Source organism: Coregonus lavaretus, assembly GCF_964263955.1.
Source record: "Coregonus lavaretus genome assembly, chromosome: 1".
NCBI lineage: Eukaryota > Metazoa > Chordata > Actinopteri > Salmoniformes > Salmonidae > Coregonus > Coregonus lavaretus.
The window spans coordinates 13,439,201-13,583,379 of NC_139988.1; the positions used below are offsets into that span (position 1 = coordinate 13,439,201).

Genomic DNA, 144,179 nt, shown 5'->3' on the forward strand with positions numbered 1-144,179 from the left:
CAATTGAGCATGCTGGGAAATATGATGGGAATGGTTTTTGTTTAATACTGGTTATTAACACCAACACTGGGGCTCTATTACACCACTCAGTGTTCATTTAACACCTACAGAGTTAATTTAACTCCTGAATCAACACTAGAAATGTTACACTGAAAAATCAACACTACATAACGCTGTGCTGTGTATATTAAAGCATACAACACAACACCAAACACACAGAGCACATCACAATCCATCCCTCTCTCGCTCCATCCCTCCCTCCCTCCGTCAGAATGTGTCTTCCCTATTGGTGCTTCATAGAGCTAATCAGTCTCTCCCCTCTATCACAGAGATGTCTCTGGGTTCCCCACCCCTCCACTCTTCTCAGCTCCCTCTATCGCCTTTCCCGACCCGGCCCTCACCCCGTCCGGCTGCTCTCTCTCCGTCTCCCCTCCCTCTGGCAGGCTGTTGAGATTCTCCATCTCTGCGGGGGCTCCATTCTCTAGATGGGCTTCGGGCTTGTCTGGCTTCTTCTTGATGCACAGAAAGTTGCCCATGCAGATGACGATGGAGGCCAGAATGACCTCACAGCCAGCCAGCAGGAACACATGCATGTAGTTATGGGTGGTGTCTAGCAGACGACCTACGGAGAGGAGAGGGAGAAGGAGGTTATACAGGTATGAAGAGAGTTCATTACCTCCTATCCATTCAAGGCATAAGCTGGTTATTACTAGCTAAAATGTTATGATGTCATTTCTGGCTTCTGATTGTTTGAAGACTTCGTTCTAAACCCCTAACACAGGCTCAACCCTAACTCCATGTCCACACCCAGGCTCAACCCTAACTCCATGTCCACACCCAGGCTCAACCCTAACTCCATGTCCACACCCAGGCTCAACCCTAACTCCATGTCCACAACCAGGCTCAACCCTAACTCCATGTCCACACCCAGGCTCAACCCTAACTCCATGTCCACACCCAGGCTCAACCCTAACTCCATGTCCACACCCAGGCTCAAGCCTAACTCCATGTCCACACCCAGGCTCAACCCTAACTCCATGTCCACAACCAGGCTCAACCCTAACTCCATGTCCACACCCAGGCTCAACCCTAACTCCATGTCCACACCCAGGCTCAACCCTAACTCCATGTCCACACCCAGGCTCAACCCTAACCCCATGTCCACAACCAGGCTCAAGCCTAACCCTAACTCCATGTCCACACCCAGGCTCAACCCTAACTCCATGTCCACACCCAGGCTCAAGCCTAACTCCATGTCCACACCCAGGCTCAACCCTAACTCCATGTCCACAACCAGGCTCAACCCTAACTCCATGTCCACACCCAGGCTCAACCCTAACTCCATGTCCACACCCAGGCTCAACCCTAACTCCATGTCCACACCCAGGCTCAACCCTAACCCCATGTCCACAACCAGGCTCAAGCCTAACCATATCTCCATGTCCACACCCAGGCTCAACCCTAACCCCATGTCCACACCCAGGCTCAACCCTAACCCTAACCATAGCTTCATGTCCACACCCTGGTTGAACCCTAACACAAGCCATAACCCTAATTCTAACTCTATCCTAACGCTTCCCTGTGGTTACTGACCTGCTCCAGGCGGTCCCACCAGCACAGCGATCGCCTCCATGAGCAGCACCAATCCTAAAGCGCTGGAGAACTTCTTGGTGCCCACGATGGCCATGAGAACCTCGAACTGCAGCGCCCCCACCATCCCGTAAGAGAGCCCGAAGAAGATACAGAACACCACCAGGCCAGGGTAGTCTGTCGCCTGCCAAAAGAGAAGCAACAATGTGATACGACCATAGAAATATAATTACCATTACTGATTAATCTTTCTAATTATATGGATCAAATAGCTTCGGATCTCGAGGGCCCCAGTGTCCGCAATGATATGGGTCAATACAGGAATACCAATAATGATACAATACACATTGATTAAATATGATTTATGTATTGTTTACATCCATCCATACAAATAATATCAATCAAAACTAGTTCCAGCCTTACCTGTGAGCTGACCACGTCAGTGATGCCATTAAAGAGTATGGCAAAGCTGAACAGATATACACATCTGGGCCGGACCCACTTCATCCCCGCGATCAGCCCACATGTGGGCCGGGCGAAGATATCAACGAACCCCAGGATGGTGAGGAGTAGGGCAGACTTGGTGTCTTCATTCCCCATCTCCTTGGCATAGCTCACCACAAACACGGGTGGCACAAACAGACCCAGTACCATGATGGACGCAGCTATGGCATAGATGAGGAAACCTCTGTCTTTAAATACGCTAAAGTCCAGGAGCTTCTTCTGAGGTTTGGCCTTTTTTTCTGCTTGGTCTACAGCCTGCAACTCCTGGTCCTGGGGCTTCTTGGGGCCCACCAGGGGTCTCATCAGGGCCCCACATGCGCAGCAGTTGAGCAGCAGACCCCCCAGGATGAGGAAGCCGCCTCTCCAACTGTAGTGGTACTGCAACACCTTTGGGGGTGAAATATGAAGAAAAACATTAACAATATCGATGATCCGTAACTCCAAGAAAGCATATAATTTCCCCTTTGTATCTTTCATTGTGTTATATATATATACATACACACACACACACACACACACACACACACACACACACAGTGGGGAAAAAATGTATTTAGTCAGCCACCAATTGTGCAAGTTCTCCCACTTAAAAAGATGAGGCCTGTAATTTTCATCATAGGTACAAAAAAATCCAGAAAATCACATTGTAGGATTTTTAATGAATTTATTTGCATATTATGGTGGAAAATAAGTATTTGGTCAATAACAAAAGTTTCTCAATACTTTGTTATATACCCTTTGTTGGCAATGACACAGGTCAAACGTTTTCTGTAAGTCTTCACAAGGTTTTCACACACTGTTGCTGTTATTTTGGCCCATTCCTCCATGCAGATCTCCTCTAGAGCAGTGATGTTTTGGGGCTGTCGCTGGGCAACACGGACTTTCAACTTCCTCCAAAAATGTCTATGGGGTTGAGATCTGGAGACTGGCTAGGCCACTCCAGGACCTTGAAATGCTTCTTACGAAGCCACTCCTTCGTTGCCCGGGCGGTGTGTTTGGGATCATTGTCATGCTGAAAGACCCAGCCACGTTTCATCTTCAATGCCCTTGCTGATGGAAGGAGGTTTTCACTCAAAATCTCACGATACATGGCCCCATTCATTCTTTCCTTTACACGGATCAGTCGTCCTGGTCCCTTTGCAGAAAAACAGCCCCAAAGCATGATGTTTCCACCCCCATGCTTCACAGTAGGTATGGTGTTCTTTGGATGCAACTCAGCATTCTTTGTCCTCCAAACACGACGAGTTGAGTTTTTACCAAAAAGTTATATTTTGGTTTCATCTGACCATATGACATTCTCCCAATCGTCTTCTGGATCATCCAAATGCACTCTAGCAAACTTCAGACGGGCCTGGACATGTACTGGCTTAAGCAGGGGGACACGTCTGGCACTGCAGGATTTGAGTCCCTGGCGGCGTAGTGTGTTACTGATGGTAGGCTTTGTTACTTTGGTCCCAGCTCTCTGCAGGTCATTCACTAGGTCCCCCCGTGTGGTTCTGGGATTTTTGCTCACCGTTCTTGTGATCATTTTGACCCCACGGTGTGAGATCTTGCGTGGAACCCCAGATTGAGGGAGATTATCAGTGGTCTTGTATGTCTTCCATTTCCTAATAATTGCTCCCACAGTTGATTTCTTCAAACCAAGCTGCTTACCTATTGCAGATTCAGTCTTCCCAGCCTGGTGCAGGTCTACAATTTTGTTTCTGGTGTCCTTTGACAGCTCTTTGGTCTTGGCCATAGTGGAGTTTGAAGTGTGACTGTTTGAGGTTGTGGACAGGTGTCTTTTATACTGATAACAAGTTCAAACAGGTGCCATTAATACAGGTAACGAGTGGAGGACAGAGGAGCATCTTAAAGAAGAAGTTACAGGTCTGTGAGAGCCAGAAATCTTGCTTGTTTGTAGGTGACCAAATACTTATTTTCCACCATAATTTGCAAATAAATTCATAAAAAATCCTACAATGTGATTTTCTGGATTTTTTTCTCAGTTTGTCTGTCATAGTTGACGTGTACCTATGATGAAAATTACAGGCCTCTCATCTTTTTAAGTGGGAGAACATGCACAATTGGTGGCTGACTAAATACTTTTTCCCCCCACTGTGTGTGTGTGTGTGTATATATATATATATATATATATATATATATATATATCCCTACATCATAATACTGATCTACAACTGCAGAGAGGGAGACTGAAGAGGAGAGGTGTAGTACCTGTCCCAGAGGAGAGAGGCAGCAGAGGGCCACAGGGCTTCCGGCAGCAGATAGTCCGTTAGCTAGAGGCCTCTTCTCACTGAAGTAACGATTCAGCATGATCAGAGATGGCTGGAAGTTCAGCGCCAGGCCCAGACCTGGTAGACAGAGAAACAGTTCAATTGTGTGTGTGTGTGTTTACTAACCTGTTATAACTCCAGTACAGAGATAAATGTCTGTGTTTACTAACCTGTTATAACTCCAGTACAGAGGTAGATATGTATGATACTGGTTGCAAAGGAGGCCAGGATCATTCCTAAGGAGGCAAAGAGCCCTCCCACCATCATCACTGGCCGACACCCAAACTTGTTCACCAGCACACTGCACAGTGGACCTGCAGGCAGACAGACACTCTCAGAACTTATTGTGCCTAAGACCAGTACTGAGCTGGATAAAAAAAAGTGTTCCAGTTCTCTGCCCTTTCCACTTGGATTGAGCTACAACAGGACATGAAATGACAGGAGCTTGTCTCTTTGAATTAGTTTAAATCTAAAATCTATGGTGGAAAATGAAGTGGGGGGCTGTCAATGTTTTGACACCTAGATGCACCAAACCTCCCCAAAGAATCTATCCTGCTCAATGTGGAAAATGTGTGCTTAGTGCTTTGTGTTTTAGGTTGTAAATGTCTCTGAAACTTTGTGTGCTGCTATTTTGGCCATGTCTCTCTTGGAAACAAGGCATTTCATTTCAATGTGAATAACCTAACACACGAACATAGTAATGTTTTAATATTGTTGTATTATACATTTTGTATTGTAGATTTTCAGTGGTAGAGTAGTGGTGTAATAATGTGTTGTATGATGTACTGTTTAATTTAAATGTTTTGTGATGTAATTGCCTTAATCTTGTTTGGATCCCAGGAAGAGTAGCTGCTGCCTTGGCAGTATGAAAAAAATGTATGCACTCACTAACTGTAAGTCGCTCTGGATAAGAGCGTCTGCTAAATGACTAAAATGTTAAATGTAAGTAATGGGGATCCATAATAAACCCCAGGAAGAGTAGCTGCTGCTTTGGCAGGAACTAATGGGGATCCATAATAAACCCCAGGAAGAGTAGCTGCTGCCTTGGCAGGAAGTAATGGGGATCCTTAATAAATACAAATACCTGTTAAAATAATGACATAAAGATCCTGTCAGAGTTTGGTGTAGACTCTGGAGGTACTAACGCCCAGGCCTGACACCTTCTCTACTGGGCCTCTTGTAGACTGGAGATATACACAATACCAGTCAGTGTGTGTGTGTGTGTCCGTGTCCGTACCTGTGCCGTAGAGCATGGCCAACAGTATAGAAGAAATCCATGCACAGTCGCTGTATCCCACTCCGAACTCCCTGATCAACTCCTTGAAGAACACACTGACAGCCTTGGGGAAGGCGTAGGAGAACCCAGTGATGACGAACCCTCCGGCCAGCACGGCCCAGCCCCACCCTCCGTCTGGCGCCTTCACATCACTAGGCTCATCGTCTACCACGGCTCCTCCCATGATGCTTTCTGCTAGGAGATTCCCTCAACCCTCTGTCCAGTCAACTTGGGTCAGAACTGAGAGAGAAGAGACGTAGATAGTAATAAACAGAGAAGAGGGTAACATAACAGTTAGACACATGGTGTATAAGGGAGGGTCAAGTTATTTCTTCAAGTTATGAGATCGGGGCACCAGTCTGTTATTGGACAAAATTGGTCTATGTATAACTCCATAAGACTAAAACATTAGCAATACTTGGTCTATCTGAAGGTATAGTGAGCTGTTAGAACTGTCTGGTACCAGAGACAACATGCTTGTAAACACACAACATTTAATAAAAGATAAAAGGCCTCTTGTAGCTCAGCTGGTAGAGCACGGCGCTTGTAACGCCAGGGTAGTGGGTTCGATCCCCGGGACCACCCATACACACAAAAAAAAAATGTATGCACGCATGACTAAGTCGCCTTGGATACAAGCGTCTGCTAAATGGCATATTATTATTTTGCACGTTAGGTTACACATCATTAAATATATTGAGACAAATTACAGACAGCCTACAAGTAGCAAAATATAACTCCATTGATTGAATATGAAATGTATTTCAATATGATTGACATAGACCTATACCGTTCATATTTTAATGCAGTCAGTTTTCATTTGAAGCATATTTTTATAGCCTACGTCGCTTGTTTGTCAATTGCAAAGAAATGGGCAACTTTGTATTTGTAGTCAACTTTATTCTGAAGTTATCAGAGGTCACAGAGAGAGGGATCAACCATGTGATTCTATGTTTAGAGGACATCGGTGTATAAAGTGATGCGGGAGGGCAAAGAAAGCATCTAATGACGCACTTAGCTGTGCTAGTGGTTTGAGGCAGGCGTTCGATTACGAGCGTTTTCAAGAGCAACATTAATAACGATGGTTTTGGGAAACAGCATGGAGATTTAACGATGCTCCTACGAAGGTTCTAACAATTAATTTAGCCTTAAAATGAATTTGGGAAACCCGGCCCTGGTCAGTCGCGTATGCTAAAGGTGTATCTCTCCTCCAGAACCACAACATCCAACCTTACAAGCAGGGTGGGTAATTAACACCAGCCACAAATGCTGGTACATTTTGGCAATGGTTGGTGGAATGTTCTTACCAGCCACATTGGCGGGTGGTCACACAGAGCATTTGGAGAGAATCAACAGTGGTGAAAGCGGAGTGGGGTAGTGTTTTCTGTCATTTATCTTCATCAATTTAAAAAAATGCATCTCTCTCTCCCAAAGGGCTTTATTGGCATGGGAAATATTTGGTTACATTGCCAAAGCAAGTGAAATAGATCATAAACAATCAGAAATTAACAGTAAACATTACACTCAATGGTTTCAAAGGAAGATACATTTCAAATGTCATTATGTCTATGTACAGTGTTGTAACGAGTACAAAAGGGAAAATAAATAAACATAAATATGGGTCTGTACAGAGAAGCCTGCTGATAACAACCACCGCTGCAGGTAGCCTAGAGAACACTGCATACAGCTAGCTCAGCCCTGTTAGTTGTATTGTCCAATCTAAGTTGTTTTCTCTTTTAGCTGTGTAAAGATTTTTAATGTTTTCATCTTCCCTAGGGCCAGGATATTTTTTTATTTTTTTTAAACCATATGACCTCATTAAAAGAAGAATCTGGTCCCATCATAACAGTTTTTTTTTTACAGCTGATTTATTACTATGTCATATGCTACAGCTAGGGTCCAGAGGTTAGTCTACTACTAGATCAGGAAAAACTTGAAAACAGTTCTCCCCCCACCACTCAGGGACCTGTGGTGCCACCTCTGAAATCACAATGATACAAATGAAAAGACATATCCTATTTTTATGATCTACATTAAAAAATAATGTTGGTTGTGGGGATGGCCTTCAATAGTCATGTGTCTCAGTGCAGCCGGCAGCTACTACGACAGTTCCAGAACGTAACAGGCTGTTACTGCAATTTCAGGTAAAAACTCAATAAAAACAAGTCTCAAATATACAGTACCAGCCAAAAGTTTGGACACACCTACTCATTACATTTACGTCATTTAGCAGACGCTCTTATCCAGAGCGACTTAGAAATTGGTGCATTCATGAGGGTTTTTCATTTACATTACATTTACGTCATTTAGCAGACGCTCTTATCCAGAGCGACTTACAAATTGGTGCATTCACCTTATAGCCAGTGGGGGGGGGGGGGGGGGGTAGAAGGATTACTTTATCCTAATTCCTTAAAGAGGTGGGGTTTCAAATGTCTCCGGAAGGTGGTGAGTGACTCCGCTGTCCTGGCGTCGTGAGGGAGCTTGTTCCACCATTGGGGTGCCAGAGCAGCGAACAGTTTTGACTGGGCTGAGTGGGAACTATGCTTCCGCAGAGGAAGGGGAGCCAGCAGGCCAGAGGTGGATGAACGCAATGCCCTCGTTTGGGTGTAGGGACTGATCAGAGCCTGAAGGTAAGGAGGTGCCGTTCCCCTCACAGCTCCATAGGCAAGCACCATGGTCTTGTAACAGATGCGAGCTTCAACTGGAAGCCAGTGGAGTGTGCGGAGGAGCGGGGTGACGTGAGAGAACTTGGGAAGGTTGAACACCAGACGGGCTGCGGCATTCTGGATGAGTTGTAGGGGTTTAATGGCACAGGCAGGGAGCCCAGCCAACAGCGAGTTGCAGTAATCCAGACGGGAGATGACAAGTGCCTGGATTAGGACCTGTGCCGCTTCCTGTGTAAGGCAGGGTCGTACTCTCCGAATGTTGTAGAGTATGAACCTACAGGATCGGGTCACCGCCTTGATGTTAGCGGAGAACGACAGGGTGTTGTCCAGGGTCACGCCAAGGCTCTTCGCACTCTGGGAGGAGGACACAACGGAGTTGTCAACCGTGATGGCGAGATCATGGAACGGGCAGTCCTTCCCCGGGAGGAAGAGCAGCTCCGTCTTGCCAAGGTTCAGCTTGAGGTGGTGATCCGTCATCCATACTGATATGTCTGCCAGACATGCAGAGATGCGATTCGCCACCTGGAGATGCGATTCGCCACCTGGTTATCAGAGGGGGGAAATAATAGTGAAGCCATAAAAACTATGAAATAACACATATGGAATCATGTAGTAACCAAACAAGTGTTAAACTATCCAAGATGGCGTAGCAGTGCGGTCGTGTTTTTTTATGTGTCCTTGTGTAAATAGACAGTTTTTTTGTTTATTGTCAATTTGTATACATTTCTAAATTTTACTTTTTCATTCTTTAACTAAAATATACTTTCCTGCAACCCGCCTCACCCAACGTGGAAAGGCTTCTATTGTTTCTTTATAACTTTTATCAAGAACCTTAAGCTGAAACTAGCCTAGCTGCAACCGAATGGCTACTTGCTATTAGCCACCGTTAGCGTCTTCACCATTGTTCGTGGCCTGCACTACCCACCAGCCAGCTCTAGCTCTAGCCTGGACAATTTGTCGGCCAGTCTGCACAGCGTGCTATCGACCCAGAGCATATCGGATTTTCTGCCGGAATCACTGGACCCTAGCGCCGGATCATCGCAACCAGCTAGCTGCAACCAAATGGCTGTTGTCGTTGGCTAATTACCATTGCCCCTTAGCAAGTACCAGTTAGCCTTGAGCTAGCCTCGAGCCAGGCCCATCTCCCGGCTATCTACCTCTCTGTCAACCGGACGGGACCTCATAGTGTTGACACGGAGCCCCGCCGATCCAATACGACTGGTTTGCCGACAAAATCGTCTGATGTGGTTTCAACAGGCTTCCCGTTACGACGTTGACCACGAAGATCCATCTGCTAGCCCCAGCCCGCTAGCACACGCAAGCCGGGCCTCTTGCTCGCCAGTGCGGTAGTAGCCCCCGAACTACCTCCGAACTCTCCTATTGCTGTTCACCGGACCTTATGATAACTCAGCTATACAGCCGATGCCTGCTGGACTGTTCTTTTATACGGTACCGCATCCTGTTTATGTTTAGCCTCAGCCCAAACTTTGTCGCCATTACCAGCTGTTGTCTTAGCTCTCTCGAATAACACCTGTGATTGCTTTATGCCTCTCTCCCATGTCAATATGCCTTGCTTATTGCTGTTTCGGTTATTTCTTTTTGTACTATTTCACTGTAGAGCCCCCAGCCCAGCTCAACCTGCCTTAGACAGCTCCTTTGTCCCACCCCCCATACACGCAGAGACCGACTCAATCGGTGCCTCCAGTGATGCTATCTCTTTCATCGTTACCCAACGCTTAGGTTTACCTCCACTGTACTCATATCCTTCCATATCCTTGCCTGTACATAATGCCCTGAATCTATTCTACAACGCCCGGAAATCTACCCCTTTTTTTCTCTGTACCCAACGCACTAGAAGACCAGTTCTTAAAGCCTTTAGCCGTATCCTTATTCCATTCCTCCTCTGTTCCTCTGGTGATGTAGAGGTTAACCCAGGCCCTGTAGCCCCCAGTATCACTCCTACTCCCCAGGCGTTATCATTTTTTGACTTCTGTAACCGTAAAAGCCTTGGTTTCTTGCACGTTAACATCCGAAGCCTCCTCCCTAAGTTTGAGATATGGACAGGAAGGCCAACAAAAATTCAGAAATGTCCATCCCCAACTACAACATTTTCAGTCTCGATAGAACTGCCAAAGGGGGTGGGGTTGCAATCTACTGTAGAGATAGCCTGCAGAGCTCTATCATACTATCCAGGTCTGTGCCCAAACAGTTTGAGCTTCTACTTCTAAAAATCCACCTTTCCAGAAATAAGTCTCTCACTGTTGCCGCTTGCTACAGACCCCCCTCAGCCCCGAGCTGTGCCCTGGACACCATATGTGAACTGATTTCCCCCCATCTATCCTCAGAGTTTATACTGCTTGGTGACCTAAACTGGGATATGCTTAACACCCCGGCCAACCTACAATCTAAACTAGATGCCCTCAATCTCACACAAATTATCAACGAACCTACCAGGTACAACCCAAAATCTGTAAACATGGGCACCCTCATAGATATCATCCTGACAAATTTACCCTCTAAATACACCTCCGCTGTCTTCAACCAGGATCTCAGCGATCACTGCTTTATTGTCTGCGTCCGTAATGGGTCCGCGGTCAAACGACCACTCCTCATCACTGTCAAACGCTCCCTAAAACACTTTAGCAAGCAGGCCTTTCTAATTGACCTGGCCCGGGTATCCTGGATGGATATTGACCTCATTCTGTCAGTAGAGGATGCCTGGTTGTTCTTTAAAAGTGCGTTCCTCTCCATCTGAAATAAGCATGCCCCATTCAAAGAATTCAGAACTAGAACAGATATAGCCCCTGGTTCTCCTCAGACTTGACTGCCCTTGACCAGCACAAAAACATCCTGTGGCGTACTGCATTAGCATCTAACAGCCCCCGCGATATGCAACTTTTCAGGGAAGTCAGGAACCAATATACACAATCAGTTAGGAAAGCAAAGGCTAGCTTTTTCAAACAGAAATGTGCATCCTGTAGCACTAACTCCAAAAAGTTTTGGGACACTGTAAAGTACATGAAGAATAAGAGCACCTCCTTCCAACTGCCCACTGCACTGAGGCTTGGAAACACTGTCACCACCGATAAATCTACAATAATCGAGAATTTCAACAAGCATTTTGCTACGGCTGGCCATGCTTTCCACCTGGCTACCACTACCCCGGCCACCAGCTCTGCACCTCAGCTGCAATTTACCCATGCCCCCCCCCCCAGCTTCTCCTTTACACAAATTCAGACAGCTGATGTTCTGAAAGAGCTGAAAAATCTGGACCCCTACAAATCAGCTGGGCTAGACAATCTGGACCCTTTCTTTCTAAAATTAGCCGCCGAAATTGTCGCAACCCCTATTACTAGCCTGTTCAATCTCTCTATCGTAACGTCTGAGATCCCCAGAGATTGGAAAGCTGCCGCGGTCATCCCCCTCTTCAAAGGGGGTGACTGATAGAGGAATTATGATTGTGACCAAAATTGTTAACCCCAATACTGATGATGACTGTGTGAACTGTGTTAGGGTTATCATTATAAACCCACTAACAGAGGGGGTGAGTTAGAAACTGCTGAGACAAACATTCCAGGATGAAGGGGACTGAGAAACTGGTTAAAGGCCGCCTAAAAGGTGGGCGGAGCAAAGTTCCTTTGTGTGAAGCATATATAAAAGGCTGGTTATGTGTTTTGGCGGGAGAGCTTTCCATGATTAAACATACAGATCATTCTTGCTGGTTGTGGACCTTGAATTATTCATGATTAAAACTAGAGCCTTACAACCGCTGGTAATGATTCAAGCTTAGGTTTAATTAGAGAGAGAGAGAAATTCTCGTGACAGTGACACTTTAGATCCAAACTGTTACAGACCTATATCCATTCTGCCCTGCCTTTCGAAAGTTTTTGAAAGCCAAGTTAACAAACAGATCATCAACCATTTCGAATCCCACCGTACCTTCTCCGCTATGCAATCTGGTTTCCGAGCTGGTCATGGGTGCACCTCAGCCACGCTCAAGGTCCTAAACGATATTATAACCGCGATCGATAAAAGACAGTACTGCGCAGGGTGCCACAGGGTTCAATTCTCGGGCCGACTCTATTCTCTGTGTATATCAATGATGTTGCTCTTGCTGCTGGTGACGCTCGGATCCACCTCTATGCGGACAACACCATTTTGTATACATCTGGCCCTTCATTGGACACTGTGTTAACAAATCTCCAAACGAGCTTCAACGCCATACAACACTCCTTCCGTAGCCTCCAACTGCTCTTAAACATTAGTAAAACGAAATGCATGCTCTTCAACCGAACGCTGCTTGCACCCGCCCACCCGACTAGAACCACTACTCTCGGGGGGTCTGACCTAGAGTATGTGGACAACTACAAATACCTAGGTGTCTGGTTAGACTGTAAATTATTCTTCCAGACTCACATTAAGCATCTCCAATCAAAAGTTAGATCTAGAATCGGCTTCCTATTTCGCAACAAAGCCTCCTTCACTCATGCTGCCAAACATGCCCTCGTAAAACTGACTATCCCACCGATCCTTGACTTTGGCGATGTCAGTTACAAAATAGCCTCCAACACTCTACTCAGCAAATTGGATGTAGTCTATCACAGTGCCATCCGTTGTGTCACCAAAGCCCCATATACTACCCACCATTGTGACCTGTACGCTCTTGTTGGCTGGCCCTCATTACATATTCGTCGCCAAACCCACTGGCTCCAGGTCATCTATAAATCACTGCTAGGCAAATCCCAGTCTTATCTTACCTCACTGGTCACCATAGCAACACCCACCCATAGTCTGCGCTCCAGCAGGTATATCTCACTGGTTATCCCCAAAGCCAACACCTCCTTTGGCCGCCATTCCTTCCAGTTCTCTGCTGCCAATGACTGGAACGAACTGCAAAAATCTCTGAAGCTGGAGACTCTTATCGCCCTCAGTAACTTTAGGCGTCAGTTGTCAGAGCAGCTTACCGATCACTGCACCTGTACACAGCCCATCTGTAATTAGCCCATCCAACTACCTCATCCCCATATTGTTATTTATTTAGCTAATTTGCACCCCAGTATCTCTATTTGCACATCATCTTTTGCAGATCTATCATTCCAGTGTTAATACGAAATTGTAACTATTTTGCACTATGGACTATTTATTGCCTTACCTCCATAATTTACTACATTCACACACACTGTATATATATTTTCTGTTGTATTTTTGACTTTGTTTTGTTTACCCCATATGTAACTCTGTGTTGTTGTTTTTAAATCGCACTGCTTTGCTTTATCTTGGCCAGGTCGCTGTTGTAAATTAGAACTTGTTCTCAACAGGCTTACCTGGTTAAATAAAGGTAAAAATAAAATACGAAATACAAATATAATCAAAATGCCAAAAAGTACCTGGATGATCATCAAGACTCTTGGAAGAATGTTCTATGGACAGATGAGTCAAAAGTATAACTTCTTGGACGACATGGGTCCCATTATGCCTGGCGACGTGGATCGATGGAAATCACCACACAATGCAACAAATGAAGAAACATAACCTATATGTATGATCTACAATGTAATCGGAAAGTATTCAGACCCCTTGACTTTTTCCACATTTTGTTATGTTACAGCCTTATTCTAAAATGGATTCAATTGGTTTTTTCCCCCCTCAATCACACAATACCTCATACATTTTTGCTAATTTATTCAAAATAAAAAATGGAAATATCACATTTACTTAAGTATTCAGACCCTTTACTCAGTACTTTGTTGAAGCACCTTTGGCAGTGATTACAGCCTTGAGTCTTCTTGGGTATGACGCTACAAGCTTGGCACACCTGTATTTGGGGAGTTTCTCCCATTCTTCTCTGCAGATGCTCTCAAGCTCTGTCAGGTTGGATGGAGAACGTCGCTGCACAGCTATTTTCAGGTCTCTCCAGAGATGTTAGATCGGGTTCAAGTCTGGGCTCTGGCTGGGCCACTCAATGACATTCAGAGACTTGTCTCGGTGTAGGCCACTGTGTTCTTGGGGACCTTCAATGCTGCAGAAATGTTTTGGTACCCTTCCCCAGATCTGTGCTTCAACACAATCCTGTCTCGCAGCTCTACGGACAATTCCTTCGACCTCATGGCTTGGTTTTTGCCCAGAATGCACTGTCAACTGTGGGACCTTATATAGACAGGTGTGTGCCTTTCCAAATCATGTCCATTCAATTGAATTTACCACAGGTGGACTCCAATCAAGTTGTAGAAACATCAAGGATGATCAATGGAAACAGGATGCACCTGAGCTCAATTTCAAGTCTCATAGCAAAGGGTCTGAATACTTCTCTAAATAATGTATTTCTGTTTAGTTTTATTTTATAAATTTGCAAACATTTCTAAAAACCTGTTTTTGTTTTGTCATTATGGGTGGAGTATTGTGTGTAGATTAATGAGGATTTTTATTTATTTATGCAATCCATTTTAGAATAAGGCTGTAACATAACAACATGTGGGGGGAAAATCAAGGGGTCTGAATACTTTCCGAATGTATTTTATGTTTGGGTGGCAGGAATGGTCTTCCTTATACATATTCCCTGTGGCCCAGCCAAGACTTCCTGTGACACTTTAGACTTGTGTGTGAAAAAGAAAATCCAGCACACAGGTATCCTTGTATGCCCCACAATGCGTTTAGTGGTTTTGGTCAATAGAGACTTGGTAGTTGTCACAGTCTCATAGCGCAAGGTCATAGCGCAATGACTAAATGTGCATATGTCACATTTAAATGAGTGGGTACTTCCACACTGAATATATACAATACTAAACTATTGAGTACTAACACGACAAGAATTTGTCAGATGCTTTTTTCAGAATGGACTTTAGTGTGCATTTACAGCAGAAAGGGTTGTTATATGACAACGTCAGATTTGCATACATTACAGAACAGTTATCAGATAACTGGCATTAACAACTCTTTATGAAGACCTTTTAATATCTACAACAAGATCTGGAAAAAATCTACAGCCCAAAATTATATTTTGCCACTGTAAAAATCTATCTACACATTCAAAAAGCCTTTTTTTTGTGCCAGCAAGTGGCAAGTGACAGAATATCAACAATATTCAAGTTGTATTTAATATATCGATGCTGATCAATAAATACGTTTTAAAAAATAAAGATTAATCAAGGTAAACATCAGATTTCACAGCATTGAGTCTGTAGCAAAGCACCTACCCTTGATGCGGCTGTTGGCTGTAACTCTCTGAATGGGATTTGAGGTGCGCGTCTGCTGTATGAACTACTCCAGTGTCACGTATAGCTGCTTGGCTCCCAACCAACAGGCAAATACACACACACACACACACACACTTCTCCCCTAGCCCCACCTCATGCAGCATTCAGCCAGCACCCCACTATCAGCCCTCCTAAAATAAGACTGACATTTCCCATCCCAGGACACACACACACACGATTACTAGGATCACTTTCTCTGTGGATAGCAGGCCATGCCGTACAGGCGGGAAACATTCAGACCTTTAGCGAAGAGGGGTGCACTGTTACCGTGTTGCTCACATTGCCTAGAAGACCGTGTCAGTTTGGGATTGGACATCCCACTGCATCAACATAGAATGCTTTCCTGCTAGGACTTCTGCCAGCCCAAACTGACACACACCACATTTGCAAACACACATTCTCTCACACACCTGTGGCACTGATACTTGTAGACCACTGACTGGCTATGACAGAGTACTGATGTCTGTTCAGAATATTCAGGGCTAAAAGACCCAGTGGGACCAGCCAGGTTGTGTCACAGGCTATATCTTTCCCCTCTACACCAACACTATAGCACACACAGTCTGGGTCTGGCACAGGAAAATCTTTTGGAACTGTTATTTTAATCATCACTGCTTCCAGAAGCCAACAAGTACCAGCCAGCCGTATCCATGTGGCATTACTGTCTCTCTTGGCTTCAGGAACAAGTTTCCTGCCAAAGCAGTGGACATCCTGTTGAACCCTGAATCCTAACCAGTAGTTAATCATTACATTGTGCTGTAAGTGAAGAATGAGAGTATTCCATTCATGGCTTGAATGACCGAGCACACAAACGCCATCATCTCTCCGTGTGGTTGGTCACCTGTTGTTATCACTACTGTTCTAGTACCTTGTTTACATTGGACTGAACAATGTAGGAACACCTGGACATATCTCAGAATATGTACAGTTCATTCGGAAAGTATTCAGACCCCTTTACTTTTTCCACATTGTGACGTTACAGCTTTATTCTAAAATTGATTGAATTATCCCCCCCCCCCCATCAATCTACCCAATAATGACAAAGCGAAACGTTGTTTTTTTTTTATGTGTGTGCAAATGTATTACAAATAAAAAATGGAAATACCTCATTTACATAAGAAATTGAGCTCAGGTGCATCCTGTTTCCATTGATCATCCTTGAGATGTTTCTAAAACTTGATTGGATTCCACCTGTGGTAAATTCAATTGATTGGACATGATTTGTAAAGGCAAACACCTGTCTATATAAGGTCCCACAGTTGACAGTGCATGTCAGAGCAAAAACCAAGCCATGGTAGGAATTGTCCGTAGAGCTCCGAGGCAGGATTGTGTCGAGGCACAGATCTGGGAAAGGGTACCAAAAAATGTCTGCAGCATTGATGGCCCCCAAGAACACAGTGGCCTCCATCATTCTTAAATGGAAGAAGTGTGGAACCACCAAGACTATTCCTAGAGCTGGCCGCCCGGCCAAACTGAGCAATCGGGGGAGAAGGGCCTTGGTCAGGGAGGTGACCAAGAAACCGATGGATATTTGTAAACAACAGCTGGTGCACAAAATCAAATACCAAGGAAGTCTCGAGGTTTTGCTCGCCTGAGGTAGAGTATCTTATGATAAGCTGTAAACCACACTATCTACCAAGAGAGTTTTCATCTATATTTTTCATAGCTGTCTATTTACCACCACAAACCAATGCTGGCATTAAGATTGCACTGAATGAGTTGTACAAGGCCATTAATCAACAGGAAAACGCTCATCCAGATGCAGCGCTCCTAGTAGCCGGGGACTTTAATGCAGGGAAACTTAAATCCGTTCTACCTAATTTCTACCAGCATGTTAAATGTGCAACCAGAGGGAAAAAAACTCTAGACCACCTTTACTCCACACACAGAGACGCATACAAAGCTCTCCCTCGCCCTCCATTTGGCAAATCTGACCATAACTCTATCCTCCTGATTCCTGCTTATAAGCAAAAACTGAAGCAGGAAGCACCAGTGATTCGGTTAATAAAAAAGTGGTCAGATGACGCAGATGCTAAGCTACAGGACTGTTTTGCTAGCACAGACTGGAACATGTTCCGGGATTCTTCAGACAGCATTGAGGAGTACACCACATCAGTCACTGGCTTCATCAATAAGTGCATCGATGATGTCGTCCCCACAGTGACCGTACGTACATACCCCAACCAGAAGCCATGGATTACAGGAAACATCCGCACTGAGCTAAAGGGTAGAGCTGCCGCTTTCAAGGAACGGGACTCTAACCCGGACGCTTATAAGAAATCCCGCTATGACCTCCGACGAACCATCAAACAGGCAAAGAGTCAATACAGGTCTAAGATTGAATCATACTACACTGGCTCTGACGCTCGTCGGATGTGGCAGGGCTTGAAAACTATTACAGACTACAAAGGGAAGCACAGCCGCGAGCTGCCCAGTGACACAAGCCTACCAGACGAGCTAAACCACTTCTATGCTCGCTTCGAGGCAAGCAACACTGAAGCATGCATGAGAGCACCAGCTGTTCCGGACGACTATGTGATCACGCTCTCCGTAGCCGATGTGAGTAAGACTTTTAAGCAGGTCAACATTCACAAGGCCGCAGGGCCAGACGGATTACCAGGACGTGTACTCCGAGCATGTGCTGACCAACTGGCAAGTGTCTTCACTGACATTTTCAACATGTCCCTGACTGAGTCTGTAATACCAACATGTTTCAAGCAGACCACCATAGTCCCCGTGCCCAAGAACTCTAAGATAACCTGCCTAAATGACTACCGACCCGTAGCACTGACGTCTGTAGCCGTAGCACTGACGTCATGGGTCCTCAGATCCTCAAAAAATTCTACAGCTGCACCATCGAGAGCATCCTGACTGGTTGCATCACCGCCTGGTATGGCAACTGCTTGGCCTCTGACCGCAAGGCACTACAGAGGGTAGTGCGTACGGCCCAGTACATCACTGGGGCAAAGCTCCCTGCCATCCAGGACCTCTATACCAGGCGGTGTCAGAGGAAGGCCCTCAAAATTGTCAAAGACTCCAGCCACCCTAGTCATAGACTGTTCTCTCTGCTACCGCACGGCAAGCGGTACCGGAGTGCCAAGTCTAGGTCCAAAAGACTTCTCAACAGCTTCTACCCCCAAGCCATAAGACTCCTGAACAGCTAATCATGGCTACCCGGACTATTTGCACTGCCCCCCCACCCCATCCTTTTTACGCTGCTGCTACTCTGTTAAGTATTTATGCATAGTTACTTTAACTCTACCCACATGTACATATTACCTCAACTAGCCGGTGCCCCCGCACATTGACTCTGCAACGGTACGCCCCTGTATATATAGCCTCCCTACTGTCACTTTATTTTACTGTATATATAGCCTCCTTACTGTCACTTTATTTTACTTCTGCTCTTTTTTTCTCAACACTTTTTTGTTGTTGTTGTTTTATTCTTACTTTTTTTGTTTAAAATAAATGCACTGTTGGTTAAGGGCTGTAAGTAAGCATTTCACTGCAATGTCTGCACCTGTTGTATTCGGCGCATGTGACCAATAAAATTTGATTTGATTTGATTTGACAGAGCTCCAGAGTTCCTCTGTAGAGATAGGATAACCTCCCAGAAGGACAACCATCTCTGCAGCACTCCACCAATCAGGCCTTTATGGTAGAGTGGCCAGACGGAAGCCACTCCTCAGTAAAAAGGCACATGACAGCCCGCTTGGAGTTTGCCAAAAGGCACCTAAAGACTCTCAAACCATGAGAAACAAGATTATTTGGCCTGAATGCCAAGCATCACGTCTGGAGGAAACCTGGCACCATCCCTACGGTGAAGCATGGTGGTGGCAGCATCATGCTGTAGGGATGTTTTTCAGCGGCAGGGACTGGGAGACTAGTCAGGATCGAGGGAGAGATGAATGGAGAAAAGTACAGAGAGATCCTTGATGAAAACCTGCTCCAGAGCGCTCAGGACCTCAGACTGGGGGGGAAGGTTCACCTTCCAACAGGACAACGACCCTAAGCAAACAGGCAAGACAATGCAGGAGTGGCTTCGGGACAAGTCTCTGAATGTCCTTGAGTGGCCCAGCCAGAGCCCAGATTTGAACCTGATTTAACATCTCTGGAGAGACCTGAAAATAGCTGTGCAGCGACGCTCCCCATCCAACCTGACAGCGCTTGAAAGGATCTGCAGAGAAGAATGGGAGAAACTCCCCAAATACTGGTGTGCCAAGCTTGTAGCGTCATACCTGTCACGCCCTGACTCAGGGGACGCTTATATGTTGAGTCAGGGTGTGTATATTCCTTGTTGTGTTTGGTCATTGTTTGTTGATCTAGTATGTATGGTTCTATGTTGGCCGGTGTGGTTCCCAATCAGAGGCAGTTGTCGCTCGTTGTCTCTGATTGGGGACCATACTTAGGCAGCCTATTGGCACTAGTGGGTTGTGGGATCTTGTTCCTTGTAAGGTATGTTGTGTGTGCTACCTTGGACTTCACGTTTCGTATCGTTTATTGTTTTGTCAAGTGTTTATTACGTTAATAAACATGTACGTATATCACGCTGCGCCTTGGTCTGTCCCGTCATTAAACGAGCGTGACAATACCCAAGAAGACTCGAGGCTGTAATCGCTGCCAAAGGTGCTTCAACAAAGTACTGTGTAAAGGGTCTGACTACTTTTGTAAATGTGATATTTCAGTTTATTTTGTATAAAATTTGCTAACATTTCTAAAAACCTGTTTTTGCTTTGTCATTATGGGGTTATTGTGTGTAGATTGATGAGGGAAAAAAACAATTTTAGAATAAGGCTGTAACGTAACAAAATGTGGAAAAAGTCAAGGGGTCTGAATACTTTCTGAATGCACTGTACAAAAAGATTTGTTGTTTAAACTTAAAGCTAGCATCCTTAGTTGAAACATTAACTTTTTCCACATTTTGTTATATTACAGCCTTATTCTAAAATTGATTAAATTGTATTTTTTTCCCTTATCAATCTACACAATGACAAAACAAAAGGTGTGCTTGTAAGAGGCTTTATTTGTTGCACCAGTTAGTGGGTTAGTGTTAGAGTGCTGTACCAATTTAACTCCTATGTGGTTATAGACCCCATCACATTTAAATGTATGGTGGACAGATTGGAGTGGCAGCAAGTCTTAAACCTTTAATAGTTTAGCATTTTGCCATGTCCTTTTGGTCTGTTTTGCCCTGTAGTCACTGCCAGTTTGGAAGCCTTTGTTAAGGCCTCTAGAAGTCTAGGTGATATAAAACACAAAATATTAATTAATATGCTGTCATGTATAAACCTGCTTGCACCAATCCCATGTAGTTACAGCTACTGTGAAATACAAACGCCTCCCCATAAATGAATTAAATTAATTCATCCATTCATTACGGTAGCATTTACTCTTTAAATTCTTTTTTTTTTTTTTTTTACAGTTTAATAAAATCAATTTTACAGTATTGTACTGTGTCATTACATAGTACTTGCTTTGATACTGTATTATGATTACAGTAGGTGTGTATTGCAATATGAAATAAAGTAACTTACTTACCACTAGCTGTAAGTTACTGTCAAATTCACTCTCACCTTTACAGTTTAGGCTATAGCCTAGCTGAGAATTCTCAACTCCACAATATGTAAATCACACCTCAATGGAGTTGAATGGCGATGGGTTTTGGCGGAGTGTACCTGAACAAAAATATAAAAACACAATATGCAACAACTTCAAAGATTTTCCTGAGTTCCAGTTCATATATGGAAATCAGTCAATTTAAATAAATTCATTAGGCCCTAAACTATGGATTTCACATGACTGGGAATACAGATGTGCATCTGTTGGTCACACATACCTTAAAACAAAAAGGTACGGGCGTGGATCAGAAAACCAGTCAGTATCTGGTGTGACCACCACTTGCCTCATGCAGCACAACACCTCTCCTTTGCATAGAGTTGATCAGGCTGTTGATTGTGGCCTGTGGAATATTGCCCCACTCCTCTTCAATGGCTGTGCAAAGTTGCTGGATATTGTCGGGAACTGGAACGCGCTGTCTCACATGTTGATCCAGAGCATCCCAAACATGCTCAATGGACATGTCTGGTGAGTATGCAGGCCATGGTAGAACTGGGCCATTTTCAGATTCCAGGAATTGTGGACAGATCCTTGTGACGTGGGGCAGTGCATTATCATGCTGAAACATGATGTGATGGTGGCGGATCAATGGCACGACAACGGGCCTCAGGATCTCGTCATGGTATCTCGGTGCATTGATATTTCCATCGATAAAATGCAATTGTGTTTGTTGTCCGTAGCTTATTCCTGCCAATACCATAACCCCACCATGGGGCACTCTATTAACAACGTTGACATCAGCAAACCACTCGCCCCACGACACCATACACAATGTCTGTGGTTGTGAGGCCGGTTTGACATACTTCCAAATTCTCTAAAAACGACATTGGCTTATGGTAGACAAATTAACATTACATTCTCCGGCAACAGCTCTGGTGGACATTCATGCAGTCAGCATGCCAATTGCACACTCCCTCAAAACTTGAGACATCTGTGGCATTGTGCTGTGTGACAAAACTGCACATTTTAGAGTTGCCTTTTATTGTCCCCAGCACATGGTGAACCTGTGTAATGATCATGCTGTTTAATCAGCTTCTTGATATGCCACACCGGTCAGGTGGATGGATTATCTTGACAAAAGATAAATGTGCACTAACAGGCATGTAAACAAAGTGCCAAAAATGTGAGAGAAATAAGCTTTTTGTGCGTATGAAACATTTCTGGGATCTTTTATTTCAGCTCATGAAACCGACACTTTACATGTTGCATTTATATTTTAGTTCAGTATACATAGCCTATTATTTGACAGTTCTCTAGCCATGTGTAATACCACAGTGTGTCCTCCTCCCAGAGTGCAAAGAACCTTGGCGTGACCCTGAACAACACCCTGTCGTTCTCCGCTAACATCAAAGCGGTGACCCGATCCTGCAGGTTCATGCTCTACAACATTCGCAGAGTATGACCCTACCTTACACAGAAAGCGGCACAGGTCCTAATTCAGGCACTTGTCATCTCCCGTCTGGATTACTGCAACTCGCTGTTGGCTGGGCTCCCTTCCTGTGCCATTAAACCCCTACAACTTATCCAGAACGCTCCAGCCCATCTGGTGTTTAACCTTCCCAAGTTCTCTCATGTCACCCCGCTCCTCTGCACACTCCTCTGGCTTCCAGTTGAAGCTTGCATCTACTACAAAACCATGGTGCTTGCCTACGGAGCTGTGAGGGGAACGGCACCTCCTTACCTTCAGGCTCTGATCAGACCCTACACCCAAACGAGGGCACTACGTTCATCCACCTCTGGCCTGCTAGCCCCCCTACCTCTATGGAAGCACAGTTCCCGCTCAGCCCAGTCAAAGCTATTCGCTGCTCTGGCACCCCAATGGTGGAACAAGCTACCCCACGACGCCAGGACAGCGGAGTCACTGACCACCTTCCAGAGACACTTGAAACCCTACCTCTTTATGGATAAGAGCGTCTGCTAAATGACTTAAATATTAAATGTTATAAGATAGACATCAATTATGTATATAAACCCTGGATTACTGATGCTGTGTATTGGCCAATGAGAGGCTTTGAAGCCACCGGTCAGCCATATTGGAACTCCCCAGAAGAAGCAGTCCTTCATAGGAATGGAACTCTACAGTATTTCAATTAAATGTTTCAAGGACAATATTACATGTATTTAAGTATTTTGGGGTTGTAGTGGGGACAGTAACATTTGTACTTTCAAAAAATTGTTTTATATATTTTATCATTTTATGTTCAGCCTGCATAATATGATTTAAAAGTATGCATTAAAATAATAGAATAAATGTGGCAAAAACAAATGTAGACATTAATAAATGCATTTCTATAGCTTCCAAAATATTTTTTTACAATGGTGGGGGAGTGCCCTTGATGATGGCGCGGTGGTTTTAAAACAGCCCCCCCCCCCCGTCAGTCATCTATATAAATAATGTATAAACATCCTACTGTAATATGTTAAATACCATCAGGATATGATATAAAACTTCACTACCACTTTGAATGTTGCCAATTGCATAAAAACACATCTTCCCATCACAACAACCGGTCAGGTTACTAAAACTCATCACATCTACTAGCCTGAAGACCCTACATTGAATTGCAGAGAATTCTATGTCAGGCATAAATCAATTCACATTTTATTTGTCACATGCGCCGAATACAACAGGTGTAGACCTTACAGTGAAATGCTTAATTACAAGCCCTTAATCAACAATGCAAATTCAAGAAAAATAAGTGTTAAGTAAAAAATAGATAAATTAAAAATGTTAAATAAATAATTAAAGAGCAGCAGTAAAATAACAGTAGCGAGGCCATATACAGGGGGTACCAGTTCATAGTCAATGTGCGGGGGGGTACAGGTTAGTCGAGGTAATATGTACCGCACTGCTAAAGCTAACTCTCTCTCCTCTGCTCTTGTCCTTCTAGACCTGTCTGCTGCCTTTGATACTGTGAACCATCAGATCCTCCTCTCCACCCTCTCCGAGATGGGCATCTCCGGCGCGGCTCACTCCTGGATTGCGTCCTACCTGACCGGTCGCTCCTACCAAGTGGCGTGGCGGGAAGCTGTCTCCGCACCACGTGCTCTCACCACTGGTGTCCCCCAGGGATCGGTTCTGGGCCCTCTCCTTTTCTCCCTATACACCAAGTCACTTGGCTCTGTCATATCCTCACATGGTCTCTCCTATCATTGCTACGCTGACGATACACAACTAATCTTCTCCTTTCCCCCTTCTGATAACCAGGTGGCGAATCGCATCTCTGCATGTCTGGCAGACATATCAGTATGGATGACGGATCACCACCTCAAGCTGAACCCTGGCAAGACGGAGCTGCTCTTCCTCCCGGGGAAGGACTGCCCGTTCCATGATCTCGCCATCACGGTTGACAACTCCGCTGTGTCCTCCTCCCAGAGTGCGAAGAGCCTAGGCGTGACCCTGGACAACACCCTGTCGTTCTCCGCCAACATCAAGGCGGTGACCCGCTCCTGCAGGTTCATGCTCTACAACATTCGGAGAGTGCGACCCTGCCTTACACAGGAAGCGGCGCAGGTCCTGGTCCAGGCACTTGTCATCTCCCGTCTGGACTACTGCAACTCGCTGTTGGCTGGGCTCCCTGCCTGTGCCATTAAACCCCTACAACTCATCCAGAATGCCGCAGCCCGTCTGGTGTTCAACCTTCCCAAGTTCTCTCACGTCACCCCCCTCCTCCGCACACTCCACTGGCTTCCAGTTGAAGCTCGCATCCGCTACAAGACCATGGTGCTTGCCTATGGAGCAGTGAGGGGAACGGCACCTCTGTACCTTCAGGCTCTGATCAGTCCCTACACCCAAACGAGGACATTGCGTTCATCCACCTCTGGCCTGCTGGCTCCCCTTCCTCTGCGGAAGCACAGCTCCCGCTCAGCCCAGTCAAAACTGTTCGCTGCTCTGGCACCCCAATGGTGGAACAAGCTCCCTCACGACGCCAGGACAGCGGAGTCACTCACCACCTTCCGGAGACATTTGAAACCCCACCTCTTTAAGGAATACCTGGGATAGGATAAAGTATTCCTTCTAACCCCCCCCCAAATTGTAAAGTGGTTATCCCACTGGCTATAGGGTGAACGCACCAATTTGTGAGTCGCTCTGGCTAAGAGCGTCTGCTAAATGACGTTAATGTGCCCTTGAGCAAGGCACTTAACCCTAATTGCTCCTGTAAGTCGCTCTGGTTAAGAGCGTCTGCTAAATGACTAAAATGTAAATGTAATGTACATTAGAGTTAAAGTGACTATGCATACAGCAGCGTAAAAGAGGGGGTGGGTGGGACAATGCAAATAGTCTGGGTAGCCATTTGATTAGCTGTTCGGGAGTCTTATGGCTGGGGGGGTAGAAGCTGTTACTGGGCCGTACGCGCTACCTTCTGTAGTGCCTTGCGGTCGGAGGCAGAGCAGTTGCCATACCAGGCAGTGATGCCACCAGTTGTAGAACTTTGAGGATCTAAGGACCCATGCCAAATCTTTTCAGTCTCCTGAGGGGGAATAGGCTTTGTCGTGCCCTCTTCACGACGGTCTTGGTGTGTTTGGACCATGATAGTTTGTTGGTGATGTGGACACCAAGGAACTTGAAGCTCTCAACCTGCTCCACTACAGCCCCGACGATGAGAATGGGGGCGTGCTCAGTCCTCTTTTCCTGAAGGAAACAATAATCTCCTTTGTCTTGATCACGTTGAGGGAGAGGTTGTTATCCTGGCACCACACGGCCAGGTCTCTGACCTCCTCCCTATAGGCTGTCTCATCGTTGTCGGTGAAAAGGCCTACCACTGTTGTGTCGTTGGCAAACTTAATGATGGTGTTGGAGTCGTGCCTGGCCATGCAGTCATGGGTGAACAGGGAGTACAGGAGAGGACTAAGCACACACCCCTGAGGGGCCCCAGTGTTGAGGATCAGCGTAGCAGATGTGTTGTTACCTACATTTACATTTTAGTCATTTAGCAGACGCTCTTATCCAAAGCGACTTACAGTTAGTGAGTGCATACATTATTTTTAATACTGGCCCCCCCGTGGGAATCGAACCCACAACCCTGGTGTTGCAAACGCCATGCTCTACCAACTGAGCTACATCCCTGCCGGCCATTCCCTCCCCTACCCTGGACGACGCTGGGCCAATTGTGCGCCGCCCCATGGGTCTCCCGGTCGTGGCCGGCTATGACAGAGCCTGGATTCGAACCAGGATCTCTAGTGGCACAGCTAGCACTGCGCCACTCGGGAGATTACCTACCCTTACCACCTGGGGGCGGCCCGTCAGGAAGTCCAGGATCCAGTTGCAGAGGGAGATGTTTAGTCCCAGGGTCCTTAGCCGAGTGGCGCAGCGGTCTAAGGCACTGCATCTCTGTGCTTGAGGCGTCACTACAGACCCCCTGGTTCGATTCCAGGCTGTATCACAACCGGCCGTGATTGGGAGTCCCATAGGGCGGCGCACAATTGGCCCAGCGTCGTCCGGGTTTGGCCGGAGTAGGCCGTCATTGTAAATAAGAATTTGTTCTTAACTGACTTGCCTAGTTAAATAAAGGTAAAATAAATAAATACAAATAAAGTGATGAGCTTTGAGGGCACTATGGTGTCGAACGCTGAGCTGCAGTCAATGAATAGTATTCTCACGTAGGTGTTCCTTTTGTCCAGGTGGGAAAGGGCAGTGTGGAGTGCAATAGAGATTGCATCATCTGTGGATCTGTTGGTGTGGTATGCAAGTTGGAGTGGGTCTAGGGTTTCTGGGATAATGGTGTTGATGTGAGCCATGACCAGCCTTTCAAAGCATTTCATGGCTACAGACGTGAGTGCTACGGGTCTGTAGTCATTTAGGCAGGTTACCTTAGTGTTCTTGGGCACAGGGACTATGGTGGTCTGCTTAAAACATGTTGGTAATACAGACTCAGTCAGGGACAGGTTGAAAATGTCAGTGAAGACACTTGCCAGTTGGTCAGCGCATGCTCGGAGTACACGTCCTGGTAACCTGTCTGGCCCTGCAGCCTTGTGAATGTTGACCTGTTTATAAGGTCTTACTCACATCGGCTATGGAGAGTGTGATCAAACAGTCATCCGGAACAGCTGATGCTCTCATGCATGCTTCAGTGTTGCTTGCCTCAAAGCGATCATAGAAGTAATTTAACTTGTCTGGTAGGCTCATGTCACTGGGCAGCTCGCGGCTGTGCTTCCCTTTGTAGTCTAATAGTTTGCAAGCCCTGTAACAAATGAGTGTTTGGATGAGGAAAGTTTCATCTCACTACCTCTACATTATATTTGAACTTACTTCAATGGTTGGCCGTGTGGTTGGTCCTTTTGCAGGTAGGAGTGTGAGACAATATATCCACAGGAAAGTATAATTACATCCACTTTTCAAAGCGCTGCTTGTGAGTTCATATTTCTATCACCTGAAATGGCACAAGATGAAAATACATGCAGGAGACCCATGCATACTTGCCGAGCTCGTGCACGTGTTTGCATGGTTCTAAGCATGCTTCAGGTGATATAAATCTGAACACACTACCTGCCCTTTGAAAAGTTTATGTAATTATTGATATATATTATTTCCTGTTGATATATTGTCTCACATTCCTACCTGCAAAAGGACCAACCACATGGACAAATGGTAAAGTACGTTAAAATATATTTTTATTGAATATTCTGGCTTGTAGAGGTTGTGAGAGGAAACGTACTTGATCCAAACGCTCATTTATGCCTGACATTGAATAAATCCAAAGTAATTCAACATCGGGTCTTTAGGCTACACAGCTACAGTTGTGCAAAAATGACCATAGGGGCTTTAGAAATGCCTGTTATAGGCCTACAGACAAAAATAATAAGTCATGCAATATCGATATGAAGTGATGCTTTTGTATGAAAGCTCTTATAATGAAGCTTTATAATAAACACCACTGAATCAAATCAAATGTTATTTGTCACATGCGCCGAATACAACAGGTGTAGACCTTACCGTGAACTGCTTACTTACTTACAAGCCCTTAACCAACAATGCAGTTCAAGAAAGAGTTAAGAAAATATTTACTAAATAAACTAAGGTAAAAAAGAATAAAAAGTAACAATAAAATAACAATAACGTGGTTATATACAGGGGGTCAATGTGCGGGGGTACAGGTTAGTCGAGGTAATTTGTACATGTAGGTAGGGGTAAAGTGACTATGCATAGATAATAAACAGCAAGTAGCAGCAGTGTAAAAACACATGGAGAAGGTAATTGTTCAGCAGTTTTATGGCTTGGGTGTAGATGTGTCAATGTAAATAGTCCGGGTGGCCATTTGATTAATTGTTCATCAGTCTTATGGCTTGGGGGTAGAAGCTGTTAAGGAGCCTTTTGGTCCTAGACTTGGCGCTCCGAGGCTGCAAGAATCGCCACGAGTCACGACTGATCGAAAAACGGACTTCAGCAATCGGTATTTTAAATTACAGCTGTCTTACAACATTATCAACGGGTATGGAACTTCAATCATGCCAATGTTTAGCAGTTGCCTAATGATCAGGGTTGTTCTTACCTAAGGATGCTTTGTCTTTAGTTGCGTCTTCTGGTCCGGACCATGCGTTCACGCCTCCTTCTCATGTGCGTTTATATTATAGGGAATGACTAGGAAACTGGCGTTAGAGGGCTCGGTCCTAAAGCCCTCCAGATTCAGATATTTGTCCACTTTGGGGTGCCAAAATCTAATTATGATTTTCATTAAGGTCCATGTCTGTGGGTTATATGCAGAGGTGTAAAGTACTTCAGTAAAAATACTTTAAAGTACTACTTAAGTAGTTTTTTTGGGTATCTGTACTTTACTTTTCTATTTATATTTTTGCCAACTTTTACTTTTACTTCACTACATTCCTAAAGAAAATAATGTACTTTTTACTCCATACATTTTCCCTGACACCCAAAAGTACTCATTACATTTTGACAGGAAAATGGTCCAATTCACACACTTATCAAGAGAACATCCCTGGTCATCCGTACTGCCTCTGATCTGGCAGACTCACTAAACACAAATGAGTGTTGGAGTGTGCCCCTGGCTATCCGCCAATAAATTTAAAAAATAACATTCTGCCATCTGGTTTGCTTAATTTAAGGAATTTGAAATGGTTTATATTTTTACTTTTGATACTTACATACATTTTAGCAATTCCATTTACTTTTGATACTTAAGTACATTTAAAACCAAATACTTTTAGACTTTTACTCAAGTAGTATTTTACTGGAAGACTTTCACTTTTACTTGAGTCATTTTCTATTAAGGTATCTTTCCTTTTACTTAAGTATGACAATTGAGTACTTTTTCCACCACTGGTTATATGTTGGTATGATACCCACGTGTCGGAGGTAGCTAAATGTGGTGTAATCACCGCATTATATGTTATGACCAGTGATGTAGTGGACTCTACAAAATGCTTCTAGCATGCTACTAGATACCCATAGACTTCCAGTCATTGCGCTAACGCTAGCTAGTCTTCACGACTGTCTTGGTGTGTTTGGACCATGATAGTTTGTTGGTGATGCGGACACCAAGGAACTTGAAGCTCTCAACCTGTTCCACTACAGCCCCGTCGATGAGAATGGGGGCGTGCTCAGTCCTCTTGTTTTTTCCTGTAGTCCACAATCATCTCCTTTGTAATAATAATAATAATATGCCATTTAGCAGACGCTTTTATCCAAAGCGACTTACAGTCATGCGTGCATACATTTTTGTGTATGGGTGGTCCTGGGGATCAAACCCACTACCTTGGCGTTACAAGCGCCGTGCTCTACCAGCTGAGCTACAGAGGACCACCACGTTGAGGGAGAGGTTGTTATCCTGGCACCACACGGCAGACTATTACAGGTGGCAACTATAAAACTAATACGCTACCAGATTTAGATCTCTTGGACTAGTATCATTTCCCAGGACTAGTATCATTTCCCAGTATGAACAATCTCCCTAAAACAAATATGTAGTTCTGCTATTTGTAACACTGTTGTTTCAATGATCAGTCAGTCTAGGTAAATCATTAGCTCTGATGGCAAATATTAACCAAATCCCATGTTCTTTTTAGATTATTTCCAACCAATAGAATGTTAAATTGTTGTTTGATACAGAAATTTTCAATGAGCATCTGAACATTCCAACTTGTCTCAACATTCTTCAGCCTGCGAAAATTCTATTGCATAGACTCCCATACAACAAGATATCTAAAGGTGTGAAAAACATAGAAAGCTAATTTTTTTAGAGAGGGTATGATAAATCAATTTGATCAGGGGCTTGTGGTGAACAATTTAATACCATCAAAGCTTTGCCACCCCAAAGTGGACAAATTTTTCCGCTCGCCCACGGACTAAGTTATTAATTCTGTATACAGTAGCTGAGCAAGAGAGAAAGATAGAAAGAGGGAAAGAGAGAGAGAGGGGTGGGGGGATAAGCAGGTAGCTGATGATAGTCATGATGACTCATGTGACCACAGGCAGGTAGAGTAAATCAGGTGAGTAAGGTAAGTTCCAGACGAGTGTATTGTTGTCCTCTGTCATTAGCTTCCTTTGTCTCTCTGCATGGCCGCAGCACGTAACTTCTGTGGCTGGCTGTCAATGAGCAACCAGTCTCTAGCTCTATCTCTATCAGCATGGTGAACGCTTTACATTCATTTTTCATAAGAATAAATTACTTTACAAAGCAATCAACATCATGTTGTCTCATGTGCCTGCATAAAAGAGGGCCATAGCAGCTATTTGATGAAGTTGTCTCCACCCATTAAAGACCTTAAGAAGTTTGTATATTATAATTTGTTATTAGAAACAGGTTTTTTTTGTCATTATGGGCGGTACTTTACTTTTTGTTTTTCACAAACCAATTTTTTACACGGAAGAATTACACAGACGGACAACGCCGGGGTTTCCATAGAAACATGCTATCAAGTTAGCTTGCAAACAAAGCGTTGAATGCAAACGGTGATACATTTATAGCTAAATATGTCTTTATTTTGCATCATGTAGGCTAGGAGCTATATTAGTTGTATGCTGTCGATGTAGCGTTAGCCAACCAACTGCTAGCTTAGCCCTCCTAATGTAGCTAACGTCAGCTACGAGCTAGCTAGCAACTTCTGCTGGCAGCTGTCATGTGTATCTGATCTCTCTCTCTCTCTCTCTCTCTCTCTCTCTCTCTCTCTCTCTCTCTCTCTCTCTCTCTCTCTCTCTCTCTCTCTCTCTCTCTCTCTCTCTCTCTCTCTCTCTCTCTCTCTCTCTCTCTCTCTCTCTCTCTCTCTCTCTCTCTCTCTCTCTCTCTCTCTCTCTCTGTGTTTGTGTGTGTGTGAGAGAGAGAGTAATGTTGTATTATTTGTTATGTATCCCATGACTCCTTGGAAAACATTAACTATCGTCACTGAGAGGACAATTCTAGCTTAAAGATGTGACTTTTATTTATTGAAGGCAGGAGGAGTTGAGTCAGCATCCAGATAGCCAAGCTGCAGGAGGAGAGGGAGAGAGGGGCGAGGGAGAGAGAGGGGAGGAGGAGGAGGTGAGACATAGCCTGCAGAACACAGGCTCCAGCTAGAGAGGCTCCAGAGTTGGGTGGGGTTAAGGGCAGGGGAGCGGGGTACAGGTGGGATGGTTGCCCTAAACTTGTCCCATCCTAAATGAGTCTAACTAGCCACCCCTTAGCCATTTCCTGAAGAAGCCCCAGGTATGAAAGCCAAAGGACTGGATGGGTGTAACAAGCGATGTGGCTGAAGCTCCATGTAGCCCCAATCTAAGAGAGAGAGGTCCTTACTTCTGGCTCTTTGTCTCAGGATCTGAACTGAGCAATTTGACAATTAATCGTTAAATCGTATGGTTTTTATTTCAGGACTTTGGTGTCTAATACAGTGCAATCTCATTCCAATTCAAAATACTCACACCAACAAAGCTCTCCAGGGGCTTCTTTTCCCTTACTGTTTTCCAGTAATGAGCCACTGACTGACTGTAGATAGAGGGGGACAGCCTAATGAACATGCTGAGAGAAGAATGCCGGCCTCTGGTCTCAAAGAAAGATATCTATTATGGCTGACGATTGTTGTGCACATGACATGATGCCCCAGCCCCACATTTAGCCCCACTATGACTCACCAGACCCATCTGTGTGGGCTATATTTAGACAGGACGACCCAGTAGTGATCTCACATACATATTTATATGGCATTTAGAGAACAGTTTATACTGTAGGCTCTACCTTAGTAGATCATTTATCATTCAAAGATAATTATTAGGCTTCTAACTGTTATTTCACTATGTGGCTCTGCCGCATACACGGTTTACAGTGCATTCGGAAAGCATTCAGACCCCTTTTTTCCACATTTTGTGACGTTACAGCCTTATTCTAAAATTGATTAAATAAAAAATATTCCTCAGCAATCTACACACAAAACCCCACAATGACAAAGCGAAAACAGGTTTTTAGACTTTTTGCAAATGTATAAAAAAAATATATATATATATTTTACATAAGTATTCAGACCGTTTGCTATGAGACTCAAAATCGAGCTCAGGTGCATCCTGTTTCCATTGATCATCCTTGAGATGGTAAATTCAATTGATTGGACATCATTTGGAAAGGCACACACCTGTCTATATAAGGTCCCAGGTAGCTTAGTGGTTAAGAGCGTTGTGCCAGTAACCGAAAGGTTGCTGGTTCTAATCCCCAAGCCGACTCTGTGAAAAATCTGTCGATGTGCCCTTGAGCAAGGCACTTAACCCTAATTGCTCTGGATAAGAGCGTCTACTAAAATGTAAATGTCCCACAGTGCATGTCAGAGCAAAAACCAAGCCATGAGGTCGAAGGAATTGTCCGCTGAGCTCCGAGACAGGATTGTGTCGAGGCACAGATCTGGGGAAGGGTACCAAACTATTTCTGCAACATTGAAGGTCCCCAAGAACACAGTGGCCTCCATCATTCTTAAATGGAAGAAGTTTGGAACCACCAAGACTCTTCCTAGAGCTGGCCGCCCGGCCAAAATGAGCAATCGGGGGAGAAGGGCAATGGTCAGGGAGGTGACAGAGCTCCAGAGTTCCTCTGTGGAGATGGGAGAACCTTCCAGAAGGACAACCAACTCTGCAGTACTCCACCAATCAGGCCTTTATGGTGGAGTGGCCACTCCGGAAGCCACTCCTCAGTAAAAGACACGACAGCCTGCTTGGATTTTGCCAATAGGCACCTAAAGGACTCTCAGACCATGAGAAACAAGATTCTCTGGTCTGATGAAACCAAGATTGAACTCTTTGGACTGAATGCCAAGCATCACATTTGGAGGAAACCTGGCACCATCCCTACGGTAAAGCACAGTGGGGGCAGCATCATGCTGTGGGGATGTTTTTCAGAGGCAGGGACTGGGAGACTAGTCAGCATCGAGGCAAAGATGAACGGAGCAAAGTACAGAGAGATCCTTGATGAAAACCTGCTCCAGAGTGCTCAGGACCTCAGACTAGGGTGAAGGTTCACCTTCCAACAGGACAACAACCCTAAGCACACAGCCAAGACAATGCAGTAGTGGCTTTGGGACAAGTCTCTGAATGTCCTTGAGTGGCCCAGCCAGAGCCCGGAATTGAACCCGATCGAACATCTCTGAAGAGATCTGGAAATAGCTGTGCAGCAATGCTCCCCAAACAACCTGACAGAGCTTGAGAGGATCTGCAGAGAAGAATGGGAGAAACTCCCCAAATACAGGTGTGTCAAGCTTGTAGCGTCATACCCAAGAAGATTCAAGGCTGTAATCGCTGCCAAAGGTGCTTCAACAAAGTACTGAGTAAAGGGTCTGAATACTCATGTAAATGTCATATTTAAGTTTTTAATTTATAATAAATTAGCAAAAAAACTGTTTTTGCTTTGTGATTATGGGGTGTTGTGTGTAGATTGATGAGGGGGGGGGGGGGGGGGACTATTTAATAAATTTTTGAATAACGCTGTAACCTAACAAAATGTGGAAAAAGTCAAGTGGTCTGAATACTTTCCGAAGGCACGGTAAGTTACTTGAAGTTTGAACTGTCCAACACTTCGCTTTGCCTGAAATATGTGAAAGCCCCCTCCATGGTTCCTCCGTGTTCTCAACTTTGAGAGGTCATCTAATGTCATGGTGGTTTCAGTGACCGGTGTAAGTGTATTTCCTGATGTCATGGTGGTTTCAGTGACCGGTGTAAGTGTATTTCCTGATGTCATGGTGGTTTCAGTGACCGGTGTAAGTGTATTTCCTGATGTCATGGTGGTTTCAGTGACCGGTGTAAGTGTATTTCCTGATGTCATGGTGGTTTCAGTGACCGTGTAAGTTTATTTCCTGATGTCATGATGGCTTTTGCATCCAGTGTGCATGTGTATTTGCCAGTGTCATGAGGGTTTCGACCTCTGGTGAGTGACTGTGTGTGTGTCCTCTTTCTGTGACTCAGCACTCAGGCTGGTGACATTCAGAAGCAGACAGAGGAGTACGAAAGGATGAAACGAGATCGCCAACATAGGGTCCAGGAGGAGGAGGGAGAGCTGGCTCTACAGAACCAGGTACACATACACTACCAGTCAAAAGTTTGGACACACCTACTCATTCAAGGGTTTATCTTTATTATTTAATTTTTTTACATTGTAGAATAATAGTGAAGATATCAAAACTATGAAATAACACATATGGAATCATGTAGTAACAAAAAAACTGTTAAGCAAATCAAAATATATTTTATAATTGAGATTCTTCAAATAGCCACCCTTTGCCTTGATGACAGCTTTGCACACTCTTGGCATTCTCTCAACCAGCTTCACCTGGAAGGAGTTCCCACATATGCTGAGCACTTGTTGGCTGCTTTTCCTTCACTCTGCCATCCGACTCATCCCAAATCATCTCAATTGGGTTGAGGTCGGGGGATTGTGTAGACCAGGTCATCTGATGCAGCACTCCATCACTCTCTACAATGTAGAAAATAGTAAAAAAAATAAAGAAAAACCCTTGAATGAGTAGGTGTGTCCAAACTTTTGACTGGTACTGTACACACACACACACACACACACACACACACACACACACTTGACAAGGGAAGTGGGAAGGTGCAGCGGTAGGCCACTCTCTAGTTTTAACATAAGACTGTCATCATGTTTTCACCTTTTCCTGTGGAAACCACATCCAGATGGGAGAGACCTTTACATCCACAGCCTACACAAAAGAGCAGTTAATCTACCTTGATTAAATCAGTCAATCACCATTAGACCACCTGCCTGCCAAGCCTCTGTGTGTTTCTGTGTGTATGTGCGAGTGTATGTGTGGGTGTGGTATTTCAGTCTAAACTCTGTGGCATGCAGTGTGTCTTGCTGCTGGCTGTTGTCCTGGCTCTTTGCTGTGTCATTCAATCTCTAGAGAAAATATCCCTTTTTGAGCTGCAGTGTATGTGTGTATTTGTCTGACTGTGTGTGTGTGTGTGTGTGTGTGTGTGTGTGTGTGTGTGTGTGTGTGTGTGTGTGTGTGTGTGTGTGTGTGCGCGCGCGCGCGTGAATGTTTGTGTGATTATCCCCCCCTGCCCTGTGAGGTAAGGAGAGAAGGTGTTAACACCTGCTGTGATGAATGAGGCTGGGTGAGGCTAGCTTGTCTGCTAGTGGTGGCTCTGGATATGGCGTCTGGAATAGGTCCGCTAGAAATATACCTTCTGTGGAGGTCTGTATGGGCTGTCGGAAACTTCATCAAGAATTAATCATCCTCTATGTAAATAGGACTACTCCCAAATCAGTGTGCCCTTTTCCAGATTCTGTTGATGACACATCCAGATGAATTGAGGAATTCTTTATACATTAATCTCCATGTATTTTCTCTCTATCCATCACATGTTCAAGAGATGATGACAGACTTTGATAATGAAATGGGGCAGAGAAAGCATGAGTTCAACCTGAGGATGGATCTTTAAATACTGCTGAACAATTAATCAAACGGCCACCCGGACTATTTACATTGACACCCACCACCTCCACCCTTTGTTTTAACACTGCTGCCTCTCGCTGTATATTATCTATGCATAGTCACTTTACCCCTACCTACATGTACAAATGACCTTGACTAACCTGTACCCCCGCACATTGACTCGGTACCGGTACCACCTGTATATAGCCTCATTATTATTATTATTTATTGTGTAACTTTGTGTCATTTTTTTACTTTAGTTTATTTAGTAAATATTTTCTTAACTCTATTCCTTGAACTGCATTGTTGGTTAAGGGCTTGTAAGTAAGCATTTCACGGTCTACACCTGTTGTATTCGGCGCATGTGACAAATAAAATGTGATTTGATTTGATTTGATTTGAGAGCCGTGGTCCTGTCTCACGAACTCAGGGTAAGGAGCCGGTGTGTGTGTGTGTGTGTGTGTGTGTGTGTAAACAGTCCCAGGTAAAACTGCTGAGTAAGATGGGATGATACGTGCTGATCCCTGATGAGCACACACGTGTGTGTGTGTGTGTGTGTGTCCCTCTCCCCAGGTGAAGCTGCTCTCTAAGGAGACAGAGGTCCAATCATAGGCCCAGGCTGTGGCCCTGAAGGCCTCAGAGGATCTCTATCAGCACCCACAGCTACAGCACAGACACTGGGAGATAAATCTCATCACCACCATCAAGGACGCACTTAAAATTATTCATGCCAACCTTATTTCCCATGTTTTAGATAAGATGTGATTGTCATTTCAAAGGAGCTAGAGGACAAACTAAAAGCTATGCAGAGCAAGAGAGAGAAGGAAAGAAGAGGAGAAGAGGAGCGAAGAGGAAAGAAGAGAGAGGAGGAGAAAATAGAGAGGAGGAGAGAAAAAGAGGGGCTAGAGAGAAGAAGAGAAAAGGAAAGAAGAGAGAGAAGGAGAAAAGAGCGAGAAGGAGAGAGGAGGAGAGAAGAGAGAGGGAGAGAGAAGAAGAGATGAGGTGATAGGAGAGAGAGGAAGAGAGAAGAGAAAGGAAGAAAGAGGAGGAGAGAGGAAGAGAGGAGGAAAGAGGAAGAGAGAGGAGGAGGAGACAAGCAAGAGGAAGAGAGGCGAGAAGAGAAGAGGAGGAGAGAGGAAGAGAGGAAGAGAGAGGAAGAAAGAGGAAGAGAGAGGAGTAAAGAGGAGGAGACAGGCAAGAGGAAGAGAGGCGAGAAGAGGAGGAGAGAGGAAGAGAGGAAGAGAGAGGAAGAGAGAGGAGAAAAGAGGAGGAGACAAGAGAGAAGAAAGGAGGAGAGAAGAGAGAGGAGGCGGGAAGAGAGAGGAAGAGAGAGGAGGAAAGAAGAGAGAGGAGGAGAGAGGATGAGAGAGGATAGAGGATGAGCGAGGAGGTGAGAGGAGAGAGGAGGAAAGAGGATGAGACAAGAGAGAGGAGGAGAGTGGAGAGAGGAGGAGAGAATATGAGAGAGGAGGAGAGAGGAGGAGAGAAGGAGAGAAGAGAAAGGAGAAGAGGAAGAGAGAGGAAGAGATGAGGAGAGATGAGAAAGGAGTAGAGAAGAGGAGAGGAGGAGAAAAGAGAGAGGAAAGAGAGGAAGAAATAGGAGAGAGAGGATGAAAGAAGAAGAGAAGAGAGGAAGAGAGGAGAGAGGAGGAGAGAGATGCGAGAGGAGGAGACAGGCGAGAGGTAGAGTGTTACGGATACAGGTATCCTGTATGTGTTTTTCCTCTCCTTCTGCCCTAATCACAGGTGTCCTTTGTGTTCCTGATTGGTGGTCGTTGGGGTGTCCCACCTGTCCGACATCCGTTCGTCTGCTGATTGCTGAGGTGGACCAATCAGTGGACATTCCTCTGCATTGTACCACCTGTTTCTGGTTTTTCACTCACATCACACATCCCTGTCACGTTCGTTCATGAACGAGAAGGACCAAGGCGCAGCGTGATATGCGTACATGTTTATTAAATATTAAACACAACGACAAAACAACAAACAAAACGAAACGAAACGTGAAGTCCAAGGCAGCACAACACAACATACCTTAACTGGAACAAGATCCCACAACCCACAAGTGCCAATAGGCTGCCTAAGTATGGTCCCCAATCAGAGACAATGAGCGACAGCTGCCTCTGATTGGGAACCACACCGGCCAACATAGAAATACACATACTAGAATATCAACATAGATATACACCAACATAGAACATACACACCCTGACTCAACCTATACGAGTCCCCTGAGTCAGGGCGTGACAGTACCCCCCCCCAAAGGTGCGGACTCCGACCGCGCAAATAAACATAACAGGGTAGGGGCCGGGTGTGCATTCCGCCTCGGAGGCGGATCCGGCTCAGGGCATGACGACCACTAACTCTCCGCCTCCCTGTTGCGCCCCTGGTCTGGTCTGGACCTCGGCACGCTGCTTCCCCTCTCCTTCCTCCCACGAAGTACCAAGCCCTGTCTGGACCCTGGTGTGGGAGACCCCGAACCTGGAGAGGGGCTGACGTCCGGGTCTGGAATGGAGCCGCTGACCGGAGCTGGACTAGACCCCGGTGGAGCGGTCTGCTCTGGCTCCGGAGTGGAGCCGCTGACCGGAGCTGGATCAGGCACCGGTGGAGCGGATTGCTCTGGCTCTGGAGTAAAGCAGCTGACCGGTGCCGAACCAGGCACCGGTGGAACAGGCACGGGCCGTGCCGGACTGGACACACGCACCACGGCTTGGTGCGAAGAGCAGGAACAGCCGGACCGGGCTGGCGACGCGCACCACTGGCTTGGTGCGAGGGACAGGAACAGGCCGGACCGGGCTGGCGACGCGCACCACTGGCTTGGTGCGAGGGGCAGGAACAGGCCGGGCCGGGCTGGCGACGAGCACCACTGAGAGAGGATGAGAGAGGAGGAGAGAAAAGAGAGGATGAAAGAGAGGAAGAGAGAGGAAGAGAGGAGGCGAAAGGAGGCGAAAGGAGGAGAGAGAGGAGGAGACAGGCGAGAGGAGGAGAGAGGAAGAGAAAGGAGGAGAGAAGAGATATTGGAGAGAGGAAGAGTGGTGAGAGGAGGAGAGAGGAGGAGGAGAGAGGAGAGAAGAAGAGAGGAGAGAGTGGATGAGAGAGGAGAGAAGAAGAGAGAGGAAGAGAGGAGAGAAGAAGAGAGGAGAGAGTGGATGAGAGAGGAGAGAAGAAGAGAGAGGAAGAGAGGAGGCGAGAGGAGGCTGAGAGAGAGGAGGAGGTAGGAGCAAGGAGGAGAGAGGCAAGAGGAGGAGAGAGGAAGAGAAAGGAGGAGAGAAGAGATAGGAGGAGAGAGGTGAGAGGAGGAGAGAGGAGGAGGAGAGTGGAGAGAAGAAGAGAGGAAGAGAGGAGGAGAGAGGAAGAGATGAGGAGAGAGGAAGAGAGAGGAGGATAAGAATAGAGAGGAAGAGAGGAGAGAGGAGAAGAGAAGAGAGAGGAGAAAGTGGAGAGAGGCGAGAGTAGGAGAAAGGAGGAGAGAGGAAGAGAGAGGAGGCGAGAGGAAGAGAGAGGAGGCGAGAAAAAAGAGAGGAAGAGAGAGGAAGAGAGAGGAGGAGAGATGAGGAGAGGGGAAGAGAGAGGAGGATAAGAATAGAGAGGAAGAGAGGAGGGAGGAGAAGAGAAGAGAGAGGAGAAAGTGGAGAGAGGCGAGAGTAGGAGAAAGGAGGCGAGAGGAAGAGAGAGGAGGCGAGAGGAAGAGAGAGGAAGAGAGAGGAGGCGAGAGGAGGCGAGAGGAAGAGAGAGGAGGAGAGAGTAGGAGAAAGGCGAGAGGAGGAGAGAGGAAGAGAAAGGAGGAGAGAAGAGATTATGGAGAGAGGAAGAGTGGTGAGAGGAGGAGGAGAGAGGAGAGAAGAAGAGAGAGGAAGAGAGGAGGCGAGAGGAGGTGAAAGGAGCAGAGAGAGGAGGAGAGAGTAGGAGAAAGGAGGAGACAGGCGAGAGGAGGAGAGAGGAAGAGAAAGGAGGAGAGAAGAGATATTGGAGAGAGGAAGAGTGGTGAGAGGAGGAGAGAGGAGGAGGAGAGAGGAGAGAAGAAGAGAGGAGAGAGTGGATGAGAGAGGAGGAGAAAGGAAGAGAGGAAGAGAGAGGAAGAGAGGAGGCGAGAGGAGGAGAGAGAGGAGGAGAGAAGAGGAGGAGGTAGGAGAAAGGCGAGAGGAGGAGAGAGGAAGAGAAAGGAGGAGAGAAGAGATAGGAGAGAGGAGTGAGGAATAGAGAGATGTGAGGAGGAGAGAAGAGATAGGAGGAGAGAGGTGAGAGGAGGAGAGAGGAGGAAGAGAGGAGAGAAGAAGAGAGGAGAGAGTGGATGAGAGAGGAGGAGAGAGGAAGAGAGAGGATGAGAGAGGAGGAGAGAAAAAAGAGAGGAAGAGAGAGGAGGAGAGAAGAGAGAGGAGGAGAGAGGAGAGAGAATAGAGGAGAGACGAAAGAGGAGTAAAGAGGAGAGAGAGGATAGAGGAGAGAGAAGAGAGAGGAAGAGAGAGGATGAGAGAGGATGAGACAAGAGAGAGGAAGCGAGAAAAAAGAGAGGAAGAGAGAGGAGGAGAGAAAAGAGAGGAGGAGAGAAGAAGAGAGGAGGAGAGAGGAGGAGAGAGGAGAGAAGATAGAGGAGTAAAGAGGAGGAGAGAGGAGAGAGTAAGAGAGGAGAGATGAGGAGAGAGGATGAGAGAGGAGTTAAGAGGATGAGAGAGGAGGAGAGAGGAGGAGACAAGAGAGCGAGAAAAAAGAGAGGAAGAGAGAGGAAGAGAGGAGAGAGTGGATGAGAGAGGAGGAGAGAGGAAAGAGGAGGAGAGAGGAGAGAAAAAAGAGAGGAAGAGAGAAGGAGAGAAGAGGAGAGGAGGAGAGAGGAGATAGTATAGAGGAGGAGAGAGGAGAGAGTGGATGAGAGAGGAGGAGAGAGGATAGAGGAGGAGAGAGGAGGGAGGATGAGAGAAAAGAGAGGAAGAGAGAGGAGGAGAGAAGAAGAGAGAGGAGGAGAGAGGAGAGATGAGGAGAGAGGATGGGAGAGGAAAAGAGAGGAAGAGGAGAGAGTGGATGCGAGAGGGGGAGAGAGGAGGAGAGAGGATAGAGGAGGAGGAGAGATGAGAGTGGATGAGAGAGGATAGAGGAGGAGAGAAGAGAGAGGAGGAGAGATGAGAGAGTGGATGAGAGAGGAGGAGAGAAGAGAGAGGAGAAGAGAAGAGAGAGGAGTAGAGAGGAGGAGAGAGGAGAGAGTATAGAGGAGGAGAGAAGAGAGAGTATAGAGGAGGAGAGAAGAGAGAGGAGGAGAGAAGAGAGGAGTAGAGAGGAGGAGAGAGGAAGAGAGAAGAGAGGAGGAGAGAGTATAGAGGAGGAGAGAAGAGAGAGGAGGAGAGAGGAGAGAGTTGATGAGAGAGGAGGAGAGAGAATAGAGGAGGAGAGAAGAGAGAGGAGGAGAGAGGAGAGTTGATGAGAGTGGAGGAGAGAAGAGAGAGAAGTAGAGAGGAGGAGAGAGGATAGAGTATAGAGGAGGAGAGAATAGAGAGGAGGAGAGAGTGGATGAGAGTGGAGGAGAGAGTATAGAGGAGGAGAGAGGAGAGAGTATATTGGAGGAGAGAAGAGAGTGGATGAGAGAGGAGAGAGTGGATGAGAGAGGAGGAGAGAGCAGAGAGTATAGAGGAGGAGAGAAGAGAGAGGAGATAGGAAGAGAGGAGAGATGAGGAGAGAGGATGAGAGAGAAAAGAGGATAAGAGGAGGAGAGAGGAAGAGAAAAAGAGCGGAAGAGAGGAGAGAGAGGATGAGTGAAGAAGAGAGAAAAGAGGGGAGGAGAGAGTAAGAGAGAGGAGGAGAGAAGAATAGAGAGGAAGAGAGGAGGAGAGAGGAGAAGAGAACAGAGAGGAGAAAGAGGAGAGAGGAAGAGAGAGGCGAGAGGAGCCGATAGGAGGAGAGAGGAGGAGAGAGGAAGAGAGAGGAAGAGAGAGGAAGAGAGAGGAAGAGAGAGGAAGAGAGGAGAAGAGAGAGGAGAGAGGCGAGAGTAGGAGAAAGGAGAAGAGAGGAGGAGACAGGCGAGAGGAGAGAGGAGGAGAGGAAGAGAGAAGAGAGCGGAAGAGAGGAGAAAGAGGATGAGTGAAGAAGAGAGGAAGAGAGGAGGAGAGAGGAAGAGAGAGGAGAAGAGAAGAGAGGAGAAAGAGGAGAGGCGAGAGTAGGAGAAAGGAGGAGACAGGCGAGAGGAGGAGATAGGAGGAGAGAGGAGGAGAGAGGATGAGAGAGGATGAGAGAGGAGGAGAGAGGAAGAGAGAGGAAGAGAGAGGAGGAGAGAAGAGAGAGGAGAGAGAGGAGGAGAGAAGAAGAGAGGAGGAGAGAAGAAGAGAGGAAGAGAGGAGGAGAGAGGAAGAGAGGAGGGGAGAGAAGAGAGGAGGAGAGAGGAAGAGAGAAGAGAGCGGAAGAGAGGAGAGAGGAGGAGAGAGGAAGAAGTCTACAATAAGAAGCGAGTCCTAGATGCTACTACTACTATACAAGTGCAACAGACAGAAGGACAGAAGGACAGACCAACTAGCAGCATATCAGCAGTAGTCCTAGACTAATGGTAGTCTATTGGATAGCGTGTTGATGTTCCCAAATGTAGGCATGAGGAATTGGACCGGGGATTGTGTGAGAGAGAGGCTCACAGAGAACAGCTACGGCAGGCGGAGACAGATATCAATCAACTACAGTCACAACTGGACGCTATGGCAACACACACGCAGGACCCAGAGAGACCACAAGGAAATACACGGTTCAGCTGTCAGAGATTTGAGCTCTAAATTCATATATTGGCCTACAGTGCCTTAGGAAAGTATTCAGACCCCTTGACCTTTCCCACATTTTGTTACGTTACAGCCTTATTCTAAAATTGATTAAATAAATAGAAATCCTCAGCAATCTACACACAATACCCCATAATGACAAAGCGAAAACAGGTTTTTAGAAATGTTAGCTCCTACAACATGATTGAAGTGCACCTGTTGTAAATTCAATTGATTGGACATGATTTGGAAAGGCACACACTTGTCTATATATGGTCCCACAGTTGACAGTGCATGTCAGAGCAAAAACCAAGCCATGAGGTCGAAGGAATTGTCCGTAGAGCGCTGAGACAGGATTGTGTCGAGGCACAGATCTGGGGAAGGGTACCAAACTATTTCTGCAGCATTGAAGGTCCCCAAGAACACAGTGGCATCCATCATTCTTAAATTGAAGAAGTCTGGAACCACCAAGACTCTTCCTAGAGCTGGCCGCCCGGCCAAACTGTCACGACTTCCGCTGAGGCTACCTCCCCTCCTTGTTCGGGCAGGTTTCGGCGTTCGTCGTCACCGGCTTACTAGCTACTGCCGCTCCCATTCTCATCACTCCACTTGTCTTGTCTTGTCAATCACACACACCTGGTGCTCATCCCCTAATTAGTCTGTGTATAAGTGTTCCCTCTGCCCCCTTGTCTTTGTGAGTGATTGTTCTATGTGGGAGGAGAGTAGCTCGGTTGGGATACTCTCTCATTTATTTTGCCAGGGTTGATTTTCCCCTGTGTCATTACATTTATTGTATTTTCTGAGACTGTGTTTGGTCAGGGAGCATTGTTTCCCCTGTACCTGTTTCGATTTCCGTTGTAGGCACATTGTATGTCTGGAAGGAATAAATCTGCATCCGGTTATTTTACTCCTGCGCCTGACTCCGTCCATCATTCACCACACAAACTGAGCAATCGGGGGAGAAGGACCTTGGACAGGGAGGTGACCAAGAACCCGATGGTCACTCTGACAGACCTCTAGAGTTCCTGTAACATAACAAAATGTGGAAAAAGTCAAGGGGTCTGAATACTTTCCAAAGGCACTGTAGATTTCAAAAGTAAATATAAAGGAGGAACAACTCCATATTAATGCTCATGATTTTTTAATTAGATGTTTGACGAGCAGGTGTCCACATACTTTTGGCCATATAGTGTAAGTGTTTCCAATGAAATCGTCCACCAATTAGTAGACAATTGGGAAGGCTATGCCTACACATAATTGGTTAAAATCACATGATGCACACCGATGATGTCATTTCACGCAGATATACGTTGATCTTGGGGTGGTACTGGAGATTATGAATATAAAGTTGAAACATTTTGGAATTTCCCTTTAACTTGTGTGTGTTTGCATGTGTGTGTGTCCATGTGTGTATGTGTGTTTGCATGTGTGTGTTTGCATGTGTGTGTGTGTGTGTGTTTATCGCAGGTACAAGCAGCAGCTGTGTGTGGGTGTGGCGCGAGAGAAGGCTCTGGAGCAGAGACGCTGTGAAGACAACAAGGCTGAACACTACCTGCACAGTGAGGGGTTAATACAGGGCCTGACACAGGCCAGAGACCAGGTGAGTCTCCTACAGGTGAACTCATATTCAGGCCTCATACAGGTGTGTAGACATGTGCTTTATAAAGGTATTTATAAACCGTAGAATAATATTTGCCAGGGCAATCTGATTATTTCACATGGAGATGTGGGAAGCTAAAAAGGCTAGCTAGCTTGCTATTTTTTTAGCCAGGCTAAAGCCAGCTAGCCAGGCTGCCAGCTAGCTACTACTAGCAAGGGAAAGCAACTCTTCCTTGTTTTCACAAAATGAAAAGACGCATGCACATAGATGAAAGAAGTGAAACTTGTAGTAACCTTAACCCTTGAGTGATGTTACCACAGCTATTCTGAAGAACAGCAGGAGCCCCACACGTGTCCTGGATAGTGAGAGAAAGGGAGTAGGGTGATAGGCGGAAGCATGGGGAGGAGGAGGGGAGTCTATGAAAGAGAGATCGATAGAGAGACTATGAAAGAGAGAGAGCGAGAGAGAGACTATGAAAGAGAGAAAGAGAGAGAGAGAGCGAGAGAGAGAGGGAGAGAGAGAGAATAGGTCAGACAGACAGAAAAAGACATTCAGACAGAAGAGGCTGTTACCAGGCGAGGATCGGACCCTTTTTTTCAATTTTTGCCTAAAATGACCCAAATCTAACTGCCTGTAGCTCAGGACCTGAAGCAAGGATATGCATATTCTTGATACCATTTGAAAGGAAACACTTTGAAGTTTGTGGAAATGTGAAATTAATGTAGGAGAATATAACACATTAGAACTGGTAAAAGATAATACAAACAAAAAAACGTGTTTTCTTACTTTTTTGTCTCATCTTTGAAATGGAAGAGAAAGGCCACAATAGAATATTGCAGTTTGGGCGCAATGTATATTTTGGCCACTAGATGGCAGCAGTGTGTGTGCAACGTTTCAGATTGAGCCAGTGAAGCATTGCAATACTGGACTATTTTGTATCAAGTCTGCCCAAATGTGCCAAATTGATACATTTTCAAGTACATAACTATAGAGAACATACCAAAATGATATGGTAATACAAAATGTACGTTTACACACTCCCAGGAATGTCATAAATGATGGATCATTAGCTTATACACTAACTTTCACACATCTAGATAGCCAGGCGGGGTGTGTGGAGCCAGAGACAGCAAGGGTTCAAACTGTAGAACCCAGTTCCTACATTTGAATATAAAAATGGATTTTATCAAACTAAACTATGCTACATTTTAGCTCTGGGACCCACTGGATGACAAATCAGAGCAAGATAACTGAATGTAAGTACATTATGTATTAAACCAGTTGCTGTGATACGTTTTTTGTTGTTGTGCACTCTCCTCAAACTGTAGCATGGTCTTTTTTTCACTGTAATAGCTACTGTAAATTGCACAGTGCAGTTAGATTAACAAGAATGTGAGCGTTCTGCCCATATAAGACATGTCTATGTCCTGGAAAGTTTGCTGTTACTTACAACAGTCATGCTAATCACATTAGCTCACGTTAGCTCAACCGTCGCGTATACGGGACACCAATCCCGTAGAGGTTAAACACCCCTCGGCTCCTGTTGACACCACCTCTATTACCACAGCATGTGACTGTTAACACCACCTCTATTACCACAGCATGTGACTGTTAACACCACCTCTATTACCACAGCATGTGACTGTTAACACCACCTCTATTACCACAGCATGTGACTGTTAACACCACCTCTATTACCACAGCATGTGACTGTTAACACCACCTCTATTACCACAGCATGTGACTGTTAATACCACCTCTATTACCACAGCATGTGGCTGTTGACACCACCTCTATTACCACAGCATGTGACTGTTAACACCACTTCTATTACCACAGCATGTGGCTGCTGACACCACCTCTATTACCACAGCATGTGACTGTTAACACCACCTCTATTACCACAGCATGTGACTGTTAACACCACCTCTATTACCACAGCATGTGGCTGCTGACACCACCTCTATTACCACAGCATGTGACTGTTGACACCACCTCTATTACCACAGCATGTGACTGTTGACACCACCTCTATTACCACAGCATGTGGCTGTTGACACCACTTCTCTCTATTTTATTAATCACTAATGTTTTACGGTATATCTGGGTGTATGCACCCCTTTTCCTCCGACTCCTGACCTGGTGCTATTGAGCTTCCTGGTCTGAAGTTCACAACCTTAATCTGATACTAGGCCGTCTTAGCTCTCATTTTCATCTTCCTCTTCTTCAAAAAGGGCCCTTTTTCAGGGTGCAGAATTAGTAGCCTGCTTTTGACCTCAGAAAACGGAGTTTCACTGATTTCTTTCATTCAGTAGTTTCACTATTCTATCAGTCAATTCTTTCACTGTTCTCTATTCAATAGTTTATTATTCATTTGTTTCAATAGTTCTACTGTTCTGTTTTCAATTGTTCATTGAAGCTACTTGGCTCGACATTCGGAATGGCGACTGACTGAAGCGGACCAGGGCTCTACGCTGACCTTTTTTACAAGGAGCACGTGTGTTTCTAAGTTTTTAAAAATGTAGGCGCACACAAAGAAATGTAGCAGCCCAATGAAAAATATTTGAGGTAATAAAGTTAGAGTCGTACATTTTTCTAGGCGTACTGGTGCTCCTAAATTAACATTCCAGGTCGCACAGCAAAATACTTAGGCGCATATGCGAATAAAATGGTGGCACTGTAGGAGAGAAGCAAATACACCATTAAATAACCATTTTACTGCACATTACAGATTCAATAAAGTAGATACTAAATGATGTCTGTCAAACATAAAGAAACCGGGAACTTTAACAGGCAACTCCCCGCAAAACCAGTCAACTATGGCGGCAGCGACTACCCTCAGCGAAGACCACTTACTCTCTTGAGATGACAGCTTCACTAACAACGTCCCTCTCACCCATACAATCATCCCTGGACGTGGTCCGACTGACAGTGGAGTTACTTGGCTTTCTTCAATCCCCAGATTCCACTCTTGATTCTCAATATATGCAATTTAGCAGATACTTTTATCCCCAAAGTTACTTCTCCCATTCCATAAAATGAACTCTTGGTCTCAACAACACGCACACACACACACACACACACACACACACACACACACACACACACACACACACACACACACACACACACACACACACACACACACACACACACACACACACACACACACACACACACACACACACACACACACACACACACACACACACACACACACACACACACACACACACACACACACACACACACACACACACACACACACACACACACACACACAAATACACACAAATACACACACTTCAGTGTTCTCTCCCCTTCTGATGCCCCACTGTTCCTAGAGGGGGGCTCTGGTCCCGTCCACAGCCTTTTTTAAGTGGTGCCCTTTCCTTCAGCATCCCAAGTGGTCTGATGCCCTTTCATATTGGCTGACCAACATGCCTGTCCCTGTTGCCTCTATGGCACTTACCCTGCACCCTCAGCAAGGCTTTAATGCCAAAACGTGTTGGGTTTGAACTTGAACTTTCATTTTGTTCCCAAGAGTGGCTATCCTTCGTCGGCCTATGGGACCTAGATATCAAAGGGTATTTGTCACATGCTTCGTAAACAACAGGTGTACACTAACAGTGAAACGCTGACTTACATTACTTACATTGTGTAAGGGTTGGTGTGAGGTGTGACCCAGATGCAGTGCAGGATAGACAGTAGGCAGAGATGGTGAAACAAGGATCTTTACTGGTGGTCCCGAAGCCAGGATACAAAACAACGGACTTAACGCAATAAAAGAAAGGTGGAGCAAATAAGTCTCCAAAAACAGGCTGACAGCCAAAATACGAAGTAGTAACTATGACTGAAATAATAAAGAAACAGGGAGAACACTTCTCGAGTACCTGTACATACTTCTTCGATCAGACACTGATTAGTACTGCTGAGCACAGAGAAAGAAGCAGAGTAAACTGAGCAAGGGAACACAGGGAAGTGAGGGCATAAATACACAGGTGAACAGATAGACCCAGGTGACACCAATAGGATACTGATTAGTCCAGACTGTGAGTAAGGAGGTGCCTAAGGTTGTCGGAGGATGACACCTAGTGGGTCGCTCCGGAACTGCGACCCCCTCCTGTAACAACATTGTCCAACAATGCAGAGTTAAAGATAAAGATATATAGAAGTAGTGGCTCGAGGAATAAATACACAGTGAATAACAAATAACAATAATGAGTAAAAATAACATGGCTATATACAGGAAGTACCAGCACTGAGTCGATATGCAGGGGTACCAGGTAGTTGAGGTAGCTATGTACTACAGGAGGCACCTTAATTGGGGAGGGCAGGCTCGTGGTGATGGCTGGAGCGGAATCAGTGGAATGGTATCAAATACATCAAACACATGGTTTGATGCCATTCCAATTGCTCCGTTCCAGCCATTATAATGAGCCGTCCTCTCCTTAGCAGCCTCCACTAAAGGGGTAAAGTGACTAGGCAACAGGATAGATAATAAACAGTAGCAGCAGCGTATGTGGTGAGTGTGAAAGTGTGTGTGTGTGGGCATACTGTGCCTTCAGAAAGTATTCCTCGACTTTTCACACATGTTACAAAATGTGGGCTTCAAATGTTTTTGATTGTCTTCTTTTGTCAACGATCCACACACAATACTCTGTAATGTGAAACTGTAAGAAAAATTCTAAGATGAAAAAATTTATGACAAATAAAATACAAATATATCTTGATTAGACAATTATTCAACCCCCTGAGTCAGCGATTATAGCTGTGAGTCTTTTTGGGTATGTCTCTAAGAGCTTTGCATACCTGGATTGTACAGTTTTTGCCAATTATTCTTAAAAAAATGATTTAAGCTCTGTCAAGTTGGTTGTTGATCATTGCCAGACAGCCATTTTCAAGTCTTGCCATAGATTCTCAAGCTGATTTAAGTCAAAACTATAACTAGGCCACTCAGGAACATTCAATGTCGTCTTGGTAAGCAACTACAGTGTAGATTTGGCCTTGTGTTCTAGACTATTGTCCTGCTGAAAGGTGAATTTGTCTCCCAGTGTCTGTTGAAAAGCAGACTGAACCAGGTTTTCCTCTAGGATTTTGCCTGTGCTTAGCTCTATTCTGTTTCTTTTTATCCTAAATAAGTCCCTAGTCCTTGCTGATGACAAGCATACCCATAACATGATGCAGCCACCACCATGCTTGAAAAAATGAAGAGTGGTACTCAGTGATGTGTTGTGTTGGATTTGGACAGTACCGTATCTTTAGAAAGTCAAAAACCTTTGGACCACTAGTGGGTGCACGGTATTGTTGTTTCTGGCTCATTAACATATTTTGAGGCGTGCCTTGTAAGAGTCTTTATTTGTTGCACCAGTTAGTGAGAATGATGACGTACCAATTTAACTGTTATGTGGTTATAGACCCCATCAATTTAAAATGTATAGGGGACAGATTGGAGTGCAAGTCTTAAACCTTAAAGATGCAGTATGCAGAAATTGCTCCGCCATTTCCTGGTTGCAAAAATTCTAATAGTTCGCCTAATTTCAGTTTATGTGACCAAACAAGCAAGTATAGTGTAGAGAATCATTGTGCCATCTGAACCACTGTGAAATATATTTTCCATAACCAAAAATATTGTATTTTCAGCTGTTTGAAGCTGGTGTACAAAACCGAAAGTAAAAGATGCAAAAACGAAACTTAAGAACGGAAGCATAGAAATTGCGCACATAAAACAGATATACCGCTTCTTAGACTTGCTTTCAATGCGAATGACAGATCTACAATTTACATTTCTATGTGAACATGGTCGGGTCGCCCAAAAAGTTAGATATTGCAGCTTTAAATTGTTGAGCATTTTGCCATGTCCTTTTGGTCTGTTTTGCCCTGTAGTCGCTGCCTTTGTTAAGGCCTCTAGAAGTGTAGGTGATATAAAACACCAAATATTCATTAATATGCTGTAATGTGTAAAATCTTTACCTAGTAGCCAGCCTGCTTGCACCAATCCCTTGTAATTACAGAAAAATACAGTGAAATACAAACCCCTCCCCTCAATGAATTTCATTCATCCATTCATCCATTCCATTCATCCATTCATCCATTACATTAATTCATTAATTCATCCATTACATTCATTCATTCCGATTACAGTAGCATTTACTTTTTTACAGTATACTACGATTGTGGTCCTCTGTAGCTCAGCTGGTAGAGCACGGCGCATGTAACGCCAAGGTAGTAGGTTCGATCCCCGGGACCACCCTTACACAAAAAAAAAATGTATGCACGCATGACTGTAAGTCGCTTTGGATAAAAGCGTCTGCTAAACACATGACACAGTACTTTTTTTAATTTGTATATTTTTTATTTTTTATTTTAGGGGGATAGATCAGCTTTAATATTGCAGATAGATTGTAACTTCCATCAATGTAATTGTCTGCATCACTTCCAATCCCCCATATGGTTTTTTTCTTGCAAATGTATATATATACAGTGGGGGGAAAAAGTATTTAGTCAGCCACCAATTTTTGCAAGTTCTCCCACTTAAAAAGATGAGAGAGGCCTGTAATTTTCATCATAGGTACACGTCAACTATGACAGACAAATTGAGAAAAAAAATCCAGAAAATAACATTGTAGGATTTTTTATGAATTGATTTGCAAATTATGGTGGAAAATAAGTATTTGGTCACCTACAAACACGCAAGATTTCTGGCTCTCACAGACCTGTAACTTCTTCTTTAAGAGACTCCTCTGTCCTCCACTCGTTACCTGTATTAATGGCACCTGTTTGAACTTGTTATCAGTATAAAAGACACCTGTCCACAACCTCAAACAGTCACACTCCAAACTCCACTATGGCCAAGACCAAAGAGCTGTCAAAGGACACCAGAAACAAAATTGTAGACCTGCACCAGGCTGGGAAGACTGAATCTGCAATAGGTAAGCAGCTTGGTTTGAAGAAATCAACTGTGGGAGCAATTATTAGGAAATGGAAGACATACAAGACCACTGATAATCTCCCTCGATCTGGGGCTCCACGCAAGATCTCACCCCGTGGGGTCAAAATGATCACAAGAACGGTGAGCAAAAATCCCAGAACCACACGGGGGGACCTAGTGAATGACCTGCAGAGAGCTGGGACCAAAGTAACAAAGCCTACCATCAGTAACACACTATGCCGCCAGGGACTCAAATCCTGCAGTGCCAGACGTGTCCCCCTGCTTAAGCCAGTACATGTCCAGGCCCGTCTGAAGTTTGCTAGAGTGCATTTGGATGATCCAGAAGAGGATTGGGAGAATGTCATATGGTCAGATGAAACCAAAATATAACTTTTTGGTAAAAACTCAACTCGTCGTGTTTGGAGGACAAAGAATGCTGAGTTGCATCCAAAGAACACCATACCTACTGTGAAGCATGGGGGTGGAAACATCATGCTTTGGGGCTGTTTTTCTGCAAAGGGACCAGGACGACTGATCCGTGTAAAGGAAAGAATGAATGGGGCCATGTATCGTGAGATTTTGAGTGAAAACCTCCTTCCATCAGCAAGGGCATTGAAGATGAAACGTGGCTGGGTCTTTCAGCATGACAATGATCCCAAACACACCGCCCGGGCAACGAAGGAGTGGCTTCGTAAGAAGCATTTCAAGGTCCTGGAGTGGCCTAGCCAGTCTCCAGATCTCAACCCCATAGAAAATCTTTGGAGGGAGTTGAAAGTCCGTGTTGCCCAGCGACAGCCCCAAAACATCACTGCTCTAGAGGAGATCTGCATGGAGGAATGGGCCAAAATAACAGCAACAGTGTGTGAAAACCTTGTGAAGACTTACAGAAAACATTTGACCTGTGTCATTGCCAACAAAGGGTATATAACAAAGTATTGAGAAACTTTAGTTATTGACCAAATACTTATTTTCCACCATAATTTGCAAATAAATTCATAAAAAATCCTACAATGTGATTTTCTGGATTTTTTTCCCTCATTTTGTCTGTCATAGTTGACGTGTACCTATGATGAAAATTACAGGCCTCTCTCATCTTTTTAAGTGGGAGAACTTGCACAATTGGTGGCTGACTAAATACTTTTTTCCCCCACTGTATATATGTATATATATATACATACACATACAGTGAGGGAAAAAAGTATTTGATCCCCTGCTGATTTTGTACGTTTGCCCACTGACAAAGAAATGATCAGTCTATAATTTTAATGGTAGGTTTATTTGAACAGTGAGAGACAGAATAACAACATTGAAAATGGGTCATGGATGGGTATTCCAGCATGACAATGACCCAAAACACATGGCCAAGGCAACAAAGGAGTGGCTCAAGAAGAAGCACATTAAGGTCCTGGAGTGGCCTAGCCAGTCTCCAGACCTTAATCCCGTAAAAAAATCTGTGGAGGGAGCTGAAGGTTCGAGTTGCCAAACGTCAGGCTCGAAACCTTAATGACTTGGAGAAGATCTGCAAAGAGGAGTGGGACAAAATCCCTCCTGAGATGTGTGCAAACCTGGTGGCCAACTACAAGAAACATCTGACCTCTGTGATTTCCAACAAGGGTTTTGCCACCAAGTACTAAGTCATGTTTTGCAGAGGGGTCAAATACTTATTTCCCTCATTAAAATGCAAATCAATTTATAACATTTTTGACATGCATTTTTCTGGATTGTTATTCTGTCTCTCACTGTTCAAATAAACCTACCATTAAAATTATAGACTGATCATGTCTTTGTCAATGGGCAAACGTACAAAATCAGCAGGGGATCAAATACTTTTTTCTCTCACTGTACATACATATAAATACATATACATACATATATATACATATCCTTTAAAACAATATATTTCCCTTTATTACTTTCCAACCCCACCACCCCTTCCCTAATTGGAGTAAACTAGTGAACAACAATGCTTAGGCCTCTACTTCCAGCTTATACATACTATATAGATTTTATGGACACAGTCAATTTTACAATAATTATATTTTGTTTGTTTTTACTCCTGAACTTCCTCTACCCTCAACCTCTCCAATCATTTTCATGCTGTCCATCCGGTTTGCTTCTATATGCCATATCTTTCTAACTGTGCTCTTTCACAAAAGCTCTCAACCTATAACCTATATACTTATTATGGACACAGTATGCTTTACATTAGTTATCTTGTTGTTATTAGTTGTTGTTAGTTGTTATTAGTCCCATCCTTCAACCTCATTCAACACCTCCCATCGATCTCTTAACACCATCCATATTGGATTTCTATTTGCCATATATTTTTCAACTGTACTGTTATGTTTTACAAAAGTTCTGAACCTTTCTATTCTCATTGTTTCTACAGATTGTAAATTGAAAATAATCATTTTTGCTAAAAGTATTATTACATTATTGATCGATTGACTATGACTTTTCAGATCACCCAGTAGTGCTATCTACAGGGTTAGCTCCAGGTAAATATTGCAATCCTTTAGCCATTCCTGGACCTGTGTCCAAAAACAAGCTACAAATGGACAGTACCAAAACAAATGATCTAATGATTCTGTCTCTTCGCAGCAAAATCATGACACAGTACTTGCTTTGATACCATATTTATATTACAGTAGGTGTACTGTAATATGAAATACATAATTTTACTTGCCACAAGCTGCCTGTAAATTACTGTAAAATTCATAGCAATCCCTTTGCAGTGTAACCTTAAACATCAACATTATGAAACAGTATCTTACTCTGGATCAGTAGTTAGGGCCGATTCCTACCGACTGTGTATATGGGGGTCTGAAACCGGACACCCTATTGGCCTAGGGCCTAAGGTCAGGTGTTTATGGCTTCCTGAAAAGGTCGCTACCCCATGTTTAATTTTTAACAAGCAGAAACTCAGTATCGGTTTTCACTCAGCCGGTCGTATCGTCTGTCAAAGTGGTGTACTTTATTTTAGTGTTTTCTTAAGGGCACTTTCCCTTTTAGAATGAATACTTAGAACCATCAACCATAACATACAGCACCAGATGCCCGGCCTAGTCCCATAATTGATTTGAACTTTAAAGTATTGGATATATGTATTTTTCATAAACTTTGGTCAAATGAGTTACTAGTGCATTCAAGTATGTTCTGAAGATAAGAAATGATGACTGATGTATGTTCTGAAGATAAGAAATGATGACTGATGTATGTTCTGAAGATAAGAAATGATGACTGATATACAGTATGGATGGTTCAAATCAAATGTTTGCCGACCAATGGCCGCCATCACCCATCAGCTACAATCAGAACCTTACCCCCATCTAGTGGTCATTGGTTGAAACTGCTCACAGACGCGTATTATTGTGTATGTGTGATTATCCACCCACAAAAAAGAAAATCTTTAAAAAAAATAGATATATACACTACCATTCTAAAGTTTGGGGTCACTTCGAAATGTAATTTATTTTCAAAAGAAAAGCAATTTTTTTGTCCGTTAAAATAACATCAAATTGATCAGAAATACAGTGTAGACATTAATGTTGTAAATGGCTATTGTAGCTGGAAACGGCTGATTTTTTTATGGAATATCTACATAGGCGTACAGAGGCCCATTATCAGCAACCATCAGTCCGGTGTTCCAATGGCACGTTGTGTTTGCTAATCCAAGTTTATCATTTTAAAAGGCTAATTCATCATTAGAAAACCCTTTTGCAATTATGTTAGCACAGCTAAAAACTGTTGTGCTGATTAAAGAAGCAATAAAACTGGCCTTCTTGAGACTAGTTGAGTATCTGGAGCATCAGCAATTGTGGGTTCGATTACATGATCAAAATGGCCATAAACAAATAACTTTCTTCTGAAACTCTTCAGTCTATTTTTGTTCCGAGAAATGAAGGCTATTCCATGTGAGAAATTTCCCTTCACAAAACAGCGCAAACTGGCTCTAACCAGAATAGAAAGAGGAGTGGGAGGCCCCGGTGCACAACTTAGCAAGAGGACAAATACATTACAGTGTCTAGTTTGAGAAACAGACACCTCACAGGTCCTCAAATGGCAGCTTCATTAAATAGTACCCGCAAAACACCAGTCTCAAAGTCAACAGCGAAGAGGCGACTCCGGGATGCTGACCTCCTAGGCAGAGTTGCAAAGAAAAAGCCATATCTCAGACTGGCCAATAAAAATAAAAGAGTAAGATGGGCAAAATAACACTGGACAGAGGAAGATTGGAAAAAAAAAAGTGTTATGAACAGACGAATCGAAGTTTGAGGTGTTCGGATCACAAAGAACATTTGTGAGACGCAGACCAAATGAAAAGATGCTGGAGGAGTGCTTGATGCCATCTGTCAAGCATGGTGGAGGCAATGTGATGGTCTGGGGGTGCTTTGGTGGTGGAAAAGTGGGAGATTTGTACAGGGTAAAAGGGATCTTGAAGAAGGAAGGCTATCACTCCATTTTGCAACGCCATGCCATACCCTGTGGATGGCGCTTGATTGGAGCCAATTTCCTCCTACAACAGGACAATGACCCAAAGCACAGCTCCAAACTATGCAATAACTATTTAGGGAAGAAGCAGTCAGCTGGTATTCTGTCTATAATGGAGTGGCCAGCACAGTCACCGGATCACAACCCTATTGAGCTGTTGTGGGAGCAGCTTGACCATATGATACGTAAGAAGTGCCCATCAAGTCAATCCAACTTGTGGGAGGTGCTTCAGGAAGCATGGGGTGAAATCTCTTCAGATTACCTCAACAAATTGACAACTAGAATGCCAAAGGTCTGCAAGGCTGTAATTGCTGCAAATGGAGGATTCTTTGACGAAAGCAAAGTTTGAAGGACACAATTATTATTTCAATGAAAAATCATTATTTCTAACCTTGTCAATGACTACATTTCCTATGCATTTTGCTATATTTCCTATTCAAACTCATTTCATGTATGTTTTCATGGAAACAAGGACATTTCTAAGTGACCCCAAACTTTTGAACGGTAGTGTGTATGTATATATATATATATATATCGGAACTTACCTTCGGAAAGTATTCAGACCCCTTGACTTTTTCCAAATTTTGTTAGGTTACAGCCTTATTCTAAAATTGATTAAATTCTTTTTTTCCCTCATCAATACACACAATACCCCATTATGACAAAGCAAAAACAGGTTGTTAGACATTTTTGAAAATGTATTAAACATAAAAAACGGAAATATGACATTTACATAAGTATTCAGACACTTTACTCAGTACTTTGTTGAAGCACCGTTGGCAGTGATTACAGCCTCAAGTCTTCTTGGGCATGATGCTACAAGCTTGGCACACCTGCATTTGGGGAGTTTCTCCCATTGTTCTCTGCAGGTCCTCTCAAGCTCTGTCAGGTTGGATGGGGAGCATTGCTGCACAGCTATTTTCAGGTCTCTCCAGAGATGTTCGATCGGGTTCAAGTCCGGGCTCTGGCTGGGCCACTCAAGGACATTCAGAGGCTTGTCCCGAAGCCACTCCTGCGTTGTCTTGGCTGTGTGCTTAGGGTCGTTGTCCTGTTGGAATGTGAACCTTCGCCCCAGTCTGAGGTCCTGAGCACTCTGGATCAAGTTTTCATCAAGGATTTCTCTGTACTTTGCTCCGTTCATCATTGCCTCGATCCTGACCAGTCTCCCCGTCCCTACCGCTGAAAAACATCCCCACAGCATGATGCTGCCACCACCATGCTTTCAGTTTTTTATGTTTAACAAATGTGCAAACATTTCTAAAAACTTGTTTTTGCTTTGTCATTATGGGGTATGATGTGTAGATCGATGAGGTAAAAAAAACGATTTAATCCATTTTAGAATAAGGCTGTAACGTAACAAAATGTGGAAAAAGTGAAGAGGTCAATACTTTCTGAATGCACTGTATTTTGTATATAATGTATGTAAACTTTGTAAACTCCTGTGTCTGTATTCTGTCTCTAAACGTGTCCATCACTAGCAGCACCATATCACCAGGTAACATTCTGACTATGTTGTCTATCACTAGCAGCACCATATCACCAAGTAACATTCTGAGTATGTTGTCTATCACTAGCAGCACCATATCACCAAGTAACATTCTGACTATGTTGTCTATCACTAGCAGCCCCACATCACCAAGTAACATTCTGACTATGTTGACTATCACCAGCAGCACCATATCACCAAGTAACATTCGGACTATTTTGACTATCACCAGCAGCACCATATCACCAAGTAACATTCTGACTATGTTGACTATCACCAGCAGCACCATATCACCAAGTAACATTTTGACTATGTTGACTATCACCAGCAGCACCATATCACCAAGTAACATTCTGACTATGTTGTCTATCACTAGCAGCACCACATCAACAAGTAACATTCTGACTATGTTGACTATCACCAGCAGCACCATATCACCAAGTAACATTCTGACTATGTTGACTATCACAAGCAGCACCATATCACCAAGTAACATTCTGACTATGTTGACTATCACTAGCAGCACCATATCACCAAGTAACATTCTGACTATGTTGACTATCACAAGCAGCACCATATCACCAAGTAACATTCTGACTATGTTGACTATCACTAGCAGCACCATATCACCAAGTAACATTCTGACTATGTTGACTATCACAAGCAGCACCATATCACCAAGTAACATTCTGACTATGTTGACTATCACAAGCAGCACCATATCACCAAGTAACATACTGACTATGTTGACTATCACTAGCAGCACCATATCACCAAGTAACATTCTGACTATGTTGTCTATCACTAGCAGCACCACATCACCAAGTAACATTCTGACTATGTTGACTATCACAAGCAGCACCATATCACCAAGTAACATTCTGACTATGTTGACTATCACTAGCAGCACCATTTCACCAAGTAACATTCTGACCATGTTGACTATCACCAGCAGCACCATATCACCAAGTAACATTCTGACTATGTTGACTATCACTAGCAGCACCATATCACCAAGTAACATTCTGACTATGTTGACTATCACCAGCAGCACCATATCACCAAGTAACATTCTGACTATGAGTAAATGTTCTTGGCAAATAAAGGTGATTCTGATTCTGTGTGTGTTTATTTAGCTATGTCTGTCTGTCTGCAGGGCCACACACCTGGTGGTGGTGGCGGTGTCTCTGTAGGGGAGCTGCCATCTGAGGAGATCCATCGGCTGCAGCAGCAGAACAGCAGTCTGAGAGCTGTCATAGCCCAGATGAGGAGGGACATGGAGGATCTCAGCCAGCCTTCTCATTCTCCAGGAAAGCGTGACTCATCCATCCATATCCCTAAAGGACCTCTACCCCAGCCTCCAGCACAGATTTCAGCCTAGCCCACTGACATCGCTGTACAGCCAAGCCCACTGACATCGCTGCACAGCCAAGCCCACAAGCCTGTCAGGTATAAACACTGTTTACTCACAACCCCTAGAAGCTCCAGACAGTCTTGGATCAACCCACACCTCAACCCCAACCTGTTGACAGCTCCCTAAAGCACCAGCCCAACAAGTGTCATCACCAGCATGTCTTACTGCTTACTCTGTGTTCGCTCACACCGACACCCCCTCCCCTCCCCTCTCCTCCCCCCTCCTCTCCCCTGCCCTCCCCTCCCCTCCCCTCCTGCACCACAAACAAAATCAAATCAAATCTACCATGCGTGCTGCATCCCTCACCAGCCCCCATTCCATTCACCTCCCACCACAAGAACCACCCGCACCCTGCCAGAACCCTTAAAAAACCCATCACTATCACATACCTCCACTACCCCCCATCATCCTGCTGGTAGACCCTAGTAAGCCTAAAGCCCAGGCCAACAGGTGTCAACACTAACCCTTCACACAGCTTAGTGCCAACCTGTAAGGAGGGTATTAATGTCTACAGACACAGTTGAAATGTAATATGAGTATTTATGGTTACAGCTAGCTAGTAATGGACTGGCTGTGGAGGCATAACCCTCAACCTCTAGCGTAAAGAGAAGGGTAGTAATATAATCGTGACTCAGTCACAAACATGCCTGAGTAATCTGTGTGTGTGTGTGTTCTCTCTGTGTTTATCAGCGGCAGGTACCCCAGAGTACACCCAGGCTCTAGAAGTAGAGGTAGCAGAGCTGAAGGCCAGGTGCTAGCGGTTAGAGGACCACTAGAGGGCGCCACCAGACCACTCAACACTGCCATCGTCATCCCAGCAACCACACTCACCCCCATCGACTCTGTCAACGCATACCTCCAGAACCACATTCGATCCCTCAATGAAACCGTCGGTAGGAGGACACTTCAATAGTATACTGTATAATGGTACTAGGACAGAGATAATGGTGGCGCTTGGCACCCTTTATAAAGTTCTGACCAGAGATCTGAGAGTGGCATTTACTTGTGTTTCAGTCTACTGCTATGCAAAATAAGGTATATTTCCATTCAACAATGATGATAGGAATTTGTCTTGGTGTTGTAAGTATAAAAAGCGACAACAACATAAAACTCATAGCCATTGTCTACATGATGTTTACTGCAGGTGGCCTGCGAGTGGAGAAGGTGGCCAACACTGCAGCTCTGTAGCTCACCTGGAAGCTGTCCTGTTCTCGCTCACGCAACAGGTACTGACACTCTTCATCCCAAATTCAGCACTTCTTTAAGTTAAACTGCAGGCACTGGTACAGGTTTAGGCTATTAATGGAAGACTTCAAAACAGTATTAGTAGTCATTGTCCACCCACAAACCCGCTCTCTCTCTCACTCTTTCTCTCTCCCTCCATCTCTCCCTACAGTGCCACTCCAAACAGATGGAGGGGGTGGAGCTGCGTCTGCAGCTGGCCAATCAGAAGAGGAGCTGGTCATCTGAGGAGACAGGACTACGTTGGTGTCTGGTTGCCGTGGAGATGGAGCTGGAGGAAGTGAGGCAGAAGCAAGAGGAGTACCAGAAAGAAAGCATCCTGAACAACCTGGACACTGTCGCCCTGGGCAACCAGGTAAGGCTGAGTGACAGCCTGCCTCAAACATAAGACTTTTCATCAACCCTAACAAAAACAAAAATTCAAAAACAAGAGACAATGCATGTAAATAGCAACAACATATTTTTGCTGTTTTAGTAAAACTTTACTGGAATCCTCAGTCAGATAGGCCAGAAAACACTTTAGTAAGGACATTTGAGGTCAGGTTATTGTCTGCTTGTAATAACTGACTTTACACTGCCATGACACAAACTGTTGTTGTGACCAGGTGTTGTAAGGGATCAGGGGTTGGCAGGGTCTAGACAGAGTCTGACACTTCCCCGATCTACAGAGAGGGGGAGTCATCAGACTCGATCTGGTTCACCTGAGTTCTGAGCACACCTGTCAGTAATTAGTGTAGGATTTAAGGTGTGCTCAGAAGCTCAGTCGGCGCGAGGTATTGTTCCATTGTGACTTGCTAAGCGTTTTGTTCCGAGAGAGAGAGAGAGAGAGAGAGTTTGTTGTTTTTGATTACCCGTGTATCCGACCTGTGCCTTGTTGTTTGACTCCCCGAATTGCTTAATCCTCTACTTGTCTACCCCAGTGATTACCGTTCTCTGATCCTGTGCCTGTGACCTCGACTACGACTAAGCCCGCTCCCTTGGTACCTCTGCCTGTCTCTGCCTGGCCCGGTTTTGACCACAGCCCGCCCGACCACGATTAAGCTATTCCCTTGTCTGTACTCTAATAAAGTATCGCTATTCTGCGATTGGATCTTACCACTCTGTCCGAGTATTCATTACAGGTGTCCGCACTGAAGATGGACATCGCCAGCAGAAGGGATCCCATCGTCTGTGAAGAGGTACACCATCTCAGGCAGCAGAAGGGATCCCATCATCTGTGAAGAGGTAAACCATCTCAGGCAGCAGAAGGGATCCCATCGTCTGTGAAGAGGTAAACCATCTCAGGCAGCAGAAGGGATCCCATCGTCTGTGAAGAGGTAGACCATCTCAGGCAGCAGAAGGGATCCCATCGTCTGTGAAGAGGTAGACCATCTCAGGCAGCAGAAGGGATCCCATCGTCTGTGAAGAGGTAAACCATCTCAGGCAGCAGAAGGGATCCCATCGTCTGTGAAGAGGTAAACCATCTCAGGCAGCAGAAGGGATCCCATCATCTGTGAAGAGGTAAACCATCTCAGGCAGCAGAAGGGATCCCATCGTCTGTGAAGAGGTAAACCATCTCAGGCAGCAGAAGGGATCCCATCGTCTGTGAAGAGGTAGACCATCTCAGGCAGCAGAAGGGATCCCATCGTCTGTGAAGAGGTAAACCATCTCAGGCAGCAGAAGGGATCCCATCGTCTGTGAAGAGGTAGACCATCTCAGGCAGCAGAAGGGATCCCATCGTCTGTGAAGAGGTAGACCATCTCAGGCAGCAGAAGGGATCCCATCGTCTGTGAAGAGGTACACCATCTCAGGCAGCAGAAGGGATCCCATCGTCTGTGAAGAGGTAGACCATCTCAGGCAAACTATAGAGTTGACTCTGTTTTGTGTTTTCCTTTTTGCCATGGGGAAATCAGGTATTGTAGTGACAACCCTTGTCCATATACACCTATCTCTCTCTCCCTCCCTCTCTCTCTCCCTCCCTCTCTCTCTCTCTCCCTCTCTCTCTCCCTCCCTCTCTTCCTCCAGAGTGAGATGGTGTGGCAGCTCCAAGAGGAGAACTTGTGTTATAGACAACAGCAGCTGACCCAGGACCTGAAGCCTGGTGGGGCAGCGGGGTACAGGCCAGGGTGTGGGGAGGTAAAACTGAAGCAAGCAGTGCGGTGTATCGCCCGTCTGACCAGAGACAAGCAGCAGCTGATTAAGATGGGCAACCGGCTCTGGGCACAACTGGCCGACACTGGACTGATGCTTCTGTAGAAAACACAGACTAACACCAAACCATTCACTGCAGCTTAACCATATCACAGAAATAAAAGATACAACGCTTTCTGCATGATTACAACTAAGCTATGAATACCAGATAATCATACTGCATGATGACAGCTAGGCTATATAGACCAGATACCAGATAACCATACTGCATGATGACAGCTTTATCCCCCAGAACTATGAACCTATTTTCAACTAGCCCATGTTATGATAACGTTATAGTGTAGACTCATTCGATTGGTCAAATTGGCTTTGCAGGGACAATGTAAACAGGAAGTCCAGCTGTGTTGTGATTGGTTGGGTGGTGTGGTCCAGCTGTGTTGTGATTGGTCTGGTGGGACAGGAAGTACTCTCCCCCGTGTTGTTCCACTACCTCACAGGACACCCTGATCCCCGCTGCCCTGCGGGATTATGGGGGATTCAGCAGAGATCACACGCAGCCCCAGGGGCCGGGGGAAAAACACAAACACCCTGGATGCCTCCACTCACACACACACACACACACCCCGACACACACACACCCCAACACACACACACATACACATACATACACACACACACACACCCCTCCCCTCTCTCTCTCTCTCTCTCTCTCTCTCTCTCTCTCTCTCTCTCTCTCTCTCTCTCTCTCTCTCTCTCTCTCTCTCTCTCTCTCTCTCTCTCTCTCTCTCTCTCTCTCTCTCTCCTCCCCTCTCTCTCTCTCTCTCCTCCCCTCTCTCAGTTCTCCAGTCTGCTCCCAAACCCTCCCTGGCCCCAGTGTTTATGGCGCCAGAGAGAGACCCATCCAGAGACACACAGCACCAGCAAGGTCGACTCTCTGCCAACTGCAGTACCAGCTCAACACACAAGTCTGACCTCTGACCTCTGACCCCTAACCTTTGACCTCTTACCCCTTGATGTCAACGAGACAGCAGTGAGAAAGTGACATTGTCATATCACAGATTAGGACTCATAATGTAGTGCAGTACTCTGTGTGACCATCAGAGGAAGCGTTTCGATCCAGGAACTTCAGTAAGCCAGGTTTCTCTCCAGGATCTGCAGTAAGCGACGTTTCTCTCCATGAACTGCAGTAAGCCAGGTTTCTCTCCAGGAACTGCAGTATGCCACGTTTCTCTCCAGGAACTGCAGTAAGCCACATTTCTCTCCAGGAAGTGCAGTAAGCCACGTTTCTCTACAGGAACTGCAGTAAGCCACATTTCTCTCCAGGAATGCAGTAAGCCACATTTCTTTACAGGAACTGCAGTAAGCTACATTTCTTTACAGGAACTGCAGTATGGCCACAGAAAGCAGAGGAAGGGGGGGGGTCCTATCGTGGTGAGGCATCTCCTCTCAGAGAGCTACAGCTGAGACAGAGACAGGGTCACCAACCCCTGGGGCCAGCGACACAAGGACACAGACAGACATGAGGTAACACAGGAATGTCTGTCTACACTGTCTGATACCACCTGACCTGAGGACCAATGATGCAAGAGCCTCTCAACTCACTTGATCAATATACAGAGTTCATGTCTGGGCTATAAAGGCTTATTAACTATAGAGGAAACATGGCTCTGACATCTTACTTCAATATTCTTGGCAAATTATTTAATTTTTTACTTTTTCTTCAGTCCTCTCTCTCCTCTCTTCCTCAGCGTCCTAGCACTAAAGAGAACACCCCTCCTCCTCCTCTCAGCCAATCACAGAGTTCCCTGCGGATGGACCTCGGGTCACGACCCCCTTCCAGCCCGTCAGGTCCTCTGCTGCTGTCGTCAGTGGCTACGGAGAGGTCCCTAAGGGAGGTATGGCAGATACTGGACCGATGCCTCAACCCCTCCATACACACCCCGGGAGAGCTGCTCTGAGAGAGGTGAGATCTCTCTCTCTCTCTTTCTTTACATCTTTCTTGCTTTCAGGGATTGACATTAAAGTCTGAAAAGCACTTGCCCATCGGGCAAGTCAGGAGTATTTTTTGTTTGCCCGAAGATTATTATCACTTGCCCGAAATCTTAATTAGCTATTTACAGGCAGAAGTGCCTAAGCATAGGGGAAGAACAGTGGCAACCCGTCATTCAATTCAAATTGACACATTTTATTATTAATTTATTTATTTTTTGTGGGGGGGTTGCCTGTTTTGCATGTTATTTTGGCATTAATACGTGTCACATATCAGTTTGCAAACAATGTAAAAAAAAATCACTAAAATAATTGAGTTAATAAAGCCACAAAGAAACATGGTCTCTTTTTTTGCTTTCTAGAGTTAGGCAGCTCCTAACTACAGGTGTTTCAAGCTCAGTGCTTTCTGTGGTGGTGGGGCAGCCAGCTGAAAATACTGAGAGTAGGGGTTGGTAATGTTCTCTAGTTGCGCCGTGATTGGATCAGTGTTCTGTCACTCATGGGGACACTGCGTCACCGCCAAGTCTAAGGGTAGAGTTAGAAAATTCAAGCCCCTTGGGTGCTGCCATAGAGTTACATTAGAAGTGCCCATCCAAGAAGGCTCAAAGTCATTGGCCACAGATAAAATGACGTCAAATCATGTTATATCTACAGCAGCTTTGATTGGGACTGATCATAATAATAATATGCCATTTAGCAGACGCTTTTATCCAAAGCGACTTACAGTCATGCGTGCATAATTATTATTTTTTTGTGTATGGGTGGTCCCGGTGATCGAACCCACTATCTTGCCGTTACAAGCGCCGTGCTCTACCAGCTGAGCTACAGAGGACCACATGTCAACATCATACTTTCAAAATCTTAGCTAGCAGTCATCATCATGAATCAAGTCAACAATCTACTGGCAAATCCTTTTTAATCCATGTCATATGAAGATAAATAATGAAGAGAAATTATAGATAAAACATATAGGCGCTCATAAACATTACACAGCAAGCTGGAAATCGCAAATTCAACAATGAGTGGTTTGGCAGGAATCAGCGGCTAACTGCAAGCATTGCAAAGCAATCACTAGCCTGCTACTCAGTGGAGTGGCTGTGTGGTCCCAAGTCTGGGACTAAGGGTCTCTTTTCCAAGTTTAAAATTATAAACATTCAACATTAGCCATATTGTCAATGAAGCATGATTTTCCGACTGGGAAAATACATTTTGAACTGTCATCCAACGCGGAATTGTAAATCCGGAACTCGGCTCTTTCTAGAGCTACGACCTGAAGATCACTGAGGTCATCATGATTCGACCTTGTTTTTTTCAGAGTTCCCAGTTGTCTTGAAAGCATCATAAATCAAGAGAATGCCAGACTTTGATGACAAAATCTGCCCATGAAGGACCACCGCGCCACCTTCCTGTTCAAGTGAGCACAGTACAAGGTGAGTCCAAAAATGTATTGTATGCTCTGGCATAAATTATGTAATATGCTAGGGAGATATGTACAGTTGAAGTCGGAAGTTTACATACACCTTACCCAAGTACATTTAAACTCAGTTTTTCACAATTCCTGACATTTAATCCTAGTAAAAATTCCCTGTTTTAAGTCAGTTAGGATCACATCTTTATTTTAAGAATATGAAATGTCAGAATAATAGTAGAGACAATGATTTATTTCAGCTTTTATTTCTTTCATCACATTCCCAGTGGGTCAGAAGATTACATACACTCAATTAGTATTTGGTAGCATTGCCTTTAAATTGTTTAACTTGGGTCAAGCGTTTCGGGTAGCCTTCCACAAGCTTCCCATAATAAGTTGGGTGAATTTTGGCCCATTGCTCCTGACAGAGCTGGTATAACTGAGTCAGCTTTATAGGCCTCCTTGCTCGCACACGTTTTTTCAGTTCTAACCACACATTTTCTATAGGATTGAGGTCAGGGCTTTGTGATGGCCACTCCAATACCTTGACTTTGTTGTCCTTAAGCCATTTTGCATTGTCCATTTGGAAGATCCTTTAGCGACCAAGCTTTAACTTCCTGACTGATGTCTTGAGGTGTTGCTTCAATATATCCACATAATCTTCCTTCCTCATGATGCCATCTATTTTGTGAAGTGCACCAGTCTCTCCTGCAGCAAAGCACCCCTACAGCATGATGCTGCCACCCCCGTGCTTCACGGTTGGGATGGTGTTCTTCGGCTTGCAAGAAGCCCCCTTTTTCCTCCAAACATAACGATGGTCATTATGGCCAAACAGTTCTATTTTTGTTTCATCAGACCAGAGGACATTTCTCCAAAAAGTACAATCTTTGTCCCCATGTGCAGTTGCAAACCGTAGCCTGGCTTTTTTATGGCGGTTTTGGAGCAGTGGCTTCTTCCTTGCTGAGCGGCCTTTCAGGTTATGTCGATATAGGACTCTGAGGTCTTGGCTGATTTCTTTTGATTTTCCCATGATGTCAAGAAATAGGGCACTGAGTTTGAAGGTAGGCCTTGAAATACATCCACAGGTACACCTCCAATTGACTCAAATGATGTCAATTAGCCTATCAGAAGCTTCTAAAGCCATGACATAATTTTCTGGAATTTTCCAAGCTGTTTAAAGGCACAGTCAACTTAGTGTATGTAAACTTCTGAACCACTGGAATTGTGATACAGTGAATTATAAGTGAAATAATCTGTCTGTAAACAACTGTTGGAAAATTACTTGTGTCATGCACAAAGTACATGTCGTAACCGACTTGCCAAAACTATAGTTTGTTAACAAGAAATGTGTGGAGTGGTTGAAAAACAAGTTTTAATGACTCCAACGTAAGTGTACGTAAACTTCTGACTTCAACTGTATACTGTAGCTAAGAAAGTAATACTAAGTGTATGTTGTGTAGTAAGCTGTTAGTAGCCCGTGTGCCTCACCCTAATAATTTGGTCTATTTTCCCCTCTTAATTTCACCTACTGTTCTGACTTGGTGGTGCACATGTAGCCTATAACCTGTTTTAGAGAAATGTAATCATTGAATATTGTAAGAGCTTTCATTGTCTGCTTATATGCCCCCTTTATTTATCCTACGGTTCTGACTTGGTGTACAGGGAGAACACTGTAAGAACGACCCATGTTCTGAATTCTGTCACTGTACATTTCAAAAGTGCTAAACAAATATTTGTATTGACTATGTCTGTCCTAGCTCGCTCATTAATGTCTTAATCGAAATTACGGATTGCCTCTCATCCGCTTGTCGTCCCCTTATGCCTTAGTTTGTACATCTCAATTGTCAGTAGAAACCACATTTCTTTAAGCAAGTCAGCCATGTAAATGAGGCTGAATTAATTGTTTCTCTGCCCGACAAGGCTCCGCTGATAGCCAGGTGTAGCAGTGGTAAGATGTTGGGACTGCTGTTGGGATTCTGCTGTTGGGACAGCTTTTGTCACCGTTATAGTGCAATAATGTATTGTTTAGTGTTGTGTTGTGTAGTGGCTTTGCTGGCATGCATCCCACAGTTTTTGTTTTGTTTGCCCCACCAAGATTGACATGCTAAAATCGCCACTGGGGAAGAATCAGAAAGATCACTACTGGAATTCTTAGTATTTTGGTTGTTATCAGTAAAATACATTCTCAGAGCAGGCTCAACTTGTCTGACTGCCATGAATGCCATAAATTGTCTGTCTTTCACTTAAACAATGGGGAGGAACCAGAAAAATCAGAACCAAAAAAAAAGAAAATCAACTGCCCTTTGGGGCAACCTCACTTGGCCCAGGCAATAGAGTAACCCTTTATATCAATCCCTGCTCTCTCTCTCTCTCTCTCTCTCTCTCTCTCTCTCTCTCTCTCTTCTTCATCTCTCTCTCTTTCTCTCTCTCTCTCTCTCTCCTTCATCTCTCTCTCTTTCTTTCTCTCTCCATCCATCTATCTCTCTCTCGCTCTCTTTCTCTCCATCTCTCTCTTTCTCTCTCCATCCATCTCTCTCTCTCTCTCTCTCTCTCTCTCTCTCTCTCTCTCTCTCTCTCTCTCTCTCTCTTTCTCTCCATCTCTCTCTCTACATCTCCCTTTCTCTCTCTGGGTGTACTCTGTGAGTCACACAATTATAAGCCAACTGGTCTGTCTGCATTGTATTGGGTAATTTAGCACTTAGCAGATTATCACAGGAAGCCTACTATTACTCTGTCACAACATATACACACCAAGGTTAGCGACATCAGTATGTATTAACTAGACCACAGACCGTAAGGCTCTTTGTATGAGATGATGATAGTGTTAATCATTTCACATAGCTGAGGTTTAAATAAAGACAGAGTGGCAGTCTGGCCACAGAGGAGGAGGGAGGTTGCCCAACTTGTGGCCTTGTATCTGTCCCAAATAGTACCCTTTTCCCTATATAGTTCACTACTTTTGACCAGAGTCCTATGGGCCCTGGACAAAATGTGTGCAATACATGGGGAATAGGGTGCCATTTGGGATATAACCTTGTGTCTGGGGCCAGATCACAGAGGTGACAGGGTGAAGGCTCTGACCAGGCACAGTTCTACACTGGGAACAATTTCTCAATCAGTGGACAGTGGAGAAACTCATGGTTTAGGTCTGGCTCTGTTGAAAAAAATTGTTGTCTGCAGAGCCCAGGGCACTGGCCAGGCCTGGCTGACACACAAAGCCACTGCCTGCTGGAAGAAGTGCTGACTGATAGCCTGGCTCTATTGCCCCAGCAACAGCCACTGCAACAGGTCACAGACAGCAGTGATGGTCATCCAACACAGTGTGTCCATCTTTCAGATTAGATTTACAACTACAACTAGCTCAGTAGCTCAGTTGGTAGAGCATGGCGCTTTCAACGCCAGGGTTGTGGGTTCGATTCCCACGGGGGGCCAGTATGAAAATGTATGCACTCACTAACTGTAAGTCGCTCTGGATAAGAGTGTCTGCTAAATGACTAAAATGTAAATTTAGATCAGAGGCATTGCTTCACAGTTAGCCCAGCAGTAGACTGCCAAGAGTTTCCACATTATGCTGAGTAAACGTTGAGAAGAAGACACTCTGGGGCTGGGGCTGGGGCTGGGGCTGGGGAGCATGGGGCTGGGGATGATGGGGCTGGGGTGGATGGTGGAGAATGGGGCTGGGGAGGGGAGGCATGCAACACACAAGTATACCATCAGAGACTTCAACTAATCTTTAGAAGCTTTGTTATAGTTAAGCAACGTTCATAAAGTTGTGAGTTGAATGAGATTGTTACTAACACTTACTTAATAATTAATATATGCAGACGCTTTTATCCAAAGTGACTTACAGTCATGCGTGCATACATTTTACGTATGAGTGGGCCAGAAAGTATTTAGTACTTTGTCAGGAGAAGAGATTGCTAACGAAGGTGTTGTACAGTAGTATATAGATCATGGAGACCATGGTGTGATAAGCCTCTGCCTCTCTGTGCTGTGGAGAGACATTCAGACAGGCACAATGTCAGCTCTGTCTCTACCCAGCCATGCAGCCTCTCTGCACTGCAGCCACTGTCAGTGGCAGTCCCTTAGGCCTCATCCCCACAGATGCTTTCAGTGCTGCCCGGTACAATATAAAAGACTGATGGATACTTTCTGGTAGGCTAACAGAATTCAAAACAATCTGTAACTGTTGGCAGTTGGCATGAATACCAACGTACGTATTAGGTAGAAATTGCATGTAAATACCTAGTGATTTCTGTACTGTAAACTAGAGTGCTAAAGTAATATCAGAGGCTGGTGCAGAAGGTAATGTCTTGGCAAGGCCACCAGGGGAGTGTTTCTGGCAGCAGAACCCGTCTGGCACCCAGGCTAGGTACATACAGTTACTACCTGCTCGCTGGTAAGGCCAGGGGACCACCTGGCTTTACACTTCAGGAAGTAGAGGGCCAGGGGACCAGCTGGCCTTACACCTCAGGAAGTAGAGGATTCATTTAAGTGTATATTGTGTTTCCTGTCACTGATGCTCACACTGAAAAGCACTATTTTGTGTGCTTTTTTCATGTTTTTCTCCCATCATGACAAATCTAGTGTTTTGTGCTCTTGTTTTACGGGTCCTGAACAGGTGTTGATATCTGTGTTGATTTTATAACAATAAAACATTAATTCAATTTTTAAATTTTCTGAAATGTTTCCTTTATTGAGAAGGTGTGACACCAAACCATAATTGATACAAATCTTATCTAAAAAGGGACCTTAGGAAATATGAATATGTTAACACATTATGTACATATTTCCACATGATTTCTTCAGGTTATCTTGGTTAGTATTTAGGTCAGTAAATAAGTCAAAGATACTGACTAGTAAAGTTTTTCTCGACATCATGCCATCTTCACCATTGAACTCTAGTAACCCCAACAGCATTTCTGATTATATCACCATCCTTGCTGCCCTGGCAACAAGCTCCTCCCTTCACTGTCATCACATCACCCTATCCCCTAGCAACACCCTCACGCCCACACACCCCTGCTCTGTGATTGGTTCATTTTCACATCTGTAAAATATCACAACTAGCTATGATCACGGCTGTCAGGATTTGGGTGTGTACTAACTACCAAGTTTGTCAGCACTAACTGTACATTCGCCATAATAACCTGTTTCAGGTGTGTCGATATGGTGGCTCAACAAGTTGGCAGGGGTAGGCCGTCATTGAAAATAAGAATTTGTTCTTAACTGACTTGCCTAGTTAAATAATGGTTAAATCAAATTAATAAAAAGTTAATCCTACAGAATGTCAGTGGCCAACTGACTGGGTAAATCATTCAGTAATAAGCATTAATAAACCATTTTATTAACTATAAAATAAATACGTATTTAGTTATTTATTAACATTTATACTCCTTATATTATGAGCGTTACAATTCATTAACATTTACATTTTAACGTATAAAACATTTATAAGCAAATATAAACATTTCATAATGGCTTATTCATGAAAGTCATTATAAATAGTTACCAAACCTATAGTTAAACAATACAAAAGCCTCTGAATACTTGGGTGCAATAACATAAATGACTATCTCTCTATACATGATAAACAATGGGAATAAAATATTTCAATGATTTAAAAATTAAATGTTATATGGCTATGACTCCCTAAATTCGGTCAGGTGATCGAACACGTGTTGATATATGATTTTTACAATGTCAACCACAGGTGACCATGCAATTCTTACTAATTATATTAAACATAGTATTTATTGGTCTAGTCTGCGCTAGTAAATTTCAAAATACAGTACATATACTGTAAAGAATACATTCATTTATTCAATCATGATTAATAGGTTAGGGGGAAAATATTTACCTGATGTAGGCTACATCCACCATTCTTTAATGGTATATCCATCTCCAATAAATTGCATTGCAAAAAATCATACACATTATGTATAAAAAGGGGGAAAAATCTAATTGATCAAGATTGTCAAATATGTGTTTCCCAAAGTCCATGGACTATTGCAACTGCATGTATCCTCCTTGCTGCAAGATTTCGAAATTAGTTATTGTTCAATCAGAGTGAAATCTGAACACGGCTCAGGTAAGTGATGGTTCTGCGCTTTGAACCTGAGTGATGGACTTGGCTTTGGGTTTAACCAATAAAAAACGGCTGGGGAAACTGAGCTAGGTTACTGGTGCACTCAGAGGATCCATCCAGTTCTACCCGAATGAACTACAGTAACCTTGCCATCGCGTTTCTTCCGTTTTGTTTCTCCCAAATCTACAGCGGCGTTCAGCGAATCACCCCATCACTGGCTGAGACTAGGAGTCCTGCCTCTTTTCTCATTGGACTGAACAGCCCAGAGAAGCTGTCAGCCCATGTGGCGTGGCCGCGGAGTGCATGTCAGACATTTCCATGAAACAGAGAAAGGGAATAATAGAAGCGAGATAAATTAGAAGGGAACGGCAGCAGGGACACACAGGCAAGCGCGCTCTCACCGACGGAAAATAAGGCATTATCGAGGAACATTTTACTAACCGTTTCCTGACTAACATTTCGCACTCCCTTTGGTGGTTTCTACGGATATTAAAACACCTAACTACAAGTAAGTTGTTCTGATATTGCGAGAATATCAAGTTAGCCGATGAGATGTCCATGATGACCGGCATAGTAGAAATAAACATAAACGAACTGGATTTCCTCGATATCATTTAGCTGGTTATTATCAGTTACACACTTCCTCGTTACAATGTTCATGCATTTTAGAGTTATATTAGCTAGCTGACTAATTCTCAGAAATAGCGACATTTAGCGAGGATAACTAGCTCAAGCTTTTGTTTCAAGTGCAATTTCAAGTTGAAGCCAACATGACTCCACAGTGATGCGGCTACCTCTGCTAGGGCTAGGCTAGCAGTTGTCTTGCTCAATAAAACAATATGTGGTTATCACTGCATGGATGCCAAGTTAGCACGTTTTAATCAATTACTATTCACTGATACCCTGGTTTTTCTGCTTGCTAGAGTGTTTGCGTGTCTTGTGTCGCTGGTCTAAATTTGGTAGCAGCACGAGATACAGGAACAGGCTGCGTATTTTACAGGTCTAGTTGAGGAGGAGCACTAAGGCCCATTGATGATATAGGCCTACATGAAAGGGTAATTAATAATTCAAGAAAATGTCTTTCGTTTTTTTTTGCCAGGTGTGGTGCTGCCTGGGATGGGTTGGATGCATATTGCCTACATTTTGAGAGCCTTTTTGCTTAAGCTACCCTTTCTGATCCAATTTTGGTTGAATTTTCTGCATGTTTGACATCTAGTCTAGTGGGAACTCAGCATTATACAGTTTGCTCACCCTCTTACTGTAGTCACGTGATGAGTCATATTGTAAAACACAATCACTTTCACTGTCAAGTTCAACCCCTGTCACCTTCCTGAACTTTACTTAAGCAGGCCTTAGCTAGTCGCTGAGGGTCTAGTATGAATCTGAGGTTTTGTGCCTAAACCATTGAAAAGAGATGGCCTAATCTAACTGCAGACTAATACAGAGGAATACACAGACCACTATCAGAAATGGATACCAATGTTTGGTGAGCCTACCCATCCCAGTACCCTAGCTCTCTATACTCTCCCAGGTGAGAGGCAAGAGAAGGCCCATTCTGAAGCCTAGGTGTGGAATTTACCATGCTGCGTGTGTCAAGCAACCTTTCCACATGTGACCTATCTGGACAAATCACCAACAGAGCTCTGTCCTGCCAGCCAGGATGGTGGGTGTTTCTCAAGATGTTCTTGCTACATTACCTGGCATTCGCAGACTGATGACGTGCAGTGCTTTTTAGCCCTCCTGTTGAGACCTGGTAATCTAGGCACAGGATGGAATGTCCTGGCTTTGAGAGATGTAGTCTATAACTATAGTGGAATGTGTAATGTCATGTTATTGCTCTCCAGGTAATTTTCAAGTGTTCTAATATGTAGCCTACGTGACAAGTTGAGTCAAGTCGTGTACCGGTATGTTCTATTTGAGGCAGGTGAAACTGTTACCGAGGTAGATGGCCTAGATTTGAACACATTGTATTTTTGATAGATTGTCATCTATACAGATTCATTGTCATCCGTACAAGAACACCATTATTATTTTACTGTACAGATGTTGGTCTGTAGCATGTCACTCCCTCATAGATTGAGTTATTATATTACACAACATGTCTGTGGAGGACAGAGGGAAAAGGAGGGAGAAAGAGGGAGATGGAAGCACCAAGGGACAGGGAGACGGAGAGAGAAACACCCACAAGGGAAAGCTGTGTGCGGTGTCATCCATGGCATGGCGCCACTGTAGTAGTCATTGTGTTGCCTCAGCTAGGCCTATATCCAACACATGTAATCAATCAAGGCCCTGCCTCACAGTGATGTGATCCAGGTCAGGTAGATGATAATCCACCTTAATCCCTGTAAGCTACTTACCTCCCGAGTGGCGCAGTGGTCTAAGGCACTGCCTCGCAGTGCTAGCTGTGCCACTAGAGATCCTGGTTCGAATCCAGGCTCTGCTGTAGCCGGCTGCAACCGGGAGACCAATGGGGCGGCGCACAATTGGCCCAGCGTCGTCAAGGGTAGGGGAGGGAATGGCCGGCAGGGAGGTAGCTCAGGTTCGATTCCCACGGGCCGGCAGGGAGGTTGTGGGTTCGATTCCCACGGGGGGCCAGTATGAAAATAAAAAAAGAATAATGTATGCACTAACTGTAAGTCGCTCTGGATAAGTTCGTCTGCTAAATGATGTAAATGTAAAAATACTAACCTGCTCCTACACAGCCCTCTGGCAGGCAGGGTGATCAGGGGGAGGTGTTTCTACTGTAGTATCACTGTGACTGGTATTTAGAGTGCAGCTTATTATCAGTGAGAAGCTTGGTTCTCTGAACTGAAGGGGAAAGACGAGTTCAACAGGCCTCTTTTCTTCAAGCTCAAGTCCTGTTTTCTTCAAGCAACTGTTCGCCTACAGGTTCTTGTTTATCCATTGGATCTTGATTAGCCTATTTGTCTGTATTGTGATAGACAGGTAATCGGCTAATACAGCGGTGGTCTTTACTGTGCTGTTAGCATGGAGCTAAGGGGCGCGCGCACACACACACACACACACACCGCCTATACATCAGGGATCATCAACTAAATTCAGCCGCAGACCAATTTTTTTTCTTGAGCAGATGGCCGGGGGGGCCGGAACATAATTACAAATAATTTGTGGACTGCAAATTGACCGCAAGAAGCCCAAACAGATATGGTTGATAAAAACATAATCATTTCAAACCTTGCTTACATATTGTAAACGATCACGTGTCTCCCTATTATGCGTGGGAATACTTTGAAATTGATCTTGGAGCTGATTTCCTGGTGTTTTAACAGTCCTTTATGTCCCCCCCCCCCCAGCTTTTTGAGGGGGCCAAATTAAACCACTCGCGGGCCGCCAGTTAGGGAACCCTGCTATACATAGTAACAAAAGAGCGGAAAAAAACATACCATCTTTCACTCATCCTCTTCTAATTTTCCCCTCTTTTCTCTCGCCCCTCGGTCTCTCTGTCTCTGTCTCTCTCTCTCTGTGTGTCTCTCTCTCTCTCTCTGTCTCTCTGTGTGTCTCTCTCTCTCTCTGTGTGTGTCTCTCTCTCTCTCTCTCTGTGTGTCTCTCTCTCTCTCTCTCTGTGTGTCTCTCTCTCTCTCTCTCTCTCTGTGTGTCTCTCTCTCTCTGTGTGTGTGTCTCTCTCTCTCTCTCTCTCTCTGTGTGTCTCTCTCTCTCTGTGTGTGTGTGTCTCTCTCTCTCTCTCTCTCTGTGTGTCTCTCTCTCTGTGTGTTTCTCTCTCTCTCTGTGTGTTTCTCTCTCTCTCTGTGTGTCTCTCGCTCTCTCTGTGTGTCTCTCGCTCTCTCTGTGTGTCTCTCTCTCTCTCTCTCTCTCTGTGTGTCTCTCTCTCTCTCTGTGTGTGTCTCTCTCTCTCTCTGTGTGTCTCTCTCTCTCTCTCTGTGTGTCTCTCTCTCTCTGTGTGTCTCTCTCTCTCTCTGTGTCTCTCTCTCTCTCTCTGTGTGTCTCTCTCTCTCTCTCTCTGTGTGTCTCTCTCTCTCTCTCTGTGTGTGTCTCTGTGTGTGTCTCTCTCTCTCTGTGTGTCTCTCTCTCTGTGTGTGTCTCTCTCTCTCTCTGTGTGTCTCTCTCTCTCTGTGTGTGTCTCTCTCTGTGTGTGTCTCGCTCTGTCTCTCTGTCTCTCTCTTTCTCTCTCTGTGTGTGTCTCTCTCTCTGTGTGTGTGTCTCTCTCTCTTTGTGTTTCTCTCTCACTGTGTGTCTCTGTCTCTCTCGCTGTGTGTGTGTCTCTCTCTCTGTGTGTCTGTCTGTCTCTCGCTCTCTCTCTGTGTGTCTCGCTCTCTCTGTGTGTGTCTCTCTCTCTCTGTGTCTCTCCCTCTGATGTGTGAGAGTAAAGGGGACCCAGTGCCTTGGCAAGGGTTGAATAGGTTCCCATGCAATACAGCTCTCAGACCTGTGTGTGATTCCATTTTGGCTGCTATCTGCCCTTTGAAAGCCAAGATGAGGATTTTAACCGGTCAACTATTTTCTAAAGAGACTAGCTTAGGCATAGTTATTTTCATTTTATTTCCTCCTAAACAAGTGATGTTTTTTAAAATGTAAGTTCACCTTTTATTTTTTACAGGTAAATCAATTAAGAACAAATTCTTTTTTACATTGATGACCTGTCCAACAAATCATTGAACAACACATCTATAAACAACAATTACACTATACGCCTGCATTACACTATACACTATACACTGAGTGTACAAAACACTTTCCATGACAGACTGACCAACTGAATCCAGGTGAAGGCTATGATCCCTTATGGGTGTAACTTAAATCCACTTCCATCAGTGTAGATGAAGGGGAGGAGACAGGTTAAAGAAGGATTTTTAAGCCTTGATACAATTGAGACATGGATTATGTATGTGTGCCATTCAGAGGGTGAGGATTTTAAAGCCTTGAGACAATTGAGACATGGATTGTGTATGTGTGCCATTCAGAGGGTGAATGGGAAAGACAAAAGATTTTAAGTGCCTTTGACCGGGGTATGGTAGTAGGTGCCAGGCGCACCGGTTTGTGCCAAGAACTGCAACGCTGCTGGGTTTTTCATGCTCAACAGTTTCCTGTGTGTCTCAAGAATGGTCCACCTCCCAAAGGACATCCAGCCAACTTGACACATCTGTGGGATGCAACATGGGCCAGCATACCTGTGGAACGCTTTCGACACCTTGTAGAGTCCATGTTCTTAATGTTTTGTACACTCTGTGTACATGCATATCGCACTGCATCTCGCACTGTTATTGGTTGAATGCTATGACATCCTGATACTCTTACAGATACATGACCACAGCTCACAGGAAGCTGACTTCTCAGCCAATAACAGCGTGAGATGTGCAGATGTATTTTGTCCCAGGGCAGCACTAACACAGCTGCTCTATTTACAACCCTGAAATGACAATCGATAATATCCTAACCTCAATCTGCATGAGTTTGACAGGTTCCTATTAGTCTTCTCCTAGCTAGGTGTTTACGTGACCATGTGCCCTAGGCTTCTAGCGGAATTTAGGCTAGGAATACACTACATGACAAAAAGTATGTGGACACCTGCTCGTCGAACATCTCATTCCAAAATCATGGGCATTAATATGGAGTTGGTCCCCCCTTTGCTGCTAAAACAGCCTCCACTCTTCTAGGAAGGCTTTCCACTAGATGGAACATTGCTGCGGGGACTTGCTTCCATTCAGCTATAAGAGCATTAGTGAGGTCGGGCACTGATGTTGGGCTATTAGGTGTTCGATGGGGTTGAGGTCAGGGCTCTGTGCAGTCAAGTTCTTCCACACTGATCCGACACCCTTTCTGTATGGACCTCGCTTTGTGCACGGGGTCATTGTCATGCTGAAACAGGAAAGGTTCTTCCCCAAACTGTTGCCACAAAATTGGAAGCACAGAATCATCTAGAATGTCATTGTATGCTGTAGTGTAAAGATTTCCCTTCACTGGAACTAAGGGGCCTAGCCTGAACCATGGAAAAACAGCGACAGACCATTATTCCTCCTTCACCAAACTTTACAGTTGGCCCTATGCATTGGGGCAGGTAGCATTCTCCTGGCATCCGCCAAACCCAGATTCGTCCGTCGGACTACCAGATGGTGAAGCGTGATTCATCACTCCAGAGAACGCGTTTCCACTGCTCCAGAGTCCAATAGCAGCGAGGTTTACACCACTCCAGCCGACGGTTGGCATTACGCGTGGTGATCTTAGGCTTGTGTGCGGCTGCTCGGCCATGGAAACCCATTTCATGAAGCTCCGGACAAACAGTTATTGTGCTGACGTTGCTTCCATAGGCAATTTGAACTCAGTAGTGAGTGTTGCAACCGAGGACAGACGATTTTTAGCGCTTGGCGGTCCTGTTCTGTTACCTTGTGTGGCCTACCATTTCGCGGCTAAGCCGTTGTTGCTCCTAGACGTTTCCACTTCACAATAACAGCACTTATAGTTGACCGAGGCAGCTCTAGCAGGGCAGAAATTTGACAAACTGACTTGTTGGAAAGGTGGCATCCTATGACGGTGCCATGTTGAAAGTCACTGAGCTCGTCAGTAAGGCCATTCTGCTGCCAATATTTCTCTATGGAGATTACATGGCTGTGTGCTGGATTTTATACACCTGTCAGCAATGGGTGTGGCTGAAATAGCCAAATCCACAAATTTGAAGGGGTGTCCACATACCTTTTTGTGTGTGTGTATTTTTGGTATCTCCGATATTTCTGGCAATTCTCACAAACTTTATTTGGAGGAAGAATGTTTTGACATGCTATTTACATTTCAATCACAGCCATTTTTAAAAATCATGATGAAAGTGGCCATTTACGGCCTTTTTAGACCTATACATGCCTCCTGTAAGACCCTATGATCTGTAAACCGTACATGATGCAGACAACATCTTGCTGTCATTATATTCCATAGTATGCTCAAATATGCAGTATCTGTAGATTCTGAAATGGTCACATTTATTTAACATTACAAATATTAATGTCTCAAAAGTACCCTTTTTAGATTTAGCTTATTTTTATACATTGTTTGTAACAATATACTCTTCAAACACGTCACATTTCCAGAGTGGGCTCTGTGGTACTTTTCATGATATGACCCATTTTATGCATAGACATTTTATACTTTAGGATTGTACATTGCAAATCACCAGCAGAGGGAGGAAGCTTTGAATCAATTTTCCATTCACTGTGTTGGTGGTGCTCATAAAATGTATCATACCTCCAGAATTAGCAGAGAGCCCACTCTGGAACTTTGATGTACTTGTAGAGTATATTGTGCCAAAAAATGTCTTAAAATGAACAAACTCAAAAACGGTAGGTTGGAGAGATTAATATCCAGTGGCGTCACGCACCCATTATTTTAGAGTGGGGAAAGAATAACAATAATAATATGCCATTTAGCAGACACTTTTATGTGTGCATAAATATTTACCTATGGGTGGTCCCGGGGATCGAACCCACTACCCTGGCGTTACAAGCACCATGCTTTACCAATTGAGCTACAGAGGACCACATGAGGATGGAGGGGGGGGTGCCCCCTTCCGGAAGTTGAAAAATTTAACATTTCTAAACACCTGAAACAGCTTTTTTCTGCAATCTAGAGCCATAAACATGCCTAATTCTATGTCAATATATATATTTTTCTGCATAGGTTATCTAAGCATACTGATCAATTGTCATTTTAATGAGGGTGTCATTCTGACTGTTGTAAATCACACATTTCAATATACTGCAGCAACATGCCTAGGATATTACAACACAGTACATGGGATCATAACACCATCTCGACAGGCACATATCATGGCATCATAATTAATACACACAAATATCATGATATTATTATAAGGTGCCAGATTACATAAACCAAGTCATTTTCTGCGTGTCTAAGCATAGGCTACCTCTTGACCTGTCTGTGTCCTCTGACTGGTGGTTCTTTTAAATAAACTAAATCTGCTTCTCTGCATCTCTGCTAAAATCTGGTTACATAGATCAAATTAATTTACACACGAGTTCTGTCCATCACCAGCAGCTAAAATCAAATCCAGCGCTGTGTGTCACTTCACTCTCACGCCACTCCGCTGATGATACTGTCTGCACGCACTAGAGTATCTAGCGTCCTGCCTAGCATACCTTTGCTTTATGGAGCACCTTGGAAGGAACCACTTGCTAGGGAGAAGAACCCACTTACTGGGGGGGACTCTTTGCCTGGTCCAGTCATTGTGCCCCTTCTGCAAAATACCGCTGACAGATCATTTTATAAATAATTATGATAAAACGTGGGCTAAATATGAAGTTGAGTAATTTAATTTAAAAAATAGGACAAATTTGTTAATATCTTTTAATGTTGAATAAATTAATGTGAAATTGTATTTCAGAATCAAGATGTACTCCATATTTTAGAGCACACTAAGGAGTATAATGATACCAAGATGTTGTCTGTGCCATGTACGGTTCACAGGGTCTTACAGGAGACATGTATAGGTCTAAAGATGCCACTTTTGTTATGGATTCTCTCAAATGGTTTGTGATACAAATGTAAAAAGCATGTTAAACATCCTTCCTCCCAATGAAGTTCCTATGTTAGAATTGCTGGAACAATCTGAGATACCAAAAATATTTTCCGTTGCCGTGGAATCGGCTGTTACGTTAAATGGGAAGATGTGTTATGTGGAAGGAAGGGGACTCTGTTCCATTCACATTTATTTTGTTGAGTTATCAGGAGAATGTAGATATGCTTCAGTGGACTGACACACACACACACACACACACACACACACACACAGGCTAGCTCACTGGGCTCTGTGTATTCAGATGTTACACACACAGTAACCAATCATCTGGTGTTATGATAAGATGCTGCATTCACAGTAACCAATCATCTGGTGTTATGATAAGATGCTGCATTCACAGTAACCAATCATCTGGTGTTATGATAAGATGCTGCATTCACAGTAACCAATCATCTGGTGTTATGATAAGATGCTGCATTCACAGTAACCAATCATCTGGTGTTATGATAAGATGCTGCATTCACAGTAACCAATCATCTGGTGTTATGATAAGATGCTGCATTCACAGTAACCAATCATCTGGTGTTATGATAAGATGCTACATTCACAGTAACCAATCATCTGGTGTTATGATAAGATGCTGCATTCACAGTAACCAATCATCTGGTGTTATGATAAGATGCTGCATTCACAGTAACCAATCATCTGGTGTTATGATAAGATGCTGCATTCACAGTAACCAATCATCTGGTGTTATGATAAGATGCTGCATTCACAGTAACCAATCATCTGGTGTTATGATAAGATGCTGCATTCACAGTAACCAATCATCTGGTGTTATGATAAGATGCTGCATTCACAGTAACCAATCATCTGGTGTTATGATAAGATGCTGCATTCACAGTAACCAATCATCTGGTGTTATGATAAGATGCTGCATTCACAGTAACTAATCATCTGGTGTTATGATAAGATGCTGCATTCACAGTAACCAATCATCTGTAGCTCAGTTGGTAGAGCATGGCGCTTGCAACGCCAGGGTTGTGGGTTCGATTCCCACGGGGGACCAGTATGATTTTTTTTTATATGTATGCACTCACTAACTGTAAGTCGCTCTGGATAAGAGCGTCTGCTAAATGACTAAAATGATAAGATGCTGCATTCACAGTAACCAATCATCTGGTGTTATGATAAGATGCTGCATTCACAGCAACCAATCATCTGGTGGTATTATTAAAGAGAAACCGAACGTGCTGTCCTTGCCTCAGTGTCTCTGTACTGTAAATCATCGCCACTCTTGATTGGTTAACCAGGTTAACTCTCACTATCCGACGGGCAACTAGGTTAACTCCATAAGGCAGTGTTTTTCAATTCTGGTGCTGGGGACCCACAGGGTGTGCACTGTGCAGGCTTTTGTTCTAGCCCAGTAACACACCTATAGCCTACATGAAGACCTTGATAAGTTGAATGAGCTGGGTGGGCTGAAACAAGCCTGCACTTTCTTTACCTTAGCTCTCTAGGATTGAAGAGCACTGCTGTAACACTGTTCTAAAATAGTTCAGGGGTACTGTAGGGGTTGAGTTCTACTAGCGCTATGGTTGGTTCCGGTTGGTGCCCCTGCCCTGTGGGAGAGGACTAACAGTATGCTACTGTGTGTTGGACTAGAGAACAGCTAGCTACAGCTAGGAGCAGAGTGCTTCACTGCATCTCAGTGAACTGGGATACACTGGTTGGCCCCTGCCATCTCATTCGTTGGCTGGCCTGCATGGAATGGCCTGGCCCAGAAACCAGGTTCTGATCTGGATGATGAGTTCACTCTACTGTTCACGTGCGCGCAGCTACACACACACACACACACACACAGAGTAGCCTACCACTTCTGCTTCTCTTCTTAAGCAGATGCAGATATCGACCTCTATCTGTCTCAGTGAGTTTCCCAGCCCAGTCCGGTGCTGTCGCCTGAGGTGAACTAGCTGGTTGACCTAGAAAGCACATTTTATAACGCTGGGCTGAACATGACCTTGTGCTAAAGAGGCTTTCAAGGCTCGTTCCCACAAAGTCACGCAGACACTCAGTGCTGCCTGGTGAAGCACTCACAGAAAATCTAATCAGTCAGTCTAATAAGACTCCTTGCAGGGGGTGAGGGAGTTTACAGCCGCCAGCTACTGTCTGTCAGTGTGGCTGCAAGCACTGAAGTGTTTCTGTGGGGAATGGGAACTGAAATGTTTCTGTGGGGAATGGGAACTGAAATGTTTCTGTGGGGAATGGGAACGCTCCCATAGGGTCATTTTTCTTTTATGTCTATTTAGGTCTATTTAGCTATTTACCTGCAGAAGTGCCATGTATTGCCTGCGTTTCACCTACACATAGACAAGGAATCAGAAAGATCACTACTGGAATTCTTTATATTTTGGTTGTTATCAGTCAAATAAATTCTCAGAGCAGGCTCAACTTGCCTGACTGCCATAAATGGTCTTTCTTCACTTTAAACAATGGGGAGGAACCAGAAAGATCAGAACCAGAAAGATCAGTTTTAGGCTCCTGGAGATTAACTAGTACGACAACTCAGTTCACTTGCCCCAGGCAATAGGGCAACCCTTAATGTCAATCCCTGCTTCTGAGTATTGTGATACGGGTTCCTTCTCAACCCTACTTCTAACCCAATCTCTCTCCTCCCACAGTAACCCTTCCTTCCCAGGATGGAGGAGATTGTTGTAGCAGGGATATCGGGCCGGCTTCCTGAGTCGGACAACCTGGAGGAATTCTGGGAGAACCTCTTCAATGGGGTTGACATGGTAACAGAAGATGACCGACGGTGGAAGCCAGGTGAGCCCCCGTGACCTTTCCATGACCCGGATGTGACTATTATGACCCACAAACATCAGACTTGTTGCTGTTGTTTTTTCAAATTCTTTGAACTCTGAAATCCCAACAAGCTTTGGAAACTTACATTTTTACATTTTAGTCATTTAGCAGATGCTCTTATCCAGAGCGACTTACAGCTACCTTGCATCACAGTGTATTCTGCTCCGTAAACCGATGAGTAGCTCGTTGTAGCATAAATTGGGTTGCAGATTTGAACCAAAACCCACATTGTAGACGAATGTATAATTTGAACATAAAAAATGTGGGTGTACTGCCTAGTTATGGATGTTGCATCAACCACATGACAGGAAATACCTCCCTTCCCTGGAAGAACATTCTGACCACAGACCTGGTTAGCTGTACTTTGCATCACCATCAATGGGAGTTCAATGAGTAGAATGCTGAATGCTTCCTCCACAGTGTTTTACTGGCCCATTCAGTCAGTGCCCAGCGTCCACTACCCACATGAACACAAAGGAACCCTGGCTAGCGCTGTTGGCCGTTAGCTGTAAGATGAGGCTCTGTGTGAGAGCTGCTCTGTAGTCTCTGAAGGCGTTTTGTGTCTGTCTGCTCTGCTGACGGGCTGGGTTGTTGGCACTGCTTCTCCTTCGTGGCATGCTTGCTTAGATTCTCTCTCTCTCTCTATTTCTCCCTCTTTCTTTCCTCTCTCGTTCTACCTTTCTCCCTTTTTTCTTCTTAGCCCCGTCTCACCTCCGTAGCGCGCTCTCTCTCTGTCTCTCTCTCTGTCTCTCTCTCTGTCTCTCTCTCTGTCTCTCTCTCTCTGTCTCTCTCTCTCTCTCTGTCTCGCTCTCACCTCCGTAGCTCTCTCTCGCTCTCTGTCTCTCTCTCTCTTCCTCCCTCTCTCTCTCTCTCTCTCTCTCTCTCTCTCTGTGTCTCTCTGTCTCACCTCCGTAGCACTCTGTCTGTCTGTCTGTCTCTCTCTCTCTCTCTGTCTCTCTCTCACCTCCGTAGCTCTCTCTCTCTCTGTTACTCCCTCGCTTGCTTGATCTCTCCGTCTCTCTGTTCCTCACTTTCCTCTCTGTGAATAGCACCTCTCATCAGTCAGTGCCTGGCAACCAGCTAAAGCTCGCATTAATGTGCAAAAAGGCCCTGGGCTGACGGCACCACGGGAAAGGAGGAAAAATCAGGGAGTGGAGAAAAGAGGAGAGGATAGGGCCTTATATGCTGTCTGTATAGCAATACTGAGAGGATAGGGCCTTGTATGCTGTCTGTATATAAATACTGAGAGGATAGGGCCTTGTATGCTGTCTGTATATAAATACTGAGAGGATAGGGCCTTGTATGCTGTCTGTATAGAAATACTGAGAGGATAGGGCCTTGTATGCTGTCTGTATAGAAATACTGAGAGGATAGGGCCTTTTATGCTGTCTGTATAGAAATACTGAGAGGATAGGGCCTTGTATGCTGTTTGTATAGAAATACTGAGAGGATAGGGCCTTGTATGCTGTCTGTATAGAAATACTGAGAGGATAGGGCCTTGTATGCTGTCTGTATAGAAATACTGAGAGGATAGGGCCTTGTATGCTGTCTGTATAGAAATACTGAGAGGATAGGGCCTTGTATGCTGTCTGTATAGAAATACTGAGAGGAAAAACGGTCCTGCTTTAGATACATGTGAAACTATGACATTAATTCATTCATTCATTCACTATTCCAGTCATGTCACATGAATCTGTTCAGCTTATCCAGTCAGTGACTGCAGGTAGAACCATGCTGTCTGGGACACCCAGTGATCCGGTTATTAATCCCTTAATGATCCATGTGTCATTCCCATTCATTCCCAGGTCTGTACGGTCTTCCCAAGAGGAACGGAAAGCTGAAGGATATCAGCCGGTTCGATGCTGCGTTCTTCGGGGTCCATCCCAAACAGGCCCACACCATGGACCCTCAGCTCCGACTCATGCTGGAGATAGCCTACGAAGCCATTGTAGACGGAGGTGAGGCGAGGAGAGGGGGATGGATGGATGGATGTGTAGAGATACGTTTTATTTGGGAAACTGTGTAAAGAGACACAGTAAAATGTATTTGTTTATTTGGATCCCTGTTAGCTGTTACTATAACAGCTGCTGTTCCTGTCGTCCATAGATTACATTATCCACATATCAAACAGTTAATGTTTAAACGTTCATAGACCTGTGTGTGAGATTAGTTTTTGTAATGTGTGTTTACAGGTCTGAACCCGACAGAGCTGCGGGGCAGCAGGACAGGTGTTTACATTGGGGTGAGCGGCTCGGAGGCGGGCGAGGCCTTCAGCAGAGACCCTGAGGAGTTGCTAGGATACAGCATGACGGGCTGCCAGCGTGCCATGTTCGCCAACCGACTGTCCTACTTCTTCGACTTCAACGGTATGACCTCATCTAGCACGGCAGTGGCTTCTCTTAAGCAGTTTTGTCACATTATGGTATCAGCTGTCTTCAAAAAGATGATCTACCCTTAACTCAACGTTCTCCAGTTTCTGATCTCTCTCTCCCTCCTCTCTCTCGCTCTCTCCCTCCTCTCTCTCTCTCTCTCCATCTCTCCATCTCTCTCTCTCTCTCGCTCTCTCCCTCCTCTCTCTCTTTCCATCTCTCGCTCTCTCCCTCCTCTCTCTCTCTCCCTCTCCATCTCTCGCTCTCTCCCTCCTCTCTCTCTCTCTCTCTCTCTCTCCCTCCTCTCCATCTCTCTCTCCCCCATCTCTCTCTCCCTCCTCTCCATCTCTCTCTCCTCCAGGCCCCAGCACAGCCATCGACACGGCCTGCTCCTCTAGCCTATTGGCTTTGGAGAATGCCTTCAACGCCATTCGCCATGGACAATGTGACTCTGCCCTGGTGGGCGGGGTCAACCTGCTGCTCAAGCCAAACACCTCGGTGCAGTTCATGAAGCTGGGCATGCTCAGTCCGGACGGAACCTGCAAGTCCTTTGACTCCTCAGGTAAGAGGGTGAGAGACCTGGGTTGTGTTCAGAATGGCGCAATGTACAGCATTAAATGTTGGAGATAAAATGCTTCTCATGCAGAACACACACCCACATACAGCAGCACTATTTCCTGATCCGGCCCTGAAAGCACACTAACATTACTTCCTGGTGCGCTCCTCTATGTGTTCCCCCAGGAAACGGGTACTGTCGTTCGGAGGCTGCGGTGGCGGTGCTGTTGACCAGACGCTCCATGGCTAAGAGGGTGTACGCCACGGTACTCAACGCTGGTAACAACACTGACGGATACAAGGAGCAGGGTGAGAGACTACACCCCATTATAGCGCGCCACTGAGGGTACTTGCCCAGCGCCACTATCCACAAGGCACTGAGGTAGACCTTAAAAACCCAGCATGGTTTCCCAGTCTTATATACACCTCCAGCACCTCTCTTAAACTTCTCCCAGATCTAAAAGGATTTTATGATTGTAAGCAACGTTGTTATATTTCTGCCTAACTCTCTGGTAGGTTACGTATAGTTTCCACAAAAATGTTCACACCAACGTGTGGCCTGCCTTACGTATGTGCCCTGTACTGTAAATGCCAAGCAGTAACCCAGTATAAACATTATTTTCATGGAGAAACACAATTCCCTTGGTGGCCTCTGTTGCATTTCCCATAATCCCTTTTGGTCTATTGTCCAATAGGTTGTGAGGCCTCACTGACCCAGCCACTGTTTTCCTGACTCCCCAGTGTAGCTCTGCTGTTATCTGTGGTGTAATCTAGATAATACCCAGGCAGTGCCAGCTCCAACTCTTATACAGACAGATTGATGAGGGGAGTGTAATAGAGATTCCCTGTCATTCCTCACACGCTTAGCGCTGCAGGCCTGTATTTCTACAGAGCTGGCTGTAGAGGGGGACACATTCTCTGGAACACACAGCTTCTGGATCCCACAGTGGCTGGTCAGCATTTTTAGGATGTTCCGTACCACACTTCACCTCCCTCTGCTCTGGTAGTCTGTCAGACTGGTGATCCAGTCACAACATACTGGCCTGCCGTGTTTAGAAGGCCAGGCAGGAAACCCTGGGCTAATGTCCCCATAAAGTGACACAGCACTTAGCCGCTCCGGGGTGATGTTTCCCACAGATACAGATCTAGTATCAGCATCCCCTTCCTCAAGCCTTTACCATTAGTGAGGAAAATGCCAAACTGAGCCGAGATCAGCATCCAGGGGCAACCTTATCCTACACCGCTCTTAGCCACTCATGGTACTGCATGTGGGTGACATCTGTTATACAACATTACATAAAGGTTCTCTGAATGGCTACAGAAAATATAAATTAATTGATTGACGTGTTTGTCCAAGGTGTGACGTTCCCTTCAGGTGAGATGCAGCAACGGCTGGTACGTTCTCTCTACCAGGAGGTCAACATCACGCCTGACCAGGTGGAGTACATCGAGGCCCACGGCACCGGGACCAAGGTGAACACACAGACACTTGATTCATTGTTGTTACCACACCCAATTACGGCATTTTCCAGAATGTTCTGTGGACGGAGTTCTGTCACATTCCTCCCCCTGATACATCAGGTTCCCTCAGTATCTGGTTCCACTGGTGACCTCAGTCCTTTCTCCTTCCAGGTCGGCGACCCACAGGAAGTGAATGGCATTGTCAGTGTGTTCTGTCAATCAAAGCGTGACCCACTGCTCATTGGGTCCACCAAGTCCAACATGGGCCACCCAGAGCCTGCCTCTGGCCTGGCTGCCCTGGCCAAGGTGAGAACTGGTCTGGGTCTGGTCTGGGCTAACCTCTAGAACAACTGTTGTTGTGTACAAAATCACAATATGTGCAGGCTTTTGGCCAAGCCCAGCACTAACACTTGCCTCTCCCTCTCTCTCTCCCTCCAGGTCGTGTTGTCTCTGGAGCGAGGTGTGTGGGCTCCCAACATCCACTACAACAGCCCCAACACCGACATCCCTGCCCTTAGTGATGGCCGCCTCCGCGTCGTCAACGAGCCCATACCAGTCCGTGGTGGCATCGTTGGCATCAACTCCTTCGGATTTGGAGGCTCCAACGTTCATGTGATCCTCCGCCCCCCTTGTTTTGACATCCCAAAAAACGTCAAAGCGCCCCCCAAGACCCCCTCTGAGTCCTCCCCAGTACCCAGGCTCCTCCAGGCCTGCGGGCGCACAGAGGAGGCTGTCTCTGCCCTCCTCAGCAAGGGGAAGGAACACTCGGGCGACAACAATTTCCTGTGTCTGCTGAACGAGGTGTCCGGGGTGCCCACAGCGGGGATGCCCTACAGGGGCTACGCTCTGATTGGCTCCAAGGATGATGTCACAGAGGTGCAGAAGACTGAGGCCACGCCCAGACCGCTGTGGTACATCTGCTCAGGTAAGCGAGAGGACGGGATAGGAGAGGAAATTAGAAGTTGCCTCTAACCACTGCTACAGGGTCAGATGTAGCATTTCTTCAATCCCCAGCCTAATGGTTAGTGTTAGTGTTAGGGTTGGGGGCAGGGTAATGTGGTCCTGGATCTGTGGTTATGGGCAACTTCTAACTCGAGTGATGAAAGCAGAGGGGTTTAAGAGAGAGGTTTGTGTGTGTGTGTGTGTGTGTGTGTGTGTGTATATCTCAGGTATGGGCACCCAGTGGGGTGGGATGGGCCGCAGTCTGATGCAGCTGCCAGAGTTCCGGGAGTCCATCTTGCGTTCGGACAAAGCATTGAAGGTCACGGGGATGTGTGTGTCCAGTCTGCTCATGGAGGCCGATGAGAGCACCTTCGAGGACACCGTCCAAGCCTTCGTAGGCCTCGCTGCCATACAGGTAGAGTGGAGCAGACATCTTAACTAAGGGCAGATCACCATTTTTACAGAGGGAGGGACACCATTTTAACTAAGCTTAGGGGGGAAATGGCACTGAAACCAAAAGGCAATAGGACTGTATTGCCCTCCAAAGACCACACAATGTCTCTGACATATCAAGGCTGCTAAAGTCAACACCCTGTCTGTCCCCCTCTCAGATCGCCCAGATTGACCTGCTCCAGAAGCTGGGTCTGCAGCCGGACGGCATTGTGGGCCACAGTGTTGGAGAGCTGGCCTGTGGCTATGCAGACGGATCCCTCAGTCACAGTGAGGCTATCCTGGCAGCCTACTGGAGAGGGAGGTCCATTAACGAGGCTAACCTGCCCCCCGGTGGCATGGCTGCAGTCGGTAAGGACCAGAGAGTGAAGGTGTGTGCGTGCGAGAGATACTGTGTGGGTGTTTTGAATTGAGTTGGGTCTCTCTCTCTCTCTTTCTCTCTCTCTCTCAGGGCTGACCTGGGAAGAGTGTAAGGCACAATGTCCTCAGGGTGTGGTTCCAGCCTGTCACAATGCTGAAGACACTGTCACCATATCTGGCCCTGCGGTAACACATTTTGGTCCAAATCCCTGCAATTGTATCTATCATTAGCGTTATACATTATGTCAAAGATCCTTTCATACTATTGAGACCAATTCTGTCTGTAACCTACATTTCTGCCTGTGAAAACCATACGCCTGAAACTGTGCACTTCTTTTCTGTATGCAGGAGGCAGTGAGTAAGTTTGTAGCAGAGCTGAAGGACAGTGGTGTGTTTGCCAAGGAGGTTCGTAGTGCTGGTGTAGCCTTCCATTCTTACTACATGGCCTCCATCGCTCCCGCCCTGCTGGCCGCTCTCAAGAGGGTAAGACAACGTGTCAAACACTGTAAACGTTTTGAACCAAGGGGTTTTAACTGTCAATTCAGGAGGAGAATTTTAAACTACCTTCTTGAATTGAAATATTCCCATACACTAGAAAATCATTTGCCGAATTGACTTACTTTCTCTCTCTCTCCTCCCCCATTTGTAGGTGATCAAGGAGCCTAAACAGAGGTCTGCCAGGTGGATCAGTACATCTATCCCCCAGAAGGACTGGGACAGCCCGCTAGCTCTGTACTCCTCAGCAGAGTACCATTGTAATAACCTGGTCAGTCCTGTCCTCTTCCAAGAGGGCCTGAGCCTGGTGCCTGATAACGCTGTGGTGGTGGAGATAGCACCACACGCTCTGCTACAGGTTAGTATACACAGAATATAGAAACACACAGGAGGGGAGGGCTCCACTCATTCACTACTGCTGCAGGTTAGTATACACAGAATATAGAAACACACAGGAGGGGAGGGCTCCACTCATTCACTACTGCTACAGGTTAGTATACACAGAATATAGAAACACACAGGAGGGGAGGGCTCCACTCATTCACTACTGCTGTGAAAACACAAACGCACTGTCTCAACGTGACTGCTTTCTCCTCTCAGAAACACACACACACACCTGACAAAAATGTATGCACGTACTTAGCTGTTGTGGTCATTAGTCTCTGTGTGAAACCTTGCTCTGTCTCCCCCTGCAGGCGATCCTGAAGCGCAGCCTGAAGCCCACATGTTCCATCCTGCCCCTGATGAGGAGAGGCCATGCCAACAACCTGGAGTTCTTCCTCTCTCACATTGGCAAGGTCTACATGAACGGGTCAGGACCTGCTACTGACACACCACGCCTCTCATGATGTCATCATTATGCAACTGATGCTGTTCTATTCTCCAAACCTAATTCAGCTTTAAAACACAGCTTTATCTGGTGTTCTTTCAATGAAGACACCAGCTATGTCGCAATACTGCAAGATGGCCTTCTGACCTTGCTTTGACATCAGTTTACTCTTATAAACTCTTATGGCCCCTAGTACAAGCCAAAACATGCAGGTCAAATATTTAGTTTTGAGTCCTAGAAAAGCTATACTTGGGTCAGATGTCTCAATACCAAGCGTCTCTCCTTTGTGTCCAGGATCAACGTGGACAGTAAGCAGCTGTACCCGCCTGTGGAGTACCCGGTGCCCGCGGGCACCCCTCTGATCTCCCCCCTGGTGCAGTGGGACCACGCCCAGACCTGGGACGTACCCAAGGCTGAGGACTTCCCTGCTGGTTCTGGAGGATCCACCTCAGCTACCATCTATAACATTGGTGAGAGACATGCATACACCAATACAGAATACACACACACAAATCACACACACAGACACACAAACCACATACAAACCACATACACACACTATCAGACAATAACATAGTTGATCTCCTCTCCCCCTAGACATGAACCCAGAGTCTCCGGACTACTATATGATTGGCCACTGCATTGATGGGCGTGTCTTGTACCCGGCCACGGGTTACCTGGTGCTGGCCTGGAGGACCCTGATTAGGAGCCTGGGAGTTGTCATGGAAACCACCCCCGTCACCTTCGAGGACGTCACCATCCACAGGGCCACCATCTTACCCAAGACTGGTGAGAGAGGGACTGAGAAGGGAGGGAAGAGTTTGATCATGGGTTGTCTGTTTGGGTTGTCAATCTTTTGCTGTGGTTCATTGCTGACCTTCAATGTCTCTCTCTCTCTCTCTCTCTCTCTCTCTCTCTTTCTTTCTTTCTTTCTTTCTTTCTTTCTTTCTTTCTTTCTTTCTTTCTTTCTTTCTTTCTTTCTTTCTCTCTCTCTCTCTCTCTCTCTCTCTCTCTCTCTCTCTCTCTCTCTCTCTCTCTCTCTCTCTCTCTCTCTCTCTCTCTCTCTCTCTCTCTCTCTCTCTCTCTCTCTCTCTCTCTCTCTCTCTCTCTCTCTCTCTCTCTCTCTCTCTCTCTCTCTCTCTCTCTCTCTCTCTCTCCTCTCTCTCTCTCTCTCTCTCTCTCTCTCCTCTCTCCTCTCTCTCTCTCTCTCTCTCTCTCTCTCTCTCTCTCTCTTTCTCTCTTTCTCTCTTTCTTTCTTTCTTTCTTTCTTTCTTTCTTTCTTTCTTTCTTTCTTTCTTTCAGGTTCAGTCCAGTTGGAGGTGCGTCTCATGCCCGCCACCAGTCGGTTTGAGGTCTCTGAGAACGGCAACCTGGCTGTCAGTGGTACGTATACTCTACTCTCCTATAAGCATCCAAGGCAAATGTTTGATACGTAAATCAGGATGGTTTCTACATGCTCTGTTACATAATAATAACTAGTGTATAGACTCATTCAATCTGTTACATAATAATAACTAGTGTATAGACTCATTCAATCTGTTACATAATAATAACTAGTGTATAGACTCATTCAATCTGTTACATAATAATAACTAGTGTATAGACTCATTCAATCTGTTACATAATAATAACTAGTGTATAGACTCATTGAATCTGTTACATAATAATACACACTATGAACTCTACATACACACCTTCTCCTTGGTCCTCCACAGTCTCTCGCCTATCCCATGCTCTTCTCTGTCTGTGCAGGCAAGGTGAGCATTCTGGAGGACTCTGCTCTGGACTCATTTCGCTCTCAGATCGGTAAGCCTGTCACTGGGGACGACGGTGACCCTAAACTGCGCCTGACGGCCCATGACATCTACAAGGAGCTCCGTCTCCGTGGTTACGACTACGGCAAGACCTTCCAGGGCATCCTGGAGTCCAACAATGCAGGTGTGTGTCTGTCAGAGAAAAAGTTTAGGCTTTGTGAAGGCCTACTTACTACTTGGTGGCTACTAAGATGGCTAGTTTGTTGTAGTAAGTACTATAAGTTGTTTTTCTCAGTCATTGGTTGATTCCCTCTGACTCTGCTCTATCCCTGTCTCTGATTGGCTGTAGGTGACAGTGGGAAGCTGCAGTGGACCGATAACTGGGTGACCTTCCTGGACACCATGCTGCAGATGATCGTGGTTGGCCTATCAGGACGCAGCCTTCGCCTGCCCACGCGGATCCGCTCTGTGTGTGTGGACCCCACCATCCACCAGGAGATGGTCTCTGACTACGCAGAGGGGAAGAAAGGTGTGGAAAAACACACACACACTCGACTCAATATGAAGTATGTTTATTTTTTTCTGACTGTCCCCCCCCTCTCTCTCCATCATCCAGCTGTGGATGTCCACGTCAGCCGTTGCCTTGACAACATTGTGGCGGGCGGAGTACAGATCTGCGGCCTCCACGCCACTGTGGCGCCGCGTCGTCAGCAGCAACAGAGCCCGCCCACCCTGGAGGAGTTTGTGTTCGTTCCCTACCTGGAGACAGAATGCTTGTCAGCCAATGACAAGCTGGGAGACCAACTTAAGAACTGCAAAGGTTAGATGTCTACTTCCTGTTGACTTTATCATAGAGTTAAAGTGACTATGCATAAATAATAAACAGAGTAGCAGCAGCGTAAAAGAGGGGTGTGGGGGTGGGGGTGGGGGGGCAGTGCAAATAGTCTGGGTAGCAATGATTAGCTGTTCAGGAGTCTTATGGCTTGAGGGTAGAAGCTGTTAAGAAGCCTTTTGGACCTAGACCGGTACCGCTTGCCGTGCGGTAGCAGAGAGAACAGTCTATGACTAGGGTGGCTGGAGTCTTTGAATTTTCAGGGCCTTCCTATACCTGACACCGCCTGGTATAGAGGTCCTGGATGGCAGGCAGCTTGGCCCCAGTGATGTACTGGGCCGTACGCACTACCCTCTGTAGTGCCTTGCGGTCGGAGGCCGAGCAGTTGCCATACCAGGCGGTGATGCAACCAGTCAGGATGCTCTCGATGGTGCAGCTGTAGACCTTTTTGAGGATCTGAGGACCCATGCCAAATCTTTTCAGTCTCCTGAGGGGGAATAGGCTTTGTTGTGCCCTCTTCACGACTGTCTTGGTGTGTTTGGACCATGATAGTTCGTTGGTGATGTGCACACCAAGGAACTTGAAGCTCTCAACCTGTTCCACTACAGCCCCGTCGATGAGAATGGGGGCGTGCTCAGTCCTCTTTTTTTTCCTGTAGTCCACAATCATCTCCTTTGTCTTGATCATGTTGAGGGAGAGGTTGTTATCCTGGCACCACACGGCCAGGTCTCGGACCTCCTCCCTATAGGCTGTCTCATCGTTGTCGGTGATCAGGCCTACCACTGTTGTGTTGTCAGCAAACTTAATGATGGTGTTGGTGTCGTGCCTGGCCATGCAGTCATGGGTGAACAGGGAGTACAGGAGGGGACTGAGCACGCACCCCTTAGGGGGCCCCCGTGTTGAGGATCAGCGTGGCAGATGTGTTGTTACCTATACTTACCACCTGGGGGCGGCCCGTCAGGAAGTCTAGGATCCAGTTGCAGAGGGAGGTGTTTAGTCCCAGGATCCTTAGCTTAGTGATGCGCTTTGAGGGCACTATGGTGTTGAACGCTGAGCTGTAGTCAATGAACAGCATTCTCACGTAGGTGTTCCTCTTGTCCAGGTGGGAAAGGGCAGTGTGGAGTGCAATAGAGATTGCATCATATGTGGATCTGTTGGGGCGGTATGCAAATTGGAGTGGGTTTAGGGTTTCTGGGATAATGGTGTTGATTTGAGCCATGACCAGCCTTTCAAAGCACTTTATGGCTACAGACGTGAGTGCTACGGGTCGGTAGTCATTTAGGCAGGTTATCTTAGTGTCCTTGGGCACAGGGACTATGGTGGTCTGCTTGAAACATGTTGGTATTACAGACTCAGTCAGGGACATGTGGAAAATGTCAGTGAAGACACTTGCCAGTTGGTCAGCACATGCTCGGAGTACACGTCCTGGTAATCCGTCTGGCCCTGCGGCCTTGTGAATGTTGACCTGCTTAAAAGTCTTACTCACATCGGCTACGGAGAGCGTAATCACATAGTCATCCGGAACAGCTGGTGCTCTCATGCATGCTTCAGTGTTGCTTGCCTCGAAGCGAGCATAGAAGTGATTTAGCTCGTCTGGTAGGCTTGTGTCACTGGGCAGCTCGCGGCTGTGCTTCCTTTTGTAATCTGTAATCGTTTTCAAGCCCTGCCACATCCGACGAGTGTCAGAGCCGGTGTAGTACGATTCAATCTTAGTCCGGTATTGACTCTTTGCCTGTTTGATGGTTCATCAGAGGGCATAGCGGGATTTCTTTATAAGCGTCCGGGTTAGAGTCCCACTCCTTGAAAGCGGCAGCTCTACCCTTTAGCTCAGTGTGGCTGTTGCCTGTAATCCATGGCTTCTGGTTGGATTCCTCAATGCTATCTGAAGAATCCCGGAACATATTCCAGTCTGTACTAGCAAAACAGTCCTGTAGCTTAGCATCTGCATCATCTGACCACTTTTTTTATTAACTGAGTCACTGGTGCTTCCTGCTTTAGTTTTTGCTTATAAGCAGGAATCTGGAGGATAGAGTTATGGTCAGATTTGCCAAATGGAGGGCGAGGGAGAGCTTCGTATGCGTCTCTGTGTGTGGAGTAAAGGTGGTCTAGAGTTTTTTTTTTCCTGTGGTTGCACATTTAACATGCTGGTAGAAATGAGGTGGAACGGATTTAAAATCACAGTTAACATTTTAAAAAAGGTATGGCCACCCCTACCTGTACAACCCCTACCTGTACAACCCCTACCTGTACAACCCCTACCTGTACAGCATGCATATAATACTAAAAATAATCACAAAGGGTTAAAGAAGTCTAAATTGATTCCTTTTTAAATAAATGTTCTGCCCATGCATCTCTCCAGGTCTGATCCACAAGCTGCAGAAGAAGCTGGCTCCTCAGGGCGTCAAGCTCTCCATCCCTGGTCTAGATGGGGTGTCTGACCCTACTGTACCCAGCCCAGAGCCCTCTGAGCCTGGCTTGCTGCGGCTGCTGTCCCTGCTGTGTGGTCTGGAGCTGAACGGTAACCTGCGGTCAGAGCTGGAGAAGACTGTTGAGAAGGAGAGAAGTTGTCTCCTCCAGGACCCCCTGATACATGGCTTACTGGACGGCCCAGCCCTCAGACACTGTCTGGACACAGCCCTGGAGAACACTACCCCTGGGAAGATCAAAGTCCTGGAGGTGAGCTGGACTCGTGCTTCCAAAGCATTGGTCTGGGGACATGATAAAGACATTTAACTAAAAGAAAGTGACAAACCAAACGTATTTGAATGATTCTGAACACACGCTAGCTCTTTAGGACGTCACTGACACAGGGCTAACTCCTAGACCAACAGACACTCCTCTCTAACCCGGCTCTGTCTCTTCCCCCTCAGGCTCTCTCCAGCGACGGTCGTCTCTTCTCCCGCGCCGTGCCCCTCCTCAACATCCAGCCCATGCTCCGCCTCGACTACGTTGCCACGGCAACGACCCTCGACCTCCTGACCCCCCACCAGACCACCCTGGATGCCCTGGGGGTCACCGCGGCGCAGTGGGACCCCCACCAGGGCCCCGTGCCCGGGGGAGCAGTCGGAGGGGCTGATCTGGTGGTGTGTAACCACGCCTGGGGGCCCCTGGGGGCCGGGGCAGAGGTGGTGGTGGGGAACCTGGCCTCGGGGGCCAAGGAGGGGGGCTTTGTGATGCTCCACACCCTACTGAAGGGAGAGACGCTAGCAGAGACGGTGGCCTTCCTCACCTCCAAGGACAGCCAGGCCAACCATCAGAGACTGTTCTCACAGGTCAGTCACACTGCAGTGGAAAACAGAAGCCAATACCTATTCTTAGCCCTTAGCTACCCTTCAAGTATTATAGCGGGGCTCTATCAGCTTCAGACAGTCTTTAGTGAGGATCCATAAATCTGTGACCGTTCTCTCAGTGATGACCTGTTATGATATCTAATGCTGCTGTTATTGTCCTCCTCTTCTCTAGGCTGAGTGGGAGACGGCGTTCTCTGATACGTCTCTCAACTTGGTGGCTGTCAGGAAGTCCTTCTATGGCTCCGCCCTATTCCTGTGTCGCCGTCGGTTACCCAGCAAACAGCCCATCTTCCTACCTGTGGACAGCATGGACTACCAGTGGGTGGACACACTCAAGGTGAGGAAAACGTGTGACTCTGTGTTAACTGCTTATTAAGTGCTTATACGCCTTTATAACTGTGTCTCTCCCCCGTCAGGCGACGCTGGCTGAGCCCTCAGACTCTCCGGTCTGGCTGACTGCTACCCAGACCCACTCTGGGGTGGTGGGCATGGTCAACTGTCTACGCCAGGAGCCTGGTGGCAACCGCGTACGGTGAGACTAAAGCCTGGTCTGAAACAACCCCTCACCTCTTTCCCTAGACACTTGGATTGGTATTAGAAGCACAGTTGTGTATGTCTTAAAAGATGTGTATATATTAGAAAGGTAATAGCTTGGCTGTGAATCATACAGTACAATGAATGGAAGACTAAAGCTGTACCTCTGTCCTCATCTCTACTCTCTCTCTCTCTCTCCAGGTGTGCGTTTGTGTCCAACCTGTGTGAGTCCTCTGCGGTGCCCACCCTGCAGCCTACCCATAGTTCCATGAGGTCTGTGCTGGAGGGAGACCTGTGTATGAACGTGTTCAGGGATGGACAGTGGGGAGTCTTCAGACACCAGCTCATCTCTCAGGGTACGACAACCACACCACCATCTCCCCTCTCTCTCTTGTTCTTGCTCTAGCAAGATCTGAAAAGTTGCACCCAATGAGATATCTTGAGACAAAATTCACACATTCCATCATTGCATAGGAGCTTGATGATATAATTGCAAGAAAGTGCTTCCCTAATGATAAACACTAGAACAGCTGATGTCAGACTAGCCCTAGGCTCAAGAATATGCTGATAAAACGTTCATCTTGGACAATGAGTTCCAAATCCTCTGTTCATCATGCTACAAAGCTTAACATCTCTCCTCTCCCCTTAGATCTGAGTGAGGAGTTGACAGAGCAGGCGTACGTTAACGTGTTGACCCGCGGTGACCTCTCCTCCCTGCGTTGGATCGCCTCGCCCCTCCGTCATTTTGTGGCGAGCAGCCCCAACGTGCAGCTGTGTCGCGTCTACTACAGCTCCCTGAACTTCAGAGACATCATGCTGGCCACCGGGAAACTCCCACCGGACGCCATCCCAGGTACACACATCATTTTGGAGACAAATGCACAGGGAAACTCGCCCACACAGCCAGGTTTACACACACACACCCACAACAACCTCACTCCCCTCCCCTCCTCTCCCTCTGTAGGTGACCTGGCCCTGCAGCAGTGCATGTTGGGTATGGAGTTCTCAGGTCGAGACCCCAGCGGTAGGCGTGTGATGGGGCTGCTGCCTGCTAAAGGCCTGGCCACCTGCGTCGACGCTGACACACGCTTCCTCTGGGACGTCCCAGACAGCTGGTGAGGCACTACGGACGATCCTAAATGGCACCCTATTCCCTATGCACTTGAGTAGGAGTGCTGATCTTGGATCAGTAGGAGCATTTTAAATCATAATAAATAAGAGGGGGGGGAACCCTGATCCTAGATCAGCACTCCTATAATTTGTGAATACAGAGCCACATAGGACTTCGTACCTTCAGGCTCTGATCAGTCCCTACACCCAAACGAGGGCATTGCGTTCATCCACCTCTGGCCTGCTGGCCCCCCTACCTCTGCGGAAGCACAGTTCCCACTCAGCCCAGTCAAAACTGTTCGCTGCTCTGGCACCCCAATGGTGGAACAAGCTCCCTCACGACGCCAGGACAGCGGAGTCACTCACCACCTAACAGGAGACACTTGAAACCCTACCTCTTTAAGGAATACCTGGGATAGGATAAAGTAATCCTTCTACCCCCCCTTACCCCACCCTAAAGAAAAAATAAAGAAAAATAAGAAATATTGTAAAGTGGTTTTCCCACTGGCTATCATAAGGTGAATGCACCAATTTGTATGTCGCTCTGGATAAGAGCGTCTGCTAAATGACGAAAATGTAAATGTAAAATGTAAATGGATCAAAAAATATCCGTGATGTTCTGGGAACGGACGACCTATTTACTGGTGACGTCTAGCCTTCTGACTAAGTTATGGTTAGTAACTTAAGTGTTCCCTCTCTCTCTCTAGGACCCTGGAGCAGGCGGCGTCGGTGCCGGTGGTCTACGCTACAGCCTACTATTCGCTGGTGGTACGAGGCAGGCTCCGCCCAGGCGAGAGTGTTCTCATCCACTCAGGGTCAGGGGGCGTCGGCCAGGCTGCCATCGCCATCGCACTCAGTCAGCGCTGTACGGTTTTCACTACTGTTGGTGAGTACCAGAGACCACACACACTCAGCCTGTTAATGTCAGGATTGTCAGTGCATTTAGCTATAGATGTCTCTCTGTAACCTGTGTTTGTGTTCTGTCTCAGGATCAGCAGAGAAGCGTGCCTACCTACAGGAGCGTTTCCCCCAGCTCACCGCTGAGTCCTTCGGCAACTCTAGAGACGCCACCTTCGAACAGCACGTCCTGCTACACACACAGGGAAAAGGTTAGACACACACTTTAAATATCCAAACTTGGCTCACACAAAACACTTCAACTATACACACCCAACATGTCACTGAACTATCAAAATATGCAGTTGTACCTTGCACACATGTTCCCTATATTAAGCCATCAAATCCAGCCTCCCTCACATTCATATGCCATTTAGCAGATGCTTTTATCTAAAGTGACTTACAGTCGTGCGTGCACACATTTTACGTATTGGTGGCCCCAGCGGGAATTGAACCCACAACCCTTGGCGTTGCACGCACCATGCTCTACTGACGGAACCAAAAAAGGACCACTTAAATGGTGTTGCGTATCCTGGATGTCTCTGTGTTTAGGAGTGAACATGGTGTTGTGTATCCTGGATGTCTCTGTGTTTAGGAGTGAACATGGTGTTGTGTATCCTGGATGTCTCTGTGTTTAGGAGTAAACATGGTGTTGTGTATCCTGGATGTCTCTGTGTTTAGGAGTAAACATGGTGTTGTGTATCCTGGATGTCTCTGTGTTTAGGAGTAAACATGGTGTTGTGTATCCTGGATGTCTCTGTGTTTAGGAGTAAACATGGTGTTGTGTATCCTGGATGTCTCTGTGTTTAGGAGTAAACATGGTGTTGTGTATCCTGGATGTCTCTGTGTTTAGGAGTAAACATGGTGTTGTGTATCCTGGATGTCTCTGTGTTTAGGAGTAAACATGGTGTTGTGTATCCTGGATGTCTCTGTGTTTAGGAGTAAACATGGTGTTGTGTATCCTGGATGTCTCTGTGTTTAGGAGTAAACATGGTGTTGTGTATCCTGGATGTCTCTGTGTTTAGGAGTAAACATGGTGTTGTGTATCCTGGATGTCTCTGTGTTTAGGAGTAAACATGGTGTTGAACTCCCTGGCTGAGGAGAAGCTGCAGGCCAGTCTTCGCTGTCTGGCCCGACACGGACGCTTCCTGGAGATCGGCAAATACGACCTGTCCAACAACTCCCCGCTGGGTCAGTACACAGCACTGCAACTGCTCTCTCCATGGCAGCCATTTTGTGCCCGACTCACTGTGCCACTGCAGCTGATCTTTAGCCGTAATGTCTGACATGCGTCCCTGTTTCCCTCAGGAATGGCTCTCTTCCTGAAGAACGTGGCATTCCACGGGATCCTATTGGACGCCCTGTTTGAGGAGGGAAACAGGGAGTGGGAGGAGGTGTCCCAGCTGCTGAAGGAGGGCATTGTGGGAGGTGTAGTCAAGCCCCTGAGGACTACAGTGTTTGAGAGAGACCAGGTGGAGGAGGCCTTCCGATACATGGCCCAGGGAAAACACATCGGCAAAGTCCAGCTGCAGGTCAGTCACTCTACCATTTCTACTCTTTCCTTAGCTTCTTTTTTTTCTCCCTCACAAAAACAAAAGCTTTTTTCATTTCCTCAAATGTTGCTTTTGCTTCACTTGTTCTCTTCACTTTTCACCTTCCTTTTCCTCTCTACACGACTCTACTTATTAAAACATATTACACTTTTATCACATTGTTATAACACAGTTATTGCTACTAATCAGACTTATCACTGTTTTTAATTCTAGTCAGATTTCTGTGTTGTATCTTACGTTGCTCTCTTTCTCTCTAGGTGCGTTCTGAGGAGATGGGTAATGGTACCCAGGCGATGGGCTCACCCCTCTCCCTCCCCGCCATCTGCCGTACCTTCTGCCCCACCTCCCACTCTTACATCATCACTGGGGGACTGGGTGGCTTCGGGCTGGAGCTCGCCCATTGGCTGACGGAGAGAGGCGCCCGCAAACTGGTGCTCACCTCCAGATCGGGCATCCGCAACGGTAAGAGAGAGACAAGAACTCAGAACTTTTACTTGCATGGCTAACTAGGTTAGTACTCTCCCATTTTGACGTGTGCTGTGTTGTAAAGCCATTATGTTGTTACATTAGCTACACACTGTTGATTTGTTTGTGACAGTCCAGTCACCTTTGCTATTGTCGGTTCATGTTGCTAGGTTACCAGGCGAAGCGCGTGCGTGAGTGGCAGGGGATGGGCGTGCAGGTGCTGGTGTCCACCAGTGATGTCAGCACCCAGGAGGGGGCGGAGCAACTCATCAACGAGGCCTGCAGGCTGGGGCCTGTGGGAGGAGTCTTTCACCTCGCCATGGTAACGCCCCCCTCCTACCTGTACACTGTTCTCACCTGTCTTAACCTGTCTCTCTTTATAACCTGTCTCTCTCACCTGTCCCTGTTTCACCAGTCTTAACCTGTCTCTCTTTATAACCTGTCTCTCTCTAACCTCTCTCTCTTTCTCTCTAACCGGTTTCTCTCTCTAACCAGTCTCTCTATAACCTGTATCTGTCTAACTTGTCTGTGTGTGTACCAGGTGTTGAAGGATGGGATGCTAGAGAATCTGACTCCTCAGCTGTTCCTGGATGTCAACAAACCCAAATATAACGGCACCCTCCACCTGAACAAGTGAGAGGACATTCTCCAGCCTGATATAGTGCTATCCTCAACCTTGGCTCTGCCTCGCTTCCCTCGGAAGAGAGTCAAATTAGTTTGGTTTGAATTTAAGTTAAAATCCAAGACAATGATTGAAAAACAAGAATAATATATATTTTAGAGCAACAAATATTTGAGACCCAAAAACCCACATGATCACATTTTGGAGTGTCTCATTTATGTTTCTTTTTTCTCCTCAGGGTGACCAGAAAGATGTGTCCAGACCTCAGCTACTTCGTAGCCTTCTCCTCTGTGAGCTGCGGCCGTGGCAACGCCGGCCAAAGTAACTATGGTTACGCCAACTCTGCCATGGAGCGCGTGTGTGAGCAGCGGCGCCACGACGGCCTGCCCGGATTGGCTGTCCAGTGGGGCGCCATTGGCGATGTGGGCGTTGTCCTGGAGACCATGGGCGGTAACGACGTGGTGGTGGGTGGGACTCTCCCGCAGCGCATCACTTCCTGTCTGGAGGTGCTGGACCGCTTCCTGTGCGAGCGTCGTCCGGTGATGTCGAGCTTCGTGCTGGCAGAGAGGAGCGTGGTGAAGAGTGAAGGAACAGGACAGAGAGACCTGGTGGAGGCTGTTGCTCATATACTGGGTAAGAGAGTGGTTCCATTCTGGTTTTCTAGAAGTCGTGCTTACTGCCATCTGATTTCGGGAATCTTACAACTGGGATTTCTGGAAAACCTGGGAATTTTGGGAAAGTTACCAGAATTGTGCATCCCTAATTTGGTATGTATTCATCATGTGTGTTTCATGTAACTTCTCACCCTCCCTCTCTTAGGTGTACGTGATGTCAGCAGCCTGAACGCTGACGCCTCATTGGCTGATCTGGGACTAGACTCTCTGATGGGCGTGGAAGTGCGTCAGACACTGGAGCGCGACTACGACATCGTCATGGCGATGAGGGAGATCCGACAACTCACCATCAACAAGCTCCGAGAGCTGTCCAGCCAACCGGCAGGAACAACAGGTGTGTGTTGTGTGTGTGTTTGTATGTGTGTGTGTTTCATGGGCTAATGTCTCCCTCTCTCTCTCTCCAGAGTCCCATCAGTCTCCAGTGAAGAAGGGAGGAGTTCGTTCTCTGTTGGAGTCAGACCTCAGTTTGATGCTGGTCAACCCAGACGGCCCCACGGTCTCGCGTCTCAACGAGGTGCAGAGTGCTGAGCGCCCGCTGTTCCTGGTCCACCCTATAGAGGGCTCCATCGCTGCCTTCCGCACGCTCACCGCCAAGCTCAGTGTTCCCTGCTATGGCCTGGAGTGCACTAAAGGTACACACTAAGAAATACACACACTAAGAAATACACACACTAAGAAATACACATACATACATGCGCGCGCACACACACAAATATACATACACAAACTCCCTCCTCTTTCACACACAGTAATACTGATACAGTCACACTGATACAGTCATACTGACAGTCACACTGATAGTCACACACAGTCTCATTCTAAAGTTGTAAACTTGATGTAAACGACTGAAACCATCCATCTCCCCCCCATCTCTCTAGCTGCTCCTTTGGACAGTATCCAGTCTCTGGCTACATACTATGTGGATTGTATACGTCAGGTACGTAATATACTAACAACAACTTTATTTGTAATGCTACATTTACATACATGATAGATTCATTAGTGATTTATAAATAACTGTCTGTTTGTGTATAGGTGCAATCAGAGGGTCCGTACCGGATCGCGGGATACTCCTTTGGGGCTTGCGTGGCGTTTGAGATGTGTTCTCAGCTGCAGGCCCAGGGTAGAACCGTAGAGTACCTCTTCCTCTTCGACGGATCACACTCCTATGTCGCTGCTTACACGCAGGTGAGCGCTTACACACACACACGGATACAGACACACACACGGATACAGACACACACACGGATACAGACACACACACGGATACAGACACACACACGGATACAGACACACACACGGATACAGACACATACGGATACAGACACACATACGGATACAGACACACACGGATACAGACACATCGGTGATACGTATGTGTGTACATACTGACACACACAGATGACAGGTTAACAGGATGTACATGTACACAGAGGCTCTCTGAAACGTTCAAACTCAGTTCCCTCACAGTGAACTCTACTTCAACACTCCAAACCTCATGATTAACCATAGTGTAGTGTTAGAATACCAACATTAACCATAGTGTAGTGTTAGAATACCAACATTAACCATAGTGTAGTGTTAGAATACCAACATTAACCATAGTGTAGTGTTAGAATACCAACATTAACCATAGTGTAGTGTTAGAATACCAACATTAACCATAGTGTAGTGTTAAAATACCAACATTAACCGTAGTGTTAGAATACCAACATTAACCATAGTGTAGTGTTAGAATACCAACATTAACCATAGTGTAGTGTTAGAATACCAACATTAACCATAGTGTAGTGTTAGAATACCAACATTAACCATATTGTAGTGTTAGAATACCAACATTAACCATAGTGTAGTGTTAGAATACCAACATTAACCATAGTGTAGTGTTAGAATACCAACATTAACCATAGTGTAGTGTTAAAATACCAACATTAACCATATTGTAGTGTTAGAATACCAACATTAACCATAGTGTAGTGTTAGAATACCAACATTAACCATAGTGTAGTGTTAGAATACCAACATTAACCATAGTGTAGTATTAGAATACCAACATTAACCATAGTGTAGTGTTAGAATACCAACATTAACCATAGTGTAGTGTTAAAATACCAACATTAACCGTAGTGTTAGAATACCAACATTAACCATAGTGTAGTGTTAGAATACCAACATTAACCATAGTGTAGTGTTAGAATACCAACATTAACCATAGTGTAGTGTTAGAATACCAACATTAACCATAGTGTAGTGTTAGAATACCAACATTATCCATAGTGTAGTGTTAAAATACCAACATTAACCGTAGTGTTAGAATACCAACATTAACCATAGTGTAGTGTTAGAATACCAACATTAACCATAGTGTAGTGTTAGAATACCAACATTAACCATAGTGTAGTGTTAGAATACCAACATTATCCATAGTGTAGTGTTAGAATACCAACATTAACCATAGTGTAGTGTTAAAATACCAACATTAACCGTAGTGTTAGAATACCAACATTAACCATAGTGTAGTGTTAGAATACCAACATTAACCATAGTGTAGTGTTAGAATACCAACATTAACCATAGTGTAGAGATAGAATACCAACATTAACCATAGTGTAGAGATAGAATACCAACATTACCCATAGTGTAGTGTTAAAATACCAACATTAACCGTAGTGTTAGAATACCAACATTAACCATAGTGTAGTGTTAGAATACCAACATTAACCATAGTGTAGTGTTAGAATACCAACATTAACCATAGTGTAGAGATAGAATACCAACATTAACCATAGTGTAGTGTTAGAATACCAACATTAACCATAGTGTAGTGTTAGAATACCAACATTAACCATAGTGTAGTGTTAGAATACCAACATTAACCATAGTGTAGTGTTAGAATACCAACATTAACCATAGTGTAGTGTTAGAATACCAACATTAACCATAGTGTAGTGTTAGAATACCAACATTAACCATAGTGTAGTGTTAGAATACCAACATTAACCATAGTGTAGTGTTAGAATACCAACATTAACCATAGTGTAGTGTTAGAATACCAACATTAACCATAGTGTAGTGTTAGAATACCAACATTAACCATAGTGTAGAGATAGAATACCAACATTAACCATAGTGTAGAGATAGAATACCAACATTAACCATAGTGTAGAGATAGAATACCAACATTAACCATAGTGTAGTGTTAAAATACCAACATTAACCATAGTGTAGTGTTAGAATACCAACATTAACCATAGTGTAGTGTTAGAATACCAACATTAACCATAGTGTAGTGTTAGAATACCAACATTAACCATAGTGTAGAGATAGAATACCAACATTAACCATAGTGTAGTGTTAGAATACCAACATTAACCATAGTGTAGTGTTAGAATACCAACATTAACCATAGTGTAGTGTTAGAATACCAACATTAACCATAGTGTAGTGTTAGAATACCAACATTAACCATAGTGTAGAGATAGAATACCAACATTAACCATAGTGTAGTGTTAGAATACCAACATTAACCATAGTGTAGTGTTAGAATACCAACATTAACCATAGTGTAGTGTTAGAATACCAACATTAACCATAGTGTAGTGTTAGAATACCAACATTAACCATAGTGTAGTGTTAGAATACCAACATTAACCATAGTGTAGTGTTAGAATACCAACATTAACCATAGTGTAGTGTTAGAATACCAACATTAACCATAGTGTAGTGTTAGAATACCAACATTAACCATAGTGTAGTGTTAGAATACCAACATTAACCATAGTGTAGTGTTAAAATACCAACATTAACCGTAGTGTTAGAATACCAACATTAACCATAGTGTAGTGTTAGAATACCAACATTAACCATAGTGTAGTGTTAGAATACCAACATTAACCATAGTGTAGTGTTAAAATACCAACATTAACCGTAGTGTTAGAATACCAACATTAACCATAGTGTAGTGTTAGAATACCAACATTAACCATAGTGTAGAGATAGAATACCAACATTAACCATAGTGTAGAGATAGAATACCAACATTACCCATAGTGTAGTGTTAGAATACCAACATTAACCATAGTGTAGTGTTAGAATACCAACATTAACCATAGTGTAGTGTTAGAATACCAACATTAACCATAGTGTAGTGTTAGAATACCAACATTAACCATAGTGTAGTGTTAGAATACCAACATTAACCATAGTGTAGTGTTAGAATACCAACATTAACCATAGTGTAGTGTTAGAATACCAACATTAACCATAGTGTAGTGTTAGAATACCAACATTAACCATAGTGTAGTGTTAGAATACCAACATTAACCATAGTGTAGTGTTAAAATACCAACATTAACCGTAGTGTTAGAATACCAACATTAACCATAGTGTAGTGTTAGAATACCAACATTAACCATAGTGTAGTGTTAGAATACCAACATTAACCATAGTGTAGTGTTAAAATACCAACATTAACCGTAGTGTTAGAATACCAACATTAACCATAGTGTAGTGTTAGAATACCAGCATTAACCATAGTGTAGTGTTAGAATACCAACATTAACCATAGTGTAGTGTTAGAATACCAACATTATCCATAGTGTAGTGTTAAAATACCAACATTAACCGTAGTGTTAGAATACCAACATTAACCATAGTGTAGTGTTAGAATACCAACATTATCCATAGTGTAGTGTTAGAATACCAACATTAACCATAGTGTAGTGTTAGAATACCAACATTAACCGTAGTGTTAGAATACCAACATTAACCATAGTGTAGTGTTAGAATACCAACATTAACCATAGTGTAGAGATAGAATACCAACATTAACCATAGTGTAGTGTTAGAATACCAACATTAACCATAGTGTAGTGTTAGAATACCAACATTAACCATAGTGTAGTGTTAGAATACCAACATTAACCATAGTGTAGTGTTAGAATACCAACATTAACCATAGTGTAGTGTTAGAATACCAACATTAACCATAGTGTAGAGATAGAATACCAACATTAACCATAGTGTAGTGTTAGAATACCAACATTAACCATAGTGTAGTGTTAGAATACCAACATTAACCATAGTGTAGTGTTAGAATACCAACATTAACCATAGTGTAGAGATAGAATACCAACATTAAGTCATTTTCCTTTCAGAGCTACAAATCCAAGCTGACCCCTGGTAAAGAGTCGGAGGCAGAGACTGAAGCCATGTGTGCCTTCATCCAGCAGTTTACTGGCATCGAGTACAACAAGGTACAACACTTTGCAACACTTTAATTACAGTTGAAGTCGGAAGTTTACATACACTTAGGTTGGAGTCATAAACTCGTTTTTCAACCACTCCACAAATTTCCTGTTAACAAACTATAGTTTTGGCAAGTCGGTTAGGACATTTACTTTGTGCGTGACACAAGTAATTTTTCCAACAATTGTTTACAGACAGATTATTTCACTTATAATTCATTGTATCACAATTCCAGTGGTTCAGAAGTTTACATACACTAAGTTGACTGTGCCTTTAAACAGCTTAAAAAATTCCAGAAAATTATGTCATGGCTTTAGAAGCTTCTGATATGCTAATTAACATCATTTGAGTCAATTGGAGGTGTACCTGTGGATGTATTTCAAGGCCTACCTTCAAACCCAGTGCCTCTTTGCTTGACATCATGGGAAAATCAAAAGAAATCAGCTAAGACCTCAGAATTTTTTTTGTAGACCTCCACAAGTCTGGTTCATCCTTGGGAGCAATTTCCAAGCACCTGAAGGTACCACGTCCATCTGTAGAAACAATAGTACGCAAGTATAAACACCATGGGACCACGCAGCCGTCATACCGCTCAGGAAGGAGCTCCTAGAGATGAACGTACTTTGGTGCGAAAAGTGCAAATCAATCCCAGAACAACAGCAAAGGACCTTGTGAAGATGCTGGAGAAAACAGGTACAAAAGTATCTATATCCACAGTAAAACGAGTCCTATATCGACATAACCTGAAAGGCTGCTCAGCAAGGACGAAGCCACTGCTCCAAAACCGCCATAAAAAGCCAGACTACAGTTTGCAACTGCACATGGGGACAAAGATCGTACCTTTTGGAGAAATGTCCTCTGGTCTGATGAAACAAAAATAGAACTGTTTGGCCATAATGACCATCGGTATGTTTGGAGGAAAAAGGGGGCGGCTTGCAAGCCGAAGAACACCATCCCAACCGTGAAGAACGGGGGTGGCAGCATCATGCTGTGGGGATGCTTTGCTGCAGGAGGGACTGGTGCACTTCACAAAATAGATGGCAACATGAGGAAGGAAAATGATGTGGATATATTGAAGCAACATCTCAAGACATCAGTCAGGAAGTTAAAGCTTGGTTGCAAATGGGTCTAAACAAATGGACAATGACCCCAAGCATACTTCCAAAGTTGTGGCAAAATGGCTTAAGGACAACAAAGTCAAGGTATTGGAGTGGCCATCACAAAGCCCTGACCTCAATCCTATAGAAAATGTGTGGTAGAACTGAAAAAGCGTGTGCGAGCAAGGAGGCCTACAAACCTGACTCAGTTACACCAGCTCTGTCAGGAGGAATTTTTACTAGGATTAAATGTCAGGAATTGTGAAAAACTGAGTTTAAATGTATTTGGCTAAGGTGTATGTAAACTTCCGACTTCAACTGTATATACACTATATATGTATACTTTCATTTATTTTCATTTGGCCCTCTCTCTTTTTCTCCTTCTCTCTCTGTTTCTCTCTCTCTCTCTCTCTCTCTCTCGCTCTCTCTCTCTCGCTCTCTCTCTCTCTCTCTCTCTCTCTCTCTCTCTCTCTCTCTCTCTCTCTCTCTCTCTCTCTCTCTCTCTCTCTCTCTCTCTCTCTCTCTCTCTCTCTCTCTCTCTCTCTCTCTCTCTCTGTGTACCTCTCTCTCTCTCTGTGTACCTCCCTCTCTCTCTGTACCTCCCTCTCTCTCTGTACCTCCCTCTCTCTCTGTACCCCCCCTCATTCTCCCTCTTTCTCTACCCCCTCTCTCAATTTCAATGTTCAATTTAAGGGCTTTATTGGCATGGGAAACGTATGTTAACATTGCCAAAGCAAGTGAAGTAGATAGTAAACAAAAGTGAAATAAACAATAAATATTAACAGTAAACATTACACTCAGAAGTTCTAAAAGAATAAAGACATTTCAAATGTCATTATGTGTATATATACAGTGTTGTTACAATGTGCAAATAGTTAAAGTACAAATGGGAAAATATATAAACATAAATGAGTTGTATTTACAATGGTGTTTGTTCTTCACTGGTTGCCCTTTTCTTGTGGCAACAGGTCACACATCTTGCTGCTGTGATGGCACACTGTGGTATTTCACCCAGTAGATAAGGGAGTTTATCAAAATTGGGTTTGTTTTCGAATTATTTGTGGGTCTGTGTAATCTGAGGGAAATATGTGTCTCTAATATGGTCATACATTTGGCAGGAGGTTAGGAAGTGCAGCTCAGTTTCCACCTCATTTTGTGGGCAGTGTGCACGAATCCTGTCTTCTCCAGGTCGGCCTACGGCGGCCTTTTTCAATAGCAAGGCTATGCTCACTGAGTCTTTACATAGTCAAAGCTTTCCTTAATTTGGGGTCAGTTACAGTGGTCAGGTATTCTGCCACTGTGTGCTCTCTGTTTAGGGCCAAATAGCATTCCAGTTTGCTCAGTGTTTTTGGTAAATTCTTTCCACTGTGTTAAGTAATTATCTTTTTGGTTTTCTCATGATTTGGTTGGGTCTAATTGTTTTGCTGTCTTGGGGCTCTGTGGGGTCTGTTTGTGTTTCTGAACAGAGCCCCAAGACCAGCTTGCTTAGGGGACTCTTCTCCAGGTTAATCTCTCTGTAGGTGATGGCTTTGTTATGGAAGGTTTGGGAATCATTTCCTTTTAGGTGGTGGTAGATTTTTAACGGCTCTTTTCTGGATTTAATAATTAGCGGGTATCGGCCGAATTCTGCTCTGCATGCATTATTTGGTGTTTTATGTTGTACACAAAGGATATTTTTGCAGAATTCTGCATGCAGTCTCAATTTGGTGTTTGTCCCATTTTGTGAATTCATGGTTGGTGAGTGGACCCCAGACCTCACAACCATAAAGGACAATGGGTTCTATAACTGATTCAAGTATTTTTTAGCCAGATCCTAATTGGGATGTCGAATGTTATGTTCCTTTTGATGGCGTAGAAGGCCCTTCTTGCCTTGTCTCTCAGATCGTTCACAGCTTTGTGGAAGTTGCCTATGGTGTTGATGTTTAGGCCGAGGTGTGTGTATACATCGTTTTTATGTGCTCTAGGGCAATGGTGTCTAGATGGAATTTGTATTTGTGGTCCTGACAACTGGACCCTTTTTGGAACACCATTATTTTTGTCTTACTGAGGATTACTGTCAGGGCCTAGGTCTGACAGAATCTGTGCAGAAGATCTAGGTGCTGCTGTAGGCCTTCCTTGGTTGGTGACAGAAGCACCAGATCATCAGCAAACAGTAGACATTTGACTTCAGATTCTAGTAGGGTGAGGCCGGGTGCTGCAGACTGTTCTAGTGCCCTCGCCAATTGGATGATATATGTATGTTGAAGAGGGTGGAGCTCAAGCTGCATCCCTGTCTCACACCACGGCCCTGTGGAAAGGAATGTGTGTTTTTTGCCAATTTTAACTTCACACTTGTTGTTTGTGTACATGGATTTTATAATGTTGTATGTTTTTCCCCCAACACCACTTTCCATCAATTTGTATAGCAGACCCTCATGCCAAATTGAGTCAAAAGCTTTTTTGAAATCAACAAAGCATGAGGAGACTTTGCCTTTGTTTTGGTTTGTTTCTTTGTCAATTAGGGTGTGCAGGGTGAATACGTTGTCTGTCGTACAGTAATTTGGTAAAAAGGCAATTTTGATATTTGCTCAGTATATTGTTTTCACTGAGGAAATGTACGAGTCTGCTGTTAATTATAACCCTAATTGACCTATTATAACCCCTCCCCCCACCTCTTTCTAGTTGTTGGAGACCCTCCTCCCTCTGTCTGATCTGAAGGCCCGTGTCAACATGGCGGTGGACCTCATCACCTCCAGCCATAAGAACGTCAGTAAAGACTCCCTGCGATTCGCCGCCGCCACATTCTACTACAAACTCAAGGCTGCCGACAGTTACATTCCAGCAACCAAATACCATGGCAACGTCACCCTGCTCCGCGCCAAGGCCAGCAGTGACTACGGAGACAACCTGGGGGCTGACTACAAACTGAGCGAGGTGATTGCACGTGCGCACACACAACACACACACACACACACACTTACACACAAACATCTTCTATAATAACAGGCTTTGTTTCTCCCCAGGTGTGTGATGGTAAGGTGTTGGTCCACGTCATTGAGGGAGACCACCGCAGCTTCCTTGAAGGAGAAGGGGTGGAGTCTATCAGCAACATCATCCACAGCACATTGGCCGAGCCACACATCAGTGCCCGAGAGGGTTAGACCAGTCCCGCCCATTCACAGCCCTCTCCCATCATGAAATCTTAACCCCATTGGTCAATATATATAATGGACGCAACCCTCAACCTATTAAAGCTCTTGGCTCACTGCCACAGGGTATGTTCCCATGGGAACAAAACGTGCTGTATGTAATGCTACCAATAAGGTCTTCTCTTTTTATTTTTTAAAATCTTGTCTCTTCATCATGTTTTGAATGGTAGAATAAGTCTCCATACTGATAATCCTGCTACAACTGGAAACCCGCTGGCTCAACCCTATAGCTAGCCTAGCATGTGAGCCTTGCTGTGTTGCCAACTGACTAGTGACTAGATAACCTACCTAGCTGCTGTGTTATGATCCTGCTAAAGGGTGTGTCGTTACCTTGGTGATAAAGCTGTGTGGATGGACCCTTTACCTACTCATTGTGTGTTTGTGCGTGTATGTGCATGTTTTATTGTATGCCAAACCCTAACAGTGCCCAAATGATGCAGACATGGGTCTGTTCCTCCAGGACATAGCCTCCTGTCTCTCACATGTCTTTCATCTGTTCAAGCTCTGTACCTGTTACCAGGAAGTTGACATTGTTACATGGTTGTCTGTGTCTGGGGAAGTTTTATTTTCTGTTTGTATTGCATCAGTGTTTGTTTACCAGCTTTGGTCAGAAGTTGAGTTAAGATCCCTATTTTAGTAGATTTTGATGTTTGTTTTGTTTCCTTGTAGAGATACAGTGGCTGATGTAGTGTTGTTACACTGATCCACTTAAGGTAGGTTCACACAGTGAAATGCAGAAGACTCCCCAACTTGACAACTAAAGGTCTTACTGTCGCTACAAGGAAATTGATAAAGTGTTTGACTGATACCATATTTGATCAAGTTAATAACTTTATTACCTATTCAGCTGTTTACTGGAAATAAGACTCTGTCTTTCCAGTTAAGAACCTTTTGAAAACAACAGTATTCTTCTGGGTTGAGATCTGGGTGTGTTGTCATTCCTGTGTGAGTACACCTTTAAGAGGACTGATTGGATATCTACAGTTCACATTTCTATGACGTCGGCTTCTTTGACAGGAAAAAAAGTAATTTAAATTGCTGCTGTTTAAGAATGTTCAATGTAACTAGCTACAATGGATTACTAATATTACTAAATTAACATTGTTTTCTTTTCCTTAAATGGGAAGACATTTTCCAACATTCCTGAAATATTGTTACACAAGACTAATGTAAAAAACAAAACAAAAAAGTACTACTGCTGGCAACATGCAATGCTTCAAAACGCATTGGCACTTGTTTGAAAGGAAATGGAGCAATGGTCCAGTATTTGGGTAGTGCCATACAAGTGATGTCCTGCTAAACCTATTGTCGTGTTCACTAGGGCACAATGTAGCAAAATGCTTTGCAACTGAAAACGAGCATTCATTTTTTGTGCCCACTGAACATGACCTGATTTTACTGTCTCACTGAAAGAGTAGTAGTTTGTCCATGCTTCCATTTTGTTTGTGATGTGGAATCATTGATCTGAAGAACGGGCCTTGTTGAGGAGTAGGTAGAATTTACCCCTAACCACTAGTCCAGGAACAGATACTTTACTGTCCTCCTGTTAGGACTGTGGGTAGGGTAATCTGATCCTAGATCTGTGGTTACGAGGCAACTTTATACCTCCAGCTGTTTTTGACTCCCATGACCTTTGCTGACCCCTGAAGGTCCTCTAAGATCTGGGGTCCAATCCCAGAATGCAACAGACTGACCTGACTTCTGAGACTTCTAATCAGGTCTATGAAGTGTCAGGTGACTAATTTGAACACTGTGATTGGCTGCAGTAAAAAGGAGGAGGAAATTGACGGTGTGTTCCTCTAGTTGTATTTATTGTATTAGTCTAAATAAAGAGCTATTACTAACGTCCTGCCTCACTGTCTGTCTGGTCTATATAAACTTAACAAATAAATTATAGTTCTCAACAAGTAGTCTCCTCAGAGTATTCAACTGATTTGAGAGGTGGGCATGGAATAGAAGGAGAACTTGTTATGCACCAAACACATTTACATTTACATTTACGTCATTTAGCAGACGGTCTTATCCAGAGCGACTTACAGTTTAGTGCATACATTTTTTATTTATTTTTTATACTGGCCCCCCGTGGGAATCGAACCCACAACCCTGGCGTTGCAAACGCCATGCTCTAACAACTGAGCTACCTCCCTGCCGGCCATTCCCTCCCCTACCCTAGACGACGCTGGGCCAATTGTGCGCCGCCCCATTGGTCTCCCGGTTGCGGCCGGCTACGACAGAGCCTGGATTCGAACCAGGATCTCTAGTGGCACAGCTAGCACTGCGATGCAGTGCCTTAGACCACTGCGCCACTTTATTGCCCTGGGCAAGTGAACTGAGCAGTTGGACCCCATTTGAGCAGCTCACATTTATTTTACTGAAAACAATCAACCACACTGCAAATAATTCCTGTAGCCTAAAACTGATCTTTCTGGTTCCTCCTAACTGTCAGTCTTTCACTTCAACAAGTTATGAAATTTGTCTGTAAACAGCTTTTTTCACAAGTGTCTAATCTTCGGGCAATAATAATCATCGGGCATTCATAAAATACTCCTGGCCTTTCACACTTTAATGTCAATCCCTGCGTATAACTGACCATACATCCCCACACATTCCGTATGTAATCAGATGTCCTATATCTCTAAATGGGTGTTATTTCTTTGCTGGTCATGTGTTTATCGTATAGACGTTACCACTAAAAAGTCACACAGCATTCTGCTACTACACACTACAGGTCTGCCTTTAAAGTTACTATGAGTTTCAGTACAGATGATGTGAGTGAGAGCGATAAGATGCATGCACACATGACTGTCAGTCACGTTGGGTAAAAGCGTCTGCTAAATGGCATATTATTATATATTATAAGAAACAAGACCACTGGATTGACCTTTCAGTCCAACAGGGGGCTTTCTACCGCTCAGACACGAGGAATGCATCCCAAATGAAACCTATTCTCTACGTACTGCTCTGGTCAAATGTAGTGCACTATGTAGGGAATAGGGTGCCATTTGGGACGCAGACTGGGACACTCATAGAGGAGACAGACTGATTAAACCACAGCCTTGGATGTTCAAAGGCTGTTATGATACAGAGAGAGAGAGAGAGACATCTAAATGCATATGCCCTCACTGTCCTCTCTCCGTTGGTGTTCATCATCTGAATAAAGTCAATGAACTGCTGTCTATCTGTCCTATCATCTCACATGTATTTACCTGGTCCAGGCATCCATGTAGGCGACAAAATAAGTCAATAAATCTATCATTTCAGAGCTTGAGAAGAAAATACTTTTATCCACATTTCTATCCACAGCCACAAAGTTGACGTGAGGACGAGTTTACAACAGGACTGCACGTTAGGATTGGTCTTCCTCAATGATGATAAATGATAGATATTGGTATTATGATGCTATCTGTGTTGGGTGGATGGATGCATGGTGGCCTACGACTAGGTAATGATGTTATACTGAATGGTTATTAGAGACTACAGCAGCAGAGCTCATCTCATAGAGGATCAGTCACAGATCCATCTCTTTTTCATCTCAATCTCTGTAACACTATATCTAGTCTCTACCTCTCACTCTCTCTTTCTCTCACACTATTTCTCTACCTCTTTCCCTCTCTTGCTTTCTCTAACTTCTTTCCTTCTCTGTCACTCTTTCTTCCTCTCTTCTTCCTCTTTCTCTCTCTCTCTCTCGCGTTCTCTCTCGCTCTCTCGCTCTTTCCTGTGTCAATTGATCTCACTTATTCCATTAGAGATCTTCAGCACAGGTCAATGAGTTAATGAGTATCTGGGGTTGAACCAGAGCTGTTGGATGGTAGGCAGTTCAATTATCTCATGAACACCGCCCCCATGCATCAACATTCCTTTGTTTTGAAAGGGAATATGCACTGGTTGAATCAACGTTGTTTCCACGTCAGTTCGATTAAATTACGTTGAACCAACGTGGAATAGACGTTGACGTCTGTGCCCAGTGGGTAGGTTGGTGTGATTCTCTGAATGGAGATTCATTAACAAAGGTGATCTTCAACTAAGACCCTTGCCTTTCCCCATGGGCAAAAGTGGTTGTGATTATGAAGTCATTTCAAACAGCTTTAACCGGTAGGATGTGATTGCTTTTGGGCGTTCTATTGTTACAGGGGGGAGCAGGGTTACTCTGATACTCTGCTGAGTCAGTTGGGGAAATAGCGTCAAGGAATGATGTCACCAGTCAGGTGACAAAGCCTCAGACCAGGGTTGTGGTCAATTGACACTAAATTTATACTGAACAAAAATATAAACACAACATGTAAGGTGCTGGTCCCATGTTTCATGAGCTGAAATAAAAGATCCCAGAAAAATGTATTTCTCTCAGATTTTGTGCAGACATTTGTTTACATCCCTGTTAGCATTTCTCCTTTGCCAAGATAATCCATCCACCTGACTGGTGTGGCATATCAAGAAGCTGATTAAACAGTATCATCATTACAAAGGTGCACCTTGTGCTGGTGACAATAAAAGGCCACTAAAATTAGCAGTTTTGTCACACAACACAATGCCACAGATGTCTAAAAGTTTGATGGAGTGTGCAATTGGCATGATGACTGCAGAAATGTCCACCAGAGCTGTTGCCAGAGAATTGAATGTTAATTTCTCTACCATAAGCCGCCTTCAACGTCATTTTAGAGAATTTGGCAGTACATCCAGCTGGCCTCACAACCCCAGATCATGTGTGACCACGCCAGCCCAGGACCTCCACATCCGGCTTCTTCACCTGTGGGATGGTCTGAGACGAGCCACCCGGACAGCTGATGAAACTGGGTTTACACAACCGAATAATTTCTTTACAAACTGTCAGAAACCGTCTCAGGGAAGCTCATCTGCGTGCTCATCATCCTCACCAGGGTCTTGACCTGACTGCAGTTCGGCGTCGTGACCGACTTCAGTGGGAAAATGCTTACCTTCAATGGCCACTGGCACGCTGGAGAAGTGTGCTCTTCACAGATTAATCCCGGTTTCAACTGTACCGAGCAGATAGCAGACAGCGTCTATTGCGTCGTGTGGGCAAGCGAATTGCTGATATCAACGTTGTGAACAGAGTGCCCCATGGTGGCGGTGGGGTTTTGGTATGGGCAGGCATAAGCTACAGACAATGAACACAATTGCATTTTATCGATGGCAATTTCAATGCACAGAGATAACATGACGAGATCCTGAGGCCCATTGTCGTGCCATTCATCTGCCACCATCACCTCATGTTTCAGCATGATAATGCGCGGCACCATGTCACAAGGATCTGTGCACAATTCCTGGAAGCTGAAAATTTCCCAGTTCTTCCATGGCCTGCATACTCACCAGACATCTCACCCATTGAGCATGTTTGGGATGCTCTGGATCGACGTGTACAACATCGTGTTCCAGTTCCCGCCAATATCCAGCAACTTCGCACAGACATTGAAGAGGAGTGGGACAACATTCCACAGGCCACAATCAACAGCCTGATCAACTCTATGCGAAGGAGATGTGTCACGCTGCATGAGGCAAATGGTGGTCACACCAGATACTGACTGGTTTTCTGATCCACGCTCCTACTTAAAAACAAAAAAGATATCATATCTGTGTTCCCAGTCATGTGAAATCCTTAGATTAGGGCCTAATTTATTTATTTCAATTGACTGATTTCCTTATTTGAACTGTAACTCAGTAAAATCTTTGAAATTGTTGCATGTTGCGTTTATGCAGTGGGGAGAACAAGTATTTGATACACTGCCGATTTTGCAGGTTTTCCTAATTACAAAGCATGTAGAGGTCTGTCATTTTTATCATATGTACACTTAAACTGTGAGAGACGGAATCTAAAACAAAAATCCAGAAAATCACATTGTATGATTTTTAAGTAATTCATTTGCATTTCATTGCATGACATAAGTATTTGATACATCAGAAAAGCAGAACTTAATATTTGGTACAGAAACCTTTGTTTGCAATTACAGAGATCATACGTTTCCTGTAGGTCTTGACCAGGTTTGCACACACTGCAGCAGGGATTTTGGCCCACTCCTCCATACAGACCTTCTCCAGATCCTTCAGGTTTCGGGGCTGTCGCTGGGCAATACGGACTTTCAGCTCCCTCCAAAGATTTTCTATTGGGTTCAGGTCTGGAGACTGTCTAGGCCACTCCAGGACCTTGAGATGCTTCTTACGGAGCCACTCCTTAGTTGCCCTGGCTGTGTGTTTCGGGTCGTTGTCATGCTGGAAGACCCAGCCACGACCCATCTTCAATGCTCTTACTGAGGGAAGGAGGTTGTTGGCCAAAATCTCGCGATACATGGCCCCATCCATCCTCCCCTCAATACGGTGCAGTCGTCCTGTCCCCTTTGCAGAAAAGCATCCCCAAATAATGATATTTCCACCTCCATGCTTCACGGTTGGGATGGTGTTCTTGGGGTTGTACTTATCCTTCTTCTTCCTCCAAACACGGCGAGTGGAGTTTAGACCAAAAAGCTCTATTTTTGTCTCATCAGACCACATGACCTTCATCCAGATGGTCATCGGCAAACTTCAGACGGGCCTGGACATGCGCTGGCTTGAGCAGGGGGACCTTGCGTGCGCTGCAGGATTTTAATCCATGACGGCGTAGTGTGTTACTAATGGTTTTCTTTGAGACTGTGGTCCCAGCTCTCTTCAGGTCATTGACCAGGTCCTGCCGTGTAGTTCTGGGCTGATCCCTCACCTTCCTCATGATCATTGATGCCCCACGAGGTGAGATCTTGCATGGAGCCCCAGACCGAGGGTGATTGACCGTCATCTTGAACTTCTTCCATTTTCTAATAATTGCACCAACAGTTGTTGCCTTCTCACCAAGCTGCTTGCCTATTGTCCTGTAGCCCATCCCAGCCTTGTGCAGGTCTACAATGTTATCCCTGATGTCCTTACACAGCTCTCTGGTCTTGGCCATTGTGGAGAGGTTGGAGTCTGTTTGATTGAGTGTGTGGACAGGTGTCTTTTATACAGGTAACGAGTTCAAACAGGTGCAGTTAATACAGGTAATGAGTGGAGAACAGGAGGGCTTCTTAAAGAAAAACGAATAGGTCTGTGAGAGCCGGAATTCTTACTGGTTGGTAGGTGATCAAATACATATGTCATGCAATAAAATGCAAATGAATTACTTAAAAATCATACAATGTGATTTTCTGGATTTTTGTTTTAGATTCCGTCTCTCACAGTTTAAGTGTACATATGATAAAAATGACAGACCTCTACATGCTTTGTAATTAGGAAAACCTGCAAAATCGGCAGTGTATCAAATTTGTTCTCCCCATTGTATTTGTGTTCAGTGAATTGAAAACTTCATTTGAAAGGGACACACCCCACAGGAAGCCGAATTCAAATTGAATTTAATGACAGGAAGTAGAATTTAATAAACAAACCAATCCAAAGACATTCAACTGAGACATAAAACATGAACGTCTCATTACTTTGACACATATTTACCATCACCATCTGCCACTTCTCACTGCAAACATGTCCAACGATATTATAGCACAAAGATAGGCAAAAACTGCTTCTCCAATAGAAATCCCCGATGTCATAGCGACGTTGGCTAGCAAAGCTCAGGCGTAGAAAACATGTAATCAGGTTTAACGGTCGATCTGCGCATGTGGAGGCCATCAAATCAAAGGCATTCCTTCGATATAATGTTGTTTTTTATGAAAATGTGTCAGTTTGTCACTTTCATGAGGTTGGAGTAATAACATGTTCAACTACTTCAGACATTGGCTCGAGGTTGTGCTTTTAGATTATTAGGAAATTAACAACTAAAGAAGAATGTTGCACTTCTCTCATTGACTTCTCAAACCCCAAACCCCGGCTTGGTCTGATTGGTCTGTTTCACAAGTGTTCCCAGAAGTCCCGCAATGTTGTGTCTCTGGAATGCTTGATGTAATGCATTCTGGTAAAAATGATTTTTCTAATACTTAACAGCATGTGTAGTGAATTACAGACAACCCACAAAATATTAGTACCACTTTCATTCTTAAAAACACATTAAAAGAGAATGAGTTTCAAAATTAAATGTTTCAACCATATTTCAACCATATGTTATGCAGCAGGGATCATCAACTAGATTCAGCTGCGGGCCAATTTTTTTTATTGAGCAGATGGTCAGGATGCTGGAACATAATTACAAGATGCCCGCAAGAAGCCCAAACAGATATAATATTTGACTAAAACACAATCATTTCAAACCTTGCTTACATTTGTATACGATCACATACACTGAGTGTACAAAACATTAGGAACACATGCTCCTTCCATGACATAGACTTACCAGGTGAATCCAGGTGAAAGCTATGATCCCTTACATGGGGTTAAAGAACAACTTTTAAGCCTTGAGACAATTGAGACATGGATTGTGTATGTGTGCCATTCAGAGGGTGAATGGGCAAGACAAAATATTAAAGTGCCTTTGAACGGGGTATGGTAGTAGGTGCCAGGCACACTGGTTTGAGTGTGTCAAGAACTGCAACCCTGCTGGGTTTTTCACGCTCAACAGTTTCCCGTGTATATCAAGAATGGTCCACCACCCAAAGAACATCCAGTCAACTTGACACAACTGTGGAAAGTATTGGAGTCAACATGGGCCAGCATCCCTGTGGAACGCTTTCGACATCTTGTAGAGTCCATGCCCCAACTAATTGAGGCTGTTCTGAGGGCAAAAGGGGGTGCAACTCAATATTAGGAAGTTGTTCTTAATGTTTTGTACACTCAGTGTATATCTCTCTATTATGCGTGGGAATACTTTGTGCTGGGTAAGCTGATGGCATGGGCCTGAGACAGGAGTGGATGGCGGACCCAGGACTGAAACTGAGTCGGCCAGTGGGTCCAGGACAGAGCCGGGCATTGGACCCAGAGCTCGGCTGGCCCGAGGACTGGCGATGGGAGCTGTGGAGGTCCGAGTGGGTAGAGCAGTTGAAGGAGCAGTTGAAGGAGCTGGGGAGAGCACTGACTGGAGCACCTCCTGGGGCACTGGTGATCACTGGACATGCTGGAGTCCGAGTGGCGGTTGAACTGGCTGGGCGGCTGTGGCACCCAAGCCGTTTGAGGCTGCTGCACCGCCTGGTACACAGGATCCGGCAGGACAATTGCACGTCTCCGTCTTGAAGGACCATGAAAAAAAGCGCCACCAAATGGTGGTGGTCTTGAAAGAGGTGCCGGTTTAAATTATAGGGACAACTGTCCCAGCGTCCTGGTTAGAGGACGTAGAATGACCAATAGGAGACAGAGATACAATTCATGCGTTTAATACCACACTCAAGACAGACACACACACAGCAAACAGGAAATATTAATGGTGAAAGTGTATAATGTAAGTGGTTTGTGGTCAAAGACACACCAAATCAAATCAAATCAAATCACATTTTATTTGCCACATATGCCGAGTACAACAGGTGTAGACATTACCGTGAAATGCTTACTTACAGCCCTTAACCAACAAGGCATTTATTTTTTTATAAAAAAGTAAAATAAAACAACAACAAAAAAGTGTTGAGAAAAAAAGAGCAGAAGTAAAATAAAATGACAGTGGGAGGCTATATACAGGGGGGTACCGGTGCAGTTACCAAACACCGGTAAGGAAGTCCAGAGGCAGGATTGTCCATGTGGAAAGGGTCCAGATGTGACTTGAGGTGTAGGACATGAGTTTCTAGAGGTTGTCTCAACCTGCCCTCCTTGAAACAGCTAAAGAGTTCAGGGGCAGACTGGTGTCTCCAACCAGGTCATGTAATTCTGGTTACCCTTAGCAACAGTGTTCCAGGAGCAGAGGTGTGAAAGTTGAGGGGCAGAGAGTCGGTCCCCCACTACCTCTGCTCTCTGCAGGGTAAAAAAGGGTCATAGAGTTGTGTCTCTGAGAGAGAGTAAGTGAGGACCCTGAGAAGTACTCATGGGCAACCGGAAAGGTTTTCTACAATATTTCTGTCAGTCATTTTGTCTTCCTGGCAATATGGAGACATTATCTTCTGTAGCCTTACCTTCAGGCTTCGCGATACATACCGCTAAATAATGCAGCCATACTGATTACTACCCTCTGCATGTTCCTGTTCAGTCCTCAGTTAATAAAGACCTTGTGATGATGCATACTTTGACTCTATACTTGACTGCTAAATCAGTTACACCCTCAGAATTTCCTCTTAGCCTAATGGTTAAGACGTTGGGATTCAGATCACAACCGTGACATCTACTTAGGTCCTGCAGTATAGATGTGTGTTTTTTCCCATTTTGATTTTTTTTTATACTGGTCTGGTACTGGTGAATGACTGGTCTGATACTGGTCTGATACTGGTGTAGTACTGGTCTAATACTGGTCTGATAATGGTGTAGTACTGGTCTGATACTGGTGTAGTACTGGTCTGATACAGGTCTGATATTAGTGTAGTACTGGTCTGGTACTGGTGTAGTACTGGTCTGATACAGGTCTGATATTAGTGTAGTACTGGTCTGATACTGGTGTAGTACTGGTCTGAAACTAGTGTAGTACTGGTCTGATACTGGTCTGATATTAGTGTAGTACTGGTCTGATACTGGTGTAGTTCTGGTCTGATACTGGTGTAGTACTGGTCTGATACTGGTCTGATACTAGTGTAGTACTGGTCTGATACTGGTCTGATACAGGTCTGATATTAGTGTAGTACTGGTCTGATACTGGTGTAGTACTGGTCTGATACTGGTGTAGTACTAGTCTGATACTGGTGTAGTACTGGTCTGATACTGGTGTAGTACTGGTCTGATACTGGTGTAGTACTGCTCTGATACTGGTGTAGTACTAATCTGATACTAGTGTAGTACTGGTCTAATACTAGTGTAGTACTGCTCTGATACTGGTGTAGTACTGGTCTGATACTAGTGTAGTACTGGTCTGATACTGGTGTAGTACTGGTCTGATACTAGTGTAGTACTGCTCTGATACTGGTGTAGTACTGGTCTGACACTGGTGTAGTACTGGTCTGATACTAGTGTAGTACTGCTCTGATACTAGTGTAGTACTGGTCTGATACTGGTCTGAAACAGGCCTGATATTAGTGTAGTACTGCTCTGATACTGGTCTGATACAGGTCTGATATTAGTGTAGTACTGGTCTGATACTGGTGTAGTACTGGTCTGATACTGGTCTGATACTAGTGTAGTACTGGTCTGATACTGGTCTGACACTAGTGTAGTACTGCTCTGATACTGGTGTAGTACTGGTCTGATACTTGTCTGATACAGGTCTGATATTAGTGTAGTACTGGTCTGATACTGGTGTAGTACTGGTCTGATACTGGTCTGATACTAGTGTAGTATTGGTCTGATACTGGTGTAGTACTTGTCTGATACTGGTGTAGTACTGGTCTGATACTGGTGTAGTACTGCTCTGATACTGGTGTAGTACTGGTCTGATACAGGTCTGATATTAGTGTAGTACTGGTCTGGTACTAGTATAGTACTGGTCTGATACTGGTGTAGTACTTGTCTGATACTGGTGTAGTACTGGTCTGATACTGGTGTAGTACTGCTCTGATACTGGTGTAGTACTGGTCTGATACAGGTCTGATATTAGTGTAGTACTGGTCTGATACTGGAGTAGTACTGGTCTGATATTAGTGTAGTACTGGTCTGATACTGGTGTAGTACTGGTCTGATACTGGTGTAGTACTGGTCTGATACTGATGTAGTACTGATCTGATACTGGTCTGACACTAGTGTAGTACTACTCTGATACTGGTGTAGTACTGGTCTGATACTTGTCTGATACAGGTCAGATATTAGTGTAGTACTGGTCTGATACTGGTGTAGTACTGGTCTGATACTGGTCTGATACTGGTGTAGTACTGGTCTGATACTGGTCTGATACTGGTGTAGTACTGGTCTGATACTAGTGTAGTACTGGTCTGATACTGGTCTGATATTAGTGTAGTACTGGTCTGATACTGGTGTAGTACTAGTCTAATACTGGTGTAGTACTGGTCTGATACTGGTGTAGTACTGGTCTGATACTGGTGTAGTACTGCTCTGATACTGGTGTAGTACTAATCTGATACTAGTGTAGTACTGGTCTAATACTAGTGTAGTACTGCTCTGATACTGGTGTAGTACTGGTCTGATACAAGTGTAGTACTGCTCTGATACTGGTGTAGTATTGGTCTGATACAAGTGTAGTACTGGTCTGATACTAGTGTAGTACTGCTCTGATACTGGTGTAGTACTGGTCTGATACTGGTGTAGTACTGGTCTGATACTGGTGTAGTACTGGTCTGATACTGGTCTGATACAGGTCTTATATTAGTGTAGAACTGGTCTGATACTGGTGTAGTACTGGTCTGATACTGGTCTGATACTAGTGTAGTACTGGTCTGATACTGGTCTGACACTAGTGTAGTACTGCTCTGATACTGGTGTAGTACTGGTCTGATACTTGTCTGATACAGGTCTGATATTAGTGTAGTACTGGTCTGATACTGGTGTAGTACTGGTCTGATACTGGTCTGATACTAGTGTAGTACTGGTCTGACACTGGTGTAGTACTGGTCTGATACAGGTCTGATATTAGTGTAGTACTGGTCTGGTACTAGTGTAGTACTGGTCTGATACTGGTGTAGTACTTGTCTGATACTGGTGTAGTACTGGTCTGATACTGGTGTAGTACTGCTCTGATACTGATGTAGTACTGGTCTGATACAGGTCTGATATTAGTGTAGTACTGGTCTGATACTGGTGTAGTACTGCTCTGATACTGGTGTAGTACTGGTCTGATACTGGTCTGATACTAGTGTAGTACTGCTCTGATACTGGTGTAGTACTGGTCTGATACTGGTCTGATACAGGTCTGATATTAGTGTAGTACTGGTCTGATACTGGTGTAGTACTGGTCTGATACTGGTCTGATACTAGTGTAGTACTGGTCTGATACTGGTCTGATACAGGTCTGATTCTAGTGTTGTACTGGTGTAGTACTGCTCTCATACTGGCATAGTACTAGTGTAATACTGGTCTGATACAGGTCTGATATTAGTGTAGTACTGGTCTGGTACTAGTGTAGTACTGGTCTGATACTGGTGTAGTACTTGTCTGATACTGGTGTAGTACTGGTCTGATACTGGTGTAGTACTGCTCTGATACTGGTGTAGTACTGGTCTGATACATGTCTGATATTAGTGTAGTACTGGTCTGATACTGGTGTAGTACTGGTCTGATACTGGTCTGATACAGGTCTGATATTAGTGTAGTACTGGTCTGATACTGGTGTAGTTCTAGTCTGATACTGGTCTGATACTAGTGTAGTACTGGTCTGATACTGGTCTGATACAGGTCTGATATTAGTGTAGTACTGGTCTGATACTGGTGTAGTACTAGTCTAATACTGGTGTAGTACTGGTCTGATACTGGTGTAGTACTGGTCTGATACTGGTGTAGTACTGGTCTGATACTGGTGTAGTACTGCTCTGATACTGGTGTAGTACTTATCTGATACTAGTGTAGTACTGTTCTAATACTAGTTTAGTACTGCTCTGATACTGATGTAGCACTGGTCTGATACTAGTGTAGTCCTGGTCTGATAATGGTGTAGTACTGGTCTGATACTAGTGTAGTACTGCTCTGATACTGGTGTAGTACTGGTCTGATACTGGTCTGATACAGGGCTGATACTAGTGTAGTACTGCTCTGGTACTGGTGTAGTACTGGTCTGATACAGGTGTAGTACTGGTCTGACACAGGTGTAGTACTGGTCTGATACTGTTGTAGTATATGTCTGATACTAGTGTAGTACTGGTCTGATACTGGTGTAGTACTGGTATGATACTAGTGTAGTACTGCTCTGATACTGGTGTAGTACTGGTCTGATACTGGTGTAGTACTGTCTGATTCTAGTGTAGTACTGCTCCGATACTGGTGTAGTACTAGTCTGATACTGGTGTAGTACTGGTCTGATACGGGTGTAGTACTGGTCTGATACTAGTGTAGTACTGCTCTGATACAGGTGTAGTACTGGTCTGATACTGGTGTAATACTGGTGTAGTACTGGTCTGATACTGGTGTAGTACTGCTCTGATACTGGTGTAGTACTGGTCTGATACAGGTCTGATATTAGTGTAGTACTGGTCTGATACTGGTGTAGTACTGGTCTGATACTGGTGTAGTACTGGTCTGATACTGATGTAGTACTGATCTGATACTGGTCTGACACTAGTGTAGTACTGCTCTGATACTGGTGTAGTACTGGTCTGATACTTGTCTGATACAGGTCTGATATTAGTGTAGTACTGGTCTGATACTGGTGTAGTACTGGTCTGATACTCTTCTGATACTGGTGTAGTACTGGTCTGATACTGGTCTGATACTGGTGTAGTACTGGTCTGATACTAGTGTAGTACTGGTCTGATACTGGTCTGAAACAGGTCTGATATTAGTGTAGTACTGGTCTGATACTGGTGTAGTACTGGTCTGATACTGGTGTAGTACTTGTCTGATACTGGTGTAGTACTGGTCTGATACTGGTGTAGTACTGCTCTGATACTGGTGTAATACTGGTCTGATACAAGTGTAGTACTGCTCTGATACTGGAGTAGTACTGGTCTGATACAAGTGTAGTACTGGTCTGATACTAGTGTAGTACTGCTCTGATACTGGTGTAGTACTGGTCTGATACTGGTGTAGTACTGGTCTGATACTGGTCTGATACTACTGTAGTACTGCTCTGATACTGGTGTAGTACTGGTCTGATACTGGTCTGATACAGGTCTGATATTAGTGTAGTACTGGTCTGATACTGGTGTAGTACTGGTCTGATACTGGTCTGATACTAGTGTAGTACTGGTCTGATACTGGTCTGACACTAGTGTAGTACTGCTCTGATACTGGTGTAGTACTGGTCTGATACTTGTCTGATACAGGTCTGATATTAGTGTAGTACTGGTCTGATACTGGTGTAGTACTGGTCTGATACTGGTCTGATACTAGTGTAGTACTGGTCTGATACTGGTGTAGTACTGGTCTGATACAGGTCTGATATTAGTGTAGTACTGGTCTGGTACTGGTGTAGTACTGCTCTGATACTGGTGTAGTACTGGTCTGATACTGGTCTGATACTAGTGTAGTACTGCTCTGATACTGGTGTAGTACTGGTCTGATACTGGTCTGATACAGGTCTGATATTAGTGTAGTACTGGTCTGATACTGGTGTAGTACTGGTCTGATACTGGTCTGATACTAGTGTAGTACTGGTCTGATACTGGTCTGATACAGGTCTGATACTAGCGTTGTACTGGTGTAGTACTGCTCTTATACTGGCGTTGTACTGGTCTGATACTGGTCTGATACAGGTCTGATATTAGTGTAGTACTGGTCTGGTACTAGTGTAGTACTGGTCTGATACTGGTGTAGTACTTGTCTGATACTGGTGTAGTACTGGTCTGATACTGGTGTAGTACTACTCTGATACTGGTGTAGTACTGGTCTGATACAGGTCTGATATTAGTGTAGTACTGGTCTGATACTGGTGTTGTACTGGTCTGATACGAGTCTGATACATGTCTGATATTAGTGTAGTACTGATCTGATACTGGTGTAGTTCTGGTCTGATTCTGGTCTGATACTAGTGTAGTACTCGTCTGATACTGGTCTGATACAGGTCTGATATTATTGTAGTACTGATCTGATACTGGTGTAGTACTAGTCTGATACTGGTGTAGTACTGGTCTGATACTTGTGTAGTACTGCTCTGATACTGGTGTAGTACTAATCTGATACTAGTGTAGTACTGGTCTAATACTAATGTAGTACTGCTCTGATACTGGTGTTGCACTGGTCTGATACTAGTGTAGTACTGGTCTGATACTGGTGTAGTACTGGTCTGATACTATTGTAGTACTGCTCTGATACTGGTGTAGTACTGGTCTGATACAGGTCTGATATTAGTGTAGTACTGGTCTGATACTGGTGTAGTACTGGTCTGATACTGGTCTGATACTAGTGTAGTACTGGTCTGATACTGGTCTGATACAGGTCTGATATTAGTGTAGTACTCTTCTGATACTGGTCTAGTACTGGTCTGACACTGGTGTAGTACTGGTGTATACTGGTCTGATACTAGTATAGTACTGGTCCAATACTGGTCTGATACAGGTCTGATATTATTGTAGTACTGGTCTGATACTGGTGTAGTACTGGTCTGATACTGGTGTAGTATTGGACTGATACTAGTGTAGTACTGGTCTGATACTAGTGTAGTACTGCTCTGATACTGGTGTAGTACTGGTCTGATACAGGTCTGATATTAGTGTAGTACTGGTCTTATACTGGTGTAGTACTGGTCTGATACTGGTCTGATACAGGTCTGATATTAGTGTAGTACTGGTCTGATACTGGTGTAGTTCTGGTCTGATACTGGTCTGATACTAGTGTAGTACTGGTCTGATACTGGTCTGATATTAGTGTAGTACTGGTCTGATACTGGTGTAGTACTAGTCTGATACTGGTGTAGTACTGGTCTGATACTGGTGTAGTACTGGTCTGATACTGGTGTAGTACTGCTCTGATACTGGTGTAGTACTTATCTGATACTAGTGTAGTACTGGTCTAATACTAGTGTAGTACTGCTCTGATACTGGTGTAGCACCGGTCTGATACTAGTGTAGTACTGGTCTGATACTGGTGTAGTACTGGTCTGATACTAGTGTAGTACTGCTCTGATACTGGTGTAGTACTGGTCTGATACTGGTCTGATACAGGTCTGATACTAGTGTAGTACTGCTCTGGTACTGGTGTAGTACTGGTCTGATACTGGTGTAGTACTGGTCTGACACAGGTGTAGTACTGGTCTGATACTGGTGTAGTACTGGTCTGATACTAGTGTAGTACTGGTCTGATTTTGGTGTAGTATTGGTATAATACTAGTGTAGTACTGCTCTGATACTCGTGTAGTACTGGTCTGATACTGGTGTAGTACTGTCTGATTCTAGTGTAGTACTGCTCCGATACTGGTGTAGTACTGGTCTGATACTGGTGTAGTACTGGTCTGATACTAGTGTAGTACTGCTCTGAGACAGGTGTAGTACTGGTCTGATACTGGTGTAGTACTGGTGTAGTACTGGTCTGATACTGGTGTAGTACTGCTCTGATACTGGTGTAGTACTGGTCTGATACTAGTGTAGCACTGGTCTAATACTAGTGTAGTACTGGTCTGGTACTGGTGTAGTACTGGTCTGATACTGGTGTAGTACTGGTCTGATACTGGTCTGATACAGGTCTGATACTAGCGTTGTACTGGTGTAGTACTGCTCTTATACTGGCGTTGTACTGGTCTGATACTGGTCTGATACAGGTCTGATATTAGTGTAGTACTGGTCTGGTACTAGTGTAGTACTGGTCTGATACTGGTGTAGTACTTGTCTGATACTGGTGTAGTACTGGTCTGATACTGGTGTAGTACTGCTCTGATACTGGTGTAGTACTGGTCTGATACAGGTCTGATATTAGTGTAGTACTGGTCTGATACTGGTGTTGTACTGGTCTGATACTAGTCTGATACATGTCTGATATTAGTGTAGTACTGGTCTGATACTGGTGTAGTTCTGGTCTGATTCTGGTCTGATACTAGTGTAGTACTCGTCTGATACTGGTCTGATACAGGTCTGATATTATTGTAGTACTGATCTGATACTGGTGTAGTACTAGTCTGATACTGGTGTAGTACTGGTCTGATACTGGTGTAGTACTGCTCTGATACTGGTGTAGTACTAATCTGATACTAGTGTAGTACTGGTCTAATACTAATGTAGTACTGCTCTGATACTGGTGTTGCACTGGTCTGATACTAGTGTAGTACTGGTCTGATACTGGTGTAGTACTGGCCTGATAATGGTCTGATACAGGTCTGATACTAGTGTAGTACTGCTCTGGTACTGGTGTAGTACTGGTCTGATACTGGTGTAGTACTGGTCTGACACAGGTGTAGTACTGCTCTGATACTGGTGTAGTACTGGTCTGATACTAGTGTTGTACTGGTCTGATACTGTTGTAGTACTCGTCTGATACTGGTCTGATACTGGTGTAGTACTGGTCTGATACTGGTCTGATACTGGTGTAGTACTGGTCTGATACTAGTGTAGTACTGGTCTGATACTGGTCTGATGCAGGTCTGATATTAGTGTAGTACTGGTCTGATACTGGTGTAGTACTAGTCTGATACTGGTGTAGTACTGGTCTGATACTGGTGTAGTACTGGTCTGATACTGGTGTAGTACTGCTCTGATACTGGTGTAGTACGAATCTGATACTAGTGTAGTACTGGTCTAATACTAGTGTAGTACTGCTCTGATACTGGTGTAGTACTGGTCTGATACAAGTGTAGTACTGCTCTGATACTGGTGTAGTACTGGTCTTATACAAGTGTAGTACTGGTCTGATACTAGTGTAGTACTGGTCTGACACAGGTGTAGTAATGGTCTGATACTGGTGTAGTACTTGTCCGATACTGGTCTGATACTAGTGCAGTACTGCTCTGATACTGGTGTAGTACTGTTCTGATACTGGTCTGATACAGGTCTGATATTAGTGTAGTACTTGTCTGATACTGGTGTAGTACTGGTCTGATACTGGTCTGATACTAGTGTAGTACTGGTCTGATACTGGTGTAGTACTGGTCTGATACTGGTGTAGTACTGCTCTGATACTGGTGTAGTACTGGTCTGATACAGGTCTGATATTAGTGTAGTACTGGTCTGGTACTAGTGTAGTACTGGTCTGATACTGGTGTAGTACTTGTCTGATACTGGTGTAGTACTGGTCTGATACTGGTGTAGTACTGCTCTGATACTGGTGTAGTACTGGTCTGATACAGGTCTGATATTAGTGTAGTACTGGTCTGGTACTGGTGTAGTACTGGTCTGATACAGGTCTAATATTAGTGTAGTACTGGTCTGATACTGGTGTAGTACTGCTCTGATACTGGTGTAGTACTGGTCTGATACTGGTCTGATACTAGTGTAGTACTGCTCTGATACTGGTGTAGTACTGGTCTGATACAGGTCTGATATTAGTGTAGTACTCGTCTGATACTGGTGTAGTACTGGTCTGATACTGGTCTGATACTAGTGTAGTACTGGTCTGATACTGGTCTGATACAGGTCTGATATTAGTGTAGTACTCTTCTGATACTGGTCTAGTACTGGTCTGACACTGGTGTAGTACTGGTGTATACTGGTCTGATACTAGTATAGTACTGGTCCAATACTGGTCTGATATTATTGTAGTACTGGTCTGATACTGGTGTAGTACTGGTCTGATACTGGTGTAGTATTGGACTGATACTAGTGTAGTACTGGTCTGATACTAGTGTAGTACTGCTCTGATACTGGTGTAGTACTGGTCTGATACAGGTCTGATATTAGTGTAGTACTGGTCTGATACTGGTGTAGTACTGGTCTGATACTGGTCTGATACAGGTCTGATATTAGTGTAGTACTGGTCTGATACTGGTGTAGTTCTGGTCTGATACTGGTCTGATACTAGTGTAGTACTGGTCTGATACTGGTCTGATACAGGTCTGATATTAGTGTAGTACTGGTCTGATACTGGTGTAGTACTAGTCTGATACTGGTGTAGTACTGGTCTGATACTGGTGTAGTACTGGTCTGATACTGGTGTAGTACTGCTCTGATACTGGTGTAGTACTTATCTGATACTAGTGTAGTACTGGTCTAATACTAGTGTAGTACTGCTCTGATACTGGTGTAGCACCGGTCTGATACTAGTGTAGTACTGGTCTGATACTGGTGTAGTACTGGTCTGATACTAGTGTAGTACTGCTCTGATACTGGTGTAGTACTGGTCTGATACTGGTCTGATACAGGTCTGATACTAGTGTAGTACTGCTCTGGTACTGGTGTAGTACTGGTCTGATACTGGTGTAGTACTGGTCTGACACAGGTGTAGTACTGGTCTGATACTGGTGTAGTACTGGTCTGATACTGGTCTGATACTAGTGTAGTACTGGTCTGATACTGGTCTGATACAGGTCTGATATTAGTGTAGTACTCTTCTGATACTGGTCTAGTACTGGTCTGACACTGGTGTAGTACTGGTGTATACTGGTCTGATACTAGTATAGTACTGGTCCAATACTGGTCTGATACAGGTCTGATATTATTGTAGTACTGGTCTGATACTGGTGTAGTACTGGTCTGATACTGGTGTAGTATTGGACTGATACTAGTGTAGTACTGGTCTGATACTAGTGTAGTACTGCTCTGATACTGGTGTAGTACTGGTCTGATACAGGTCTGATATTAGTGTAGTACTGGTCTGATACTGGTGTAGTACTGGTCTGATACTGGTCTGATACAGGTCTGATATTAGTGTAGTACTGGTCTGATACTGGTGTAGTTCTGGTCTGATACTGGTCTGATACTAGTGTAGTACTGGTCTGATACTGGTCTGATACAGGTCTGATATTAGTGTAGTACTGGTCTGATACTGGTGTAGTACTAGTCTGATACTGGTGTAGTACTGGTCTGATACTGGTGTAGTACTGGTCTGATACTGGTGTAGTACTGCTCTGATACTGGTGTAGTACTTATCTGATACTAGTGTAGTACTGGTCTAATACTAGTGTAGTACTGCTCTGATACTGGTGTAGCACCGGTCTGATACTAGTGTAGTACTGGTCTGATACTGGTGTAGTACTGGTCTGATACTAGTGTAGTACTGCTTTGATACTGGTGTAGTACTGGTCTGATACTGGTCTGATACAGGTCTGATACTAGTGTAGTACTGCTCTGGTACTGGTGTAGTACTGGTCTGATACTGGTGTAGTACTGGTCTGACACAGGTGTAGTACTGGTCTGATACTGGTGTAGTACTGGTCTGATACTAGTGTAGTACTGGTCTGATTTTGGTGTAGTACTGGTATGATACTAGTGTAGTACTGCTCTGATACTGGTGTAGTACTGGTCTGATACTGGTGTAGTACTGTCTGATTCTAGTGTAGTACTGCTCCGATACTGGTGTAGTACTGGTCTGATACTGGTGTAGTACTGGTCTGATACTAGTGTAGTACTGCTCTGAGACAGGTGTAGTACTGGTCTGATACTGGTGTAGTACTGGTGTAGTACTGGTCTGATACTGGTGTAGTACTGCTCTGATACTGGTGTAGTACTGGTCTGATACTAGTGTAGCACTGGTCTAATACTAGTGTAGTACTGGTCTGGTACTGGTGTAGTACTGGTCTGATACTGGTGTAGTACTGGTCTGACAGAGGTGTAGTACTGGTCTGATACTGGTGTAGTACTGGTCTGATACTAGTGTAGTACTGGTCTGATACTGGTGTAGTACTGGTCTGATATTGGTGTAGTACTGTCTGATTCTAGTGTAGTACTGTTCTGATACTGGTGTAGTACTGGTCTGATACTGGTGTAGTACTGGTCTGATACTGGTGTAGTACTGGTCTGATACTAGTGTAGTACTGCTCTGATACTGGTGTAGTACTGATGTAGTACTGGTCTGATACTGGTGTAGTACTGCTCTGATATTAGTGTAGCACTGGTCTGATACTAGTGTAGCACTGGTCTAATACTAGTTTTGTACTGGTGTAGTACTGGTCTGATACTGGTGTAGTACTGGTGTAGCAATGAGCTGTAAAATTATGGTTTCATCATGATTATTCTCTCAGTAGAGTTGATGAATGTGAAAGAATCCCCACAAATGATCAGACCCTCGTTTTAGTCTATTTTTTACAGTTAATCTTTGTATAGTTCATCTTTGCAAAACAAGAATTAAGTCACAATTGTCCGACATGGTTAAATAAAGGCGAACAAATCTAATCAGGTGACTGGTTAGAGCACTAGCGGTATGATGAAGGAATTTGAGATGGTGGTTTGAAGAACCTCCTTCTGCCCCTCTGACAGCTAATGTAAAAGTAATCAGATATTGTTGGGTAAACATGTTTACCAGATCAGTACCGTACACTGTACTCACCCAGCCATTATCATCTGAAATTAGATTTTCTTCCCTCCTTTGTTATTCCCCTGACACAGGAGAGTGTGTGTGGATTATCTTGATGGGATCTGTGTCCTTGCTCCTGGCACTAACATCCAACTAGGATTTCAACCTTTCAAGGAACTCCCTGTTTCCAATCCCTCTCATCCCCAATCAATCTACTACTACAACCTCATCAATAACAGCAAAAGCAACCCTAGAGCCCTTTCCTGGACCATCAACGGACTACTCCGGCCCCTGGATTCCTCCCCCTCATTGGCTCTCTTCTATTAGTAGTATTATTATATTTCTGTCTCTCTCTCTCTCTCTCTCTCTCTCTCTCTCCCTGTCTCTCTGTCTCTCTCGTCTCACTCTCTCTGTCCCCCACCTTTCAAGTGCATCTGTTTCTCCAACCACTATCCCTCCCCTCCCCTCTCCTTCCCCTCACCCTCACCTCCTATCTTTCATCCTCTCCCTCTCCTTCTAGAATCATCTGTCCCTTCATCACCTTCTCTCGTTCCTTCCATCTGTCCTTGCTGTCACAGGCATGGCTTAAGGGCTCTGTGGTAATATCTTCCTCCATGCCAAGACACAGGTTGTCCTCTATAGCCACAAAGCCTGGGATTTGACAAGAGCCACATCTCAGAGGAAGGCAAGAGATAAATTACTTTTCCCCTTAAGTGAAAATGAAGCACCAGTCAACTCCACAGGGCCTTGTCCTTTCTCCTGAAAAACAACCCTTCCTCCCTTCTTCCCTGAAGACAGGTTTCCATCTGTGAGTGGTAAATTACCCCTCCAAGTGGCTGTGCCGAGCCAGTGGAAAATGAATTAACGTTGGTCTGCATCCATGAGTGTGATTCTAACTCATCCGCTCCTGTCAGAGTGGAAGTCTCTCTAAATCTGAGAGGAGCTCTGGTTCAGGGTCCTGGACCAATGGGGCAACAGACTGGCGTCATGGGAGGAGTGGGAAGGGATGGGATTTGGGGGTTTGAGAGGGGCATCACTCAACACTGGTAGAGTGTGTGTGTGGGGGAGGCTTGTGTGTGTGTGTGTGTATGTGTGAGAGAGAAAGAGAGCACGGAGAATGAGATAAACTTTCGCTTGTGTCAGTGTGTCTGTGTATCTTCAGGAAGTAGAGGTAGACTGTAAGCCTCAATGTGCTGTCATTACTCAAAACTTTGGAGGAAACCTGTTCCATTTAATATAGCCGAGTACAGTTACTAAAGTGATGTTGTAGTCATTACTCAAACCGATAGACTCACTGTGACCCTGTAGGGGGTCCAGATTTGAGTTGAATCAGCTTGAAAATGTTTAGTAAGCCACGCCTCCAACATAATTTCCCAGAGTGCCTTGCCTTTTCGAGTGAATTGTAGAGTTACCACCCATGACTGTGTTTATTAGTGACAGAGACATGCTTGTTGAATTCCTTCATTTTCAGTCCTGTGGACTTCACCAAGTGAGTTCCTAGGTGAATATTATAATTAAACTCTTTATGACAAAATATTACATACCTAATAAGGCCTTATTTTGAGACCTAGCTTTACCCTAACACAGTGAAACTCATGGTTAGGGTTGCAAAATTCCAGTAACTTTTCCAAGATTTCCAGAAATCTTTCAACCGGGACTTCTGGAAAACCTTGGAAATGTACCAGAATTTTGCAACAAATCACATTATGCTGGTTTGGAAAGTGATGTGTAATTCCTATTGGAATCCAGCCAGAGTAAGAATATCCAATAGTTGGAATTTTTATTCACCTGCAATCTGCATTCAGAATGACTGCCAGGGTTATGAACATTGTGAGGAGACTACCTAAGCCATTTAAACTGAAACAACCATTTTAGTAACGGGTGCAAAAAATCTAACTAAATGATTGGATTAATTTAGAAAAATATATGTTATTTATCTTTGTGTAGCATAAGATTAACCAATCAATCAATCAATCAATGTACATGAAAAAACACTGATATTAAAAACGATTCCAAAAAATATACCTGCAGTAAAGCATGCTGGGTAAAAAGTAAATTTGTAATTATAACTTAAAATAATTTAGTTGATGTAACTTTTCATTTAGTTTTGAGTCAGTACCACATAAACCTTTCAAGTAATGTCTTTTCATTGACTTTGAGTTCAACTTACTAGAAGTATTTTAGTTAAAAATGCCTTGGGGTTTACAGTTTACCAGTAAAGATTTATGAAGTAGGAAATGAAGATACCACACTTCATGGAATATGTTGGATTCCCAGTAATCCCTAGCCTGTCCCCGGTCTACCTTCTGACAGTTAATAATGTGTGCTGAAGTTGCCTCTGTATACACACACCTGTTTCTCTTCAAATCCCTTAAGCATGTATTAATGTTCTTGTGGATGCTTCTTTTTTAGTGCCACTGAAGTCTTGTTTATACCTGGTTCTAACATGCAGCCTTTGTCTTGATAATGTCCACATGCTGATTGTGCCCAGATTTTTAGACAACTGTAGATGATTAAAAGATGCATTGTGATCTGATTGTGATCAGATCTTATAAGTGTAAACAGACAAGATCAGAACGAAGGACGAATGTTAACGACAGGTATAAACAGGGCTAGAGAGAAACTCAAGGGAAACCTGTATTTTCTCTATTAGTTGTGGAAGATGACCCATAATTATTTCTGCTGGCCTGGTCATGATGCAGGGTTCCAATTTCATATGATGACCCTTGCATTATAACACAAGGACTACATCACACCTTTTGTGTGCAATAAGGGAGAAGCTGGGCAGATTGACACGCACGCACACACCTACATGCGCCAAGCGCGCGCACACACACACAAGGCACGTGCACAGATAGGAGTCTACCTGTGCTGAGCACATTCCCCTTTACCCTCTCACTAGCCAAGTGAAGAGCCCTTTTGGGTGGTGAAAAAAATAGTATACAGATTGTCATTGTTGTTCTGAACATGCATGGCTTGAGATACAGTCAGCGTGTTTGTGAGCTAGCTACCTAGTTTAAATATCAACAGCAGTGCCACAGCTGCATAACATTTAATTAACACTTGATAACACTTGATTTCCATCATCAATATTGGGTCTGATTGGCTGATACAGAGCGAGGCAGAAAGACATGGAGAGAAGCAGCTGCATCAACGACCCTCCACTCAACTCCATCCCTTTTTCAGTCAGGAGTTATACATGTGTGTCAGGGCAGCAGCAATACAGGTACTCTAGCTAACCAACATACACTAACATATCCACACATGCCACTAGCCAGCCAACCATACAGTGCATTCGGCAAGTATTCAGACCCCTTGACTTTTTCCACATCTTGTTACATTACAGCCTTACTCTAAAATGGATGAAATCGTTTTTTTCCCCCTCATCAATCTACACATAAATACCCCACAATGACAAAGAAAAAACTGGTTTTTAGAAATGTTTGCTAATTTATTTTAAAAAATAAAAAACGGATATAAAAAATTTACATAAATATTCAGACCCTTTACTCGGTACTTTGTTGAAGCACCTTTAGCAGCGATTACAGCATTGAGTCTTCTTAGGTATGATGCTACAAGCTTGGCACACTTTTATTTGGGGAGTTTCTCCCATTCTTCTCTGCAGATCCTCTCAAGCTCTGTCAGGTTGGACGGGGAGCGTCACTGCACAGCCATTTTCAGGTCTCTCCAGAGATGTTAGATCGGGTTCAAGTCCGGGCTCTGGCTGGGCCACTCAAGGACATTCAGAGACTCATCCCGAAGCCACTCCTGCGTTGTCTTGGCTGTGTGCTTAGGGTCATTGTCCTGTTGGAAGGTGAACCTTTGCCCCAGTCTGAAGTCCTGAGCGCTCTGGAGCAGGTTTTCATCAACGATCTCTCTGTACTTGTCTCCGTTCATCTTTCCCTCGATCCTGACTAGTCTCCCAGTCCCTGCCGCTGAAAAACATCCCCACCGCATGATGCTGCCACCACCATGTTTCACCTTAGGGATGGTGCCAGGTTTCCTCCAGACATGACGGTGGCATTCAGGCCAAAGAGTTCAATATTGGTATCATCAGAACAGAGAATCTTGTTCCTCATGGTCTGAGAGTTCTTCAGTTGCCTTTTGGCAAACTCCAAGTGGGCTGTAATGTGCCTTTTACTGAGGAGTGGCTTCCGTCTGGCCACTCTACCATAAAGGCCTGATTGGTGGAGTGCTGCAGAGATGGTTGTCCATCTGGATGGTTCTCCCATCTCCACAGAGGAACTCTGGAGCTCTGTCAGCGTGACCATCGGGTTCTTGGTCACTTCCCTGACCAAGGCCTTTCTCTTCCCGATTGCTCAGTTTGGCCAGGAGGCCAGCTCTAGGAAGAGTCTTGGTGGTTCCACACTTCTTCCATTTAAGAATGATGTGGGCCACTGTGTTCTTGGGACCTTAAATGCTGCATTCATTTTTGGGGTACCCTTCCCCAGATTTGTGCCTCAACACAATCCTGTCTCGGAGCTCCTGTACGGGCAATTCCTTCGACCTCATGCTTTTTGCGCTGACATGCACTGTCAACTGTGGGACTTTATATTGACAGGTGTGTGCCTTTCCAAATCATGTCCAATCAATTGAATTTACCACAGGTAGACTCCAATCAAGTTGTAGAATTATCTCAAGGATGATAAATGGAAACAGGATGCACCTGAGCTCAATTTCGAGTCTCATAGCAAATGGTCTGAATACATATGTAAATCAGGTTTTCCATTTGTTATTTTTAATATATTTGCAAAACTTGATAAAAACCTGTTTTCGCTTTGTCATTAAGGGGTATTTTGTGTAGATTGATGAGGATTTGTAAAAAAATTTGTTTTTATATTTTAGAATAAGGCTGTAACGTAACAAAATGTGGAAAAAGTCAAGGGGTCTGAATACTTTCCGAATGCACTGTATATCATGGGTTATTAATATTATATTAAGAAGTTATTATTTAAGAATTTATTAAGCGCATCGAAGATACATCACAATCAGTAAAACATTTTTACATCAATCATCAACATCAATGGTCAGCTGATAGCCCACCCTCTTTTCCTGATGTCAATCATGTCTTTAGGAGGAACTGTAGCTTAACTAGCTGGCTTACAATTTGTGATGTGTGTGTTGTTGCAGAAAGTCTTTCTTTTAAGCAGGGGGGTCCATTTTGAGCACTTGCCCCTGAAAGGTCTGTGCATGGCCCTGACACACACACACACACACACACACACACACACACACACACACACACACACACACACACACACACACACACACACACACACCACATAACCATTCAATTCAATCCATTCAATTCATTGATATTCATATTGTTATTCACATATTTCATGAACTCGCTGATTTCTCTGTGCATATGTAGGCAAGATGAGACCCAGGAGTGGCTGTACCTGTGCGTTAACACAGTGATTGCTGTAGGAGAGTCATCATGTTGACGTGCGATGAATTTCCAGCTCCTCAGGTTTTGAAATTGTAGCCCAAGCCGACGTCTGTGCTATTTCGCTCATTTCAGTATTCATGGGTTAATTGTTATTGTGTTGTTTTTTTAATGTGTTATTTTTGTCTAAAAAGACAAATGTCTTGTGCCGTTCTTAGAAATTGCTTAGATCCACTAGAGCATGGGTAGTCAACTCTTACCCTATGACATCTGGAGCCTGCTGGTTTTCTGTTCTACCTGATAATTCATTGTACCCACCTGGTGTCCCAGGTCTAAATCAGTCCCTGGTTAGAGGGGAACAATTTAAAAAGCAGTGGAACTGTCTTGGAGGTCCAGAGTTGAGTTTGAGGGTTCTAGAACATTAAAAGTATGCGGGTTGCTGTCTTTCCTTCAGTTTCCCTGTATTCAAAAATGTACAATGACAACAATGCCCTTTCTCTCGCTCTCCTCCTCCTCATTCCATCCTTGTCATTGTGTCACGGATCCCCCCGGTACTGCTGCTCATTCCGTTCACCAGTTACGGAGGTCTATGTCACCGGCCTTCTAGGCGTCACTGACCTGGTTCTTACCACCAACCCCTGACTGTCTTGTCTCATTACGCACACCTGGTTCCCATTCCCCCTGATTAGTATGTGTATATATGTGCCCTCTGTTCCCCGTTGTCCTTGTTGATTATTTTCCCATGTCCGTTGGTCTCGTGAGTACCGTGTATAGTGCTCTTGTTGTTTACGGGTCTCGTTCCGTGTATTGTGTAGAGGTTACACCTCGCTCTTTGTTTGGGTTACATCCCTTTGATATACAGTATATCACATGTTTGTGTTGGGCTTCGTCCCCGTCGTTTTCCATGACGTATCTTGTGTTGGGTGGAGTAAATAAAACCCCTAATACTTATTCCTGCGCCTGTCTTCTAATCATTCTTCTAATAGTATAAAAGTAATCCTTCTACCCCCCCCCCCCCCCCCCCCCCCCCCCTCCCCCACCCCCATTATTATTAATTTTTTTAATAGGGTGGTTGTCCCACTGGCTATCATAAGTTGAATGCACCAATTTGTAAGTCGCTCTGGATAAGAGCGTCTGCTAAATGACGTAAATGTAAAAATATACAACGTGACACATTGTGTTAAGCATGAGCACCTAGAAGTAGGTACAGGACATGAGATGTTCCTGTTTTCTCTCTCTCTCTCTCTCTCTCTACAGTGTAAATAATTATCAACTGGGCTGTATGAAAAATAAAAAAGTACAAAATATAATTATAAAATACAGATACAAGATACCATATACAGTGAGGGAAAAAAGTATTTGATCCCCTGCTGATTTTGTACGTTTGCCCACTGACAAAGAAATGATCAGTCTATAATTTTAATGGTAGGTTTATTTGAACTGTGAGAGACAGAATAACAACAAAATAATCTAGAAAAACGCATGTCAAAGATGTTATTAATTGATTTGCATTTTAATGAGGGAAATAAGTATTTGACCCCCTCTCAATCAGAAAGATTTCTGGCTCCCAGGTGTCTTTTATACAGGTAACGAGCTGAGATTAGGAGCACATTCTTAAAGGGAGTGCTCCTAATCTCAGTTTGTTACCTGTATAAAAGACACCTGTCCACAGAAGCAATCAATCAATCAGATTCCAAACTCTTCACCATGGCCAAGACCAAAGAGCTCTCCAAGGATGGCAGGGACAAGATTGTAGACCTACACAAGGCTGGAATGGGCTACAAGACCATCGCCAAGCAGCATGGTGAGAAGATGACAACAGTTGGTGTGATTATTCGCAAATGGAAGAAACACAAAAGACTGTCAATCTCCCTCGGCCTGGGGCTCCATGCAAGATCTCACCTCGTGGAGTTGCAATGATCATGAGAACGGTGAGGAATCAGCCCAGAACTACACGGGAGGATCTTGTCAATGATCTCAAGGCAGCTGGGACCATAGTGACCAAGAAAACAATTGGTAACACACTACGCCTTGAAGGACTGAAATCCTGCAGCGCACGCAAGGTCCTCCTGCTCAAGAAAGCACATATACAGGCCCGTCTGAAGTTTACCAATGAACATCTGAATGATTCAGAGGAGAACTGGGTGAAAGTGTTGTGGTCAGATGAGACCAAAATCGAGCTCTTTGGCATCAACTCAACTCGCCGTGTTTGGAGGAGGAGGAATGCTGCCTATGACCCCAAGAACACCATCCCCACCGTCAAACATGGAGGTGGAAACATTATGCTTTGGGGGTGTTTTTCTGCTAAGGGGACAGGACAACTTCACCGCATCAAAGGGACGATGGACGGCGCCATGTACCGTCAAATCTTGGGTGAGAACCTCCTTCCCTCAGCCAGGGCATTGAAAATGGGTCGTGGATGGGTATTCCAGCATGACAATGACCCAAAACACACAGCCAAGGCAACAAAGGAGTGGCTCAAGAAGAAGCACATTAAGGTCCTGGAGTGGCCTAGCCAGTCTCCAGACCTTAATCCCATAGAAAATCTGTGGAGGGAGCTGAAGGTTCGAGTTGCCAAACGTCAGCCTCGAAACCTTAATGACTTGTAGAAGATCTGCAAAGAGGAGTGGGACAAAATCCCTCCCGAGATGTGTGCAAACCTGGTGGCCAACTACAAGAAACGTCTGACCTCTGTGATTGCCAACAAGGGTTTTGCCACCAAGTACTAAGTCTTGTTTTGCAGAGGGGTCAAATACTTATTTCCCTCATTAAAATGCAAATCAATTTATAACATTTTTGACATGCGTTTTTCTGGATTTTTTTGTTGTTATTCTGTCTCTCACTGTTAAAATGTACCATCAAAATTATAGACTGATCATTTCTTTGTCAGTGGGCAAACGTACAAAATCAGCAGGGGATCAAATAATTTTTTCCCTCACTGTACATACATATAAATACATATACATACATATATATACATATCCTTTAATGTATCAAATGTATCAAAATAAGCTATAAAATACATTTGCAAGTAGCCGGCCAGAAAAACATTCTCAGTAACGGTTACAAAAAACGTTTTACTTGCTATGACTGTGATATGCATTGTTTACAGTTTTTCTCAATTGCTAAAACACTAAACCCTATTGTCTGAACCAAATGCTCAGTTGCCTGAACCCACTGATTGAATCAATCACTCTTTTGGCAAAACCATAAGCACTTTTCACCTGTTTAGACACAACTTGCCAACACATTTTCATTGTGATGCACCCGTGCTGCATAATGGTGAGCACATGTGACAAAAGTCAAACACAATTAGAGCACAGGTATCACCACTTGAACACAACAACTCAAAATTGATCACACTTGTGGCTAATGATGTGAGGGAACATATACAGTAAGCCAGTTCAGAGAGCACTGGTTTGTGAGGCCCTACAATGGATAGAAATCTGAGAGGAAGAGTTCGTGTGAGAGGAGGTCGAGGTGGTCGAGGTGGTCAGCGAAGACAAAGAACAGTAATATCTGATGAAATCAGAGCTACTGTGATTGACCATGTTCTTGTCCATGGTATGAGCATGAGGGAGGCTGGACAAAGGGTACAACCAAACATCAGTAGATTCACTGTGTCCACCATAATCCGAAGATTTAGAGAAGAGAACAGGTAATTACCTTTTTTTGACATTATAGTACAGTATGTAAATGTTGACAGCAATTACTGTATGACATACTATATACTGTACCACAGTATACTGTAAGTGAATATATGTTTCAGTACATCACTGTACCAATGTACTGTAGTATTGTAATGGAGGGTTGGTCTAACTGTTTGTAGGCCTAGTATTCCATGTATATTTTTTGTAACTCCATGTTCTCTTTTTGTAGAATTGAAAGACTGCCACATGGGGGTGGGAGGACAGGTATGTTCTCCCCACACCAAGAGACCCTAATTGTTGATATGGTCCGTAAGAAAAATGCCATTAAACTGAGCTGAACTGAGATCATTGAGGACCATTTACATTTTGAGGGTATCAACAGTGTCAGCCTCTCTACTGTTGATCGTGTCCTCAAGCGCAACAGACTGCGCATGAAACAGCTATACAGAGTGCCCTTTGATCGCAACTCAGACAGAGTCAAAGAGCAAAGATTCCAGTATGTACAGGTTGGCATATATCCAGACACATTCAATGTTGATTACTCTAAGTAGTGATTTACTGTAGTGGCCTAAATCACTTTTTCCGTATCACTTACAAAACTATATCTATTTCTACAGAGGGTTTTTCAACTGGATGCAATGGAAAGACCCCATCAATACATCTACATGGATGAAGCTGGGTTTAATCTCACCAAAAGGAGAAGGAGAGGCCGTAATGTGATTGGCCATCGGGCCATTGTTGGTGTTCCTGGGCAGCGTGGTGGCAATGTCACATTATGTGCTGCCATCAGCAATCATGGGGTTGTCCACCATCATGCCAACCTGGGGCCCTACAACACTCACCAGCTCCTCATTTTCCTCAATCACATGCGAGATGCTTTGTTAGGGCAGCAGGATGAGCATCCCATCTATGTTGTTGTTTGGGACAATGTGAGTTTTCACAGAGCCCTCCAGGTTAGAGAGTGGTACAATATGAACCAAGGTTTTATCAATCTTTGCCTTCCACCGTACTCCCCTTTCCTAAACCCCATTGAGGAATTCTTCTCCTCATGGCGGTGGAAGGTATATGAACGCCAACCTTACACCAGGGTAAATCTCCTGCAAGCCATGGGACTTGCCTGTGGTGACATAGGTGTGGAGGCATGCCAAGCCTGGATACGGCATGCCAGGGGTTTTTTCCCCCGTTGCCTGGCCAGACAAAATGTGGCCTGTGATGTGGATGAAGTCCTGTGGCCTGACCCAGTACGGAGACATGATGCTGTGGCTGAGTAATGCACTTATTTGTATATTTTTGTACTTTATTTTTACATGGGCTTACTGTACACAAGCGGCAAACGCATAAGATTTCTGTTTGTTTTTACAAGTGCTACATGTAAATGCACAATATTTCTGTTTTGTCTTTTTGTACAAGTGCTAAATGCACAGGTTTTTTTTGTTTTGCAACATGCATTTAGCCTACAGTGAACAATAAACATGTATTTCTCCAGCTTCATGTCCTGAGCATTGTGTTTTCTATTTTTCTACGTAGTGTTTAGTGACTGTTCAGTAGTGTTTTTTATTTTGATTGACTCGGGG

At 44.6% G+C, this 144,179-nt stretch overlaps 2 protein-coding genes and 1 pseudogene across 4 annotated transcripts; 2 read left to right on the forward strand and 1 right to left on the reverse strand.

The window, feature by feature from the left end:
* Positions 1-323: 323 nt before the first annotated feature.
* On the reverse strand, positions 324-28,720 carry LOC311128664 (monocarboxylate transporter 4-like; the record flags this gene model as incomplete). The annotated part of the gene is made up of 7 exons (XM_084160860.1): positions 28,669-28,720; positions 5,605-5,883; positions 4,538-4,681; positions 4,309-4,445; positions 2,014-2,481; positions 1,594-1,774; positions 324-622 (listed from the first exon to the last, which is right to left on the reverse strand). Exons 2-7 carry the CDS (start codon positions 5,825-5,827, stop codon positions 324-326), a joined length of 1,452 nt encoding a protein of 483 aa, XP_084016986.1. The 5' UTR covers positions 5,828-5,883; positions 28,669-28,720.
* A 5,682-nt stretch (positions 28,721-34,402) lies between these two features.
* LOC311121447 lies at positions 34,403-74,857 on the forward strand (annotated as a pseudogene). The gene is made up of 16 exons: positions 34,403-34,422; positions 34,545-34,653; positions 35,422-35,441; positions 36,435-36,462; positions 36,605-36,631; positions 44,231-44,356; positions 58,421-58,660; positions 59,314-59,571; positions 59,823-59,904; positions 60,075-60,275; positions 61,042-61,098; positions 61,925-62,147; positions 62,889-63,015; positions 63,431-63,574; positions 63,799-64,013; positions 74,850-74,857. The product of its transcript is annotated as an uncharacterized misc_RNA (transcript).
* LOC311134617 (fatty acid synthase-like) lies at positions 71,877-113,469 on the forward strand. 2 transcript variants are annotated; one of them, XM_084168352.1, is made up of 43 exons: positions 71,877-72,043; positions 82,717-82,861; positions 84,706-84,858; positions 85,093-85,266; positions 85,631-85,831; positions 86,011-86,133; positions 87,182-87,297; positions 87,457-87,591; positions 87,724-88,210; positions 88,455-88,642; positions 88,839-89,028; positions 89,129-89,223; positions 89,386-89,520; positions 89,687-89,890; positions 90,228-90,343; positions 90,656-90,831; positions 90,959-91,150; positions 91,664-91,744; positions 92,114-92,299; positions 92,465-92,644; positions 92,732-92,935; positions 95,307-95,623; positions 95,818-96,219; positions 96,410-96,574; positions 96,654-96,769; positions 96,973-97,127; positions 97,421-97,624; positions 97,736-97,886; positions 98,589-98,767; positions 98,871-98,990; positions 99,847-99,969; positions 100,087-100,310; positions 100,589-100,793; positions 100,967-101,118; positions 101,338-101,429; positions 101,657-102,051; positions 102,238-102,426; positions 102,497-102,724; positions 102,971-103,029; positions 103,128-103,280; positions 107,249-107,347; positions 111,098-111,349; positions 111,439-113,469. In XM_084168352.1, exons 2-43 carry the CDS (start codon positions 82,735-82,737, stop codon positions 111,574-111,576), a joined length of 7,581 nt encoding a protein of 2,526 aa, XP_084024478.1. In that variant the 5' UTR covers positions 71,877-72,043; positions 82,717-82,734; the 3' UTR covers positions 111,577-113,469. The 2 variants fall into 2 exon arrangements, with proteins under 2 accessions (XP_084024478.1, XP_084024477.1); XM_084168351.1 differs by having other exon boundaries at positions 97,421-97,886.
* The last annotated feature ends 30,710 nt before the right edge of the window (positions 113,470-144,179 follow it).

Excerpts from the sequence above, each read along its gene's own strand:
- LOC311134617 (XM_084168351.1), top strand. The coding sequence starts at position 82,735 with ATGGAGGAGATTGTTGTAGCAGGGATATCGGGCCGGCTTCCTGAGTCG. Across the intron at positions 87,592-87,723 it reads GCCTGGCTGCCCTGGCCAAG|GTCGTGTTGTCTCTGGAGCG; the intron begins GTGAGAACTGGT and ends CTCTCCCTCCAG. Across the intron at positions 102,427-102,496 it reads CCAACCGGCAGGAACAACAG|AGTCCCATCAGTCTCCAGTG; the intron begins GTGTGTGTTGTG and ends CTCTCTCTCCAG.